This window comes from Tasmannia lanceolata, unplaced genomic scaffold, assembly GCF_043159265.1.
Source record: "Tasmannia lanceolata isolate RefF3 unplaced genomic scaffold, GAP_Taslan_0.1 ptg000005l, whole genome shotgun sequence".
In the NCBI taxonomy this organism is placed as follows: domain Eukaryota; kingdom Viridiplantae; phylum Streptophyta; class Magnoliopsida; order Canellales; family Winteraceae; genus Tasmannia; species Tasmannia lanceolata.
The window spans coordinates 2,854,127-2,962,722 of NW_027518682.1; the positions used below are offsets into that span (position 1 = coordinate 2,854,127).

The 108,596-nt window shown below is 38.6% G+C and overlaps 3 protein-coding genes and 2 pseudogenes across 42 annotated transcripts; 1 reads left to right on the forward strand and 4 right to left on the reverse strand.

Moving 5' to 3' along the window:
• Window positions 1–250: 250 nt before the first annotated feature.
• On the reverse strand, window positions 251–6,226 carry LOC143876894 (hyperosmolality-gated Ca2+ permeable channel 1.8-like; annotated as a pseudogene).
• A 1,818-nt stretch (window positions 6,227–8,044) lies between these two features.
• On the reverse strand, window positions 8,045–39,525 carry LOC143877103 (putative ADP-ribosylation factor GTPase-activating protein AGD8; annotated as a pseudogene). Its single transcript, XR_013250551.1, has 7 exons — window positions 38,296–39,525; window positions 33,660–33,811; window positions 20,810–20,869; window positions 19,417–19,535; window positions 12,597–13,015; window positions 12,165–12,434; window positions 8,045–8,386 (listed from the first exon to the last, which is right to left on the reverse strand). The product of XR_013250551.1 is annotated as a putative ADP-ribosylation factor GTPase-activating protein AGD8 (transcript).
• Window positions 39,526–43,780: 4,255 nt separating this feature from the next.
• LOC143876895 (putative ADP-ribosylation factor GTPase-activating protein AGD8) lies at window positions 43,781–71,765 on the reverse strand. The gene is made up of 6 exons (XM_077378575.1): window positions 71,585–71,765; window positions 69,664–69,826; window positions 61,119–61,557; window positions 60,690–60,956; window positions 44,415–44,519; window positions 43,781–44,146 (listed from the first exon to the last, which is right to left on the reverse strand). Exons 1-6 carry the CDS (start codon window positions 71,763–71,765, stop codon window positions 44,021–44,023), a joined length of 1,281 nt encoding a protein of 426 aa, XP_077234690.1. The 3' UTR covers window positions 43,781–44,020.
• Window positions 71,766–72,370: 605 nt separating this feature from the next.
• LOC143877104 (putative ADP-ribosylation factor GTPase-activating protein AGD8) lies at window positions 72,371–98,550 on the forward strand. Of its 39 annotated transcripts, none has more exons than XM_077378911.1 (15): window positions 72,371–72,509; window positions 84,737–84,850; window positions 86,079–86,152; window positions 86,253–86,373; window positions 89,188–89,273; window positions 89,738–89,803; window positions 90,193–90,264; window positions 90,594–90,717; window positions 94,893–95,027; window positions 95,447–95,544; window positions 95,640–95,687; window positions 96,743–96,817; window positions 96,976–97,023; window positions 97,807–97,908; window positions 98,181–98,550. In XM_077378911.1, exons 12-15 carry the CDS (start codon window positions 96,815–96,817, stop codon window positions 98,286–98,288), a joined length of 261 nt encoding a protein of 86 aa, XP_077235026.1. In that variant the 5' UTR covers window positions 72,371–72,509; window positions 84,737–84,850; window positions 86,079–86,152; window positions 86,253–86,373; window positions 89,188–89,273; window positions 89,738–89,803; window positions 90,193–90,264; window positions 90,594–90,717; window positions 94,893–95,027; window positions 95,447–95,544; window positions 95,640–95,687; window positions 96,743–96,814; the 3' UTR covers window positions 98,289–98,550. The 39 variants fall into 39 exon arrangements, with proteins under 39 accessions (XP_077235026.1, XP_077235052.1, XP_077235053.1 ...); XM_077378937.1 differs by lacking the exon at window positions 89,738–89,803 and having other exon boundaries at window positions 94,893–94,918; window positions 95,000–95,027; XM_077378938.1 differs by lacking the exon at window positions 89,738–89,803 and having other exon boundaries at window positions 94,893–94,918; window positions 95,000–95,027; window positions 95,447–95,511.
• A 5,136-nt stretch (window positions 98,551–103,686) lies between these two features.
• Window positions 103,687–105,130, reverse strand: LOC143876482 (17.1 kDa class II heat shock protein-like). Its single transcript, XM_077378191.1, has 2 exons — window positions 104,762–105,130; window positions 103,687–104,210 (listed from the first exon to the last, which is right to left on the reverse strand). The coding sequence occupies exons 1-2, from the start codon at window positions 104,990–104,992 to the stop codon at window positions 103,953–103,955; spliced, it is 489 nt and encodes a 162-aa protein (XP_077234306.1). The 5' UTR covers window positions 104,993–105,130; the 3' UTR covers window positions 103,687–103,952.
• Between the last annotated feature and the right edge of the window lie 3,466 nt (window positions 105,131–108,596).

The window sequence follows — 108,596 nt, forward strand, 5'->3', positions numbered from 1 at the left end:
GAACACAACCCTTAGTAGAGCCCAACAAGGAATTGTTTATATCCTTGAAGTTGGTGGAGACCATAAAAAGATCACTTGGGTTTGCTTTGATCGAAGCTCCAAACAATTCATTTGTTGCGACTCGTTAAAGAGTGGCCTAAAAATTACATTTATTACATGATTTTGCCAACGCGTGGAAAATGAACCGTTGAGGGGACTTTTTTAAGCAAAACAAAAATAAAATGAAGTTTCCAATGGCAAAGGGGTGGTGAGTCTAGAAACAAAAGGCCCGCTTCAGACCATCTGCACGTTGGGCAAGCACCAATTCAAGGCTCGACTTCATAATGAGACATAATGGGGAGGGGACGGTGAACTTAGTTCGCTCATGGCGGGCGTACTTATATGAGATTGAGTCTTGTCTACCCTGAACTCTGCATTTCCACTTCCTCGGATGACCGGAATACTGGGTGCAAGTATGCATTCGCCAAGTATTCGTTAATGTTAAGGTTTGGTTCCGAAGCTCGCTCCAATGTGTCCTTCGCCATGGCTTCCTGAAATACAAACAAGAGACTTAAAAAGTAAAATACAGAAAAGAAAAACACGAAACGCGTAAAGATACACATGTAGGAAATGAAATATGCACTCCCTTATTTTAATAATTTCATTATCCGCTTCACTAAACCTTTTGATTAGCTATCAATAGCTTTTGAGGAATTGTAACAGCTTATGGCAGCTTATTAGAAAAGTGTAAAACAAATAAAGTGCCATCACCAAGGCAAGGGAGTGTTGATGTCATTTCCCATTATATGTTTATCTATATGTATATGCATACACACCACATTTGTATAACATAGAATGCTGGGTCCTTCTAGTTCCATATCATACAGACTGGGAAACTGCTAATTCTGAATCCATAAAGTATCTTTCTTCAACTGGTAAGAAATGTTTAATTTCAAAAATGAAAATAAATCCAAAAGAAGTTACAAAATGCATACAAGCAAGCTCACCTCTAGAGGATACTTTCTAAATGCAGGTTCAAAGCGACTCTTGCAGTACCGGTGGAACCATATCGTGAATACAGGCAGAACAAGAAGAAGCGGAGTGGACTTAGCAGCTTTCTTTGTGGTGAGCAGACCAAGCAGAAGAAGATGGGATATTAACAAGCTAGCAATAATGCGGCCATGTACATGTGGCCAAAATGCAGCAACACTTTTATATTCTTGATTGTAGACATTAATAATCTGGAATATACAATGTAAAGAAGAAAACCATGAGCTAGCCTTCCAAATATTGAAGTAAAAATTAAGTTTGACAATAGGATTTATATGGAACGCAAGAATTTGCAAAGAAGGCAGAGTTATAGGGAAAAAGTAAATGAGTCACATGTTCTTCAAATGTTGCAAATAGAAAAACCACTGGAGATGTGTAAACCTCAATTTAACACCAACTCAAATGGTTTGGTCCAGTGAGCTTCATGAATAATAGATCAGTAAGCCTTCCAAAAATGCATCTGCAAATTGTTTATGCAAATTGTTTTCTTATTTTGCATATTTATCATATTTCACCAAACCTTTATTCCTAATCTTTCACGACTTCTTTCAAATATTTAACACACCAAGTCTAAATGTCCATATATTACCTGAGCCACTGATTAACTGATTTCAGACACGAGCTTACAGAACTTGCCAACAGTAATATAACACTCTCGCAGTTTATAACAATTTCAATATCCGATGTGCTTAAAAAATATCAACAGTTACTACTTTCCACAATAATAGCCGTGCAAATATTTGAAAATAGTTCCTTTTCAAGTTGAAAGGAAAGTTTATGGTGGCAAATATTCAATGTCTTGTGTCAGTTTGCACCAGTAAAGAATATGGTAACCTTCAACATTTAATTCAACTATGGGAATGAAAAGAGAAGGAACAGCATTGCGATGATTACAAACCTGATGATGATAAACAAGGTATGCCAGCCCAAAGAAGACGAGTATAAAAGGAAGAAGAATTGGAGTGATCACAACATAGACAATGCCCAGTAGAAAGTATAACTTGAGTGTTGGCAGAGTCTCTGGGAGGTTAACACTTCCAGGGCTCATTGTCTTCTCTCTGTCCCTTTGAGTTTTCACCAAAAACATGTTTTTAAAATGATATATCACCAGTGGCTTCAATCGTAGAATATCACTAGCAATGCCAGCCCATCCGTCAACCATTATATATGTACGTATAGATACTCTAATGGTTCTGGGGATCCTGTAGAGAGAGAGAGAGTTTCCAGGATTTGTATGTATGTGCAAGATCAATTTGGCCAGGTAATAGAGTTGTTCACTAGATTTTTCAAATTAATCGTGGACTGCTAAGGTTATGCAAGATTGAGTGTAGGAACTTGCAAACTACTATGCGCAAATTACCTTATCAAATACAAAATAAAGATTCAAAGTTTACATGACATACAAGCTACCACAACTCGCATTTTACATGACACACCAATCATAATTTTGAGGAAAGTAGCTAAAACCACCTTCATTGAACGGTCTCATTCATTTTCTGTGAAATTTCACTTATGATCTAATCATAACAGCTTAAACATCAAGCAATCCAAATATGGTTTTTGTTTTTGTTTTGTCTCATTAAGTATGCAAATGACTCCACACAAAATAAAAGTGCATGCATTCACATCAAATATTTTTTTTAAAAAACTAAGCATATTGCATACTGATTTGTATGCTCTTGCACCTACTTAGGAAGTATGGCAAACAAATTTCAGGAAAAAAAATTATTCAAGGCTATAATTCAACAAAAATGATTAAAGAGAAGAAGAGGGTCAATCGGGATAAAAAAAGTAGACCAGAGACGAATGAAAACATCATGCTAATGCCAATTGTGAGCCCTACAAAGCTCCATTCATCAGAAAAGCTGGCAAGATGGGTCATTGTGATTAATGGAAACTAATGTTTATTTAATTTTGGGGTAGAGTTTCATTAGGTTTTGTGAAACAACCAGTCACTCCACTCCAAAAGCTTAAGCTGTTGGAGAAGGTGTTATATACTTTAACATTCCCCCTCATGTGTGGCCCCTCTTTTAGGATTGGCCCACATGTGGCACATGTGGCCCCTTTATTGGGTTTGGCCATTACATGTGGATTTATTTGCTATCAAGGAGGTTTGATCCCAGGCATTCGCTCTGATACCATGTGAAACTACCAGTTACTCCAATAGCTTAAGCTGTTGGAGAAGGTGTTATTTAATCCTTTATACTTTAACAGGTTTTAGTGAGCCATACAAACAAAAACTTGAATAGTGTTTTTGTCAAATATGGAGTCTAATTTTAGAAATTGGTTGTGTGGGTTTCATGGAAAGCAAAATGTAAAGGACTTGGGGGCTCTAATATCCTCTTTACGATCCCTACTCGTGATTCAAATGCCAAGTATTTAGCTATTGAGACTCATACTTTAAGTTAAACAGAAATCAAGCTTATCAATGGTTAGGGTTGACCTAGGGTTTTAAGGTGTTTTGGGCATATATTATATTAAGTTTTGATGTACTTTTCAAGAGGTCAATGAATAGTTGCGAGTTTCCCCAATTGATATTTGACTTTTATCCTTCTTTGACCATGTTCTGATCAAATCTATTTTCACTTTATCGCCCCAATTTTGGTTGTGAAGATCTATTGGATTGTTTGTGCAATCATTCAATTATCTAGTAAATTTTGTACTTTTGACGAGTTCCTAATAATTTTTAACTATGAATAATTTTGTGTGAACATTCAATTATCTAGCAAGTTTTATACTTGCATCATGAACCATCACTTCTTGAATCAAGAGCTTAACATGAATCATTTTTAACTATCCATTGATGTCTCCTCATTCTAGGTTAGATATTCTCTCTTTTTTAAAATTTGATAACTTTGAATTTCTATAAAGTACAACTATGAAGAACAATAAGTGAAATACATCCCAAAGATGGCCTCGTTTGTACTAAATTGCTCTGAAATATGAAGTGTACTATCTGCAAATAAGAACATGCAATATCAGAAGGTGTGAGACAATTACTGGGTTGGTGATTGATGGAGAAAAGAATGGAGTTGCTGGAAAGCAGTTCCAGTCACTATGCTCCCCAAAAACACATTGACCAACATAAAATAGTAATATTTAGATGCAGTCTTTCTCTCGAGCGATGATAGTGACATGTAGCCTTCAACTTTTGACATAACCATCACACCCGAAGGAAGAAAGTATAACAATATTTTTAAAGCCAGACCGGGGAGGAATCCTTGAAGGAATGATTTGATCACCTTCCTGCATGATATTACAAGCATCCAAAGTCAATACTAATAAAAATGAATGTGAGGCTAGAACAAACATTTAACTGATAACTATTCTAAGAGTTAGGCTTTGGAAATCTCACCAATAAAATCTTGAATGAGCAATCAAGACTACAATATTCAATAAACTTAAGCAGAGTAACTAGATTTGCCCAAATCATGAGTACATTTTTATAATATAACAGACTAGAAAAGCTACAAGAAACGATGGAAAGCAAAAATATTCTAGTATCATTGGCGCAACCCAAGTCATCAAACAGTCAAGAAATATATATGGGACTGAAACTGATTGGAAGTTCCTAATACAAATTAAGTGATAGGAATCAACACAAAAAATTGTAAGCATGCTGCACACAACCGAAATCATTAGTGAAGTCAAATTATTGCATGGGGCGTGCCAAAGTAAAATATACCAAAACAAACAAAGATAATATAGAAATAATAGAGGTTCTTCAATAAAATGCTACTGAAATGCAATGAAATAATCGGACATAAAAACCGAATTGATCTAAGCTTTCAGAAGTTCCTAAAGATGATTTCATTTTGAACTTGTAGAATGCATTTCAATCGTCATGATCAATCAACTCTATGCTCCACGGTACACATTCAAACCCAAATATAGAAGTATAGATTCCCAACTAATTTGTCTTGTCATCTTAAGTAATCGCTTAGTTTAAAATCTCAAAATTATAAACTTTCTTCTACTTATAAAGCACCTCAGACAGAAAACTTACACTTCGATCACTGGCCTGAGGGAAGGAGCAACTCTTTCTAGACCCTCAAAATTTGCAAATGATTGGACTAAAGCAATGGGCATCATGTAAAAGAACACCGATAGTGATATAACAAGCTTCCGGATGCTGAGAGAAACAAATGGTATTTTAAGATTTTGCCAGTACACATCACGTGGTTCTGGGGCCCAATCAGTTATCCACAGTGTGGAATTCTTGCTTTGCTGTGTCTGTGCACATACAGCGGCCCCCCATCGTGAATTGAATGAAACAAAAGCTACTGGCTTAGTAGCTTTTGGATCATTAAGAATCCTGTGACGCTCAGATACAATCTGAAACATGATATAAGAGAATTGTATAAATACTTGTTGGGGCATACTTAATTGAGAATCCAAACAAAACAAAAACAAACATATGACATCCATGCCAATCAAATCTAAGAAAATGCATCAGTCATCATAAAAAACTAGGAAGTAGAAACCGAGTATGAACAGCATGTGTTGCCATATAAGAGAAAATGCAAGGTTTTAAATTTCAGTTTCGGTTGCTGCCAAGGAAATGGATATGTTTTGGCTCCAGTTGGGAATTTTGGTGAAAATCAAATAAATCCATGGAAACATATGGAAACGGATGTAAATGATAGAATTTTATGATGAAACTTAAGGAAATGCTAGAATACATACTTAAAAACCGTTGCATAAGCAAGACAATCATCCATAATGGTTTAACAACATCCAACATCTAGTGACATGAGCTGTCGCACATGTCTAATAATAATTCAGCACACATCACATTTCACATGTAATTTATATAATATGTATCACAATACATGCACCACATTTCATATGCAATTCATCTAAATGTAACTATGTAACACATATTGATATAGTATACCACTAATGCACTTACGATTTGGATGTTGTATGTGTTTCAGTTTCAATATCATTTAGGTGAGGATGGAAACAGAAACATTTTGGTCATTTCGTGTTGATTTCGGTGGGAATTTAAAACTGTGAAAAAATATAACGCATTTGCGTTATAAATCCCAACAATTTTACAAAGATATTTATCATCAAGCAACTTGAATATGCAACACAAGATTATCATATACGCATCTAGAAGACTTACCTTTCCCTCAAGCTCATCGATCTCATGTTCATGGAAATTAATCAAATCCACCTCTGCACCAACAAGGCATCTGACCTCATCAACCGAATCTCCTTTCAGGTAGTCTGTGTTGTAACTCGGAACATTGTAAATTTGGTTTCTTGTCAATTAAATGGACCTTTGACAATTCCAAGCACAGTCGGCCATTACGCACCTTGGCGTGGGGTGGGCTTGGCACACTTTGCATGGTCTGCTGTGGCACTGTTTGGCATAGTTGTTGGGCTTTGGCGGCCTTGGTTCATCTGGAATTGCTTCAAATGTTATTTGAACTGCCCTTGGTTCGTTAGCTTAGATCCTTAGATTTGTTATGCTTGTGGTTGGTTTATTTTGCAGGGAGCACAGGATATCTCGTTCTTAAAGAATATGGCAGGGGAGACTGGGAAGAAGCTAACATATTTTGCTTCCAATTTTATAACAGATCTTCCAATATGGTAGTATATCTGTGTTGTTGCTTTCGTCTTGCCAATATGTATTGATAGTACCGAAATCAAAAGAACACTTGCGTTAAACACAATAAGATCTGCACTTGATATTAAAAGTATATCTCCGTTGTTCCTTTCGTCTTGCCAATATGTATTGATAGTACTGTCGAATAGACTATCCATAATGTTGGTAGTATATCTTGCCTGTTTGGTGCATTTTCAGTTGTTGCAAAATAAGGATGCTGGAAACAACTGGAGTGACTTTAAAATATTACAGCATATACAGGAATGCGGCAAATAAAGCCCTCTTTAGATGCTAGCAAAATCGGTTCTATTTTATTTTAAAATCTTATATGCAATCGGGACCTTGAGGCCTTTTTGGAAATCACCATCATTTCTGTAACTATAACAACTATTACTTTTACCCATTAAAAAAAAACTATTATTTGAAATTGAAAACCATTTATGTAAGATTGTATGCAAATGATTTTTGGAGGTACCCCAAAGAGACCACAAATCATTAGACAACTCTATACGCTTGGCACAGGCATTTCAATGTCCTCATTTCGTACTAAATGAGAGGCGGGGAGCCGGGGACTGGCCATGAGAATTACCGAAAACCAACTTTTTAGCTGGGGCTCAGTGGATGTGGGCAATTTTATTTTATTTTGTTTGGGAAAATGACAAAAAAAAATGCCTTTTTTTGAACTATTATTAAAAGAGCAATGCAAAGTTGAAAAGGACTAAAACGAAGTGCTTTTAACCATTCATGGATTTTGGAGGACAAAAAAGTCCTTCACCTTTTTTCAATTACATCTATTATTTTATTATTACCTTTTGAAACTTAGCTCTCTCTTCCTTTTCAATCACATCCATTATTTTATTATTACTTTTTGTAAAACAAATTTCAATAGCTATTAACGGTTTTTTTTAGGGTTTTGCAAAACCAATTTCAACTACTATGTAGGGATTTTGTTATGGTTTTGCAAATGTGAATCACTTTTTAGGATTTTGTTAGGGTTTTGGAAAACCAATTTCAACAACTATTTAGAGTTCCGTTAAGGTTTTTCTGTGTTTGAGAACCCTAGTGGTTTAGACCCAACTCAACCTGAACCCAACCCGACTCAACCCGGCCCGATTTGGAGACAGGTTGGGTTAGGGTTAGGGTTCTATTAAGGTTTTTCTGTGTTTGAGAACCCTAGTGGTTTAGACCCAACTCAATCTGAACCCAACCCGACCCGATTTGGAGACGGGTTGGGTTAGGGTTGACCATCCTCAATCCGAGGCCCGGGTTGGGTTGGGTTAGGGTTGAGGGAATGGTATCTCGGGTTGGGTGTTGGGTTAGGGTTGGCCTTCACCCGACCCGAGTTGCACCCCTACATAAGAGGCACCAACCTGTCTTCCCCCAGTTGGTAAACTAATATTTCATGAAAAAAATTTTATAGTTGCCAAACATGGCCTTAATCTATTTAAGCTAGAAAGAAAAATTGAAAGACAAACGGTGCCCGGCATGTTAGTAATAGTTAAGTGTACAAAAGAATACAAGGTGTTTAATGGGATTTGAATTTGGGAAGCAACGTCTGCAAGGCCACTCCTTGTAAGTGGCCTTCACATCATCTGGGTTGGCATCTTTTGGGAGCGTGAATTTTCTCCAATAACGCACCCTTCTCTGCGCAACTCGTATTGGCTTCACTTCTTTTTCCTCACCTTGTTCGCTCTTCTTCTTCTTCCCAGCTATGAATAGAACCCCATTATCTATCTTTACCTGTTTTCACAGACCCATTGAAACATAGGCATCAGGTAACTGAATACAAGTAATGAGCTGCTTTTAATTTAGGGAAATGATATCAACACTACAGAAGAAGTATTTGCTGATTTTCCCTTAACCAATTGGCAGGGTAGAATCTATACTTATAGAGTTCTTGAGTACATATTGCCATAGATAGAATATACATAGAATATACACTTCGGAATCTTACTAAGTTCAATACAACAGAAATTGCAGGCTTTCCAATCGTATCAGCTTGCTAAGATATGGATGATCTAATGATGACAAGATTCTTGAGTCACGTTAAGCATTCCATAGAATGTACTAATCATGGCAAGCAATCAACCTATGTTCTTGCTAAGACTGGATCATTGATTGCTCGCTAAGATTAGGAGGAGAAAGTTTTGGCAGTATGCTTAGATGGCAATCAATCACACGTGATGATATGGGCAAGGATATTCCCTTGCCATCTTGGTCACCAGCAATCGGCAAGGATATTTCACTGCCATCTTTATCGTTAACACCCTCCTTCAAACGCACCAGAGGTTTACCAATGGTGAGTTTGTCACGGAACCAAACAAATCGCCTAGATGAGAGTCCTTTGTGAATATATCTGCAAGTTGATCTTCACTTTTGAAGAATTGGACTGTGAGGGCGCCACGAGCAGCACGTTCCTGAACAAAGTGATAATCAACTTCAATATGCTTTGTACATGCATGAAGTATAGGATAGCAACTAAGTAGGTGGCATTGATGTTATCACAACGCAATAAAAGAGGATGTCGAAGAAAAATGCCCAAGTCACGGAGTAAGAACTGCAGCCAACATAAGTCGGTGGTGGTGACAGCAGGGGCCCAATATTCAGCCTCAGCACTCGAACGAGAGACCGTTGGTTGTTTACGAGCATAAACTGACATACATGATTAACGGCGTAGGAGATGTCCGGACGCGCCATAGTGAGGTATTGAAGGGTGCCAACTAAGCTATGATACGATGTGGGATCAGAGAGGCTAGCACCATGAGTGCAAGACAACTTAGAACCAGGACAAACAGGAGTAGTAAGAGGTTTTGCCCCGAGCATGGATGCACGATCAAGGAGATCAAGGGTATACTTCGTCTGTGTAAGTGTAATATGGAGGCTGGGGTCCAAACAACTTCCACGCCGAGGAAAAAGCTTAGGGAACCAAGATCCTTCATATCAAAGTGCTGAGACAGTTACGTAATCAAGGAGCGAACACCACCGATGTCACTGCCAGTGACAATAATATCATCCACATATAGAAGTAAAAGAAGACACATCCATAGGATGTGAATCACACAAAGAGAGACGTGTCAGACAAACAACATCGAAAGCCATGCTCAAGAGCCATCAAATTTGATTGCAGGATTAATCCTATTTCAATAAATTAAAATAATTTCTAACTAATAAAAAGCGAAAAATATTCGTCAACAAACATCGTATTAGATCATAGGGTTAGAACCATCCGATGGAGTTCAGTAAACGTCGTGGGGCCCACTAAAGTAAAATTTCTAACTTGAGACACGGTAACCCTGGTGAAGTATAAGTCGTCGGGCCCCACTGAAAGTAAAATTTAACAAGAGACATGGCAGCATAAGTCAAGTAAAATTTCTACAAGTCAAGTGAATGTCGTTGGCCCCACTGAAAGTAAAATTTCTAACGTGTGACACGTTTGCCTAGGTCAAGTAACGTGTGACAAATGTGTGACACGGCAGGCAAAGTAAAGTAATCCTCGTCGGGGCCCACTTAATTGGATAATCATTCCTCTTGATTGTTTTGTAGAAAATGAAAAATTGTTAAAGAGCAACATTTGTAGAAGCCCAATACAGATGGCTACGTTCATTCTGATCAACGGTCCACATTCGACCGTAGAATTCTAATACAAATGACTAGGATCGTTCTGATCAGAAGTCCACATTCAGCTGACATTCAGCTTGTAGAATCCTATTTTGATTGTTTCGATTGTATGATTGGCTTGGATTTTGAAGCAAGGAAGTCCGTCATATGGCTTCGAGTCTCTCTAGCGGCCCGGTTCGTTTCGGATATGAGAATTGATTTTGAGTCCAAAACCGATTATTCCATTCAAAATTGTGTTTAATCTTGTGTTACCTTACCTGTCAGATTAGAAGTTGGGACTTGGGAGGTCTTTATATATCTTGAATTTTCACTCTTTTGAATCACTATTTGTGTTACCCTTCACATACATGCTTTTTTCCCCTAGCGCTAAACAAACAATTATAGCAAGTATTGGTTGATTTTCTTTCTGTCTTCTTTTGCTATGTGGTTTGCATTTCTACATATCCCTTACATTACTTTCTTTGCATGTCTAAGGCACAAACTTTTTATAGTTCAGAGTTAGCTTTGTTTGTTAAAGTAAATGTCTAGTTGTTCATGTCAATATTCTTTCAATTATAATTATTGTTTATTGATCTAAAGATTATTCATTTCATGTGACAGTTTGAAGATTTTTGTGCCAATAACAGGATCCTAGCACTCTTGGTTCTTATTCCTGTCAACGTATCCGGTGGAACACTATTTTTTTCTAAGATGAGTTAGTTTTCAGTGACATTGATCAGCTTTCAATATCAAATGTTAAACCTCGGTCCCAAAAGTAAGTTCATACTTCTCTTACTAATGGAAGAAATATCTTAATTACCACAAAGTATCCCTACATTTATGCTTCTCTTACAATTGAATGTAAGTTTATATTGCTATGTACTTGTAGAGATTTTCCCTATCCTTATTTGGTCTTAGTATAAGAAGATTGGATGAATACTTTCATAAGACATGCCCATTTTATAAAATAGCTTAAGGAACTGTTTATAATTTTACTTGATTATAAGAAAAGGAGATGTGATTCCGTTGCCTAATGAAAAAATATCTAATGTTATTTTACTTTGTTGCAAATCAGCATCTCAGGATATTTTAAGGATATGGGTTATTTCTTAGAGAACAGATTTGAGTCCAAGGCTGATTATTGGACTCAAAACTAGGCATAATCTTGAGTCCAATAATCAGTTTTGGACCCACAATTGGTTATCAAATTTCAAAATCCAAAACAAACAGAGCCTTAAATGAAGAACCAAACAGCAAAGCATGTATAGTTGATTTAACTCACCAGAGATAGCAAAATAAGAACCTGCTTTCAGTAAGCAAAATGCATTGCTTCTGAGATTGAACTAGTACATATAACAAATAGGAAAAATCTGTAGTAGCAACAAAATAAGCCATTTTGCAAGCAATAAGTTGAGATAATCTGTCCACTAGGATCAGCCCTTTCACAGTCCAGACCCAGACCAAGATTGACTTGAAAACACAGAAACGAAACAAAAATAGAAAAGAAAAGAAAAATTAAAATGACCACTGATATTGGCACTAACATGTTCGATAATTGCCCTAACTCAGCTTGTCTTTTCTTTTATAATTGGCTTCTCAGAGATTTTTGAGAACTATAATAACCTTAGATAGCTGTTGTCCAATTATCAAAACATGGTAGTGCCAATATCAGTAGCATTTAAAATTGAACATTTTTTTTTTTTTTGAGAGAGAGAGAGAGAGAGGAGCACACATAAATTTAGTAGACGGTGAACAGTTAGAGCAGTAGGTTTTTACTGTTCAGAAAATAAAAAATATTTGATAGTTTGCACTTCTTGATAAGACTGATATGCAGGATTTCAATTGTACAATTAAAAGAATATATATATATATATATATATATATATATATATAAATAATGTAAAAACATTTATATAAATACCTGCACTTTAGATGTACCGGAGCTTGTTTTCTTCTGAAATCCACCATCCATTCCAAAATCTGCAAAGAAGGATGAAGACTTGGGCTGTAAAACATGACTAATTGTTTGTGCACTTCCAGAACCATTTTCCGCAAATTGGACATTCTCTACATATTCAAAGCGAGAAGGAAAAGATGTGCTTGATGCACCCAACATTGTGGTGGCATTAGTTGAGGAGGTCACGGCAGGTGCTGGTTCTTCAGGCTTCTGATCATAGAGGCTTTCACTCGGCTGCATATATTCGTTTGTTAAGGAAAATGCATCACCTTTTTTGTGTGTAAATCAAATCTAACCATGAAATCCCAATTTAAACTAAAGACTGTGAAGGCCTGTCTGTTTATATTATTCTCTTATTACAGAAATCTTATTAAATATTGAAAAGGACGGATCTACCTACGTAGTGAGCTTGCGAACACCAGTCTTACTTCCAATCTTCTTTGCACCAATGGGCTTTTTAACAGAACTAGTAACAACTGAATGTGTTGGAGCTTTAGGAGAAGGGGAAATTTCAGGTGTTATAGGCCTCTCAAAGGGATTTTCTTTTGGTGCATCTATAACCTTCACATTCGAAAGTCCATTGGCTGTAGGTGTTGACTGGGAAGAAGAAGGCGATGAGGGACAAGTGGTCTCTTCGGCAAAGCTTTTAGCAACTTCCTTTGAAAGTAGTTGCCTGTATAACTCGGCAGCCCTTGATGTATATTTTGCCTCCATCACTCCATCCATGCTGCTTAAAGAAAACTTGTGCACGGTTATTTCCTCCAAAACTCATCATCTTCAACTGTTCAGGACTCCATGAGTCAAGATTTGTAGACCTGGGAGTCAAATAAACAAAAAATTCTTACTGGCCTAAGCATAAAATAAATGCAAATAACAACTTTTAATCTGGCCGAACAAGAAAATAATGGCAATTAGTGTGTTCTTTAACGCTTTTTTGGAACTGCTTTTCGTATTTTCCGCTCCGTGGGCGCGAGAATGTCGTTCTGCAACAACTCTTAAGAGTTATCCAAAGAATCTGTCCTGATTTTTAGTCTTTATTCTCTGGAGCGGCTATTTGTCGCTCCAAAAAATAAGGGAACGATTCATCGATCTCCCCTATCTCCAACCTCTTCACGTTCTCCTCTCTATCTCTACACATCTCCACTCAAGACCGATGATTCAGGTGCAGCTTACCATAGGATAATCCAAGCCGTCCATTTGATGGGCCAGATCATTAATACGTTGTACCCCCAAAATCATTTTTTTAGATGATCCTAACCCTCCGTTCTATAGAGGTCTCCATAGTATGCAGTTCCACTAGAGATCCTAGAGCTAGGATCACCCAATTGAAATGAATTTTCAGGCACAACCTATTCATGTTGTGGCCTATCAATGAGCAGTTTGGATAATCAAATGGTGCAAGTCCCTACTGTACTTTTTGAAAAAAAGTATACTGGTTTTCACCATATGAAACTCCAAAATATATAACCAGTTTGGATCCATCAAAACCAAAAAAATTATTAAAAAATGATTTTTCACACAAAATATTTTATAGAAAAAACAAAATACCGTGTTAAATAGTGGGGCCCACCCATCAAACATGAAGTGTAATATAAATTATATAATGGCCCCACTACATATAAAAATATAAGGGGAAATGATATATTCGCCCCCTTTTGACTCGGGACAAACCCTCTGGTGTAAAAGAGCAGTATGCCTCACCCTATGCTCTAGCCCCCCCTTGAGCAAATTCCTGGCTCTTAGAAATGATCAAATGAGTTAAGGAACATGATTCTGATTTTGGAATGACTCCAAAGAATTAGAATTGATTCTAGTTTCCAGAATGAGAATCATGAGAATGGTTAAAGACCGCACCCTAAAGTTCAAAATTTTCAAAATGCAATATAATTAAATGGCACTTGAAGCCTCAAGAATAAGACAGGATAAAAGAGAAAGCTGACATAGTGACTCCATGCCATGGTGTAAAGTATCATGTATTATGAAATATATTGGATCGCTCCAATAAAGCTGACACAGTGACTCCATGCGATGGTGTAAACTGTAAAGTATCATATATTATGAGATATATTGGATACCTCCAATATGTCTCTGATTTTCAAATGGAAGATACAAATAAGTTTACATCCAAGACAAAACACTATATATATCAAAAAGCAGTATGTCTAGACGTCTTGTACGAGACACAATGTATCAAAGAATACGATACGATGTACGATGGACACAGACAATGTTATCAAAATCCCTGTTCAGATTGAATAGAATGGATTTGAACCATGTGTTACGAATCAAAAATAAGATGTATCATACAGTTCCTGTTCAAATCATACCTCTTATTGTAAGCTTAGAGGCTTCCGAAGGGAAATTATAAGGGTTTTGGGACCAAAACCCTATTTTTAGGAGTTCGAGTTGCACTTATGCTTGTTTCTTGGGACTAGGCAAGGAAATATGGGAATACTGATCCCCATTCCAATTTTAAAGATGCTATTAAACAACAGGTATATATGGATCGAGACTTTCCGATCTTCAAAACAACCCATTTATTGAGAATCTGAGATTTGAAAAGATAAACGGTGATTTATGATCTTTCACACCTATTTCATACTATTTGTGCCAATACCTACACAGAACTCAAGATGGAGAACAACTTAATATGTATCATGAAGAACTTTAAAAGGCGCAAGGCACGCCTCAAGCAAGGTTTTAAATGTCGGTTTCGGTGTCGGTTTCGGTTGAAATTTCGGCCAAAATCATGTAAAAATTTGACAAAAATTTTAGTTTCCTTAAAATTTCCACCGAAATGTACAAAATTTTGGTGGAAATTTCCGCCATTTCGGTGGAAATCTTTTACATTTCAGTAGAATTTTGTAAATAAGGTTGAAAAACGAAATTTCGGTTAAAATTTCGGCCAAAATTTCGGATTTCGGTGAAATTTCGGCGAAATCATGTTAAAATCCTATTCAATGTAATTTTGGTTTCGGTCCAAACCGAAACTGAAATATTTCGGCCGAAATTTAAAACCATGGCCTCAAGGCAATGCGTAGCCTCAATACCTGGAGGTGTATGCCTTAAGGCACACATGCATATGAGGCGTTTTGGGGTATATAGGCTCTTCCATAAATCAAAAAAACCTTATATAAGAAAAATAGAAGATTAGGGGTTGATATTTTTTTTGGATTGGAATGATTTTATTTTATTTTATTTTGAATGGTAAAGCTTTTATTAGAAAGAAGCAAGGAGCAAGGCGGTCCGAGCAAAGAGAGTTCAACATGAACAGAACATAAATACAAAAGAGATGCCCCCACACGGGGTGAAGAAGAAACAGTTACGGGGGAAGGAGATCGAACAATTCCACACCCTCCCTCGAGACACCCTAGCCTATCGGCAGCTCCATTGGCCAATCACCTAACATGAAGAGAGGATATAGTAGCATCACGAACCCTGTCTTGTATTTCATCAAAGAAAGGCGCAAATCTCCAAGGGTGGCAGTGGGGTCCCTTAAGCCACCGGATAAAATTGAGTTACTTATCAAAAAAAAAACATTGAATGAGTCCCCCTCCAATATAAATCAACATCCTCGAGGAACTTTATACCTTGACGAATCGCAAGCACTTCGGCTTCATTGGAGTCTGCTATACCAGTGGGACCCCTGAATGCCTACATCACTAACCCGTGCTCATCCCTTAGAAGTTAGAACACCTCAAATTCCTGACTCTCCAGGGGAACTCGTGGTAAAGACAAGATCGACTTTGACCATAAAAACCCGCCCTCGAAATAATATATTTTCTCGAGTACGGGACCCATGCTCAACCCTTAGAACATCTCCAATTCCTGACAGCCTAGGTTTCCCCATGCTAGACCCATCAAAGTTCAATTTTAGAAAGCCATATGATGGGGGGACCCAATTTTGCGAGACCTTGGGTTCTTATGATTCTCTACAAATTCCCAGCCACCCATACCAAAAATCATAGGCGGATACAAATTTGAAGCAAGGGAGAGATATCACCCAAGAGATGGTCAAGGCAATGATCTTATTAAAGATGAAGTCCACTCTCTTTGTGTTTCCTTTGAAGATGCGAGCAATTCGTTCTTTCCGGAACCCAAACTGTTGCTAAAAGACAAAGGTTCCAAAGGATTTTCCCTTTCTTTCTCCATGGAATGTTAGACCACCCCTCCAATACTTGGATTGGAATGAATTGTGCTTCTGATAATGCAAAAGGAAGGATTTTGCATGAAAATAGACATGGCAAGCAGTTAGAGATCAACCTTGGGGATATGTTTATATTAGATTTTGTAACTAACGGTCCACTAGAGGTATGAATCATCTCAAACATCACTTCGCTGAAACACATCACAGATGAAACCATCTAAATTATATTATCTTTATAGATATTTGAGGTTTAAATGTTTTATTTCTTAAATGAATGATGATTATGCTTAGATAGTGAAGCACAGTTATAGAATTCTATGTTTTTTTGCCATTTTCTTATTTTTCATTTTATAATTTTCTAGTTTAAAAATCAGAAAACTTGTTTGCCTCGCCCATGACAGGGTTGAATACCTCGCCTTGATGCATCCACCATTTGGAATATCAACACCACCAACTTAAAAAGGGGATTTATATACTAAGGATGGGGATTTCTATGATTCAACTAAATTTAGGTAGCACAATGTGCTTAATTTGGCTACAAGGTGGCCCTCCTGTATTATAAAAAGATTCTGTGAGGCAAAATATTTCCATTATTTTGCCTTGGGAAAAGATAAACCCATGTTTGCCCGCAAAAATACATTATGTTTGCATCCTGTGCTGGTCTCTATTCTAGAATGGTATGGTTTGTAGAGAATGCCTTTTATTTGCAATATTAGGTAAGTGGTGTATTGGTGATATTGCCTTTTTAGGGTTAGGGAGGAATTTTTGTGAAGGGTTGCACCCTGTGCAGCAATGTAGGGTAACTATAACGAGAGAAATAAGAGGATCTTTGACGACGAAGTCTCTGAAGTGGAAGGTGAATCAAGGGATTAAGGATTCATTACAATTTGGGCATTGATTAGAAAGTTGTTTTGGGGCATGGGCATCAAGATTCAAGACTTGCAAATGGTTTGAGATTATCTTTAGTAAGCTCATTGAGCTAAAATTATTTCTACATGAGGGGCACCTCAATACACTGAGTGGATCTCTATTGAGAACTTCCTTAGTAATTCGAGAGTTTCTAGAGAGGAAAATGGTGATGTAGTGAAGCTATTCTCAGATCTTGCAGGTATAAAAGACACTAATGAAGCAAAAGCAAGAGCCCTTCTCGTGAAGTTGCACATTTCCATAGTTTGCGAGGAGTTAAGAGAATGCTAAATCTTCTTTTTTCTGAAGAGTGCATCACTAGGCCGAAGTTAGCAATTGGGCAAGCTTTTCCCCTTTCACAATTCCTTGAAGAAGTTTTCCCTGAAAGATAATTTCTTAATAAAGTCCTGTTTCACAAATCATTCCTGATTTCTTCAATACTTCAATGCACAAAAAAAGGAACTTAATTTTAATCTCCTTTCATCTCAGTCAGACATCACTCGTCATTTAAAACCTGACTATCCATTTCCTTACTTTGATTATCTTTCTATACATTGCCTTGAAACTTACTTTGATTATTTTTCTATACATTGACTTGAAACTCCTATCTTAAAAACTTATACAAACAATTTTAGGTTTCCATGTTACTGCATTTTGAATCTAATCAGAGTATCTACTGTTACCTGCCAGTTTTTAATGTGGTTTTGGGTTATCATTTCAGATCACTTCTGAAGATGGAATGTCCTGTAATAGCCTTAAGCGAATGTTAAAGTTTAGTTGAAATGCTAAACCTGATCACTGTGAGATGTCTAGAATCTAGACAGAAACAACAGGTGGAGATAGCAGGTCATTCTTGTCGAAGGTAAATGTAGAGGAAGAAACAAATTGACCAAGCCAGGAAACACAATGTACGATAACATTACATAAGCATGCAGAAGTGGACATCTTGAGTTTGAAAAGTGTAAGAAATTGTGAAACAGAGACACAAGAAAGACAGAAGAGGAACTGCATAGAAAATTTACTCGAACGCGTCAAAAAGTGAAAAGCAGTAATTCTTTATTTCTTTAGGGAATCATCAGCCAGTGGAATCAAACACCTCCAATTGAGTAAGCGGACACTATAGGTTTGTAAACTTCGATCAGGTGAGATAGCAATTCGAGTAGAAAGGGGACCTTTGATAATAAGAGAAAAGACATTTGTAAGAAGGTTTGTTTTCTTCATTTTCCTCCTATACAGTTTACATTCAAATGGTTTTCTAATACCGAGTTTCCAAAGTAGTTGACAATAGAATAAAACCTTTGGGTACAACTGATTGATATGTGACTGGTTCCATTTGCACCTTTTGAATATATGGTGATCTCTTTCTAGTTCATTTTGGTGATGTTCCATTATATGTCATGTATTAGCACTTGAGTTGGTATAACACCTGTGTAATTCAGCAAGCAAGGTTGTGGAATAGCAGAAGTACCCAGATGTATTTGTAATTCTATCAAGGGATCTTAATATATACACACTACATCCCAATCACAGAACGATTTAGTACAATTACGAGCGACGACTCACCTGGTGCCACCACGTGCTGCATAGAACAGTTGCATCATTGATAATAAGTGTATAAATAAGTCTTGAATTGAGTAATCCAGAACTTGATTCTGTCTCCAATTTAATTACAAGGCAGCTTCTTAAATGATGCCATAAATCCACTCGATGAACAATACACTTGGGAAAAAGATCCTAATCAAATTGACTCTAAACTAAAAAGATTTTGGAAAGAAAAAGTAAATCATAGGGAAAAGATCATACTCAAAATGACTCTAAACTAAAAAAAAAATTGGAAACAAAAAGTAAAGCATAGGGAACCATCTTGCTACCCTCCGCATATTATATCCATAATATCATATCTGATGATATCATTCAAAAAACAAACAAAAAAAAATCATATCTGATGATCATTTTCACAAAAGACAGGAGCAATGTGCGGGCATCCCTAGAGAGCATAAAACCTGATAGATCACTTGCACAGAATTGATGAATATATGCATCGATTATGCCATCGACAAATTCAGAAAAGAACACCCTAAATCATCCTGTAAAAAAACAAAATTACCAAATTCATGGAAGAACATAAAATTCATGGAAGAACATAAGGAAAGATAAGGATACCTAACGAAGCTGACGTGGACGCCGAGGCTCCGGTGAACGGCAGAGCAATCGATGCAGAGAAAGATCCCGTAGGTAATGGACGCCCATGTCGGATTCTTCGCATTGCAATCGAAGCACATCTGAAACGGAAAATTGAAAGTAAAAATGATGAGATCTGATACTTTTCCGTTCAGATCTGCGATTCTCGGACCAGATCTCAAGAATCGGAGCCATTTCAAGCGGGGAAATCAGAGAAATTGGGAAATGATTTGGGGAAATACCTTGTTCAAGGACCTGGATTTCAGCTTTTTGAAAACCGAGTTTTTATCGTTGAAGCTTTCAGAAGCCATGAGAGAGAGAGGAGGAGGAGGAGGATAGGGTTTTGCACCGGAATCCCCTCAGGGGAAAATGGTAAAAAGAAGAAAAGGAAAATATGTCATAGCACGATGATGGCTCCCTTATTCGCTATATATCTATACTAGTAAAAAAACCCGTGCGATGCACGGGAATGAACAAAAAATTAACACTGAATTAGAAGTTTGATAATAGAAAAATTAATAAGTAATAACATTGCATATTGAATTTGAGGTATTATAAAATAGAGAAATCTAGCAAAAAAAAAACTTCTCATGTACTAAAGAGCTACAAAAAAAAGAGGAAATAAAGCAAAATTTGTGGTCTCTAAGTGTGATACCAAGGTAATATGAAATGGGAAATGATTACATAAACGGAGGAGAGAGAGAGACAGAGTTATAAACCATATTATCGTGACCAATCCAATACTGGAACGTATCGTTTAAAATATGCTGAATGTAACAACTCCTGATCTTAAGGAAAAACGGTAGTTATAGTATTTTACTGAAGAAAGAGAAGGAATTGTCAGTGATAGTAAGATATTAATTAAGTTCTTACGAACCTGGTACTAAATTTAAAAAAATATATATATTTAAGGAAAACCAAAGCAGTGATGTTTCTTAAAAAAAAATTTCATGTGGTTCAAGGGCATTCCAGAAGCATCAATTAATAAGCAGCATTTTTAAGCCAACAAATTAGACATTGGCAGGCAAGTCTACCCACCATAAAACATCATATTTATTTACCTAAACCTTGGGGACCCATTGTACAGTTCTGAAAGATCGAAGAACAAAAGATTAGGAACGGCCAATGTAATTTTAACGTCATGTTTGCAGTTTGTTGATAAGAGTAAAAAAATGCAATAAATAGGGTAAATAAACCCCTTGAAAAGGATGTACCAAAATCGAGATTCCAAATAAATTTCATAATACAGCGCTCAAAAGGAGGGATCAACCCAGAGGCCTAAAGTGTAGAAGTAATTGCACCAAACTATCAACATAGAAATTACCAACCCAACATAAAAACAAAATCAAATAAAAAACAGATGACAATATCTTACCTGTTTGTGATTCTTCAAAACATCTGGATGAACAAATAGTTTCAAAATCATGGAAATGACCTACCACCAATCAAGGTAAACACCATTAATGGAGTGGATAGAAATTAACAATCCTTGCTTCCAGAAAATGTAATCAAACTAACACTCAGCTATCAAAAGCATAATCATCCTAGCTCTCTTTATGATGACACATGAGAACGAATTAAAAATCCTAAACTAAACAATTAATAGTAATATAACATAAAAAAAAACATAAACAAAGCAAATTAAAAGACATCAATTAATAAGAAGCCTTTTAAGCCATCAATAGTGGTCTTTGTTGTGTGGTGAAGCATAATCAATTGCAGGTAAAATCTATGGAGGTTAAAATGAAATATCAATACCTGAAACAGATCATAAAGGAAAAAGGAAAATTTCAATTCCACAAAGATAAATAGAAATATAAACAAAAGATATAAGGGTCTAGAGAGAGCACTTATCTATTTTTTCTTGGTTAGATGGGTAAGAGCAATAAAAACAGAGTATCTCGCTCAACCTATTTTGGTTATCTCCATGAAACCTGCAGCCACCAAGAAATGTTTTAACCCAGAGTGAAGCCAAAGCCCGTATTCTATGAGCAGGGAGTAAAATCCAAACAATTTAAAAAGACGATGAATTACCTTGTGAATTAGTTCCGCGTCCCAGGAATCACAAAGATGCACAAAATTGTTCGTCCCTAAATCGAAAACCCAACCTAAAACCAAGAGCAGAAACCGAAGTCTTTAAGCCCTAGCAACTAGGAAAAAAAACCAAACCCTAAATTAAAAACATAGTAATGGAAGGGAAAAATTTTGAAAAGGGAAGAAATTACAGAACCCTATATCGAAAAAACACAAACCCATTTTGTGAACGACGATCCTGATGAAGGATTGAGGTTGAGCAAGAGAAAGAGGTTTCAAGTGGCAGATGGGATAAATGATCAGGGTAAGAGAGCTAGGGAAAGGTGGAGATAAAAAAAAAAGGGTTCTTGAAGAGCTTTTTTGGGGTAGAACTTAGAGATACGAAGAGTGGGTTTTCTTAGAGCGGTGGAGAATGTTCAGGAAATCAATACTCGTGGTTTCTTTTTCTAAGCATGGATTGAAAGGACAAAACTACCCCTACGAATGGGAATTTTACCCGTGTGAATGAAAAAAAAAAAGTCGGCATTTTCTGTTCTTTTATATAGATATAGATATACACTTTGTTTTTTTCCTCTAGGGCGAGATTTTGGGATGAGCGAGAGATACAGAGAGGGCAATACTCTCGGCAAGATTTTTGAGGATCCTTAAATACTCGCCAATAAAGTGCTTCATATCGCGAGACAGAGCAGGTTTTGCCTTTTTTTTAATGGTTTTTTCCGGTTTTCTTTATCTTTTTTAGGATTTTTTTCCTTATCTTTTGAGCATTTATGAAAATCGAAATAAACATAGAGAGAAAGGGGAGGACGACACGTGTCCGTGAACAGTAAAACTCCATTGCTTCTTTTGTTTCATATCTCTGCGATGCACGGGACGATAGAGGGAATTAGAAGATATTAGGAGTAGATAATGGCAAATATGGAGTTCCATTTAATTAAGTGTAGCAGATTTGATAAATAAATTTGATGTGCATGATAGGAAATGAAACCACTATATTTAATACGTAGGATATAAAAAGAATCAAAGCAAATTAACAGGGCCTAAAAAATTGGCACTAAAAAATTGGCACTTCCATGTTTTGATTAGTTGCACTAACAAAGCTGTGAAAAAGCTCCTAGAAGCCAATTTAAGAAGAAAAGATAACCTATGTTTATGCAATTAATATAACATAATAGTGCCAAACATCAGTTAACGGTAGAATCAGAAATCCAGTTTAAAAGGAAGGGGATGAAGAGTTAATTGTGCATTGTTGGATTAGTTGTGGGATGTTGGAAGATCTCATATTATAAAAAATAGTATTATCTATTTTTGGGAAATAAAATCTCACATCTCCTTGGCTGCATCCTCATCCATTTCAGATCATCCACATAGCATCAATTAGTGATATCACGAATTCATCAACATCACATTTACTTCATCAATTTTGAAACATTTATAGATCCTGTCATATTCTAAATACAAAAATTGTTAAATTACAGAACAAATTTATAGCTCCTATACAGACACATCACCCAGCAGAGAGATAATATTGGCTATATGTAGGAAGCTTTTCAACATGAAGAGAGAAAAGAGATATATCAAACCATATGAGGATGCCATATACCTTGGCAATCAGTATGATCACAATTCAGGTCTAAATTAAAAAACATTGAGGACCATGCGATAGCAAAAGAAGAAATGATGATAAAAGTAAGAGAAAAATCTCATGGTGACTTTGGCCCAGATGAGAAAACCTTCATGATTCGATGGGAAGAAAAGAAGGTCACAACCACAGGGAAAAAAATCATAAAATTAAAAAAAAACTCAAACCACTCAGACAATGATGGCGGCGGCGGTATTTGAATAGCAGTAACCTTTGACTCTGCCTCTCCCTCTCCCTCTCCCTCTCCCTCTCATGGCTCGAATACACAAAAGCTCTAAGAATCTAGTTAAAATAGGTAAGACATGATGGTTTAGTGGATCTATTGAGACATGATGGTGTCATCATTTACCAAAAGAAATAGAGAAGGGGATTCTTTTCATTAATGAAAAGAAAAGAAAATACAATTGTACATCACATATGCAAATTGAACTACCTAGAGTAGCATAATTTGAATGATCTATGTGTTAACAATGAATAAATAAAAAAAATCAGGAGAGTTATACCTGATTTTTTTAGCTTATGATCCTCAGGTCCGTGCAGCAAAGTGCCTTCTGGTTCTTGTAATCGGCATGGGTGGTAATAGATGACCCTTCTAAGGCTGCAATGAGTTATAGATGGGCAGTTATTGAATGCTGGAACAAATTGCACACAGGCAGCTCTTCTTCCTTGCCGGGACTTTATGACAATGGGTTTTTTTGCTGCGACTACACTCGAAATCGGCTTTATTAGGGATTTTCACATAACTGGTGCACTATGAGAGAGCCGGCACACCCACTAATGGGGGTTTTCTATCAGAAACAAAATAGAAGAAAGGGGAATGAGAGTTCGGAATGTTGGAGAAAAGGGTGTTGATCAGTTGTGTTGGTTTTTTGCTATAGGAAAGAAGGAAATGAAAGGTTCTTATTGAGATTTTTGAGGTTAGGGAAGCGAAGGTGGTTTTGGGTATGTTGTGCGTTGAGGGAAGAAATTGGGGATACGATGGGATGGAGGCGTACGGCGGTTTGGAAAGAGCGAGAAGCTTGGAGTGCTTCCGAGCTAATTGGGCAAATCTCAAGTAATCCTTATCCAGCAAATATCTCGACCGGTAAGATTTTGCATATCGTGGCTCTTTATCCGAAAATCTCAAAAAACACCTATTGCGAAAATCTGGAGTTCGGCAGAAAAGGAATCCCCTGACCTCTCTCGCGTGGCGAGAAAAAAGGAAGCGCTGCGAGACGAAGGGGATTTTTTTATGTATTTATTGTACCCATCTTGACCTTTTGACAGTTCTTTAGGGATTTTTTCTCCTTTTACCATTTTTTCATGAATTTTGAGAATTTCCGAAAATTTAAAAATACACGTGAACTTGAAGGGGAGGCGGACACGTAAGCATGAACAGTAATTTGCCCTTCCCTCTTTATAATAGTAGATAGATAGAAGATAGATATCTATATCTATATATTTGGTTGTTGGAAGTTGGGTGGGGGATTAAGAGAAGAAAAAGTGAAAGGGGAGAAGCCAAGAGGATTAGATTGGGAGAAGAATAGTAGAAGATTGACCCAGTGTGTTTGGTTGTGTGGCAATCCGTGAGAAGATTAGCGGAAGATGTGGGGTGCCATTACCAAAATGCCAGGAGGAGGCACCTGCATGAAATCAAAACATCTGATATGGAGGTTATATAGATTCCCTCTAGATCGAAGGTTAGGATCATCTTATGAAAATAATTTCGGGCGCAACCTATTTAGATTGTGGCCTAAAAATGGACGGTTTGGATCATCCTATGGAGTGGGCCGTACAGTACCTTATAAGATAATATTTTATTGAATAGCCACGAAAAAAGATAAATTAAACCAACCCTTATAAATTTTAACTACACTTCATCAGTAAGACACGTTAGTTCATGCATGATGCATCCCGCTGGTATAGCTAAAGCACACCTGGAGTGCTTTAGTCTAGGGTATTTGTAAGGAAGATTAGTTTAGTTAAAAATTATTTTATTTATTTATTAGGTGTCAATAAGTGTTTAGAAAGTAGTTTTAAGAGTGTTGGAAAATCTCGCATTTGAACCTCTTTAACATAAACCCCCCTTCTTCTTCTTTTTGGAGAAAGAGGTCATATTTTATTTGGAAACTCAAGGCCCAATCCAAAATATGTTCAACATGATTTGGGTCATTCATACGAGAGGTCCTTACTTGTAGATGGTATAACGTTAAAATCACTCCCCCTAGTAGGCCGCTACAAGTCCCATCCATTTTTGGTTATATCACTATGATCACATGATCCTAGCCCTTGACAGAAGGTGGGAGAAACATATATGTTACACAGGTATAGTGAAGCAGGCGTGAGACACATTTTGGATGATTGGAACCATTGATCTTATGGGCCATCACGAGGTGACGCTATTGATCTAACTTTCATGCACACCCAATGGAGATCTCATCCATTAGAGAAAGGGTTGAAAAAAAAATGAAGGACCAGAAAGGACATGCAAATCAAAGTGTTAAGATTGGAATAAAAAACATTTCTCGTGGGAAATTTTTTCTTGGCAATTTTTTTTTTCTCTTTTCGATTTAGGGGTAAATGATATAATTATGGTTAATTTAGAGGGATAGCAAGATAAATTGAACGTCTCTCTAAATAAAAATTGAATAGGGTTGGTTTAATTTATCTTTTTTCGTGGCTATTCAATAAAATATTATCTTATAAGGTACTGTACGGCCCACTCCATAGGATGATCCAAACCGTCCATTTTTAGGCCACAATCTAAATAGGTTGCGCCCGAAATTATTTTCATAAGATGATCCTAACCTTCGATCTAGAGGGAATCTATATAACCTCCAAATCAGATGTTTCGATTTCATGCAGGTGCCTCCTCCTGGCATTTTGGTAATGGCACCCCACATCTTCCGCTAATCTTCTCACGGATTGCCACACAACCAAACACACTGGGTCAATCTTCCACTATTCTTCTCCCAATCTAATCCTCTTGGCTTCTCCCCTTTCACTTTTTCTTCTCTTAATCCCCCACCCAACTTCCAACAACCAAATATATAGATATAGATATCTATCTTCTATCTATCTACTATTATAAAGAGGGAAGCGCAAATTACTGTTCATGCTTACGTGTCCGCCTCCCCTTCAAGTTCACGTGTATTTTTAAATTTTCGGAAATACTCAAAATTCATGAAAAAATGGTAAAAGGAGAAAAAATCCCTAAAGAACTGTCAAAAGGTCAAGATGGGTACAATAAATACATAAAAAAATCCCCTTCGTCTCGCAGCGCTTCCTTTTTTCTCGCCACGCGAGAGAGGTCAGGGGATTCCTTTTCTGCCGAACTCCAGATTTTCGCAATAGGTGTTTTTTGAGATTTTCGGATAAAGAGCCACGATATGCAAAATCTTACCGGTCGAGATATTTGCTGGATAAGGATTACTTGAGATTTGCCCAATTAGCTCGGAAGCACGCCAAGCTTCTCGCTCTTTCCAAACCGCCGTACGCCTCCATCTCATCGTATCCCCAATTTCTTCCCTCAACGCACAACATACCCAAAACCACCTTCGCTTCCCTAACCTCAAAAATCTCAATAAGAACCTTTCATTTCCTACTATCCTATAGCAAAAAACCAACACAACTGATCAACACCCTTTTCTCCAACATTCCGAACTCTCATTCCCCTTTCTTCTATTTTGTTTCTGATAGAAAACCCCCATTAGTGGGTGTGTCGGCTCTCTCATAGTGCACCAGTTATGTGAAAATCCCTGATAAAGCCGATTTCGAGTGTAGTCGCAACAAAAAAACCCATTGTCATAAAGTCCCGGCAAGGAAGAAGAGCTGCCTGTGTGCAATTTGTTCCAGCATTCAATAACTGCCCATCTATAACTCATTGCAGCCTTAGAAGGGTCATCTATTACCACCCATGCCGATTACAAGAACCAGAAGGCACTTTGCTGCACAGACCTGAGGATCATAAGCTAAAAAAAATCAGGTATAACTCTCCTGATTTTTTTTATTTATTCATTGTTAACACATAGATCATTCAAATTATGCTACTCTAGGTAGTTCAATTTGCATCTGTGATGTACAACTGTATTTTCTTTTCTTTTCATTAATGAAAAGAATCCCCTTCTCTATTTCTTTTGGTAAATGATGACACCATCATGTCTCAATAGATCCGCTAAACCATCATGTCTAACCTATTTTAACTAGATTCTTAGAGCTTTTGTGTATTCGAGCCATGAGAGGGAGAGGGAGAGGGAGAGGCAGAGTCAAAGGTTACTGCTATTCAAATACCGCCGCCGCCATCATTGTCTGAGTGGTTTGAGTTTTTTTTTAATTTTATGATTTTTTTCCATGTGGTTGTGACCTACTTTCCTTCCCACCGAATCATGAACGTTTTCTTTCTTTTTTTGGTCTTTTTCCTTTCAAGTCCGAGTTTTCTCATCTGGGCCAAAGTCACCATGAGATTTTTCTCTTACTTTTATCATCATTTCTTCTTTTGCTATCGCATGGTCCTCAATGTTTTTTAATTTAGACCTGAATTGTGATCATACTGATTGCAAAGGTATATGGCATCCTCATATGGTTTGATATCTCTTTTCTCTCTTCATGTTGAAAAGCTTCCTACATATAGCCAATATTATCTCTCTGCTGGGTGATGTGTCTGTATAGGAGCTATAAATTTGTTCTGTAATCTAACAATTTTTGTATTTAGAATATTACAGGATCTATAAATGTTTCAAAATTGATGAAGTAAATGTGATGTTGATGAATTCGTGATATCACTAATTGATGCTATGTGGATGATCTGAAATGGATGAGGATGCAGCCAAGGAGATGTGAGATTTTATTTCCCAAAAATAGATAATACTATTTTTTATAATATGAGATTGTCCAACATCCCACAACTAATCCAACAATGCACAATTAACTCTTCATCCCCTTCCTTTTAAACTGGATTTCTGATTCTACCGTTAACTGATGTTTGGCACTATTATGTTATATTAATTGCATAAACATAGGTTATCTTTTCTTCTTAAATTGGCTTCTAGGAGCTTTTTCACAGCTTTGTTAGTGCAACTAATCAAAACATGGAAGTGCTAATTTTTTAGTGCCAATTTTTTGGGCCCTGTTAATTTGCTTTGATTCTTTTTATATCCTACGTATTATATATAGTGGTTTCATTTCCTATCATGCACATCAAATTTATTTATCAAATCTGCTACACTTCATTAAATGGAACTCCATATTTGCCATTATCTACTCCTAATATCTTCTAATTCCCTCTATCGTCCCGTGCATCGCAGAGATATGAAACAAAAGAAGCAATGGAGTTTTACTGTTCACGGACACGTGTCGTCCTCCCCTTTCTCCCTATGTTTATTTCGATTTTCATAAATGCCCAAAAGATCAGGAAAAAAATCCTAAAAAAAATAAAGAAAACCGGAAAAAACCATTAAAAAAAAGGCAAAACCCTCTCTGTCTCGCGATATGAAGCACTTTATTGGCGAGTATTTAAGGATCCTCAAAAATCTTGCCGAGAGTATTGCCCTCTCTGTATCTCTCGCTCATCCCAAAATCTCGCCCAAGAGAAAAAAAACAAAGTGTATATCTATATCTATATAAAAGAACAGAAAATGCCGACTTTTTTTTTTCATTCACACGGGTAAAATTCCCATTCGTAGGGGTAGTTTTGTCCTTTCAATCCATGCTTAGAAAAAGAAACCACGAGTATTGATTTCCTGAACATTCTCCACCGCTCTAAGAAAACCCACTCTTCGTATCTCTAAGTTCTACCCCAAAAAAGCTCTTCAAGAAACCTTTTTTTTTATCTCCACCTTTCCCTAGCTCTCTTACCCAGATCATTTATCCCATCTGCCACTTGGAACCTCTTTCTCTTGCTCAACCTCAATCCTTCATCAGGATCGTCGTTAACAAAATGGGTTTGTGTTTTTTCGATAGAGGGTTCTGTAATTTCTTCCCTTTTCAAAATTTTTCCCTTCCATTACTATGTTTTTAATTTAGGGTTTGGTTTTTTTTCCTACTTGCTAGGGCTTAAAGACTTCGGTTTCTGCTCTTGGTTTTAGGTTGGGTTTTCGATCTAGGGACGAACAATTTTGTGCATCTCTGTGATTCCTGGGACGCGGAACTAATTCACAAGGTAATTCATCGTCTTTTTAAATTGTTTGGATTTTACTCCCTGCTCATAGAATACGGGCTTTGGCTTCACTCTGGGTTAAAACATTTCTTGGTGGCTGCAGGTTTCATGGAGATAACCAAAATAGGTTGAGTGAGATACTCTCTTTTTATTGCTCTTACCCATCTAACCAAGAAAAAATAGATAAGTGCTCTCTCTAGACCCTTATATCTTTTGTTTATATTTCTATTTATCTTTGTGGAATTGAAATTTTCCTTTTTCCTTTCTGATCTGTTTCAGGTATTGATATTTCATTTTAACCTCCATAGATTTTACCTGCAATTGATTATGCTTCACCACACAACAAAGACCACTATTGATGGCTTAAAAGGCTTCTTATTAATTGATGCTTTTTAATTTGCTTTGTTTATGTTTTTTTTTATGTGATATTACTATTAATTGTTTAGTTTAGGCTTTTTAATTCGTTCTCCTCATGTGTCATCATAAAGAGAGCTGGGATGATTATGCTTTGATAGCTGAGTGTTAGTTTGATTACATTTTCTGGAAGCAAGGATTGTTAATTTCTATGCACTCCATTAATGGTGTTTACCTTGATTGGTGGTAGGTCATTTCCATGATTTTGAAACTATTTGTTCATCCAGATGTCTTGAAGAATCACAAACAGGTAAGATATTGTCATCTGTTTTTTCTTTGATTTTTTTTTTATGTTGGGTTGGTAATTTCTATGTTAATAGTTTGGTGCAATTACTTATACACTTTAGGCCTCTGGGTTGATCCCTCCTTTTGAGCGCTCTATTATGAAATTTATTTGGAATCTCGATTTTGGTACATCCTTTTCAAGGGGTTCATTTACCGTATTTATTGCATTTTTTTTACTCTATCAACAAACTGCAAACATGACATTAAAATTACACTGGCCGTTCCTAATCTTTTGTTCTTCGATCTTTCAGAACTATACAATGGGTCCCTAAGGTTTAGGTAAATAAATATGATGTTTTATGGTGGATAGACTTGCCTGCCAATGTCTAATTTGTTGGCTTAAAAAGGCTGCTTATTAATTGATGCTTCTGGAATGCCCTTAACCACATGGAAATTTTTTTTAAGAAACATCACTGCTTTGGTTTTCCTTCAATATATATTTTTTAAAAATTTAGTACCAGGTTCGTAAGAACTGAATTAATATCTTACTGTCACTGACAATTCCTACTCTTTCTTCAGTAAAATACTATAACTACCGTTTTTCCTTAAGATCAGGAGTTGTTACATTCAGCATATTTTAAACAATGCGTTCCAGTATTGGATTGGTCACGATAATATGGTTTATAACTCTCTCTCTCTCCTCCGTTTATGTAATTTTGTTTCATTCTTCACCTTTTGATTGGGTAAAATGTTTCTGTAGGTATCTTTCTGAGAAAGGACGAACTACCTCGATCTTTCAACCTCTCTTGCTAGTGATTGTGACTGAGCAAGCTCTTCAGTACACAAGGTAATTTTAATTTCTGCTCTACATTTGGATAGTGTAATCATTTCCCATTTCATATTACCTTGGTATCACACTTAGAGACCACAAATTTTGCTTTATTTCCTTTTTTTTGTAGCTCTTCAGTACATGAGAAGTTTTTTTTTTGCAATATTTCTCTATTTTATAATGCCTCAAATTCAATATGCAATGTTATTACTTATTAATTTTTCTATTATCAAACTTCTTCTAATTCAGTGTTAATTTTTTCTTCATTCCCGTGCATCGCACGAGGTTTTTTACTAGTATAGATATATAGCGAATAAGGGAGCCATCATCGTGCTATGACATGTTTTCCTTTTCTTCTTTTTACCATTTTCCCCTGAGGGGATTCCGGTGCAAAACCCTTTCCTCCTCCTCCTCCTCCTCTCTCTCTCCAAAAGCTTCAGATCCCCTCCCCATCACTATTGAAGCTTGGCTTTCAGATTGGAATCCAAATAGAACTTCGTTCCTACTGATTATGAAGGGCTCAGGAAGTTGGGGCAAATTCCAAAACCATCTTGCCCATTGCCAAATTTCCTCAAGCTCCCAGTCACATTTCTTCACTCCTCCTATCAGGCATGTCTTCAACAACTTCTCTCTCTGTTTCACCTGTTCACCGGAGATTTTCACCATCCTATCATCATCATCCACAATTACCATAGGGTCTCCATCTTCCGGCCACAGGCGGTCCTCCACCTCCTTCTCCTCTCATGAACCTTCACTTTTATTTTCCGACTGTCGGCAGTTCTCGGTTTTATGTAACATCTCCGGCACTCCACCCTTCGTCGGAAGTTGTGATACCGACACTTTTTACTCCGCCAATCTCCGGGAAGAAAACGAGCAGCATCGTTTTCCTCGTTGCTTTCTTTGAGGCGACGACTGTCAAAAACCATAGTTCCTTTTGATTCCAGGGAAACAAACGAACGAGAGAAACGCTAAGGAAAAACGAGAAGGGCTTGGGCCCTTAGCAGCGGTTGCGCCGGAAGAAATCACGCCGGGAAAAATTAGCTTATTGGGAAACGCCGGAAACAAAGATACTCTCATTTCTTCCCAAGTTAGGGACATCCTTTTTGGCAACAAACACACCAATTTCTTCCCATGGAATAGCATCCGCGAAAGGGAACACAATTATGATACATGCATATAATGTCATGTATCATAATTTTACCTGAGTAAAGTTCTTTCCTCAGTTTAATCGGGATAATTTAGTAACTTGGGAAACATAGATGCACTACACAATGTCGGACGAATTCTAATGGGTCACTTTTGTTGGACCAGCCTATGTAATTGATCCTTACTAGCCTGTATCTTTTCCTCAAGGCGCCATTATCACATTTCAACTCCCTTCACCAATTCCACTTACAAGCCTCATCTCGCTCCTGCATTTCTACTCTTACCACTTACCACCACCACTACCATTCCATTAAGTTCGCCTTTGACTCTTATCAAATTTGTGCAACTTGAAGCTCATTTTCCCCCGTGAGGCATTTTAAGTCTCTCTGAGCAAAAATGATAAATATAAGTAAGCACAAACATTTATTTTGCTGTATTCAGACATGTCCTTTGCACCTGTTACTTGATAATGGGAGGTGCGATGCATTGTTTACAAGAACGTAATGAAAAATGTCATGCCACTGAGTATTTTTGCTGTACTTACCAGTTTGTGATCAGTTGCTTTTATTGAGCTTTCGCTTTGGCATATAGAATTGTGTCTTCACATGTACTCCAAATGATTGTTAAATGGTATTTCTGATATCCTTCATCTAATTCTCAGCATTGGCTGTTTCACCTATTGATTGTGCTTGCACCATACAGCTTTGAAGTTCAAATAGAAGTATGAGCCACTTAGTATTTGGGAAACTCTGGGTATATTTGACTCCATCCATTCATAACTAGCGAACCATATCCTTCCTGAATGTTTGACCTATGTGCCAATTCTTTTTTTTGAGACTATTAAAAAATTCAGTTTCACTTGAAATACTCATTTGAAATAGGCACAATCTATTATTCGCTAGATAGTCTCAGAAAAATATCATGATATTTGCCCTCTTCTGTCATTAGTTTGATCATAAAAACACTATCATTTTGGATCAGGTTTTGTGTAGGCCTCTGGTTAGGATCCCACTTTGTGGCGTGTATTCTGGCCCTTTAATTTAGTTAGCTTCAGGGATCTTGAGGCTAAGATGTTTGAGTGCTATGAGTGCGTGGAGGAAAAGTTTAAAGGGAAGGATTGTAGGAATGTAAAAGAATTAGACCTAACAAGTTTTCTTAGTATTTTATGTCCTTTCAAGGAGGGGAGCCCTCATCGTCAAAGTGGATCTTAAAATGTGGTGAAGTGTGTGCTCAGAAGAGTAGGGACCCATGGAGTTTGAGTCTTACCATCAATGAGATAGGCAAGAGTTAGTACGGACTTTAGTGAAGAGCAACCTCTGCTCCTTTTGGAGTTACCTTCTCAATGTTCTTCATTTAAGGCTCTGTTTGTTTTGGATTTTGAAATTTGATAACCAAGGTCCAAAACTGATTATTGGACTCAAGATTATGCCTAGTTTTGAGTCCAATAATTGGACTTAAATCTGTTCTCTAAGAAATAACCCATATCCTTAAAATATCCTGAGATGCTGATTTGCAACAAAGTAAAATAACAATAGATATTTTTTCATTAGGCAACGGAATCACATCTCCTTTTCTTACAATCAAGTAAAATTATAAACAGTTCCTTAAGCTATTTTATAAAATGGGCATGTCTTATGAAAGTATTCATCCAATCTTCTTATACTAAGACCAAATAAGGATAGGGAAAATCTCTACAAGTACATAGCAATATAAACTTACATTCAATTGTAAGAGAAGCATAAATGTAGGGATACTTTGTGGTAAATAAGATATTTCTTCCATTAGTAAGAGAAGTATGAACTTACTTTTGGGACCGAGGTTTAACATTTGATATTGAAAGCTCATCAATGTCACTGAAAACTAACTCATTTTAGAAAAAAATAGTGTTCCACTGGATACGTTGACAGGAATAAGAACCAAGAGTGCTAGGATTGTTATTGGCACAAAAATCTTCAAACTGTCACATGAAATGAATAATCTTTAGATCAATAAACAATAATTATAATTGAAAGAATATTGACATGAACAACTAGACATTTACTTTAACAAACAAAGCTAACTCTGAACTATAAAAAGTTTGTGTCTTAGACATGCAAAGAAAGTAATGTAAGGGATATGTAGAAATGCAAACCACATAGCAAAAGAAGACGGAAAGAAAATCAACCAATACTTGCTATAACTGTTTGTTTAGCGCTAAGGGAAAAAAGCATGTATGTGAAAGGTAACACAAATAGTGATTCAAAAGAGTGAAAATTCAAGATATATAAAGACCTCCCAAGTCCCAACTTCTAATCTGACAGGTAAGGTAACACAAGATTAAACACAATTTTGAATGGAATAATCGGTTTTGGACTCAAAATCAATTCTCAAATCCAAAACGAACCGGGCCGCTACAGAGACTCGAAGCCATATGATGGACTGCCTTGCTTCAAAATCCAAGCCAATCATACAATTGAAACAATCAAAATAGGATTCTACAAGCTGAATGTCAGCTGAATGTGGACTATTGATCAGAACGATCCTAGTCATTTGTATTAGAATTCTACGGTCGAATGTGAACCGTTGATCAGAATGAACGTAGCCATCTGTATTGGGCTTCTACAAATGTTGCTCTTTAACAATTTTTCATTTTCTACAAAACAATCAAGAGGACTGATTATCCAATTGGTGTGTTTTTACTAAGTGGGGCCCGACGAGGATTACTTTACTTTGCCTGCCGTGTCACACATTTGTCACACGTTACTTGACCTAGGCAAACGTGTCACACGTTAGAAATTTTACGTTCAGTGGGGCCAACGACATTCACTTGACTTGTAGAAATTTTACTTGACTTATGCTGCCATGTCTCACGTTAAATTTTACTTTCAGTGGGGCCCGACGACGTGTACTTCACCAGGGCTACCGTGTCTCAAGTTAGAAATTTTACTTTAATGGGCCCCACGACGTTTACTGAACTCCATCGGATGGTTCCAACCCTATGATCTAATACGATGTTTGTTGACGAATATTTTTCGCTTTTTATTAGTTAGAAATTATTTTAATTTATTGAAATAGGATTAATCCTGCAATCAAATTTGATGGCTCTTGAGCATGGCTTTCGATGTTGTTTGTCTGACACGTCTCTCTTTGTGTGATTCACATCCTATGGATGTGTCTTCTTTTACTTCTATATGTGGATGATATTATTGTCATTGGCAGTGACATCGGTGGTGTTCGCTCCTTGATTACGTATCTCTCTCGGCACTTTGATATGAAGGATCTTGGTTCCCTAAGCTTTTTCCACGGCATGGAAGTTGTTCGGACCCCAGCCTCCATATTACACTTACACAGACGAAGTATACCCTTGATCTCCTTGATCGTGCATCCATGCTCGGGGCATAACCTCTTACTACTCCTGTTTGTCCTCGTTCTAAGTTGTCTTGCACTCATGGTGCTAGCCTCTCTGATCCCACATTGTATCGTAGCTTAGTTGGCGCCCTTCAATACCTCACTATGACGCGTCCGGGCATCTCCTACGCCGTTAATCATGTATGTCAGTTTATGCTCGCGCCTACCACTGTACACTATGAGGCAGTTAAAAGGATCCTTCGCTACCTCAAAGGTAGTATTGGCCTTGGCTTACACTTCGCCCAATATCAGCTCCCTCTCTTATTGCCTACTTTGATGCTAACTGGGCTGGTTCACCTGATGATCGTCGATCTCCCACTGGCAGTTGCATTTATTTTGGACCCAACTTGATTATGTGGTGCTGTGGACCCCGATCCCGAGGACGGTGGGCGAGGGACACGAGATCCCACGCCGATCCTCTAAGATCTCCACAATGTGAAGGAGAGCTCTACCAAGGAATTCTCGAAATGGTGCCACTCACAACATGGGTGGCGATATAAATTAGATACCTCTCGATTCAAGGACTAGCCCAGAACCAAGATGTACCTATAACAAAGAAGAGTCGCCATCCAAGGAAGTAGGCCCTGGATCCCATGAAATACTCTGTTGCAACGGATAACCAGAGATACAAAAGTCCGTGCCTGATGACGAATGGGGAAGGTGTTAAGCGCCCCCAATTCGCCCAAGTGCAAACACCTGGTCTCTTATGCCATTTTTAATTAATTTTGAAGAGTTTTGGGCTAAAATCATGTGAAATGGGAACGAGTATCCCCGAGAAAACGTCTATCTAAGCATGCATGACCCGGGGATGGGCAAAAGAAAATAAACATCCAAATCCTAACTCACCGCATCTAATCCTAACCCATCACATCTAGGAAAGCAGTAACATCCACACGCACAGCTACAGCTAAGCAGATAATCAAGATAAGATGAATAAATGCTACAACTAAGCAGGTGAGAGGACAGATAAGCACAGCAGTAAACTACCAAAGCAATAGAATAAACACACTAGCATCCGAGCCTATGTAAGAGATAATGCTAAGAAAATAATAATCAATCTCATGCTAGGAAAGTAAGCAAGCTAACAGTAGCACATAAGAAGTCAAAGATAAACACACAATGAGCTAAAAGATACAGGGAAATAAATGAATCAGAAAATCAACGGTACATGAGGACCGAGAATGCGATGGAAAAGAAACGAGAGCGTACGATAGGCTCAGGGAGCGATTCTAATGAATCAAGCTCAGCGATCCTGATCCGCTAAAGATCGGATAAGTCTCACGATCGTCATAGCCTATCGTTGGCCTCAGCGAGGACAATCCCTGTGAAGGGGCCACGCTACGTCGTCGCCCGTCCCAAAGCCCGATAAAACATCGAAAAACCGATAAAACCGAAAAACCACGATCAAAATCGAAAATGAAATGAAAGGAAGGCTCCGAGTGACCTGGCAATCATCATCCTTGCCCATTTTGATTTTTGTTGTGAAAGGTTTGAAAGATTTTTTGGATGTTTGAATGATTTTTTGAAGGGTTTAAATGATTTTATTAAAAAGTTTGACTGAACTTGGGATGACTGTCCCAAGCTTCCTACGTACCCTGTGAAAAGGGATCAAGCCAACGTAGTTCGAAACAGCTTTTCAAAAAACGCTTTTGTTGTTTTTTTATGTTTTTGTTGTTTTTGGATTTTTATGTATTTTTTATCCCTTTTGATTGAAATGGGGTTTTGGCTCAGGAGGTTGCCGTCCGTCGTCGCCTAAACCCGAACAAGTGTTCCTAAAATCGATGGGATCCCGAAATGTAAAGAGTATCCCAAGGAATATGCAAGGATGTACCCAAAAAGAGAAGAAATCCTAAATCCTAAATGATGTAATAAACCTAACGACATGGAAACCCATAAGCTCCACAGGAAATAAAGAAATAGAAGGAAAAGAAAACCCCTCAAGTCCCATAAGAAGTGCTAGTTTCGAAAGAGAAGGGACCCCTAAGTCTCGTAAGAGGTCCTAGATAAGGAGAAGAGACATAAAGGGCAAGGGGTGGCTCAAGAAATATTCTGTCATCGCCTGGTTCCGACGACATGATCCGCAGATCAAATAATCTCCAAGATCAAAGGGAATCCCTAAACACTAGATGGAAATCAGATGAGGCCTCAAGGTCATGAGAGATAAATCAAGACTACTCAGATATTCCATGGCTGCATTTCCATTTTTGAGACATGATAGTAATATGTGAACAAAGGACAATACTGTGAATGATACTGACTCAGGAATCTTCTAAGGGGTTGTCTCCAAATGAACTGGATATGATGAAAGATGGTGCAAAAAAAATTAGCAAAGTGGGGTATATACTAAGCCAAACCGAATGAAGAAATTTGGGCATTTTGACTTGCCAGCCGACTCACGGATTTTCAACTAATCTTGACGAGTACCCTCACTAACAACTTAGCATAATCAAAACAATGAAACTTATAAACTCAGGTGCCAATCTCCACTGATTTCTCCTTCAACAGGTGTAGATAACTTCATAACCCAACTGTGCTCAATGAAGAATCACCCAAACCCGTTTGTTTCACCATGGACAAACTGATTTGATTTGGATGAGGGTGGAGACCTGTTCCACAAATTCAGCCAACATGGCCGATCATATTTGTGCATTACCAAACTCAGGAAGAACCTAAAGGATGGCTAAAAGGAAAACCCATTGACATGAGAATATGGTATCAACACCCTTACTTCTTGATATTCATTGAACACAATTCCCATGGGCTCTTGAAATCGAATTAAGAAGAGGAGACCAATGGGATTTAAAATCGAGAGAAGCAAACCAATCGGACAAAACTCAGAAAACATATGCCTCTTCCGGTGAGAAACGTAAGGTGATCAAATTTCAGCAAATTACAGAGGGATTAGGAAAAATGGATACATCAATGAGAAAATTAAGGCAATTGAAAATCACACATCAAAGGACCCAAAAATCAGTCAGGCAACAAGAAACCAAAAAGCCACATGAGCATGAGACATTAAAAAGGAATTATTAGGGAAAGTGAGATGGGTTTTACCTTCTTGTAAAATTTTCTCCAAATGGGTGAAGATGAAGAACAAACCCCTTTGCTGCAACTTCTCTACTTCTCTTTTTTCTTTTAAATTTACATAGACCTTCCCTCTCTCTCTCTCTCTCTCTCTCTCTCTCTCTCTCTCTCTCTCTCTCTCTCTCTCTCTCTCTCTCTATTATCAAATCTTCTATTTCTCTCTGCTTTCAGCCCTGAGATCGGTGGAGGAGAGGGTTTAAATGGTGGTGGGGATGGGATGGAGAGATGGCTGATGTTAAAAACAGGGGATGAGGTGGGTTTTGGAGTGGCTGCAAATGGGTGAAAATCCAAGTGGGTTTGATGGGGCTGAAGTGAAGTCAATGGAGGAATGGGGAAATGGTGAAGGTAGAAAAGTAGTAGATGGTGGATATGGTGGGGGAGATGTAGAGAAACAGGAGATGGGGCTGGCTGATGTGGGTTTTGGTTTGGGTCTAAGAGGGTAAGGTGGTGAATCTGAAAATGGGTTTAGTTTGGATCTTTGGGGAAATGGGGTTGGACAAGAGAGTGAAAATGAGCTTCGAAGCTGCTGTTGGGATGATGAAAATGATGGTGGTGGAGGATGAGATGGTGGTTGATGGTGGTAGAAGATAGAGAAGAGGGTGGATGCGTGGCCGGAGTTGGTCGGAGTATGGGTCTTGGCCGGAGAAAATGGTTTGGGTTAAACAAAATGGGTTTATGGAGATGGAGAAATGGTGGGTGGGGAGGTTGCCAAGGTGGGAGATGTAGTTGGTGGTTGAGAAGGGAATGGGTTTTGTCAATGGAAGAAGATGATGGAGTCCACCGGAGTCAACGGATTTCGCCGGAATCCATGGGTCCTGCCGGAGCTAAGGGGGACAATAGAGAGGGTTTGGTGGTGGTTTGAATGAAGAAGAAGGTGCGTTTGGATTAGAAAATGGTGGCTGTGAAGAAGAGGGAATGGTGGAAATGAAGGTTGAACAAAGGAAGAAGATGAGGCTATGGTGGCTGGTGGTGGCTGGTGGTGGCGCGGTGGAGATGGAGGCCGGAATCGGGTAGGATTGACGGTGACTGAGCTCCTCTCCTCTCTTCCCACTCTCAAACCCTCTCTCTGTAAATTCTCTCTCCCTCTCCCTCTCTCTCTCCCTCTCCTGCTGTTCTTGCGGCTGCCCCTCGCCCTTTTTTCAGAAAATGGGGCTCCCTCTCAAACCCTAATTCGTTTCCCCTTTAAGGGAAATGATATACTCATACACCCCCTTTATTTCCTTGGGACAGCCACCTCTTAATGCATTTATAACTACTCCTTTGCACAGGGTGGGGCAGGGCAAAACAGACCTAAAGGGAAATGACATATTTGACCCCCCTTTTCTCTCTTGGGTAACCCCCATCTCATGTAAAGGAAAATGATACATTTGCACCCCTTATCCTTGCTCTGGACAGCCCCTACTAGTCTATTTCTCACTTTCTTTCATCCTAAATGGGGTGGTTTGGGATAGAAAATAGGGCAAAAATTCTTCTATCTTTCAAATGGGAACTAGTATTGGCACTCATTTACTTTGATGATATACCCCACCTTTTTGCCTTGCTTAGATTAAGAAAATGATGTGAGAACAACCATGTTTTTGGTAAGAGCACTCCCCTAGCTCGTCATTTCTCTTTTGGGTTAAAAGTACATGAGAACATTCCCGCTTTGATAAATCACCCTCCTTCAACATTGAATGAAGGAAAACGATATCAGTACCTCTTTCCGGGTTTTCCAAAATGCCTTGTAAACGAGGGAACTTTGGACTTTTCAGGTTCTTTCGCACTCAGGACTAGATTTTTTTCAAAAATTTCAAGATCAACTTTGACAATTTGAAATTGATTCTGAATTCGGTTTCAAGACTCAGGTTTTGGGAATTTCGGGATTAGTTTCGGACGCTTCAGGAGTTTAGGGCTTGATCAAAATGGGGTGTCTACAGGTGCTCTCGTAAACAACCAACGGTCTCTCGTTCGAGTGCTGAGGCTGAATATCGGGCCCCTGCTGTCACCACCACCGACTTATGTTGGCTGCAGTTCTTACTCAGTGACTTGGGCATTTTTCTTCGACATCCTCTTTTATTGCGTTGTGATAACATCAGTGCCACCTACTTAGTTACTAACCTATACTTCATGCATGTACAAAGCATATTGAAGTTGATTATCACTTTGTTCGTGAACGTGCTGCTCGTGGCGCCCTAGTCCAATTCTTCAAAAGTGAAGATCAACTTGCAGATATATTCACAAAGGGCTCTCATCTAGGTGATTTGTTTGGTTCCATGACAAACTCACCATTGGTAAACCTCTGGTGCGTTTGAAGGAGGGTGTTAACGATAAAGATGGCAGTGAAATATCCTTGCCGATAGCTGGTGACCAAGATGGCAAGGGAATATCCTTGCCCATATCAACAAGTGTGATTGATTGCCATCTAAGCATACTGCCAGAACTTTCTCCTCCTAATCTTAGCAAGCAATCAATGATCCAGTCTTAGCAAGAACATAGGTTGAATGCTTGCCATGATTAGTACATTCTATGGAATGCTTAGCGTGACTCAAGAATCTTGTCAAGAATCTTGTCATCATTAGATCATCCATATCTCAGCAAGCTGATACGATTGGAAAGCCTGCAATTTCTGCTGTATTAAACTTAGTAAGATTTCCAAAGTGTATATTCTCTGTATATTCTATCTATGGCAATATGTACTCAAGAACTCTATAAGTATAGATTCTACCCTGCCAATTGGTTAAAGGAAAATCAGCAAATACTTCAAAATCAGCAAATACTTCTTCAATAGTGTTGATATCATTTCCCTAAATTAAAAGCAGCTCATTACTTGTATTCAGTTACCTGATGCCTATGTTTCAATGGGTCTGTGAAAACAATTAATGATAGATAATGGGGTTCTATTCATAGCTGGGAAGAAGAAGAAGAAGAGCGAACAAGGTGAGGAAAAAGAGTGAGGCCAATACGAGTTGAGCAGAGAAGGGTGCGTTATTGGAGAAAATTCACGCTCCCAAAAGATGCCAACCCAGATGATGTGAAGGCCACTTACAAGGAGTGGCCTTGCAGACGTTGCTTCCCAAATTCAAATCCCATTAAACACCTTGTATTCTTTTGTACACTTAACTATTACTAACATGCCGGGCACCGTTTATCTTTCAATTTTTCTTTCTAGCTTAAATAGATTAAGGCCATGTTTGGCAACTATAAAAAAAATTTCATGAAATATTAGTTTACCAACTGGGGGAAGACAGGTTGGTGCCTCTTATGTAGGGGTGCAACTCGGGTCGGGTGAAGGCCAACCCTAACCCAACCCGAGATACCATTCCCTCAACCCTAACCCAACCCAACCCGGGCCTCGGGTTGAGGATGGTCAACCCTAACCCAACCCGTCTCCAAATCGGGTCGCGTTGAGTCGGGTTGGGTCCAGGTTGAGTTGGGTCTAAACCACTAGGGTTCTCAAACACAGAAAAACCTTAACAGAACCCTAACCCTAACCCAACCCGTCTCCAAATCGGGTCGCGTTGAGTCGGGTTGGGTTCAGGTTGAGTTGGGTCTAAACCACTAGGGTTCTCAAACACAGAAAAACCTTAACAGAACCCTAAATAGTTGTTGAAATTGATTTTCCAAAACCCTAACAAAATCCTAAAAAGTGATTCACATTTGCAAAACCATAACAAAATCCCTACATAGTAGTTGAAATTGGTTTTGCAAAACCCTAAAAAAAACCCTATTGAAATTTGTTTTACAAAAAGTAATAATAAAATAATGGATGTGATTGAAAAGGAAGAGAGAGGTAAGTTTCAAAAGGTAATAATAAAATAATAGATGTGATTGAAAAAATGTGAAGGGCTTTTTTGTCCTCCAAAATCCATGAACGGTTAAAAGCACTTCGTTTTAGTCCTTTTCAACTTTGCATTGCCTTTTTAATAATAGTTCAAAAAAAGGCATTTTTTTTGTCATTTTCCCAAACAAAATAAAATAAAATTGCCCACATCCACTGAGCCCCTTAATTCTATCAACGAACAGTTGAGAAGCCCAGCTAAAAAGTTGGTTTTCGGTAATTCTCATGGCCAGTCCCCGGCTCCCCGCTTCTCATTTAGTACGAAATGAGGACATTGAAATGCCTGTGCCAAGCGTATAGAGTTGTCTAATGATTTGTGGTCTCTTTGGGGTACCTCCAAAAATCATTTGCATACAATCTTAACATATAAATGGTTTTCAATTGCAAATAATAGTTTTTTTTTAATGGGTAAAAGTAATAGTTGTTATAGTTATAGAAATGATGGTGATTTCCAAAAAGGCCTCAAGACGAAAGAAACATCACAGATATACTGCCATATTGGAAGATCTGTTATAAAATTGGAAGCAAAAGATGTTAGCTTCTGCCCAGTCTCCCCTGCCATATTCTTTAAGGACGAGATATCCTGTGATCCCTGCAAAACAAACCAACCACAAGCATAACAAATCTAAGGATCTAAGCTAATGAACCAAGGGCAGTTCAAATAACATTTGAAGCAATTCCAAATGAACCAAGGCCAACAAAGCCCAACAACTATGCCAGACGGTGCCACGGCCGACCATGCAAGGTGTGCCAAGCCCACCCACGCCATGGTGTGTAATGGCCGACTGTGCTTGGAATTGTCAAAGGTCCATTTAATTGACAAGAAACCAACAACTATGCCAGACGGTGCCACGGTTGATGAGGTCAAGTTGAGAATCATCCATGTCTTGACCGAAGAGATCAGCACTTGATATGGCTGTTGAACTCTACATATATAAACACATTATTTAAAATGTCGACATAAAAGTTTATCCAGATTCAACAACTGAAACAGAAGCTGCTTGCATTTTGCCACCACAACGGCAGTTATTTATCTTCAACAGTAATTTATGCAATACGGGTACCATTCAAAAAAAATTATGGAATAAGGGCATTACATATTTTAAAAATTATGATCTCGGGCAAATGTCAGAAATGCCTCAAACACAGGTATTGGAGACCTTAAGGCAATTCTTGTTTATCAGTAGTATTTGTATACTATTTTTTTTTTTTTTTGAAAGAGTTTGTATATTATTTACAATCTTTGTTTTCTTTGATTATTTGGTATTATTTATGTTTTCATATACTTTCCCCACAGGCCTATTTAGGGGGGTGCCCACAGCTGAGAAAACCAATCCCCCATTCCTGTTGCTGGAATCACTTAAACAAGCAGCACGGTGAAGTTTAGTTTACATGAATAGACCTGAACACATAATTTTTTTAGTTTTTTATTATTTTTTTCTTGCATCTCATGCTTCATGAACTAATATTGTATTAGCATAGGAGAAGAAGTTAAGAATTAGAAGAAATAGAAGAAAATGGAGAAAAGGAGAAGACGAAGAGAAGAGAGGGAAGAATAGAATAAGAGAAGAAGAAGAATAGGGGAAGTTAAGAATTAGAAGTAGAAGAGAAGGATTTAGAGAGAGGAGAAGAAACCTGTAGAGGGGACAATCAATCTTTATTCAATAATCATCAAAGTTAAAATTCCTAATACAATGAGGCCTATATATAGGCAATGTGATGGAAATAAGATTCCATGGAAAATAAAATTACATAAACTAATAACATGGAAATAAAAACCCTAGAAACTAAATAATATAAAAATAAATTCCTAAACTAAATAATACGGAAATATAAATCATAATGGGCAAATATGCCACTTATTGGCCAATATGCCACTTATAGGCGTATTATCTGCATCATGATTTTGTGTTTAAGAACTGCTATAAAATTGGACCAGAAATATCTTGGCTTCTGCCCAGTCTCCCCTGCCATATTCTTTAAGGACGAGATATCCTGTGATCCCTGCAAAACAAACCAACCACAAGCTTAACAAATCTAAGGATCTAAGCTAACGAACCACGGGCAGTTCAAATAACATTTGAAGCAATTCCAAATGAACCAGGGCCACCAAAGCCCAACAACTATGCCAGACGGTGCCACGGCCGACCATGCAAAGTGTGCCAAGCCCACCCACGCCAAGGTGTGTAATGGCGATTGTGCTTGGAATTGTCAAAGGTCCATTTAATTGACAAGAAACCAAATTTACAATGTTCTTAGTAACAACACATACTACTTGAAAGGAGATTCGGTTGATGAGGTCACATGCAGTGAGGTCAAGTTGAGAATCATCCATGTCTTGACCGAAGAGATCAGCACTTGATATGGCTGTTGAACTCTACATATATAAACACATTATTTAAAATGTCAGACATAAAAGTTTATCCAGCTTCAACTACTGAAACAGAAGCTGCATGCATTTTGCCACCACAACGGCAGTTATTTATCTTCAACAGTAATTTATACAATACGGGTACCATTAAAAAAAAAGTATGCAATAACAGCCTTCCATATTTTAAAACATTATGATCTCAGGCACATGCCAGATATGCCTCAAGCACAGGTATTGGAGACCTCAAGGCAATCTCTTTTCTTGTTTATCAGTAGTATTTGTATACTATTTATTTTTTTCGAAAGAGTATTTGTATATTATTTATAATCTTTGTTTTCTTTGATTATTTGGTATTATTTATGTTCTTTATATACTTTCCCCACAGGCCTATTTAGGGGGCTGCCCACATCTGAGAAAATCAATCCCCCATTCCTGTTGCTGGAATCACTTAAACAAGCAGCACGGTAAAGTTTAGTTTACATGAATAGACCTGAACACATTTTTTTAAAAAAAAATTTTAATTATTTTTTTCTTTCATCTCATGCTTCATGAACTAATATTGTATTATTGTTTTTTTTTTTTTGATCGGTAAGCTGGGATCGAGCCTGAGACCTCAAGGTTGAAGTATTATTGTTATACTAAGAAACTTAATTTTATTAATTATCATATAACTACATGGAGGTATCAGCATGTTGGTCTTCTCAGAGCCAATGTGTCTGACGCCTCATATCCCATGGAGCCAGATATTATTTACATAGAGGCCATTTTTAAACATAACAAGAAATGCACATACTGAAAACTTCTGCAGAGAAATTTGAGACTCAGTATCGCCAGCTTTGATATGATCACAACAGACAATGAACCTCATCAGAGGCAGATGCATCAACAACACATAAAAGGACATAATAAGCTTTAAATGGTAGAATAAAAATCCTTAAAATAGAACAACAAAAGCATATTAAATCCTAAAGGATCAAGAAGTGGTAATTATCATGTCTAAATGACACCATAGAGTAGGAGCTGTCAAACCACCCAGGTCAGAGAATACAGAAATTAAAGATTTTTCCTGTTATCATGACATTTTATTGTAAACTGGTTATAGTCTAAATGACAAATATTGCTCTTTGGAATTTATTGGCTCGGGTATTTATCAGGATAAATTGAGCAACATTTTTTTTCCTCAGGCAGTACTGGGAAATACATTTTCGAATGGCAAAAATATAATAATTAAAAATATTTTAAAATCATAAAATCCAAGATTTGGGTGATGCATTTAATGAGTTATTAAATTATGACTTACACATAAGTAATGAAATACGACTTTCTCAAAGCTAAATTTTAATTTTTTTTTAAGAAGATTCAAGAGCATAAACCAGCAGCGAACAATTACAAAAGGAGCAGAGGTTGCTCTTCACTAAAGTCCGTACTAACTCTTGCCTATCTCATTGATGGTAAGACTCAAACTCCATGGGTCTCTACTCTTCTGAGCACACACTTCACCACATTTTGAGATCCACTTTGACGATGAGGGCTCCCCTCCTCGAAAGGACATAAAATCCTAAGAAAACTTGTTAGGTCTACTCTTTCACATTCCTACCAAATATCCTTCCCTTTAAACTTTTCCTCCACGCGCTCATAGCACTCAAACACCTTAGCCTCGTGATCCCTGAAGCTAACTAAACTAAAAGGGTCCATAATACACGCCACAAAGTGAGATCCTAACCAGAGTCCTACACAAAACCTGATCCAGAATGATAGTGTTTTGATGATCAAACTAATGACAAAAGAGGGCAAATATCATAATATTTTTCTGATAATATCTAGCGAATAACAGATTATGCCTATTTCAAATGAGTATTACAAGTGAAACTGAATTTTTTAATAGCCTCAAAAAAAAAAAAATTGGCACATAGGTTAAACATTCAGGAAGGATATGGTTTGCTAGTTATGAATGGATGGAGTCAAATATACCCAGAGTTTCCCAAATACTAAGTGGCTCATACTTCTATTTGAACTTCAAAGCTGTATGGTGCAAACACAATCAATAGGTGAAACAGCCAATGCTGAGAATTAGATGAAGGGTATCAGAAATACCATTTAACAATCATTTGGAGTACATGTGAAGACACAATTCTATATGCCAAAGCGAAAGCTCAATAAAAGCAAGCGATCACAAACTGGTAAGTACAACAAAAATACTCAGTGGCATGACATTTTTCATTGCATTCTTGTAAACAATGCATCGCACTTCCCATTGTCAAGTAACAGGTGCAAAGGACATGTCTGAATACAGTAAAATAAATGTTTATGCTTACTTATATTTAGCATTTTAGCTCAGAGAGACTTAAAATGCCTCATGGGGGAAAAGGAGCTACAAGTTGCACAAATTTGATAAGAGTCAAAGGCGAACTTAATGGAATGGTAGTGGTGGTGGTAAGTGGTAAGAGTAGAAATGCAGGAGCGAGATGAGGCTTGTAAGTGGAATTGGGGAAGGGAGTTGAAAAGAGATAATGGCGCCTTGGGGAAAAGATACAGGCTAGTAAGGATCAATTAGATAGGCTGATCCAACAAAAGAGACCCATTAGAATTCTTCTGACATTGTGCAGTGCATCTATGTTTCCCAAGTTACTAATTTATCCCGATTAAACGAGGAAAGAACTTTACTCAGGTAAAATTATGATACATGACATTATATGCATGTATCATAATTGTGTTCCCTTTCGCGGATGCTATTCCATGGGAAGAAATTGGTGTGTTTGTTGCCGAAAAGGATGTCCCTAACTTGGGAAGAAATGAGAGTACCTCTATTTTCTGCGTTTCCCAATAAGCTAATTTTTTCCGGCGTGATTTCTTTCTGCGCGACCGCTGCTAAGGGCCCTTCTCGTTTTTCCTTAGCGTTTCTCTCGTTTATTGGTTCTTTGGGCCCAAGCCCTTCTCGCTCGTTTGTTTCCCTAGAATCAAAAGGAACTATGGTTTTTTACAGTCGTTGCCTAAAAGAAAGCAACGAGGAAAACAATGCTGCTCGTTTTCTTCTCGAAGATTGGCGGGGTAAGAAGTGTGGGTATCACAACTTCCTACGAAGGGTGGAGTGCCGGAGATGTCACCTAAAGCCGATAACTGCCGACAGTTGGAAAATAAAAATGAAGGTTCATGAGGAGGAGAAGGAGGTGGAGGACCGCCTGTGGCCGGAAGATGGAGACCGTAAGTGAAATTCCAAGGGTGGTCCCGAGTACGGCAACTTAAGAGGAGGTAAAATTAGGTTACTAACAAGTTTTAGACTTTTGAAAACTCAAACCCAATTTTGGAAATTAAGAGATCAACAATAAAGTTTAAGCACACAAGTTAAATCTAAAGTGCAAATGCAAAATAAAGAGCAAGAGTAAGAGAGATTGCACCCGAGATTTAAAGTGGTTCGGTCCTCAAAATGCGAGGCCTACTCCACTCCACCAACAAAAACCCTTTGATGGCTTCACTATGTGATCTTCTTAACTTCGGCGAAGATCGGTGCCGATTACAAATTCCGATTACCTTTAACCTTGGTGGCATTCTTCACCACGGAGAGTGGGCTACGCTTCTCCGAACACTCGCCCGATACAACGTTCTTGATAAGAAGGAAAGAACAAAAAATCCCTCACAAGGGTTTACAAGAATTGTAGAAGATGTACAAATTTAGCCTATGATCCAAATCCTAAGCTTTAGAGGATGAGAGGCATAATCAAGTTTGATTCACTCTTGGGATGTTCAAGTAGAGTTTAAGAATGTTAGGATTGATGATTTGAAAGTTTGGAATACCCATATATATAGGAAAACCAAAATATGACCGTTCAATGGCATTGTTGTAATTCCTGCAAAATTCCCAACGGCTCAAAATATGACCGTTATAGTGTTCTCGGAGTTCCGAGAAAAAATCTCGGAGTTCCGGGAATTCACACAGAAGATGGAAAAGAGTCTACTGGACCATTTCTCGGAGTTCCGAGAAAAACTCGGAGTTCCGAGAAGCCTATGAAGAGCAGATTTTTCACTTCTGTTTTTGGGCTTCCAATTCTCAACCTAGATGGGATTGCTATGAGGGTTCCAAGGTGTTGGATCTCCACAAATACAATCACTTATATATTTTAGGGTGTGTGAGATTAACTTAATTATGACTGTCAAAATCCTAAACTAGGATTGGATCTTAATACAATCTAATATAACTTGATCTTCAATGGATTCTTCAAGTCTTCATTTGTCTTGGACTTCAATGTCTTTGGCCTTCAAGATGTCGTCCAATGAGATCTTCTTGGCCTCAATCCAACCAATGTTGTCTTAGCACCAATGTGATCTACAACTTAGACACTCAAACACGTTAGTGATCATTAATCACTTGTGTATTGGAATCATCAAAATAAGATGGGAATGCCAATGTGGAAACCATTGGGCTTACAGTAAGGAAACTGAGGATGATGATGATAGGATGGTGAAAATCTCCGGTGAACAGGTGAAACAGAGAGAGAAGTTGTTGAAGACATGCCTGATAGGAAGAGTGAAGAAATGTGACTGGGAGCTGGAGGAGATTTGGCAATGGGCAAGATGGTTTTGGGATTTGCCCCAACTTCCTGAGCCCTTCATAATCAGTAGGAACGAAGTTTTATTTGGAACAGTAATGGAGATAGGGACTGACGGCAACAATCCTCAAAGCCTCGAATATGCTAAGGCTAAGGTATTCACTTCTGAATGGTCGTTTTTTAAATCGGTGGTTCGATTGAATGTGGACAACCGGTATTACTCCACTGGTTTCGCCGGAGAATTTGGTGAAGACCTGATTCTCGCTGCAAATTCCGGACCCAAGAAGGTGATGTCTTATCCTTTTTCACTCAATGTCTCGTCGGATGGGCGAGATTTGAAACGGGCGTCCCGCCGGGAATGGGATGGCTCGTTTCCAGCAGAGTCTGTTGATAACTCACAGAAGATGGATCCACCGGAGGCCTTCGGTCCGGTGCTCTCATCCAACGGCCAGAAATCCGATAATGATGATTGGCGGAAGGAGAAAAGACGAAAAGGGAAGGAACCAATAGGGGAGCTACACGATCTCGCGCGTGAGACGACACTTGCTCGAAATTCAAATTTTAAATTATTAAAAAGAGGGAAGGAGGCGATTGATCATTGGACCATTTTTCGGCGTGAATGGGGACAGGAAAGACAAAACCCGTTGGGCGAATCAAGTGGGAACAACTATAGGGTGCGCAGTGACCGTCGGAGGAAGCTTTAAAATTTTCTAAATATCCTTATAATGCAAAGGGTACGATGGTAAAAAACAAAATGGAGGTGGGGAAGGAACCACGTAAGGATAGGGATAGAGGTAATGTGGTGGATAAGTCTGCTGCGCTGGCAAAGCCTAGGGAAGAAACGTCTTATCCTCTCTAGAAGGGAGGCATGCAGGAGGACACGTGGAAGCGTTCGGTGAGGAGAAATGTAACATCTGGCGGGCAATTTCCCCTGGAAAACAAATCAAGAAGCAAAACTGTGGACCCCGATCCGGGAGGGAGGTGGGGAACGAGTCCCCAGCGGCCTCTTGGATCATCCACACGTGAAGGAAAGCTCTACCGAGGAACTCTCGAAACAAAACAAAACTCAGAGTCGCCATCCATGGTATACGGCCATGGATCCTAAAAAAAATATGCTCTGTATACCATGGATAACCAGAAATGAATGGGTTCGTGCCTGATTATAAATGGAGAAGGTCCGAAGAGCACCCCCAATTCATCCAAGTGCGAACACTTGGTCTCTTATGCCATTTATTATTAACCTCGAAGAGTTTCGGGCGAAAATCATATGAAATGGGAACAATTCTCAGGAATCGTCTACCTAAGCATGCATTTCCTGAGGATAAAGAAATAAGCATACACAAAATGAAATAGAAGATGTGTCACCTAGGAGTAGCTAGATTATGAGTGACATGCCTAAGGGGTGTCTAAGTTCTGGTGGACATATACATGCAAGCTACAGCTAAAGGTATAGTATCAATACAAGAAAGTAAGAAAACACATCAAAACATAAAACACAAATCAATCCTATATATGACAGGACAGGACAGATCCTAACTCTAATGCGACTTGACTCGGACCAAGATGGCCGTCCACCCTGGCTGCGCTACGTATCCCGGCCTCGGGAAGAATCGGAGTCAACGTAGTTCGATGACCTATTCTAAACTACTACGCCTAACCATCTAGAACCGCTATCCTAGACTCGATCCACTAGACTCGACTGATTTTTTAAAAGCTTTTTGTATAATTGCTTAAATTCATGTAAATTGTAATTTTTAGGACTCTCTATATGCCCTAACTAATGCAAGTTGGTTAGCCTTAAGCTAATGCAGGTGGGCCCTATATCCTATGTGTAACTAGGCTGTGCATCCTAAAGAAAACCGTGGGCTGCATATATGCTTCCTAGTCTAGCCACCGGTTTGACTAAATATCTAACCGATCGACTCGAGGCCTCCTAACTCTAGGGACACTCACACGACAGGACACACCATATCAATACAAACAGGACAGACTCCTAACTCTAAAACACCCTAAATATCTAGGACAGACTCCTAACTCTAGGGGAAGATCTTTTTGAAAAGGTTTTGAAGTTTTTTGTATTTTTTTGGAAGGATTTGAAATGTTTTATTTTTAAAGGTTTGGCTGGACCTGGGATGTGGATCCCAAGCTGCACTACGTACCCCGTGGAAAGGGATCAAGCCAACGTAGTTCGGAATATATTCCGAGATAAAGATGCTAGACAAGCAAACAAGTGTGATTCACAAACAAGTAAACTAGCGTGCTCACAAACAGGTACACCAGCGTGGTCATAAACAAGTAAACTAGCATGATCACAAAAACAAATGAAACACCAATCGGATAAAACATGTTTAAAGGGAATATCTGAAAGACTTGGAAAGTCTTCTAAAATGAAGAGAAATGGACCAGAGATTATACAAGACTAAATTATGTACACAAGTAACAACTTATATAAGAACTAAACCACAAGTAAGAAGGAGTAGTACAAAACTGAACTATGAACCCTACTCTTTTGAATACAGATCTCGTACTTTTTAAAATAAAAATAAATAAATAAATGCAACTAATCGAGCCTTCTTGTTGAAAGAATTTTAAGAATGACTGAGCTGCTACTTAGTGAAGGTTCAATTATCTACTATCCCTATCCCTATCTATATCTATAGACTTGATGCTAAAATGAAAATGCAATGTGACAAGTCTCTAGCTAGGAATGCGAGCTATGCTCCTGAAAGACAAAATGACAGGGAGAACTACTGACATTTATTACATTATGTCTATTTAGGACAACCACCTGATCCAAGGTATTATCAACCTTAAAGCTATGAGCTTCCTACAAACTTCCTTCCTGAAATCATATATACATGGCATAGCACAATTCAAATCGTCCCCTGCCATATCTCTCACAATAAGAAAAGCATCGAATCTACCAAAGTCCAAAATATCATCACAATTCCCAAAAGGATCTTACAAGTTCATCCAAAAAGAAGAAAATCAGGTCATATGAATGCTAACATGATGGTGTCAATGTCATTCTTCCCAAGCAACTAAATCAATTTAGTATTATCATTCAAACATGGCTGCGAGGCAACACAGATGAACAATCAAATGTGAAATGAATCTAGAAATCCAAGAACATGAGAACAGGGTAACTTCACTCAAACATAAAAAAATTGGACCAATGCTTCGATTAAAATGGAATAACATAGAGTATTTGATCCCAAGATCATGAAAACCATATAAGCATAAAAAACTGAACAGATCCTCCAACCAAAATTCCATCATATACATCAATCCATTCTAAGAAAATAAGAATCATCTGAGTATTAAAAGCTGAATAAATCTTTCAACAGAAATATAAACAAGATTTAGAAAAATTTCACATAACTGAACTTTAAAAGCATATCAAGCATAATCATAGAGCTATCTATGTTACAACAATTCAAACACAAAAATCTACTGACCTGAAGTGAGATTTGCCTTCCTCTTGCAAAGAAATAAGAGCTAAAAAAATACGTGATCTGGTACGGATCTTACCAAATTTGAGTCTCAATGCCAAATCTTGCTGCAGAGAAAAGAAATCTGACCAGAACTCAAACGAATTCACCAGAAGAACTGAACGCGGGATTGCGAGTGCTGTCCATTGCTGCTTTTCATCTCATGAGCATGCCACAGTTTGCCGACTCAAGAAAAAGCATGTTCTGCCTGTGCTGAGCATTCATAATTCCTCTTTCTTGTACCCTCAAAAATCTCTACCTTCAATATCTCCTTCCCTTCCATTCCCCTGCTTCCGAAAAACAAACGAAATCGAACAATCCGCGAGCAAAGTCACCAAATACACCGCACTCGCCAGCATAAAAACGAAAGGATCACTCTTATCCGTTAGATCTCGAAAAGTCTCGTTCTCATCGCTAAGAAAATGCATCAGAGCCGTTCCTAGAAATACACCTCCTGCAAATTGAGTTCCGAGCACAAGAAAAGCATCGTTCCATTTGAGAAAATACGGAGAAATCCCTCCTGCGAAGGTTCCGGCAAAGACTAAGATCAGGCACCAAATCTTGACGAGGATCAGAGATTTTGATCTCAGATCTGGATTTTTCGCCATTGGATCATCGTCGTGGTTTCCGACGCCGTGGCCGGAGACGGAGAGAAAGAGGAGGAAGAAGATTGTGAGGGAGAGTAATGCGGTCATTGGAAGAATTCATGGAGGGAAATTGGAGATAGGGTTAGGGCTTTTAAATAGGGTTTTTCTTCTCTCTTGCTTTCTCTCTGGATTTGTTGAAACCCCCCAAAAAAAATGAGAGTCCACAATGGCCTTTTATAGATGAGGGGATCAATGGTGGCGAGATATGGCGAAGTGGAGATGGAGGCTAGAATAGGATTGGATCCATGGTGCTTGAGCTCTTCTCCTCCCTCTCTTAAAACCTCTCCCTGTTTCTAAAAAAATGAGAGCCTCCCCTCATTTGCTTTAACCGAATGCCCTTTATAGGTAAAAAAAACAAAAAAAAAATGGGAGCCAATTTCATCATACTCTCGATTTGGTAACTACACCCCCCATCTGCCTTTTACACAAGTGAAAATGACCCCCTCTTTCTCTCTTACTCTTCTCTGCCTTGAACTTTTAAGAGAACTTTTCATTTCCTCGATGCCTTTTTAATAAAGGCAAATGATACATTTGCACCCCCCCTTGTTTCTTTGGGCAGCCCTCCATTAGTGTATTTAAAGCATCACAAGAATGGTTTGAATAAGAAAAGGGAATGAAATTGACCCTACTATGCTTTGACGTTGCAATATATTCAGCTTTGTCATTGCTCTTTTTATTAGTAAACACAGTTGGGATGGTGCTTACCTAATCCCATTTTAATAACAGCACCAACCTAACTTGCCTTTTCTTTCACCTTTATTGTAGTGGGAAATAATATGGGCACAACCTTGTGTTGATCATGACACCCACCTTGCTGTCCTTTCTACATTTCTTTCCTCTATCTTGCAAATGATAAGTACACTACATTTCCTAATTCACCTCCCTCCTAGTTCTTTTGATTATGAAATGATATATTCAGCCCCCCTTCTCTCTTGCCTTGGACAGCCCCTTGAAATGTTATGTACTCCCTTTTTATAGATCATAAATGATATCTGCACAACCTGTTTTGATATTTGCACATATTCGGCCCATCTTTTTCCCCATTTCTTACCCATTTTCCGTGAAATTTTGCACAGATCTTTCAAGGACAGCAACAACCCTTCGGGTAAAATCTCACACAAAAACGAACAAGATGGACTAGTAAAAATATCTAAGCTAGGCTCCTAGGAAATTTCAAGATTGGACTTCGAAAATTTTATTCGATTTTGAGAATTAAGGTCCGGTCAAAATGGGGTGTCTACAAAAACTCTCTCGAAAAAAGGGGATTTCTTCAAGCAAGGAGAAACGAATTCAAGGACGTGTCCCGGAGCTCTCATAAATCGATAGAAAAATTGATGCATTCATTGATTGATCGGGCGGTTGATCGAAGGTTACATCTTAGGCAGGAATGGTCAAGGAATAATCGTAACTCCCATGCTTATAGAACGGAGGATGTTATCAAGGAGTATATAGCTTACAAACAGAGGAAGAGCGATGAAAAAATTCATTCGAAGGAGCCGGTGGTAAAACCGAACGTGGGGATTTCATTCCACATATCGCTGGGATGGAAATTCCGACAGAAAGTCCAAATACGCTCTTGCAGCTTGACGTCGGAAAGCGGATATCGTGTGAAACGGTGAGTGAAGCTTTAACCCATCCTGTTCCGGTTACTGCGGTATGTGAAGGGTTGCTGGGACTGGTATTGACGACAGCTTGCCCTCCTAATGTCAGCCTGGAGGTGCAGAAATCGGGGAATATGGAGAGGGTGGCGTTGGGTGATGTGATATCGTCTGCGTCGAGGCAGTATGAAGACAATGAGAAGCAATCCGTCGATGGTGTTAAACCTATAACCATGAATGGCTTGCTCTTGAAGGAAGCCTACAATTCTCTCTTTGCTCCTGTTGTTTTGGGCCTGAGAGAGGAAGATACTACGATCATGGATCATACTCTAGTGGCGCTGTCTATGGAGTGCCAAGATAACGATATTGGGATGCATACCGCTATTGCTGAAGAGTCCGGAAATCCGATTGAAAACTCGGATTCAAAAAGGGGGTGTCTGGACGTGTCGGTGGAGGTGGACTCTATGGAGGGTGAATTGCAGGACAGAATTAAATCTTGTCTCCGTTGTGACGAAGACACGAATTCTGAAAGTGATTAGGCAGAATTCGAGGGCTTTGTCGGAAATGGGAAGGGATTTCGGAATTCTTTTCGAGGAAAACATTCCGTTAACGGAGAAGATGTTTGCCGACATCCATAAGAGGGAAGTGAAGAATAAGGCTTCAGCCATTAAGAATTTCCCTTTCCTTTGACCAACAGGTCCTCGAACCCCTCGCATAGGCTTTTGCCTTGTTCTACCGAGAGATGAACTAAGGAGCGGGAAACTAAGAACCTCTGAACGACCGAACAATCTCTGAGCTCGGTCAAAGAGAAATAAAATTCGAAACGGACCATGAAAACGTTCAAATCTACCTGATGGGAGGGGGATGAGGGAGTTGAGGCGGTTGCGCTGATTGCCTCCTGGGGAAAGGGTTACTGGAAAGGCACAGTTAGAAATGAAGATCATTTTCTGGAATATCTGGGGGCTGGGGTCGGAAAGGAAAAAGCTGGATGTCAAAGATTTATGCTCCACGAGAAACCCTGATATCCTGGTAATTGTGGAGTCAAAAGTATCAGGGGTTTCGAAGCGTCTCATTGATGATCTATGGGGAAGGTCAAATAGAAGGTGGGAGGCCAAAGATGCTAGGGGATCTGCAGGTGGACTAGTAGTAATATGGCGTGACAATTTATTTGTGTGGATGGAAAGCTTTGCAAAGGATCACTCAATCTCGATCTGATTTGAATCTCGGTCAAATGATTATCAGTGGTTGTTGACGGGCGGAATACGAAGACATCATAAGGAAAGAAGAGATTAGCTGGAGGCCGAAATCCCGTGCAACCTGGCTGAAAAAGGGGGATACGAATACTAGATATTTTCATCGCATGGCCTGCACAAGAAGGTTGAATGCTATCAGTTGCTTAGTGGTGAATGGGAGAATAGTGGAAGACAGAGAAGTAATTCGGAATCAAATTGTGTCTTATTATCAAAATCTGCATAGAATTCAGCATCATTGGCGTCCTAAATTGGCGGGGCTACGATTCAAAAAGGATACCGGAGGGTCGGGATCAATGGTTGGAAAGGCCTTTCACTATGGAGGAAATTGAACTGGCGCTGAAATCGTTACGCAAAGACAAGGCACCTGGTCCTGACGGGTTTCCATTAGCGTTTTACAATCAACACTTGGAGATGATCAAATCTGACATTCTAGTGTTCTTCTTTGAATTCCATGAAAGGGCGGTCCTTAACAGAGCCATTAACACCATGTTTATTACCTTGATTTAATTCCAAAAGTTAGTGGAGCGGTTGACATTAAAGACTACCGGCCTATCAGCCGGGGTTTATAAACTTTTGGCGAAAGTTCTTACTCGAAGGCTTAAGACAGTTATGGGTGATGTCATATCAAAATTCCAGGGAGCATTCGTGAGTAATAGACAAATATTAGATGGAGTTTTAATTGCAAACAAAATCCTCGATTCAACTAAGTGGGAAGGAGGGAGTGGTATAATCATGAAGGTGGACATTGAGAAGGCTTATGATCACGTTGAGTGGTGGGTTCTTGATCATGTTATGGGGCGAATGGGTTTTGGTTTAAAATGGAGGGGTTGGATGAAGGCTTGTATTTCTTCGGCTTCCTTCTCTGTCCTCATCAACGGTTCTCTAGAGGGATTTTTTGGCTCATCGCGAGGAATACGGCAAGGGGATCCTCTATCTCCTTACTTTTTTATCATGATGGCGGAAGTGATGAACTGTTTATTCGCAAAAGCGGAGGAGTTGGGATACATTCAGGGGCTCAAAGTAACTGAGAATTCCCCGGCGGTGACTCACCTACAGTTCGCCGACGACACGTTGGTATTTATAAAAAAACAGGCCTGAACAGGTATTGAATCTCAAACGTCTTTTCAAATGGTTTGAAATCACTACTAGGCTGAAAATCAATATGTATAAGAGCCCTCTCGCTAGCATTAATATTAATGCAAGCCTCTTAATGGCCCACGCTGAAAAATTGGGGAGTGTGGCAACCTCACTTCCCCTAACCCATCTCTGTCTCCCACTGGGATTTGGAATACCATCGAAATCACAGTGGGATCTTGTGGTGAAAATGATAGAAAGGAAATTGACTACATGAAAAAAGAAATATTTATTTTTTGGGGGAAGAATAACTCTCATAAAGGTAGCATTGGCCAATATGCCCGTGTATTTCATGCCGCTGTTCAAAATACCAGTAGCGGTGGCGAAAAGAATTGAGAAGCTAAAGAGAGATTTTCTTTGGGAACGGTTTGAAGAAGGAAAAAAGTTGAAACATTTGCTTAAATGGGAGAAGGTATGTCTGCAAAAATAGAAAGGTGGGCTTGAGATTGGCAAGCTTAGGCTGAGAAATAAATCTCTTTTGGGAAAATGGCTGTGGCGTTTTGGAAATGAGAAAGATGCATTATGGCGCAAAATCATTGGGGGGAAGTATGGAAGTAATTGGGGTGATTGGAAATATGTCGGAATCCTCAGCGAGGTAGGGGCTCTGGAGCCTGGAGGTCCATTAGTATTGCTCGGGAGGCTTTCGTTCCTCATATCCAATTCAAAGTCGGGCGGGGGGCGAATGTACGTTTTTGGTTGGATGTTTGGGTCGGCAAGCAATCACTAATGGAGAGGTTCCCGGCTTCGAATCGGCTGGCGATTAATCAACATGCTTCGGTGGCGGAACATTTCAGTCGCTGCGAGGAATCCGGGAAATTTGTGTGGGATATAAAGTTGAAGAGGAACCTTAAATACGAAGAAATCAATTCATACACAGATCTTCTTCGGATCTTGGAGGAGTGTTACATACTACCGTATGAGAAGGATAGAGTTTTGTGGCAGCCGGACTCTGAGGGTGGATTTTCGGATAGATCATTCTTTCAACAACTTTGTATGGAAGAAGGCATAGATTCCAACTGTCAAAAGATATGGCATCTAGCAATCCGGATTATGGCATTTGCATGGACGGTATCGCATAAATGTATCAACACATACGATCGTCTGAAACAACGTTACTTTCAGCTTGCCAGTAGGTGCATACATTGCTGTGAAGCGGAGGAAACTATTGATCACTTATTTATGCATTGCTCTTACTCGTACCGCATATGCAGTGCAATGTTTTGCGCCTTTGGGGTCCAATGGGTAATGCAAAAGGAAATTACTGATGTCATTCTCAACTGGTACAATGCCTTTCATGGGTGCATAGGTGAATATTTATGGAAGGCATTACCATCTGCTATTATATGGCACTTATGGAGGGAACGGAATAAACGTGTTTTCTCTGACAAAGGTAGGCATTGGAGGCATATTGACACAAGGCTATCTCTAGTTGCTTGGGCAAAGGCAAAAGGAAGATTAACTTACCCCACTGGAATCGCATTAAGAAATTGGAATGTGGTGATACGCGAAAGAATTGCCGAGGAATCAATTACACCACATTGGATAGCCCCTGGGGAGGGATGGTTAAAGCTCAACTTCGACGACAGTTCATTGGGAAACCCCGGGCCGGCTGGTTTTGCTGGGCTAATTCGCGACTCCATGGGTAGGACTATAATGTCGTATTCAGGACTTGCGGGTACGTGTGATGCCAACGAGGCGGAAGCGAGGGGATTGCTTTTCGGCCTTCGATGGTATGCAGACCACAACATGGGCCCTTTGATTGTGGAGGGGGACTCGTCGAATGTTATTGGCTGGGCCGGGAATCGAGGCGGTGGGCCGTGGACGTTAAACTTTATCATTGATGAAATCCAGGATCTCGTTCGGCATATTCATCCAACTCTGGTTCATCGAAGGAGAACGGCCAACTCTTTGGCTTATGTTTTGGCCAAAGAGGGAGTCATCCTTGTGGAAATTATTGTCTATTGTAATGATTCTCGGGCCTCATCATAGGCATCTTTTTATTTGATCTGTATTGGGACACCTTGTCCTCCATTTTTCTTAATAAAACTTCTTTACTTTTCAAAAAAAAATGACATTATATGCAAAATCTGTCTGATTAATTGCTCTAAGGAGGTTCAAATAACAAAATGATTGCAGCAAAGAGAAAGAGGCATGGGGAAAAGCAGCTGCAGATCAAAAAATGAACAAAACCTGAACCCTCAACGTATTTGGTCATGATCAAGCACTAGTAAATCAACATGAAGTCAAAAGAGCAACTGAGCTTGCACCTAAGCTTGTAAAGACCGATAAAAATTAGCCATTCATACAAAAGACTGATACAAATTCAAAATAAACAATGAAATCAAAAGGACCAAACAGCAAAGCATGTATAGTTGATTTAACTCACCAGAGATAGCAAAATAAGAACCTGGTTTCAGTAAGCAAAATGCATTGCTTCTGAGATTGAACTAGTGCATATAACAAAAAGGAAAAATCTATAGTAGCAACAAAATAAGCCATTTTGCAAGCAATAAGTTGAGATAATCTGTCCACTAGGATCAGCCCTTTCACAGTCCAGACCCAGACCAAGATTGACTTGAAAACACAGAAACGAAACAAAAAAAGAAAAGAAAAGAAAAATTAAAATGACCACTGATATTGGCACTAACATGTTTGATAATTGCCCTAACTCAGCTTGTCTTTTCTTTTATAATTGGTTTCTCAGAGATTTTTGAGAACTATAATAACCTTAGATAGCTGTTGTCCAATTATCAAAACATGGTAGTGCCAATATCAGTAGCATTTTAAATTGAACCTTTTTTTTTTTTTTGAGAGAGAGAGAGAGAGGGGCACACAGAAATTTAGTAGACGGTGAACAGTTAGAGCAGTAGGTTTTTACTGTTCAGAAAATAAAAAATATTTGATAGTTTGCACTTCTTGATCAGACTGATATGCAGGATTTCAATTGTACAATTAAAAACATATATATATATATATATATATATATATATATATATATGAGAAAACGGTTCCTACACATGTGTAGAGAGTTCTCTACACACTAGCTTAAAATACAGTGGGGGCCCACATTGTTTGGGTGATCCAAGCCATCCATTTTAAAGGCCCTCACATAGATAGGGTGTCTACAAAAAATCAGATACATAGGACATCCCAACCCTACGATGTGTGGAGGTAAAATGGACATCTTTAAACCTTCACAAATTAGTCCATTTTTTGCCTCCACAGTTCGAATGGTTAAGATGATCTTATGGATCTGATTTTTTGTAGACACCCTATCTATGTGAGGGCCTTAAAAATGAATGGTTTGGATCACCCAAACAATGTGGACCCCCACTGTATTTTAAGCTAGTGTGTAGAGAACTCTCTACACATGTGTAGGAACCGTTTTTTTTTTCTCTCTCTCTCTCTCTCTCTCTCTCTCTCTATATATATATATATATATATATATATATATATATATATATATATATATATATATATAAACAATGTCAAAACATTTATATAAATACCTGCACTTTAGATGTACCGGAGCTTGTTTTCTTCTGAAATCCACCATCCATTCCAAAATCTGCAGAGGATGAAGAATTGGGCGGTAAAACATGACTAATTGTTTGTGCACTTCCAGAACCATTTTCAGCAGATTGGACATTCTCTACATATTCAAAGCGAGAAGGAAAAGATGTGCGTGATGCACCCAACAATGTCGTGGCATTAGTTGAGGAGGTCACGGCAGGTGCTGGTTCTTCAGGCTTCTGATCATAGAGGCTTTCACTCGGCTGCATATATTCTTTTGTTAAGGAAAATGCATCACCTTTTTTGTGTGTAAATCAAATCTAACCATGAAATCCCAATTTAAACTAAAGACTGTGAAGGCCTGTCTGTTTATATTATTCTCTTATTACAGAAATCTTATTAAATATTGAAAAGGACGGATCTACCTTCGTAGTGAGCTTGCAAACACCAAGCCCTCCTGTCTTACTTCCAATCTTCTTTGCACCAATGGGCTTTTTAACAGAACTAGTAACAACTGAATGTGTTGGAGCTTTAGGAGAAGGGGAAATTTCAGGTGTTATAGGCCTCTCAAAGGGATTTTCTTTTGGTGCATCTATAACCTTCACATTCGAAAGTCCATTGGCTGTAGGTGTTGACTGGGAAGAACCAGGCGATGAGGGACAAATGGTCTCTTCGGCAAAGCTTTTAGCAACTTCCTTTGAAAGTAGTTGCCTGTATAACTCGGCAGCCCTTGATGTATATTTTTCCTCAATTTTGCCTCCATCACTCCATCCGTGCTGCTTAAAGAAAACTTGTGCACGGTTATTTCCTCCAAAACTCATCATCTTCAACTGTTCAGGACTCCATGAGTCAAGATTTGTAGACCTGGGAGTCAAATAAATAAAAAATTCTTACTGGCCTAAGTATAAAATAAATGCAAATAACAACTTTTAATCTGGCCGAACAAGAAAATAAAGGCAATTAAGGGTGTGTTCTTTAACGCTTTTTTGGAACTGCTTTTCGTATTTTCCGCTCCGTGGGCGCGAGAATGTCGTTCTGCAACGACTCTGAAGAGTTATCCCAAGAATCTGTCCTGATTTTTAGTCGTTATTCTCTGGAGCGACTATTTGTCGCTCCAAAAATAAGGGAACGATTCATCGATCTTCCCTATCTCCAACCTCTTCACGTTCTCCTGTCTCTCACTCTACGTAGGCAGCTTGGGATTTTCGTCCCAAGTTCATTCAAACTTTTCAATAAAATCATTTAAACCCTTCAAAAAATCATTCAAGCATCACAAAAATCTTTCAAACCTTTCACACAAAAAACCAAAATGGGCAAGGATGGTGATTGTCAGGTCACTCGGAGCCTTCCTTTCATTTCATTTCCGATTTTGATCGTGGTTTTCAGGTTTTATCGGTTTTCCGACGTTTTATCGGGTTTTGGGACGGGCGACGACATAACGTGGCCCCTTCACAGGAATTGTCTTCGCTGAGCCCAACGATAGGCTATGACGATCGTGAGACTTATCCGATCTTTAGCGGATCAGGATCGCTGAGCTTGATTCATTAGAATCGCTCCCTGAGCATATCGTACGCTCCCTTTTCTTTTCCCTGGCATTCTTGGTCCTCATGTACCGTTGATTTTCCGATTCACTTCTTTCCCTGTATCTTTTAGCTCATTGTGTGTTTATCTTTGACTTCTTATGTGCTACTGTTAGCTTGCTTACTTTCTTAGCATGAGATTGATTATTATTTTCTTAGCATTATCTCTTACATAGGCTCGCATGCTAGTGTGTTTATTCTATTGCTTTGGTAGTTCACTGCTGTGCTTATCTGTCCTCTCACATGCTTAGCTGTGACATTTATTTGCTTACTTATCATGATCATATGCTTAGCTGTAGATATTTACTGCTTTTCTGCTTATCAGATCTGCTATTATCTGCTAGCTGTAGCTGTGCGTGTGGATGTTACTGCTTTCCTAGATGTGATGATTTAGGATTAGATGCGGTGAGTTAGGATTTGGATGTTTATTTTCTTTTGCCTATTCCGGGTCATGCATGCTTAGATAGACGTTTTCTCAGGATACTTGTTCCCATTTCGATTTTAGCCCAAAACTCTTCAAAATTAATTAAAAATGGCACAAGAGATCAGGTGCTCGCACTTGGGCGAATTGGGGGCGCGTAACACCTTCCCCATTCGTCATCAGGCACGGACTTTTGTATCTCTGGTTATCCGTTGCAACCGAGTATTTCATGGGATCCAGGGCCTACTTCCTTGGATGGCGACTCTTCTTTGTTATAGGTACATCTCGGTTCCGGGCTAGTCCTTGAATCAAGAGGTATCTCATTTACATTGCCACACATGCTGTGAGTGGCACTATTTGGAGAGTTCCTTGGTAGAGCTCTCCTTCACATTGTGGAGATCTTAGAGGACCGGCGTGGGATCTCGTGTCCCTCGCCACATTCGTCCTCGGGATCGGGGTCCACACTTTGATACCTTACCTTAAAATATCTATGATTACTCCCGTTGACAATTGTTCTGTGTATCTGATGGATACGGAAAGATCATACTCCTACGGTTCTTGTATCTCCCTTCTGTCATTTGTCAATCGATCTTTCATTTTATCTTATCCTCTATTTTGCTCCTTGATGGCCAAACGATTGGATCTTTCATAACCATCCAATTTCTCTCTCCTTTTGCCACTCCTTTCAGATTTCATCATCAATATTCTTAAAAAATATCCCTTCAATTATTCATGGGCTGTGGGTAGCCAGTCAAACATTTTGAAATAATTGATTGATCAAGGGGGAGTCTTTTCGTCTCAAAATCCGAATAATATTCATTACTTAAAGTGGTTGCATTCATCGAAAGGAACAAATGACGATGCAATTGGTTCGAATTTGACCATGAGGTATCTGGAAACAATATTTGATTATTTCTTTCATTCGAAATGGGCCCTTATTTTTTGCATTCCATTTTTATTTGATTATATTTCTATATTCTTTCCAGATCCAAGGATTAAACAATGAAAAAAAAAAGAGGAAATAGATCCATAGGTTCCATACCATGTTATAGAACTCATGCTTCATAGAAATATTAGATCAGATAGAGTCGACGCATGAAGCAGGTTCATTAACAATTCACATAATAGAGTAAAAAAAAAGTGCCAAAAAAGAAAAAAGCATTGACTCCCCTCCCATATCTTGCATCTGTAGTGTTTTTGCCCTGGTGGATCTCTCTCTCATTTAATAAAAGTCTGGAACCTTGGGTTACTCATTGGTGGAATACTAGGGAATCCGAAACTTTTTTGAATGATATTAAAGAAAATAACGTTCTAGAAAGATTCATAGAATTAGAAGAACTATTTCTGTAGGACGAAATGATAAAGGACTACCCGGAGACACAGATACAAAAGTTTCGTATAGGAATCCATAAAGAAACGATACAATTGATCAAAATGCACAATGAAAATAAATGAACGGTTTGAAAAATACACATTTTATGGTGTCTACCTTATTCAAACATCTAAACCATTCATTGTTGGGCCCGACTAAGGGTCCGTGTTCAGAGTGAAAAGAGAGTATTGTTGTGAGAAAAAATATAGGTGGGGTCTGCCTTCTTCAATTAGATGTAAACAATTCAGATGTTTAGTCCCAACCAAAGGTTCAGAGAGACATCACTAACCAATTTGTCAGAATTCAAACCCACTGAAAGGATATCCAGAAAGGGTGTTTTCCAACGGGAAAAGCCACAAGAAGCTCTATAAAAACAGTAGAAAATACTAATTCTAAAGAGAATTCGGATTTCTACTTTAGCAGACCCAAAATCACTATTTCCAACACAATTCTCTCTCTCTAAACCCCTATAAAGTTTCTATTTTTACTGTTTTAGAATTCTCTCTCTTGTAAAATCTGGCAATATAAATTGGTTAGTGATGTCTCTCTGAACCTTTGGTTGGGACTAAACATCTGAATTGTTTACATCTAATTGAAGAAGGCAGGCCCCACCCATATTTTTTCTCACAACAATACTCTCTTTTCACTTTGAACACGGACCCTTAGTCGGGCCCAACAATGAATGGTTTAGATGTTTGAATAAGGTAGACACCATAAAATGTGTATTTTTCAAACCGTTCATTTATTTTGACCCAAGGTTGATCTTTGGGGCACAACCTATTTATGTTGGGGCCCAACAAATGAACGCTTTGGATCTGTGAACAAATTGGCCTCATAGAATTTTATGAAAAATACGTAAATAAAGTTTGAATGTCGGTGCTATAAAAGAGGTGGGCCCTTGTGTATATTGCGTTCGCAGGTCTGCATAGATTTTGAAACATACAATGATATTCAAAGTTCCAAACCATTCAGTTGTTGGGCAATAATGTTACTACACTATGCCCCAAAAATCATTTTCATTGGATGATCCTAACCTCATATAGAAATCTCTATAAATCGATGTGTTACGATCATCAAATGGAGATGATTTTCATGGTACGACCTATTAATGTTAGGGCCTAATAAGTGCGTGGTTTATATCTTTGAATAAGTTGGGCGCCACTCTATTTAAAAAAATAAATAAAAATACTTGCACTTACATAGCCATATAATGATATTTACTAGAAAATTCATCGAGGCCCATGTTATTCCAATATTCAAACTGGTCATTTGATGGGCCCCAATGTAAATAGGTCTTTCCCCAAAAATACCCCATAGGATGATATTTGGAAAATAATTCATTTAAAAAACAAAATCATTTTCAAAAACAAAATATTTGGAAAAATAATTAAGGGCCGTTTGGATACCTCATGCATTTGTATTTTGATTTCAATTTGAGTTTTGGATACAAAACACATCAATCATCTTCATGATCATGCTTTGAGAGAGAGAGAGAGAGAGAGAGAGAGAGAGAGAGAGAGAGAGAGAGATGGGGGAAGGGATGTCTTGTTGCTGCCGGAGCAACATCGATGAGCAGCGATGGTGAAGGAAGTTGCCACAAATATTGATTTCCAAATAATGTCTCATAGAACAGATTTGAAAATCGGAATTTTTTGCACTGTTGTAGCTGATTTGGAAATCTAAACGATCTTATTTAATTCAAAATATCAACTAAATCCAAATCTAAATCTTTTTGGTATCCAAATGTGGCCAGTGCATTTAAAATAAATATGTCGGGTAAAGTATACCCAAAAAAAGGGCAATGATATTTTCACTCCCCCTAGAATACGCATTCGCTCCCCTTTTTACGTGATTTGACGTCAAAAAGCGTTAACTAGGGGAGCGAATGCGTACTGCAGGGGGAGTGAAAATATCATCACCCCAAAAAAATCATGATTATTTTGAAAAGTCGGCTTGCCTAATCATTCCGAGAACCTTACTTTTTAACTGTGGCCATGGATAAAAGTACAACCAAAGTTACAAATTATCAGAGGGGCTCAGCCTCTAGGTCAACTACTGAAGACTTTGTTCTCCAACCTTGAGGTGGGAGGTTCAATCCCAGCTTACCAGCAAAAAAATGTTACAAATATTTCTAATATGGGATTTGCTAGCATCCATCACATAAGGCATTTCGCAGATGGTCTGTTGCATTTTCTAATATTTTGGAAACATCGTGCTATTTTTTTAATTTTTTAGATCATTTGAGTCTTTGTTTTCCCTAGCTATCTTGTGTGTCAAGGGATACTGGCAGCAGGGGTCCCTGTCAGACCCTAGCTTACCTACTTAAAAAATGAATTTTGTAACATTGATTAAGTTAAAACGTTGTCAAATGGATGTGACAAACTTGTGATAAATTATGCAAAACGAGAACAAAATGTTCGGCTGTAGTGGTGTCCGGCTTTTCCTCTTCGTCTTGTATGCTTGATTTGCTTTGTAAGCTTCTTGTCCCCTGTTCCTTTTGTGTTCGGGGTGGCCTGATTTTCTCTCGATGTAGCGCTTTTTTTCTATATTAATATATCTGGTGGGGGGTCTTGCCTAACCCCAACTTACCGATCAAAAAATAATTTAAAACAAAAATTACGCAAAAAAGTGATTTGGAAAAGAGAGATTTTACAAGGTGTAAGCCTTTATAGCCCCATATTTTTCAAAAAGTACTATAAGAACTACATCATAGGATGATCCAAACCGTCCATGTGATGGAAAACGGAGGTGACAAGGATGGGAGATGTGTAGAGATGTCTAGAGGAGATTAAGAGGAGAGTGGTAGTGTGTTTGGTTGGATGTCAAAGCATGTGGAGAATGTAGGGGTGTCATTAACAAAATAAATAGTAGAAGAGAGAGAAAGAGAGAGAAAAGTACTGATTACACAAGACAAGACATAGTCTACTCTTCTCCTTTCTAAAATCCACCAAAATGGAGGTTTTGCATTGGAAGATTAGTAGAGGGGACAATCCCACCACATAAGCACCACCTAAGAAAAAATCTAATTGATAATAATTTGGCGTTTCATATTCTGAAAAATGCCCAGCCGGCTTCCATGTTTTTTGCAACCAAACAGGACAAAGGGAATAGATTGTGCCCCACAAACCATTTCTATAGGATGATCCTAGCCCTCCAATCTATAGAGAAACTACGAATTATGGAAACCTCTATAGATTGGAGGGCTATGATCATCCTACGGATATGATTTTTGGGGCACAACCTATTTACGTTGTGGATCATCCCATGGACTGTTTAGATCATCTTGTAGTGTGGTAAAAGAACTTATAGAGGTTCCGTCGTGACGTTCTTCTCTCCCGCACCACCTTTATACATGTGATGGCTCTCTCACGTGGCCGACAATGGTGAAATCCTGGACCCGCTAGCTTCTTCTTTGTTTTTTTTTTTTAATTTTTCCTAGGGATAAATTAATGCCATTGAATATTTATTTTTTGTACGAGAGATGCTAGCAAGACGGGGACTCGTTTTGCTAAGAATAAAAAGAACGGGATCAGCCCGGACGGGTGTGCATAAGTCTCGAGTTTGCTCCCTGGAGATTTGTGATCGAATCCCACCCGGGCTTACACGATGCGAGTGGTTTGCGCCCTATTGCGCACATCCGTAGGGAATAGTCCTACTTCCGATGGGGTGGGAGAACCTACGTCACCAAAAAAAAAAACAAAAAGAACGGGATCACATTTGATGCCACGTGCACAAAGAGAGGCAGCACTAAAATGGTGAAAAATTTTTGGGTCTACGTAAATGACAAAAAAACCTACTTAATCCAAGGCCGCCAAGGATACACTCCGGCCGGTGTTTCACTGTTTGTGTTTGTCGTTCGTTCAGTTGAAGTATCATTTATTTGTTAATTTAACACTTATGTAAGGATATTTTAGTCCATTTCAATAGTCATCTTTATTTCGATTATGGTTTTAGAATTTCCTGTTTTTATACGGTGGCCCCATCTACCACCAATTAAATTTGATTGCAGGATTAATTCTATTTCAATAAATTAAAATAATTTCTAACTATTAAAAAGCGAAAAATATTCATCAATCAACATCGTATTAATACGATCGGAGGGTTAGAAGTTAGAACCATCCGATGGTGTTCAGTAACTTCAAAGTAAAATTGCTAACGTGAGAGTGTGAGACATGGTAGCCCAAGTGAAGTAAACGTCGTCGGGCCCCACTGGAAGTAAAAATTAACGTGAGACATGGACCAGTAGAAACAAACTGGATACCCTTTTTTTGTTCCTGACGCACAGATTCATAAATCTTCACTAGGGCATCCCATAAATGGTTCACATGGTCCATCATCAGACCTCCAGAGACCCTTAGCAAAAGGCAAAAATCAACGGGTTAGCATTTCCCGCAAAGATTTTTGGCTTCATAAGACCAATCAAGCTGTTCGACGATTGAATTTGGCCGGTAAATTATGGATGCAATCGGATCAACGGATCAGATCACGTAACTGGGGCGCAGGTGGCGCTTAACATAAACGGTCTACACTATTCAATTACTTTCGGGATTGATGTAGTATTTACAAATTAATATTCTGTCAACGTAGTGTTTGCTTTGCAAGGAAAGAAGGTAACATGGGAAAGAAGAAGGAAGCAACACACTTTTTTATTCACATATTTCATATTAGATACACGAGGCAAGCAGATTACGCTCTGTTACAACAAAAAAAAACTCATCCCCATACGAGCTCAGTAGAAACACGAGGCAAAGAGACCCTTCCTCTATGAAACCGCCACCTCTATGGTCTTGGGCTTAGAGGTGTCCTATTGAGCCTTCTTCTTGCCAACGGCAGCCTTCACATCATCTGGATTTCATTGGCGTCGTTCGGGACCGTGAACTTTCTCCAGTAACGCACCCTTCTCCGCTCCACTCGTATTGGCTTCACTTCTTTATTCTCACCTTGGTCACTCTTCTTCTTCCCAGCTATCTATCTTTACCATTATCTCCAGTAACCCCATTATCTATCTTTACCTGTTTTCCCAAACCCATTCAAACATAGGCATCCGGTAACTGAATACTAGAATTGTGCTGCTTTTAATTTAGGGAAATGCTACTAGCCCAACCATATTTTGATATTTTTCACAAACCATCTTTTGTCTTTTAGTATATAAAGAGCTGTCAAAAGGTTATTATTACATTGCCCAAAAAAACTCTGTTAGAGCTTGATTGTATTGCACAAAAATACAGAACAGGAATAGAGAGGAATAGAGAGAACTGAAGAAGAAGAAAAATCTAGTGTTTCTTCAAAAAATGACTGGTTTCGAGGCACCAGAACCTCCAATTACAAGAAGAAGAAAAAAATAAATTCTACAGATTGATCTCCTTTCTTTCTCTCCCTTCCTACTTTTATACCCAACAGAAATCTCCTCAACTGTTATAACTACTTATAACAACCTCAACTGAATTAGTTGCCTAATCCCTCAGCCTTGCTGGCAACACCCTGTTTCTACTGCCCATTCTTCTCACTGAAGCTGTAGCCCCCCTGGTTCGTGACAATTGCCTCCCCTTGAAATGGAACCTTGTCCTCAAGGTTCATGTCAGGGTCTCAGAACTGACAAATCCTCCCAGGAAGTGGCTTCAAGGGGTAATCCATCCCATTGTATTAAGAGTTGAGAAATGTTGTCACCGTTCCGCTGAATCACTCGATGATCGAGCACAGTGCGAGGTTTGCAAAGTGGCTGAGTGCCGTTGGACATTGGCGGCAAAGCTACCTCTGCAACTGATGGATCACCCGTAAATCGTTTAAGCAAGGAAATATGAAAAACTGGATGAATTTTTTATCCTTCTGGAAGCTGTAATTTGTAAGCTACTTTTCCAATTCTTTCAAGCACCAAATATGGACCATAAAACCGTCTAGCAAACTTATGAGAACTCCTTTGTGCAATAGAAGATTGCCGGTATGGTTGTAGCTTGACTAGTACATAATCACCTACCTCGAATTGTTTATCCTGGCAATGTTTGTTAGCTTGAAGTTGCATTCTGACCTGAGCACGTTGTAGGTTAACCTTCAGTTGTTGTAAAACCGTATCCCGTTGCAGTAATTCTTGATCTAAAGCTTCCAATTAGGAAGTGCCCCGTTCATAACGAAGGATAGTTGGAGGCTTGCGATTGAACACAATTTCAAAAGGAGTCATCCGGGCAGCAGAATGGTGTAGACACCCCATTTTGACAAGGCCCTAAACCCGCGTATTCGAATGAAATCTCGAGGTTGGACAAGGTCCGGAAGTGCGAAATAAACCCGAAATTTTTTGAGAAATATTGTTGTTGCCTAGCCCATTGAACATATTTCGCAGCCCAGGAAAACCCAAAATCGCATTTGTACCCTGGAATCGCCGACCCTGGTCCTCGTACATGTGTTCATGAAATTTGCAAAAATTGCGAAATGCCTGTGAGTTTTGATATTATCGCTCCTCTATTCGTACCCCTAAATTCCGGATGACACGTCAGATAGCTTATCTTCTTTAGGAGTTTAAGGGGGTCATCAGTGATTATTGTCATTTTATAAAATACCCTGCAAAAATCATAAGAGAAGAAGAAGAGACAAGTTGAGTTGTGCAAATATCAAAATCTGGTGTGTTGATATTATTTTCCTTCTTCAGGGCGAAAAGGGGGTTTGCTATCTTTACAAGGGTAATTTTGTAAGTCTGGTAGTACTTTGGTTGTAAGCAACCCTTAGCAGCCATGGGATCGAATTAGAGGGTTAGGATCATTTGAAGAGAAGAGATTTTTTTTACCTTTTCTCTACCCCGGACCACCCTCTTTATAGGTTAAAAAGAGTAGTCAAATACATTAAGAGGGGCTGTTCCAAGGCAGAAAAGGGGGCGGAATATATCATTTCCTTCTACTATAATGTGGTCGCTAGGGTTTCTCAAAAGAGGGAAGCCTCATTTTTGCAAGAAAAAAAAAACAGAGAGGGAAGAGAATAGCAGAGAGAGGAAGGGAGCTCAAGCTCCACCTATCCGACCCACCTTCGCTACCCTTCTCCTTCCTTCACCACCATTTTTGCCACCCAATCAAACCTAACTTAGTCTTCTCCAACCTCCACCACCTCGCCTCCAACCTCCGGCGAGCCACCATCATCTCGGCCCTCCATCACCACCTCCACTCCCATCAAGAATCATCTCCATCTCCACCTCGCCACCACCTTCCCACCTCGCCACCATCTTCCCCTTTCACCCACCACCTCTTCCATTTTCCCCATTTGCCTCTTCACTAGCCACCTCTATTTCCTCTTCTCAGACCCATTTCAAAACCCAATCCAACCCCAACTCCATCTTATTCCACTCTCTTGATCCCAAGTTGCAGCCACCATTACTATCACCTAACCTCTGCAAATCCGGCTAACCTCCACCATTTTCCGCTTCTTTTTTTTTACCATAGCAGACCCAAACCCATTTTCTGCTTCATCCTCATTTTTCTCAACCACCTCCGGCCACTCCTCTGGCCGGCCTCTATCCGCCATCACCGCCACCTCTACCTTGGCTCCACCAGCCACCACCTTCTTCTTCTCCTTTCATCTCTGCAACTCCCGACCTCCGGCCACCTCTCTCATCGTCGCCTCCAACCTCCGGCCAAGCCATCACCAGCTCCGGCCACTTCCCAGCCACCCTCATCCCTCTCCCACTATTAAACCTCTCATTTCCCTCCACCAAACCCATCTCAGCCCTCTCTTTCACCCACCTCCTTCTCCGGCAAGCCTCCGGAATCCGGCCGAGCCACCATCAAGCCACCGTATCCCATTAAACCCATCTCAACTTCCATCTTCTCTTTTCCTTTGAAACCCCATCTTCAACCCCCATCTCCATCTTCTCCGATGGATTTTTGCCGGAATCCGGCAGCATTACTTCAGCCACCATCCCCTAAATCCTAGATCTAACCCATTTCTCAAACCCTTGAAACCCCAGCCCACATCATTCTTCTAATCTTCCTCAACAGATCTTCATTTTTTGTGAAACCCACCTCAAACCCATTTGCAGCCACCTTCATCTGCAACCTGCCTTCTCAAATCCAAACCCTCCCCCTTTGTAAATTAGACCCCGAGAACTCCATTTTTCTTCCTCATCCCTAAATCCGACCCACTCTACCTCAATTCCCATCTCTGTCCCTGCAGCCCATCTTCTCCGACGATCGTTTCCCCAACCTCCCATCTCCGATCATTTTCTTTTTTTTTTCGGCTTCCATTGCCATCTCCATCAAAAGGGCGAGCCACCATTCCCACCAAAATCAATCCCCATTAACCTCCTAAACCCAATTCCGATTACCTGCGACCCCAAAGATTCGGCATACGATATTACATTTTCGGCCCATCATCTCCGACAACCTTTATCAGATTCGCGCTACCATCGTCAACAATTCGCGGCCGAGACAAATCCAAAGTGCGGAGAGGAGAAGCGAAGAAGAAGGTAATAAATGCTCTATTCTTTTCCTTGAAATTCAATAAATTCTGTTATCTTTTACTCATAATATTTGTGGCGGATCTCCTTGGATGTTTATTCAATGATGTATGTTCCCTTGTCCCAATTCAGAATGTTTGTTCTGCTCTCTAATTAGAAAGAGAGTATCTCTTTAGAAGCTGAAAGCTGACATTAAAATTCTTTCGGGCATAATCTTGGTTTTTTTAGGCAGCAAAAGTTTCCATTTGATCTTTTGAGGTTTTCTCCTTGGATTATGTATTTCGAGCTTTTCATAGAAAATATTTTCAGAATTTATGTTGGGATTCAGTTTTACCTGAAAATTTATTTCTTGATCAACTAGAAGGACAAGATGTGACTACCCTGTTTTGGTTATAGGGAATTCCCTTTAGTTTATGAATTGTTGACATGTAGTCTCTGTTGGAAAGTGGCACTAGTCATTCTTTGAATTAAAGCCAATTGTCCTATGATTAGTTTGATTCTTAGGTGGTCACTCAAGTACATATCCACTGTGTAAGAAATAGGTGTAAAGAATTAATGGACGAGGCGTTTGCAAAAGATGTTTCTTTACTAGATCTTAGTTGTAAAAACTGTCTGTACTTAAGAATTTGCATGTAATATTACTTCGAACTGTAGTAAGTAATGTGCCGATGATCTTGCATGACTTTATGAGGGATAGAATCTGTTTTCTTGAGCATTTGATATCATAGTTCATAGTGTATCATTTAGGGGTTCAGAGGTTCACTGATTAATTACTGCTCAAGTACTGGACTTGCCCTTCATGTTTGCGCGTTATTTCGCCATGATTTATCCTTGTGTTAGAGTGGTTTTTGAGCCTGGTCATTGATTTTTATTCAAACTTTGGTCTACCCGCTTAAGAGCTGTTGTTGTATGTTCCTATTGATTACTTGGTATTATAACTTTCATTAAGTGGCCAGGTAGTTGTAGGTAGTCAGACAATATTCATGGGAAGTGTTGGAATGGCATCAAATGACCCTTATTATATTGCCATGTTGATACTATGCACCTATGGCACTTTAGGCTCTCTCCATTTCACTCAGGGCTTACCCATGGGAATGAATTTAAGGTCCACTTTGCCTCACCTGGGTTTGTAAATGAAAGTGTAAGGAGAGATCAATCTAGCATGATGATTCAGGATATAAGTCAGTGGCCTTTACTTAATCCACTAGGATGATGATATTACTTGCAGATTGGCGAGCTAGGAATCCGTTTTCTTTGAATAAAGCAAAATGGAGAATCTCTTCTACAAATGCTCTCATTCAATCCTTTCGCCCAAATCAGATTTTGGCTTCATTAATCTAATGGTTTTCACTGAGATATCAGCAAAAATGATGATCTTCGGGGTGTTTTGTTTTGGGATTCTAGAGTATTAGGATAAGGCTAGTTACCCTCCCTTATCCTTCTTGCCCCCTTTCTCGTCCTGGGACATTCTAGAGGGTTCAGGGATTCCATCTTCTTCAGGGTCATTTCTGCTTATAAGGTTTAGAAGTGCTCCCTTCTTCAGGTCCTTCTTTCCTCACGTTCTTTGGGACCTCCTTTGAGCTTCGAGATTCCATTGATCATGGGAACACATCCCATTGGGTGAGGCTATGACGGAATGCTTCTTGAGCCAACCCCTTCCCTTCCTGCCTTAGAGTTTTCGCAGGTTGAGGGATCTCTTCCTCTTTAGGAAGAGTTAGGAGTCTGTCCTACCTTCATATAGTTAGGAGTCCGTCCTGCAGTCGTAGAGCGTTGGGAGTCTGTCCTACTGTCATATAGAGTTAGGAGTCTGTCCTGCCTTTCATAGAGTTTAGGATTCTGTCCTACCTCTATAGTGTCATAGGAGTCTGTCCTACCCTCATAGAGTTAGGAGTCCGTCATGCAGTCGTAGAGCGTTGGGAGTCTGTCCTACCATCATATAGAGTTTAGGAGTCTGTCCTACTCTTTATAGAGCTAGGAGTCTGTCCAACCTTCATGGAGTTTAGGATTCCGTCATTCCATCTTTCAGAGTCAGTCTTTGCATGTTCTTAGGTTTCGTAGTTTCGAAAAGTCCGAACTACGGATGGCTTGATCCCTAGCCGAGGGGTACGTAGGCAGCTAAGGCTTGCAGCTGGCATCCTGAGTTCAGTCACAACTTCAAAAACTTCTATAAGCTTCAAAACTTTTCAAACCTTCCAAAACTACAAAATTCTTCAAAATAACCTTACCAACAATTTTCAAAAGATCTTCCCATAGAGTTAGGAGTCTGTCCTAGGCGTTTGGGGTGTCTTAGAGTTAGGAGTCTGTCCTGTTTGTGTTGATATGCTGAGTCTTGTCGTGTGAGTGTCCTCAGAGTTAGGAGGCCTCGAGTCGTGGTCGGTTAGACACTTAGTCGAGCCGATGGCTAGACTAGAATGCGCTTAGATAGCCCATAGTTTTCCTTAGGACACACAGCTTTGCCACACATAGGGTCTACACCCCACCTGCATTAGTTATGGCATATAGGGAGTCCTAAAAATTATCATTCACTTGAACTTAAGTAATAGCAAGAAGCTTTAAAAACTAGTCGAGTCTAGTTGATCGAGTTTAGGATAGCAGTCCTAGAGGGTTAGGCATTGTAGTTTAGCATAGGTCGCCGAACTACGTTGACTCTGATTCTTCCCAAGGCCGGGATACGTAATGCAGCCAGGATGGATGGTGTTGTGTGCGGAGTCGTGTTGTGTTGTGTGTTTTGCTGTGTTTTCTTACTTTCATGTACAGATCCTATACCTTTAGCTTTAGCGTGCATGTGTTTGTCCATCAGAACTTAGACACCAATTAGGCATGACACTCATAACCTAACTATTCTTAGGTGCCATGTCTTTCATTTCTTTTGTTTGTGCTTCTTATTCATCTCCGAGACATGCATGATTAGCTAGACGTTATCTCGGGGATATTCGTTCCCATTTCGCATGATTTTCGCCCAAAACTCTTCAAAGTTAATAATAAATGGCATAAGAGACCAGGTGCTTGCACTTGGGCGAATTGGGGGCGCCTAACCCCTTCTCCATTCGTCATCAGGCACGGACCTTTTGTATCTCTGGTTATCTGTTGCGACAGAGCACAGCATGGGATCCAGGGCCTACTTCCTTGGATGACGACTCTTTCTTTGTTTAAGGCACGCCTCGAATCCGGGCTAGTCCCCGAATCGAGAGGTATCTCACTTTACATCGCCACTCATGCTGTGAGGGGCACTCTTTCGAGAGTTCCTTGGTGGAGCTCTCCTTCACGTGGATGATCTAGAGATTTTCTGGGGGGCCCGTCCCCCCGCCTCTCTCGGATCGGGGTCCACAAATGGAAAGCTGTGTTATACCAAAACTCAGCCCAAGGTAAGAATTTGGACCATTGTGTCGGACAGTCACACAAAACTTCGAAGATTCATTTCTAAACAACGGTTTAAGGCCTCGGACTGCCCATCAGATTGCGGATGGTAGACACTGCTCATTGCCAGTGAAGTCCCTTGTAATCTGAATAATTCTTGCCAAAATCTATTGAGAAAAATGGGATCTCTGTCACTAACTATGGATTTAGGAATTCCATGTAATTTGCAAACATCGGAGACAAAAACCTGAGCAACCGTGGAAGCAGTAATGGGACTACGCAAAGCACAGAAGTGAGCATATTTACTCAATCGATCAATAACAACCATAATGATTGTTTTGCCATTTGAATTTGGAAGAGAAGTAATAAAGTCCATCGCCCAGTCCTCCAGTATTTGGTCCGGAATTGGTAATGGCTGTAAAAGACCAAAAGGTTTTGTATGTTGGGATTTCGATTGTTGACAGATGAGACAACCTGAGACAAATGTCTTGACATCTTGTTTTAAACTTGGCCAATGAAAATTGACAGCTAAGCAAAATATGGTTCGAGAAATTCGAGCATGAGCCCCTACTGGAGTAGAATGGAATTCATGTATTAAGGGTGCCTTCAAGTTTGAATCTGGTGGAAGCATAATCTTACCATTATAGAGGAGTAACCCATGGCGGAAAGAATATTGACTATAGTCGTTGTGTCCGTGATCCAGATTGTTGCAGATCTCTCTGATATGCGGATGAGAAGCATGTTCTAGCTTGAGTTGATCCATTATGTCAAATAATGGAACAGAGAGGGTCATATAGGCAAGACTTCCAATTGGTTGTCTGGACAAGGCGTCAGCTGCAAGATTCTCTTTCCCTGGTCTATAATGAATCTCAAATTGAAACCCCATTAACTTGGTTAACCAATGTTGTTGCTCCGGTGTTTGAATGGCTTGATCGAAGAGAGATTTCAAGCTCTTCTGATCTGTTTGAATGATGAATTTCTGTCCCAGCAAATATTGACCCCATTTAAAAATAGCTTCTGTGATGGCAAACATTTCTCTGACATAAGTGGAAGCAGATTGCATTTTGGGAGAAAGTTTCTTGCTGAAAAAAAGCAATCGGATGACCCTCTTGAGACAAAACTGCCCCGATACCAAATCCTGAAGCATCAGTTTCTACAAGAAAAGGCTTTTCAAAATTCGGAAGTGCAAGAACAGGGGTGGTCGTAGCTGCTTGTTGTAATTGAACAAATGCTGAATGGGCAGACGAATTCCAGGAAAACCCTTCTTCTTGAGCAAATCAGTCAGTGGGGATGCTATGTGAGCATAACCTTTGATGAATCGGCGATAGTACCCTGTTGAACCCAGAAATCCCCTAAGTTCTTTAAGATTTTGAGGAGTTGGCCATTGAAGAATTGCTGCAATTTTGGATTGATCCACTGCCACACCCTCAACTGATACAATATGTCCTAAATACTCTACAGAAGTTGTCCCAAAAGAGCATTTGCTTCTTTTAGCAAATAATTGATGATTTTGTAAAATTTGTAGAGTTTCAGTGAGATGTATTAGGTGTTCTTCCCAGCATTTGCTATAGACTAGAATATCATCGAAAAAAACAAGTATATATTTAAGAAGAGCTGGGCGGAATACATCATTCATCAAGGACTGAAATGTAGAAGGAGCATTTGTAAGGTCAAAGGGCATAACTAGAAATTCATATAACCCGTCATGTGTTCTGAAAGCTGTTTTCGGAATGTCATCTGCTTTAACTCTAATTTGATGGTAACCTGAGCGTAAATCCAGTTTGGAAAAGTACCTGGCACCATGGAGTTCATCAAGTAATTCGTCAATGGTTGGAATCGGAAAGCGATCCAGAATAGTAACAGCATTTAGAGCCCTGTAATCGACACAAAATCTCCATGTTCCATCTTTCTTCTTAACTAGAATAACTGGAGAAGAAAAAGGGCTGTGGCTTGGTTGTATCACTCCTGAATTAAGCATCTCTTTAACCAAACATTCAATCTCAGCTTTTTGAAAATGCGGATACCTTTAAGGTCTGACCTTGATAGGAGTAGTGCCAAACTTAAGAGGGATTGCATGATCGTGTGATCGGTTTGGAGGAAGAGTTGTGGGTTGTTGAAAAACTTGATTATATTTATCTAATAATGCAGTTAACTCTGTATTCGTAGGCGAATCGATTAGAGAATATTCAGGTTGAAGCAGTTGGATATGAAAATACATCTGTATACCAGAAGTTGCAGCAAAGCGTTTGAAAGTATGAAATGGTATAAGATCCTCTGTTTTGTGATTTTCACCTTGCAAGTGAATTTCCTGACCTTGCCATTGGAAATCCATCGTAACACGTTTATAGTCAAAGATTATTGGTCCCAGAAGTTCTAACCATTGAACGCCCAACACGATGTCAGCTCCCATGAGTCGAAGGACAAAGAGATCCACCTGAAATTTATGGTTTGTCATGGCGAGTGTGACATTTTTGCAGAGACCTGAACATTCCAATCGTTCACCATTTCCTACCACGACTTGAAATTTTGATTCTGGAAGCAATGGTAAATGTAAATACGGTATTAATGTTTCCTGAACAAAATTGTTTGAGCTACCTCCATCAATCAGAACCATAATCACTTTTCCATTAACAATGGCTTTCAACCGCAGAGTTTTTGGATTATCTTGGCCTGTTAAGGCATAATATGAAATTGCTGGATTGATTACCAATGACTCCAAAACCGATGTATTGTCTTCCACAGTCACTGCTTCAGATTCTTGAGATGTATCCTCATTAAAAAGTAAAAACAATTGTCGATTTTTACATTTATGACCCGGATTATACTTTTCATCACAAGTATAACACAATCCCTTATCACATTTAGCTTGTAATTCTGCAGTTGTTAACCTTTTAATCTGAGTATTTGGTGGAGGAAATTTGGGAACTGACGAAGAAGAAGAACCCCCAATAGCATTATCAGTTACAAGTCTAGACAGAGGGGAAAACGGTGGTTTAAAAGTGGGTTTAGCTAAACCCACAGATTGAGATAAAGAAGTAGGTAAATGAATTTGGACTTCATTACGGATTTCTGGTTTTAATCCAAACACAAAGCAATCAACCAAAAATTGCGAAGGTAAATGCATAGTTCGATTGGCTAAAGCATCGAATTCTGCCTGATAATTCCCAACTGAAGAGGTTTGCATCAATTTAGCTAATTTTCCTTGAGGATTATCGTAAATTGAAGGGCCAAACCTGTTTTGGAGAGCTATAGAGAGTTGTGCCCAAGAATCAAAAGGATGTTCCCGCTCCATAGCTTGAAACCAATCGTATGCCTTCCCATCCAAATGAAAAGATGCGATCTCTAACTTCAATTCATCAGAAGTGTGATGAAATCGAAAAAACTTGTTTGCTTTAGAGATCCAAGCGGCTGGATCAACGCCTTCGAATCTGGGAAATTCCAATCGTAATTGTCTTGCTGAAATTCCCCCAAGATTGTGACCATCACGAAGTCCTTCTTGAATTCCAACTCGCATCCCTTCTTGATTTTCATGTCGCACCTCCTGCTCAATTCGTCTTGACAATTGATTGAGTCGTCCATCCATAGCAATTAGCTTGTTTGAAATATCGAGCAGAACATCTCGCTGCTGAATGGAAATTTCTTGCTGAGTTTGGAGGCAAGTTTCTTGAGAAGAGGTAGTCTCAAGTGGTTTCTTGATTGCATCATCCAAGATCTTCTATCGAGTATTCTCAGCCATGAGGTGAGAAGTCAATGAAAGCACCAATGTTAGAGCTTGATTGTATTGCACAAAAATACAGAACAGGAATAGAGAGAACTGGAGAAGAAGAAGAAAACAAGAAGAAGAAAAATCTAGTGTTTCTTGAAAAAATGACTGGTTTCGAGGCACCAGAACCTCCAATTACAAGAAGAAGAAAAAAATAAATTCTACAGATTGTTCTCCTTTCTTTCTCTCCCTGCCTACTTTTATACGCAACAGAAATCTCCTCAACTGTTATAACTACTTCTAACAACCTCAACTGAATTAGTTGCCTAATCCCTCAGCCTTGCTGGCAACACCCTGTTTCTACTGCCCATTCTTCTCACTGAAGCTGTAGCCCCTTGGTTCGTGACAAACTCTGTAGAAAAGAGAGCTAGGTTTGTGCAAAATATCAAAATATATATCGTTGTGCTGATAACATGCATTTCCCTTAATATCTGAGACTACCCCTCCAATGTTGCCTAACACGTCAAGAACAAGGTTATTTGTTACTAATATTTTGCTTTATTATCACCAAATTTATCTTTGAAGTCGTTTAAAACATCAAGAGCAACGCTTCAGCTTGCCTCTATGGTAGCTGCATGGTCTTGGCTTCATGCGGAATAGACATTCCATGTGTAGGATTACAAAAAATCAACGTTTCAGCTTGCCTCTATGGAACCTACTTGATGGATCAACGACCTAGGATCATCCGATCAAGGTGTTGTGGATATGCGACATGTTAATAACAAAGCTCGTCCGTCTAAGTTAGATCTTAAATGATCATCATCATCATCAGAGAGAGAGAGAGAGAGAGAGAGAGAGAGAGAGAGAGAGAGAGAGAGAGAGAGAGAGGGAGGATTTACCTTGATATTCTCAAGATCTACACCGGGCATGTCAACGACAAAGGTATAACAATCTGGGTGCTCATAAATGTCTGTTGGGGTCCGGAAATAGCTCTTAGCCCTCTTCACGTAGTTGCGAGCCCGAGGATGAAGCATATTCTCCATCTCATCCGGAAAGTCTAGGACCCTCTCCACTTCTCTGATCCACGACTCCAACTCTTCTTCCTCATACAGTACAATATCCATGTCCATTAATTTTAGCAGAAAGATTACCAACTTTCAAGCAAAAGTTGTGATTACCTCTTGATCACGTTTTGTCAGTCTGCACTTAAGGCCGTGTTTAAAAACGCAGATGTGACGCGGAACGCGGCCAAGAAAAATCCTTGTCGACTCGGTGCGGATGCGACCAAGAACGCGGTTGACACGGCTGAGTACTCTGTTGATGTGGTCATAACTCAGGTGAGTCAAAGGAGATTCTATTGACTCTGTAGGGCAAAATGCGGAACGCGGACGCGGCCAAGGTAAAAGAGAGTCTACTCGGGGGAGTCAATGCGGACTCGGGGGAGTTTTACAACACTGACTTAAGGTATTGAACAGGAGTGACGGATATTTATAAGGACTAGTTAGTTGAGAAGGGTTTAGGAGAGAGACGAATATCTAGAAAGATATTGCGTTTATATTATAGGTTCTTATAAGAAAGACACGTTACTTATTGATTATTTTTCAGTAAGACACGTTAGTTCGTGCATGATGCATCCCGCTGGTATAGCTAAAGCACACCTGGAGTCTAGTGTATTTGGAAGCAGGGGCGGAGGCACATATAGCATGAGGGGGCCCATGGGCCCCCCAATGACTTGAAGAATCCCTTTATACAGTACTGATTCCTTGGCTAAAAAATTAGTGGTTTAGCTATTTTAGTGGTCATGGCCCCCCCAATGACCAATGCAGTCAAGTGTATATTAGTCTTGGCCCTCCCAAGTGTAAATTCTTGGCTCCGCCCCTGTTTGTAAGGAAGATTAGTTTAGTTAAAAATTATTTTATTTATTTATTAGGTGTCAATAAGTGTTTAGAAAGTAGTTTTAAGAGTGTTGAAAAATCTCGCATTTGAACCTCTTTAACATAAACCCAACCCCCCCCCCCCCCCCCCCCCCCCCCTTTTTTTTTTTTGGAGAAAGAGGTCGTATTTTATTTGGAAACTCAAGGCCCAATCCAAATTATGTTCAACATGATTTGGGTCATTCATACGAGAGGTCCTTACTTGTAGATGGTATAACGTTAAAATCACTCCCTCTAGTAGGTTGCTACAAGTCCCATCCATTTTTGGTTATATCACTATGATCACATGATCCTAGCCCTTGACAGAAGGTGGGAGAAACATATATGTTACACAGGTATAGTGAAGCAGGCGTGATACACATTTTGGATGATTGGAACCATTGATCTTATGGGCCATCACGAGGTGACGCTATTGATCTAACTTTCATGCACACCCAATGGAGATCTCATCCATTAGAGAAAGGGTTGAAAAAAAAAATGAAGGACCAGAAAGGACATGCAAATCAAAGTGTTAAGATTGGAATAAAAAACATTTCTCGTGGCAAATTTTTTATTGGTAATTTTTTTCTTTCTCTTTTTGATTTAGGGGTAAATGATATAATTATGGTTAATTTAGAGGGATAGCAAGATAAATTGAACGTCTCTCTAAATAAAAATTGAATAGGGTTGGTTTAATTTATCTTTTTTCGTGGCTATTCAATAAAATATTATCTTTTTCAATTCGTGAGTAAAAAAGTAGGAGATTTTAGAAATCTCTTTCCTATCTATCCAAATGAATTTAGAGGGGCAACATTATGGGGTCTAATCTATTATGTCGAAAAGAGATCTACCAATTAGATCAATGATGTAAAGGGAACATGTATACCCCCCCCCCCCCCTTACCTGTAAAAACTAAGATTATATTTTTTTTGGTTCCAGTGCGAGCATGTGTTTCCTAATCTAATCCTCTGTGTCCTTTTTGTTTTTGGGTAGGTGAGATAAAAGCCTCAACCAATTTAGCTATAGGCTCCAATCCCTGTCCTTTGTATTTCTGATCATTACTGATACCAATCTATCCCAACAAGCTATACGTCGATTTTTGTAGTCTTTTATGTATATGACGACGTTTCCTATGCTCGAATGGGACAAACACCTTGTGGGTCCTTCTTGATGTTTCTGCATGGTGTGTTCCCGTATGGTCCAGTATTTTTTAGTATTTTTTATAAGGTACTGTACGGCCCACTCCATAGGATGATCCAAACTGTCCATTTTTAGGCCACAATCTAAATAGGTTGCGCCCAAAATTATTTTCATAAGATGATCCTAACCTTCGATCTAGAGGGAATCTATATAACCTCCATATCAGATGTTTCGATTTCATGCACGTGCCTCCTCCTGGCATTTTGGTAATGGTACCCCACATCTTACCATTTTGGTAATGGCACCCCACATCTTCCGCTAATCTTCTCGCGGATTGCCACACAACCAAACACACTGGGTCAATCTTCCACTATTCTTCTCCCAATCTAATCCTCTTGGCTTCTCCCCTTTCACTTTTCCTTCTCTTAATCCCCCACCCAACTTCCAACAACCAAATATATAGAAATAGATATCTATCTTCTATCTATCTACTATTATAAAGAGGGAAGGGCAAATTACTGTTCATGCTTACGTGTCCGCCTCCCCTTCAAGTTCACGTGTATTTTTAAATTTTCGGAAATTCTCAAAATTCATGAAAAAATGGTAGAAGGAGAAAAAATCCCTAGAACTGTCAAAAGGTCAAGATGGGTATAATAAATACATAAAAAAATCCCCTTCGTCTCGCAGCGCTTCCTTTTTTATCGCCATGCGAGAGAGGTTAGGGGATTCCTTTTCTGCCGAACTCCAGATTTTCGCAATAGGTGTTTTTTGAGATTTTTGGATAGAGAGCCACGATATGCAAAATCTTACCGGTCGAGATATTTGCTGGATAAGCATTACTTGAGATTTTCCTGATTAGCTCGGAAGCACGCCAAGCTTCTCGCTCTTTCCAAACCGCCGTATATCCCATCGTATCCCCAATTTCTTCCCTCAACGCACAACATACCCAAAACCACCTTCGCTTCCCTAATCTCAAAAATCTCAATAAGAACCTTCCATTTCCTTCTCTCCTATAGCAAAAACCCAACACAACTGATCAACACCCTTTTCTCCAACATTCCGAAATCCGAACTCTCATTCCCCTTTCTTCTATTTTGTTTCTGAAAGAAAACCCCAATTAGTGGGTGTGTCAGCTCTCTCATAGTGCACCAGTTATGTGGAAATCCCTGATAAAGCCGATTTCGAGTGTAGTCGCAGCAAAAAAACCCATTGTCATAAAGTCCCGGCAAGGAAGAAGAGCTGCCTGTGTGCAATTTGTTCCAACATTCAATAACTGCCCATCTATAACTCATTGCAGCCTTAGAAGGGTCATCTATTACCACCCATCCCGATTACAAGAACCAGAAGGCACTTTGCTGCACGGACCTGTGGATCATAAGCTAAAAAAAATCAGGTATAACTCTCCTGATTTTTTTTTATATTCATGGTTAACACATAGATCATTCAAATTATGCTACTCTAGGTAGTTCAATTTGCATCTGTGATGTACAACTGTATTTTTTTTTCTTTTCATTAATGAAAAGAATCCCCTTCTCTATTTTTTTTGGTAAATAATGACACCATCATGTCTCAATAGATCCGCTAAACCATCATGTCTTACCTATTTTAACTAGATTCTTAGAGCTTTTGTGTATTCGAGCCATGAGAGGGGGAGAGGCAGAGTCAAAGGTTACTGCTATTCTAAAACCGCCGCCGCCATCATTGTCTGAGTGGTTTGAGTTTTTTTTTTTAATTTTATGATTTTTTTCCCTGTGGTTGTGACCTACTTTCCTTTCCCACTGAATCATGAAGGTTTTCTTTCTTTTTTTGGTCTTTTTCCTTTCAAGTCCGAGTTTTCTCATCTGGGCCAAAGTCACCATGAGATTTTTCTCTTACTTTTATCATTATTTCTTGTTTTGCTATCGCATGGTCCTCAATGTTTTTTAATTTAGACCTGAATTGTGATTATACTGATTGCCAAGGTATATGTCATCCTCATATGGTTTGATATATCTCTTTTCTCTCTTCATGTTGAAAAGCTTCCTACATATAGCCAATATTATCTCTCTGCTAGGTGATGTGTCTGTATAGGAGCTATAAATTTGTGCTGTAATCTAACAATTTTTGTATTTAAAATATGACAGGATCTATAAATGTTTCAAAATTGATGAAGTAAATGTGATGTTGATGAATTCGTGATATCACTAATTGATGCTATGTGGATGATCTGAAATGGATGAGGATGCAGCCAAGGAGATGTGAGATTTTATTTCCCAAAAATAGATAATACTATTTTTTATAATATGAGATCGTCCAACATCCCACAACTAATCCAACAATGCACAATTAACTCTTCATCCTCTTCCTTTTAAACTGGATTTCTGATTCTACCGTTAACTGATGTTTGGCACTATTATGTTATAATAATTGCATAAACATAGGTTATCTTTTCTGCTTAAATTGGCTTCTAGGAGCTTTTTCACAGCTTTGTTAGTGCAACTATTCAAAACATGGAAGTGCCAATTTTTTGGGCCCTGTTAATTTGCTTTGATTCTTTTTCTATCCTACCTATTAAATATAGTGGTTTCATTTCCTATCATGCACATCAAATTTATTTATCAAATCTGCTACACTTCATTAAATGGAACTCCATATTGCCATTATCTACTCCTAATATCTTCTAATTCCCTCTATCGGCCCGTGCATCGCAGAGATATGAAACAAAAGAGGAAATGGAGTTTTACTGTTCACGGACACATGTCGTTCTACCCTTTCTCCCTATGTTTATTTCGATTCTCATAAATGCCCAAAAGATTAGGAAAAAAAGCCTAAAAAAGATAAAGAAAACCGGAAAAAACCATTAAAAAAAAGGCAAAACCCTCTCTGTCTCGCGATATGTAGCACTTTATTGGCGAGTATTTAAGGATCCTCAAAAATCTTGCCGAGAGTATTGCCCTCTCTGTATCTCTCGCTCATCCCAAAATCTCGTCCAAGAGAAAAAAACAAAGTGTATATCTATATCTATATAAAAGAACAGAAAATGCCGACTTTGTTTTCATTTACACGGGTAAAATTCCCATTCGTAGGGGTAGTTTTGTCCTTTCAATCCATGCTTAGAAAAAGAAGCCACGAGTATTGATTTCCTGAACATTCTCCACCGCTCTAAGAAAACCCACTCTTCGTATCTCTAAATTCTACCCCAAAAAAGCTCTTCAAGAACCCTTTTTTTTATCTCCACCTTTCCCTAGCTCTCTTACCCAGATCATTTGTCCCATCTGCCACTTGGAACCTCTCTCTTTTGCTCAACCTCAATCCTTCATCAGGATCGTCGTTCACAAAATGGGTTTGTGTTTTTTCGATAGAGGGTTCTCTAATTCCTTCCCTTTTCAAAATTTTTCCCTTCCATTACTATGTTTTTAATTTAGGGTTTGGTTTTTTTTCCTAGTTGCTAGACTTAAAAACTTCGGTTTCTGCTCTTGGTTTTAGGTTGGGTTTTCGATCTAGGGACGAACAGTTTTGTGCCTCTCTGTGATGCCTGGGACGCGGAACTAATTCACAAGGTAATTCATCGTCCTTTTAAATTGTTTGGATTTTACTCCCTGCTCATAGAATACGGGCTTTGGCTTCACTCTGGGTTAAAACATTTCTTGGTGGCTGCAGGTTTCATGGAGATAACCAAAATAGGTTGAGCGAGATACTCTGTTTTTATTTCTCTTACCCATGTTTGCCCGCAAAAATACACATTATGTTTGCATCCTGTGCGGGTCTCTATTCTAGAATGGTATGGTTTGTAGAGAATGCCTTTATATTTGCAATATTAGGTAAATGGTAAATTGGTGATATTGCCTTTTTAGGGTTAAGGGGAAATTTTTGTGAAGGGTTGCACCCTGTGCAGCAATGTAGGGTAACTATAAACGAGAGAAATAAGAGGATCTTTGACGACGAAGTCTCTGAAGTGGAAGGTGAATCAAGGGATTAAGGATTCATTACAATTTGGGCATTGATTAGAAAGTTGTTTTGGGGCATCAAGATTCTAGACTTGCAAATGGTTTGAGATTATCTATAGTAAGCTCAGTGAGATAAAATTATTTCTATATGAGGGGCACCTCGATACACTGAGTGGATCTCTATTGAGAACTTCCTTAGTAATTCGAGAGTTTCTAGAGAGGAAAATGGTGATGTAGTGAAGCTATTCTCAGATCTTGCAAGTATAAAAGACACTAATGAAGCAAAAGCAAGAGCCCTTCTTGTGAAGTTGCACATTTCCATAGTTTGGGAGGAGTTAAGAATATGCTAAATCTTTTTTTTTTCGGGAGAGTGCATCACTAGGCCGAAGTTAGCAATTGGGCAAGTTTTTCCCCTTTCACAATTCCTTGAAGAAGTTTTCCCTGAAAACCTGTTTCACAAATCATTCCCGATTTCTTCAATACTTCAAGGCACAAAAAAAAACTTAATTTTAATTTCCTTTCATCTGAGTCAGTTATCACTCGTCATTTAAAACCTGACTATCCATTTCCTTACTTTGATTATCTTTCTATACATTGACTTGAAACTCCTATCTTAAAACTTATACAAACAATTTTAGGTTTCCATTTTACTGCATTTTGAATCTAATCAGAGTATCTACTGTTACCTGCCAGTTTTCAATGTGGTTTTGGGTTATCATTTCAGATCACTTCTGAAGTTGGAATGTCCTGTAATAGTCTTAAGCGAATGTTAAAGTTTAGTTCAAATGCTAAACCTGATCACTGTGAGATGTCTAGAGTCTAGACAGAAACAACAGGTGGAGATAACAGGTCATTCGTGTCGAAGGTAAATGTAGAGGAAGAAACAAATTGACCAAGCCAGGAAACACAATGTATGATAATAATACATAAGCATGCAGAAGTGGACATCTTGAGTTTGAAAATTGTAGGAAATTGTGAAACAGAGACACAAGAAAGACAGAAGAGGAACTGCATAAAAAATTTAATCGAACGCGTCAAAAAGTGAAAAGCAGTAATACTTTATTTCTTCAGGGAATCATCAGTCAGTGCAATCAAACACCTCCAATTGAGTAAGTGGACAAGATAGGTTTTGTGAACTTCGATCAGGTGAGATCGCAATTCGAGTAGAAAGGGGACCTTTGATAATAAGAGAAAAGACATTTCTACGAAGGTTTGTTTTCTTCATTTTCCTCCTATACAGTTTATATTCAAATGGTTTTCTAATACCGAGTTTCCAAAGTAGTTGACAATAGAATAAAACCTTGGGTACAACTGATTGATATGTGACTGGTTCCATTTGCACCATTTGAATATATGGTGATCTCTTTCTAGCTCATTTTGGTGATGTTCCATTATATGCCATGTATTAGCACTTGAATTGGTATGACACCAGTGTAATTCAGCAAGCAAGGTTGTGGAATAGCAGCGGTACCCAGATGTATTTGTAATTCTATCAAGGGATCTTAATATATACACACTACATCCCAATCACAGAACGATATAGTACAATTACCAGCGACGACTCACCTGGTACCACCATGCGCTGCATAGAACAGTTGCATCATTGATAATAAGTGTATAAATAAGTCTTGAATTGAGTAATCCAGAACTTAATTCTGTCTCCAATTTTATTACAAGGTAGCTTCTTAAATGATGCCATAAATCCACTCGATGAACAATACACTTGGTAAAAAGATCGTGATCAAATTGACTCTAAACTAAAAAGATTTTGGAAAGAAAAAGTAAATCACAGGGGAAAAGATCATACTCAAAATGACTCTAAAGTCTAAACTAAAAAAAAAAAAATGGAAACAAAAAGTAAAACATAGGGAAACATCTTGCTACCCTCCACGTATCTATACTATCTATATAAAGCTGGATGTGGTACGCTGAGGGTGTGCCACGTGGCACCCCTCTGCAAACCGCATTCAGCCCTCTTTTTTTTTTTTAACGCAAAAAACCCAAACCGTTGTGGCTATTCGACAATTGTAATCCATTTCTAACGTTCCATAAATACCGATTGGCTCTTCTTATTTCCAATGCATAATGTTTCTCCCATATTTATAGTTTATACATCCGGAATTTCGGAAGTCACTCACTACTGGGAATTTCAAAAGTCACTTTCATATCACGTATTCTCTTACTAATTACCCATAAAATCGGACTTTCTATCTAATCTATCTCTAAACACGTGGGAAGGAGACTTTTTCTCAAAGCATCCTAAAATCTCTCCCTTTCTCTCTCTCAATAGTTAGATTTTGTTGCTTCTCTACATCACAACTTGCGTATCTATACTGGATAGATACGGAAAAAAACTTCTTAAAACAAAAACCAATTCTACTTATTACTCTTCCCAATATATCACTCTTGCCTTTACTATTTCCATTACAATTGGTAACTACTCTAAATTAATCCTATACGTTTTCATCTTGCCCTCTCACTTCCATCACAAATTCAGGAAGCCATTTACGGTATGTTTTCTTATCCCCTCCGGACTTTTTTTGTGGTATGTTTTACCTTCTTGATTGGTTTGTTTTGATTGAATCTGTGTGATTTTGTTTGATTCTAGGTTAAAGCTTTGCATAATTGATTTATTTGTTCTGTGCAAGGTTTAAGGAAATTTATTTATTTGGGTTGTCCAAGGTCTTTTCCCACAACTCTAGCAAAAATGGCGAATTATTTTTAACTTCTCAAGGTACGTGGTTTTTCCCCCCGGTTTTCATTTAATTTTTTCGTATTTCTAAAATCTTGGATGATTCCTTCGGTAAAACATGGGTTTATGGGTTCTCTTTTTTCCTTTTTTTTCCCTGTTAGGTGTCTTGCATATGAGTTTGAGTGGATGGAGAAATTGCGCAGCTCTTCCCACATGCCATTTTTTTTTTCTAATTTCTCGATCTTGATTGATGATTTTTATGCTATGGTTTATCTTTTTTTTGAAATGTATGCTATGGTTTATCTGCTCTCCCAATTAGAAAATATCCCCATTTTTAAAGTGTATCTATGGGTTGGGTTTCTATTACATATGTAGTAGAGGGCACCTCTCCATGTAATATTATACAGTAATATAAATACACGAATGCAATGGTTTCTCAGTAGTTGTTTGTAACTTCCATGCCATTTGCTTCTAATTGTTTAACAGTAAACATAAATATGTTCTAGGGATGCTTCAAATCACAAATCGAATAATGAAGTTCGAGGATTTGGAGAAGGCAAATGAGCCGCAGGGTATTATTTTTTATTTCTTTTGTGGAATCCATAAGTTTTGGTTTATCAAATTTGATGAAATCTATTGGTTTGACCACTTTTTCGTTCATAGATTCAATGTTTTCTTTTTAGTTACTCGGATTAATCAATTTCGTTTTTAAATCATGTAGTAAATTTGATTTGTATTGCTTCTTGGTAGTTTTGAGAAACGTTGGAGTAATTTATTTTAACGAATTGCCATGTTTTCTAATAACTTTTTTGTGGAATATTTTTTCTTCCTTGAACGATTTCCTTATTTAGAATTAGCTACATCTTTCTGCATATGAATAATTATTGTGTTTGCGGCTTGAATTGATGAACACGTGTCCTTTACTTCTAAGTTTTTGACAATTAATATATATCTGATCTAGGGATGGTGCAGATCACAAACCAACAATTCTGAGACTGCAAAAGACTAAGAGAGTACGGATAGGTCTCACAAGGTATCATTTTTAATCTCTTTTGTGGAATTCTTTTTGAAATGGAATTGTTTTGTGGAATTCTTAAGTTTTGGTTTATCAAATTTGATGAAATCTATAGGTTCGACCAGTTTTTCATTGATGGATTCATTGTTTTCTTTTGGGTGGCTTAGATTGATCAATATCATTTTTAAATCATGTAGTAAATTTAATTTTTGTTGCTTCTTTATAGTTTTGAGAAATGTCAGTTTTTTTTTAAACGATTTCCTATCTGCTATAGTAGATTATTCTTATGTTTTCTATTGACATTTTTGGGGGATATTTTTTCATCCTTGAACCATTTGTGTTTGCAGGTTAAATTGATCAATATAAATCTGTTCCAGGGGTGGTTCTGATCACAAATCGAATGTGAAGTCCTGCCCAAGAAACTGATCAGATGGTTGGGGGAGATACAATACATGTCCTACTTCCTAACAGGTTTTACTCCATGTTAAATATTCAATTTAGTTTTTTCTGATCTCTTCATATATTTTTGACCAATTTCAACATTTAATTTGTTTTCTAATCCCCAAATGTATATTTCACTTCCACTTACTGTGTCCCACCTCCCATGCACAGTAGGTTTTGAGAATGGACCTAAATTGTGCTTCCTTCCGTATTTTATCTTCTCAATTTTAGACTTCCCCTTATTTTCCTACGTACACCCTCTCCTCATCTTACATAGACCCCTAGCAACCATATCCAGCCTATCTCCTATCTCATACAAGAATAAGAGTAAGAGTTTTTTTTCCAATGGTAATAAGAGTAAGAGGTTCTACATTTTTATTTAGGGTTTTCACTTTTTGAATTTTATTCGAATGGATTAGGGCCATTTATTGGTCTATTGTTGTTCGTTTTTTTAGAGTAATGTTAGACAAGGTCCTACATTTTGTTATTGGGTTTTTTTTTTAAATGGTTCATAACGCCCCATTTGTTAAATTGATTAGTTGTGCTCTTTGGATCATAGACTATGAAGCATGGGTACGGGTACGGGGTGCGGGTACGACACGACACGGGTATGTGATTTTCCAAAAATCCCGGGTGCGGGTATGTTCGGATACGCCAAATATAATAATATATTTATTTTTTATTATATATTTATAAAAAAATAAAAAATACTATCAAATAACAATAACCCTGCCCCCCCCCCCCCCCCCACCCCCCCAAAAAAAAAGAAAAAAGAAAGAAAAGAAACACCCCTATTAAATTAGTTAAGAGCTTTTAAAAATTAGAAATGGAAAAACTAAGTGTCTTAAGCACGGGTACTCTCCCGGGGCTCCCGCACCCGACACGTATGGGGTGCGGGTACGCCCCGGGTACGTCCGGGGTACGTACCCCATTGTTTAAAAAAAAAATGCGTGTCGGGTGCGCACCTCGCGTACCCGACACGTCCTGCTGCTTCTCTTTCCTCTCCTGTTGCTTCTCTTTCCTCTCCTGTACTTCTCTCTACTTTCCTGCACTTGGTATTTACATGTGTACTTCTCTCTACTTTCCTACACTCGGTATTTACATGTGTACTTCTCTCTACTTTCCTGCACTCGGTATTTACATGTAAACCATTTAAGTGAATGTCCATTTACTTAAGATTTACATGTAAATAACGGAATACCCCCCTTTTGGATTTATTAAAAATAGTTTCAACACCCAAATCTAAAAGGAAAAAAAGTCAACTCTCCAGTTCTAGTACAAAATTCAAAGAAAAAGGGTCGGGTCAAAATTTTAACTTTCTTAACTTCCAAACGGTGGGGTATTTTTCAAATTTTAAAAATTCATAAAATCTATTTTGTCCAAACATTATTAAATCCCAAAAGTCCGGTAAAAAAAATCTCATAATTTGGTTTCTAAAAATTATTCATCTTGTCAGGCACTGGTCAACACACTGGTGACAGACTTTTTTTTCTAATGAATGATGTATTGATGCCTCATGTTATGAAATATAGAACTTAATCACTTATGAAATGAAGAGTAATATTAGAATTTTCCATTTTGGTGATGTTATTGTTATTTGATTGCTCTACAATTTTTATTTTTATTTTTATAAATATATAATAAAATATTAAAATATATTATTATATTCTGCGTACCCGCACCCGGTTTTTTTGGCAAATCACGTACCCACGTACCCGTGTCGTGTCGTACCCGTGCTTCATAGGTCTTTCCTCTCGGTTTTGCTTTTGTGAGTAATTAGGGCAAGGAAATGGTAATAGCACACCCATATTTTGATATTTTCACTCACCCAGCTTGGCTGTCCTTTTGCTTCTTTTTTTTAACTAGTGAGAACAAAAAAGTGGGAAATGATAAATCCTCCCCCTTGTTTTACATGGGACACCCAGCTTCAGTGTGCGTGGTTGTCCCAAGTATGAAAAGGGGCGGATATATCACTTCCCATTGCAGAAATAAAGAAGGTAAGGATAGCCAAATTCAGAAAATTTCTAATCTAATTATATGGTCAAAGAGATATGGATGGCATGCCAACTTTCAAACAATCTCCATTCTTATACAGTCAGAGAGAGAAGGATGGCACGGTAGCCAACTTTTAAAAAAAATCCATTATTATACGTCAGAGAGATAAGGATGGCATGATAGCCAAATTTCAAAAAATTTCCATTTTAATTATATTGACAGAGAGACATGGGGCCAAATTCCAAAAAAATTGCTATTATGGTCAAATAGATCACGGTAAAAGAGGGCATGCCTATCACGCTAATATCTTTTTTTAATTCCAAAAAACTTCCTTTCTAATAATAAGGTCAGAGTAATAAAGAAGTTCACAGTAAAAGAGGCAAGCTTACTAACATTCTTTTTTTATTAATTCCTCTCTCTCTCTCTCTTGTTAAAGTGTTTGTTGCCTTGCCTTTTTCACCTCGATAGAAGAGCTAACAAAAAGAAAGATTTTTTTGGGTTTTGTAAGTCTTCTTCCTAAACAAGCTCCTCCTTTTTTTTCCTGGAATGGTTAAAGCTTATGGGTTCTCATGGGAAAAATGGAACTTTGCATTAGCGGGTATGTTTTCTTAAACCATTTCTTTTCTTTTTTTCTTGAATGGTACTGTAAATCCCTTTCTTTTATTCATGTTAGTGTGAATCTCTGCCTCTCTATATATCATCCGGGTCGTTGTTTTTGGCGATCCGGATGGCAAACGACCCACGTTTCGGGTCGCGCGATCTAGATCGCGGGTCAAAGGGGGGGGGGGGTAGCGATCCAGGTAACCTTGGTCCAAACTCCATGTCGGGTGCGACGGATGCGCACCCTCGACGCACCCGACACGCACCCAACACAAAAAAAAAAAGGTTTTTTTTTTTTAACGTATGGGGTGCGTACCCGGGGGCGTACCCGCACCCCATACGTGTCGGATACGGGTACGGGATCCCCGGGAGAGTACCCGTGCTTCCTAGATCATAGATGAATGTGCGATACTGTTTTTGGAGAGGATGAAATTGAGATACACTTTTGGAGAGGATCGAATTGAAAACATAATGTGGATTCCTTCATTTCATTTATTGGACGTTGTTATGTTTTTAATGTTCCCTTCATTGTTTCCATGCTCTTTTTAATGCACAATACACTTTCTGATTTTGTTATTTTTGAGAATTTCTATTTTTCATGTACTATTGCAAGGGGAAGGACTTTCTCTGTCGCTTGAATTTCCACTTTGATTCCAATAAGAGTTGTTAGGATTTGAGTTGGAGTATCTTTCGGCATCTTTAGTTGATATCATTAGGATTCTAATAAAATTTGTGCGTGAGCTCTCTCAGATTTTCTTATTTTAGGTAAGAGGTTGTGATGTGAAAGTGCTTCCTACATGTAAGACAAATCTACGTTCCCATGGCCTCATGGTTCTTGATTTATTTCTTCCCAAGTTTCCTTAATCTTATTTGCTGATTCAATATTGAGGTTTCTACTTTGGAAATCACTAAATAAGAATATTATCTATGATTTTTTTTTGCCTGTAATTTTAAGGAAAATTTCTTCAATTATCATTTATCAAAATTTTCTTTGTTAACAAAATCCTGGAAAACGTGGTTGCACCACGCGCCCCCCCCCCCCCCCCCCCAACACACACACACACACACACACAAACGTAAAACTCTATTAGTTCCTTTCCTTAGGATTCCCGATTAGGAAAAAAAGAAGAGAAAAGTAGCTGATTTTTTGCCTAAATACTCTAGAGGAATAAATTGAGAATAATCTACTTTCCTAATCTAGAATTTTACTAATTCTCACCCCTTCTATATTCATCGGAGTGGCATTCTACCACTCCACGTTTCTTCTTCTCGATTTTCCATGCTTAAAAAGACATAAAAAGGAAGGAAAAAATGTCAATTAGAAGAACTGGTGAAAATGATGCTTATAAAGGAAGAAGATGAACCGGTGAAAATACTTGGAGAAACAGTTCTTTCCCAAAGGTGTTTCACATATTTCTATTCAAAAATTTCTATATTTCCTCTCTCTTCACCTTCCGTTGAAACCCATTTATGACATCGCACATGAGTTCACATTTTCTTTTTTCTCTGATCATGTGATCATGTTTGAAACCTCTATGTTCTATTAATATCTTGCGTTGTATATGTGATGTAAATATTGTTATTGGCTTTATTTTGTTTTTGGTTTGCAGATCAGATCATAACCCTTGGGATGGAGGTGAGTAGATTTTGCCTCTTGATTTAATGTTTGAAGCTGATGTTATATGGAGCAGCTCCTCTAAGCAAGAAGATTATACAGGACTTCCAACAGTTTCTATTTCTTTCAGGTAAAGGCAAAGAAATTTATATCGTTAGTTATAAATTAACTGAGTGTAATTATTTAGTAACATTTGTCTCCAAGGTTCCGTGAGTTTGGGACCTTATTTTTTTCCCCTATTACTCTCTTAATGTTCAAGGTATTCTTAAGGTAGTCTTAGATGTTATTTTATTTTTCCTGTGATGGCGATCATGCATTATTTATTTTCTTCTCATTCTCTGATATTCAAGCTTTCGGGTTTGTCTAGCTATTTTGATCGCGATCTTGCAAGTTTTTGGGTCTTTTTCAGGACTTGCGTAAATCATTGTTTATTTTTTCCTTTCTTCTCAGCCTTCTTCTTCCCAATTTTAATATGTGTCATGACTTTTATTTAAACCTTAAAATTGTATATTATTTTTAAATATCTTCTATGTGTTCTGGGTTGAGCAGGCTTGACAACTGGGAAAGAGGAGGATGTGAGTTTTTGCTGTGAAGGTGGAGAGTGGAAAAGAAGGGTGAACTATATTAATTTCGGATAAATTTCACCTGTTTGTTTCACATCCTTCCTGAATTTTTCTTTTAATTGATCTTGGGTATTGCATTACAAGTTTTCTTGTAATTCATATCAAGTGTTTTGTTTCAGGGAAAGAGAGATCATGGGCTTCATTTTGTTGCCATGGAAGCATAAAGGGTATATAAATAACTTCTATTTATATCATTATTGTTATTATCTTAGTTTATGGGGGAATATATGGAAAGTAAATTATTCTCTACCTATGATGTTTGGGCTATTTTGTCTTCAAATCTTATTTTCTTCCTAGCTTTTATGAATTTATCAAATATCAATTCAAAGTTTTTTGAATTAGTTACATGGGGGTTGCAAATATCCCTTTGCATTCCTTTTTAGATAAATACAACTTATCGACTCATTTTTGTTGTGTCTTTTCAGGTCATAGTGATTATTGATGCCTTTTCATCTTACTGATCCCACCCGAATTTTGTAGAAAAATATTACGATATTTGCCCTCTTTTGTCATTAGTTTGATCATCAAAACACTATCATTCTGGATCAGGTTTTGTGTAGGACTCTGGTTAGGATCTCACTTTGTGGCGTGTATTCTGGACCCTTTTAATTTAGTTAGCTTCAGGGATCACGAGGCTAAGATGTTTGAGTGCTGTGACCGCGTGGAGGAAAAGTTTAAAGGGAAGTATATTTGGTAGGAATGTGAAAGAGTAGACCTAACAAGTTTTCTTAGGATTTTATGTCCTTTCGAGGAGGGGAGCCCTCATCGTCAAAGCGGATCTCAAAATGTGGTGAAGTGTGTGCTCAGAAGAGTAGAGACCCATGGAGTTTGAGTCTTACCATCAATGAGATAGGCAAGAGTTAGTACGGACTTTAGTGAAGAGCAACCTCTGCTCCTTTTGTAATTGTTCGCTTTTGGTTTATGCTCTTGAATCTTCTTAAAAAAAATTTAAAATTTAGCTTTGAGAAAGTCGTATTTCATTACTTATGTCTAAGTCATAATTAATAACTCATTAAATGCATTACCCAAATCTTGGATTTTATGATTTTAAAATATTTTTAATTATTATATTTTTGCCATTCGAAAATGTATTTCCCAGTACTGCCTGAGAAAAAAAATGTTGCTCAAGTTAGCCTAATAAATACCCGAGCCAATAAATTCCAAAGAGCAATATTTGTCATTTAGACTATAACCAGTTTACAATAAAATGTCATGATAACAGGAAAAATCTTTAATTTCTGTATTCTCTGACTTGGGTGGTTTGACAGCTCCTACTCTATGGTGTCATTTAGACATGGTAATTACCACTTCTTGATCCTTTAGGATTTAATCCCAGCGTATGCTTTTATTGTTCTATTGCAAGGATTTTTATTCTACCATTTAAAGCTTATTATGTCGTTTTATGTGTTGTTGATGCATCTGCCTCTGATGAGGTTCATCGTCTGTTGTGATCAGAACAAAGCTGGCGATACTGAGTCTCAAATTTCTCTGCAGAAGTTTTCAGTATGTGCATTTCTTGTTATGTTTAAAAATGGCCTCTTTGTAAATAATATCTGGCTCCATGGGATATGAGGCGTCAGACACATTGGTTCTGAGAAGACCAACATGCTTATACATCCATGTAGTTATATGATAATTAATAAAATTAAGTTTCTTAGTATAACAATAATACTTCAACCTTGAGGTCTCAGGTTCGATCCCAGCTTACCGATCAAAAAAAAAAACAATAATACAATATTAGTTCATGAAGCATGAGATGCAAGAAAAAATAATTAAAAATTAAAAAAAAAAAATGTGTTCAGGTCTATTCATGTAAACTAAACTTTACCGTGCTGCTTGTTTAAGTGATTCCAGCAACAGGAATGGGGGATTGATTTTCTCAGATGTGGGCAGGCCCCTAAATAGGCCTGTGGGGAAAGTATATAAAGAACATAAATAATACCAAATAATCAAAGAAAACAAAGATTATAAATAATATACAAATACTCTTTCGAAAAAAATAAATAGTATACAAATACTACTGATAAACAAGAAAAGAGATTGCCTTAAGGTCTCCAATATCTGTGTTTGAGGCATATCTGGCATGTGCCTGAGATCATAATGTTTTAAAATATGGAAGGCCGTTATTGCATAATTTTTTTTTAATGGTACCCGTATTGCATAAATTACTGTTGAAGATAAATAACTGCCGTTGTGGTGGCAAAATGCATGCAGCTTCTGTTTCAGTAGTTGAAGCTGGATAAACTTTTATGTCTGACATTTTAAATAATGTGTTTATATATGTAGAGTTCAACAGCCATATCAAGTGCTGATCTCTTCGGTCAAGACATGGATGATTCTCAACTTGACCTCACAGCATCTGACCTCATCAACCGAATCTCCTTTCAGGTAGTATGTGTTGTAACTTAGAACATTGTAAATTTGGTTTCTTGTCAATTAAATGGACCTTTGACAATTCCAAGCAAAGTCGGCCATTACACACCATGGCGTGGGCGGGCTTGGCACACCTTGCATGGTCGGCCGTGGCACCGTCTGGCATAGTTGTTGGGCTTTGGCGGCCTTGGTTCATTTGGAATTGCTTCAAATGTTATTTGAACTGCCCTTGGTTCGTTAGCTTAGATCCTTAGATTTGTTATGCTTGTGGTTGGTTTATTTTGCAGGGAGCACAGGATATCTCGTTCTTAAAGAATATGGCAGGGGAGAGTGGGAAGAAGCTAACATCTTTTGCTTCCAATTTTATAACAGATCTTCAAGATAGAATCCTCTGAGTGTGCTGCAATGCAATCACCAATATTGGGTGTGTGTTCAAAATCAAAGAAAATCATCACAATACAAACGTTCTTTACATTGTATATGCTGTTTCTTTTCTCCCCTAGGTGCCTCTCAAATTCTTTCCATAGATAAATAAATTCAAACTTTCCTAGTTGCTGTGTGACAGTGGCTTTTGTAGTAGTGTGGGGAAATGTATGGGTGGTGTACCGGTGTGGGGAAATGTTTGGTGCTGAAATATAATATTCTGTGTGTTTAATCCCCCTGTTTGGTTCTCCTCTTGCAGTTTGTATTTGTGAACTGCTTTGTGGATTACTGTTGCATCCTCTCACCCACTATATTATTTTTTTGTGACGGGATTGGGACTTGAGAAGAGACAAACAACATCGAAAGCCATGCTCAAGAGCCGTCAAATTTGATTGCAGGATTAATCCTATTTCAATAAATTAAAATAATTTATAACTAATAAAAAGCGAAAAATATTCGTCAACAAACATCGTATTAGATCATAGGGTTAGAACCATCCGATGGAGTTCAGTAAACGTCGTGGGGCCCACTTAAAGTAAAATTTCTAACGTGAGACACGGTAGCCCTGGTGAAGTACACGTCGTCGGGCCCCATGGAAAGTAAAATTTAACGTGAGACATGGCAGAATAAGTCAAGTAAAATTTCTACAAGTGAATGTCGTTGGCCCCACTGAAAGTAAAATTTCTAACGTGTGACACGTTTGCCTAGGTCAAGTAACGTGTGGCAAATGTTTGACACGGCAGGCAAAGTAAGGTAATCCTCATCGGGCCCCACTTAGTAAAAACACACCAATTGGATAATCATTCCTCTTGATTGTTTTGTAGAAAATGAAAATTTGTTAAAGAGCAACATTTGTAGAAGCCCAATACAGATGGCTACGTTCATTCTGATCAACGGTCCACATTCAACCGTAGAATTCTAATACAAATGACTAGGATCGTTCTGATCAGAAGTCCACATTCAGCTGACATTCAGCTTGTTGAATCCTTATATATATTGTTTCGATTGTATGATTGGCTTGGATTTTGAAGCAAGGCAGTCCGTCATATGGCTTCGAGTCTCTCTAGCGGCCCGGTTCGTTTTGGCTTTGAGAATTGATTTTGAGTCCAAAACCGATTATTCCATTCAAAATTGTGTTTAATCTCAAGTCCAATAATCAGATTTGGACACAAACTCGATTCTCAAAATCCAAATAGAACAAGTTAGAAAGATTAAGCATTAATGGGCAAAGTAATGAATCCAATTCGGCCCCTTTTCTTCCCCGGGCCACCTGCTATTAGTGTTGGGAATGTCTTTTCTTCCCAGGCCACCCCCTGTAGTTTTGGGAATCTCTCTTCGTCTCCGGGCCACCCTGGCCCCCCATTTAGTGTTGGCAATCTCTCTGAAACACCCCTAAGGCTCTGTTCACTTCTTTTCCTGGTGCTGTTTTCCCTGACAAGACCTTGACAAGACAGAATTTCTGTGTTCACTTCTTTTCTAGGGAAAACTATTATCAGATGTGGAATTTCTTATTTAAAGGCTAAAAATGACGTGGAAATTGACTTTTTCCCTGTTACTTGAGATTTGCTTTCCGATTAAATATATCGGAAAGAGGCTTTCCATGAAAAATGAAGCCTTTTCCTCTTCATTCCTTTCCCTTCTGCCATGTCACCTGGAAAGGAAAGGAAAATGAAATCCTTTCCTTTCCTTTCCGGGGAAAAGAAGTGAACAGAGCCTAAACGAAAACATTTCAATTTAGTGAAGAGCATTTTATTAAAAGCCCAAAGCATCTGGATTAGGGTTAATGAACACGGCTATGAATACTATTTTTTAGGTAATTTTTCTCCAGACAACCCTAAACAGCCATAAAGAAACCCCTGAGGAGATTCGAGAGCCGCCGAGGATCGGAGGCCTAGGATCATCCTATGGAAATGATGTTTTGGGGTAACCTATTTACATCGTGGCCTATCAAATGGACGGTTTGGATCATCTCATTTTGAAAAATATGGGCGGGGCCTACCTTGTTCAAAAATTTCTAACAAATTAATTTTGGGCCTCAGGGCGGGGAGGGGGTATCACCGATTTTTGTCCTCTGCCTTGATGCTTTCTGCAGTTTCCCTTCTGAAGAGACCTCCCTTCCCTTCATGCTTTCCACCTGTACACATCGTTTGGAAACATCCAACTTCACTTCCAACCTTTAAAACCAAGACAACCAAAAAGCCCAGCCATAAAAAGGTCTTCCCGTCCATTTGACCTAGCTCATTGACTGCCTTAAACTATAACCCAATATAGAAGCCACCAGAAAACACCGCACTGTTCAGTGAGTTCAATCCAAGTCTGAAAGACAAACAAGGAAGAGGGACCCAAATGTTCCTCCAACCAAAAAATTCAAATAAAAGGAACCCTACAACTATCACAAAATCAGCTCAAAAGTCATAACAGATAAGAGTTCTATCAAAGAATTCTAGTTCATCCCCTGAAACTGAGTTACTCTGATCTGGAATTTAGTATTTCTTTGGAGTCCACATTTCACGTCCCTCTCTTTTTTCATGAAAGTTTGGTTGGCCTCTATTCGCACAAATATCCAAGCCTTTTGAGGAAGTCTGATCTCTGCTCTTCTCTTTGGAGTTTGGTGCTCTTGTTTTGCTTTTGGTTTTGTTTTTTCGATTGTTTTTGCTTTCTCTTGTTGTTGTTTGCCCCCAGCCTGTTGGTGGGTTTGCTCCAAAGCTTCATGTATGTCTCTTTATTTTTAAATATATCTGGTAGGGGTCTGCCTAACCCCAGCTTGCCTATCAAAAAAAAAGAAAAAAAGAAGAGTAACACGACAGACATGTTAAAGAAGCGCAACTTCCATTTGGAAAATAGGCGTGCTATGTGTTTGGAGGAGTAATTGATTGATCATTTATTCATTCAATACAAAGGGGCGACCTTGCAAGTGTTACCAAATTTTTGGGTGGTTTTGCGACAGTTGGGTTCATGCGTCATCGGTATCGGTATCTAGTCTCATAGAGAGGCTGCGGATTAGGCGCCTTGGGACGTTGGGTTTGATTTTATGGGTATGATTCCTTTTACAGTGATGTGGGAGATTTGGGAGGGGGGAGGAATGCCTGCATTTTCAACATATGGAGAGGTGGATTGTCTTGCTCGAGAGCAGGAGTGGCTAGAGTAGAGCTAGAGCTTTTCAATTTCTGCCTCCTTGAGGATTCTTTACTGTAGTTTCTTTGTGCTCTATTTTTCTTGCCTCATTGACCGAGGCATGGTGCTTCATTCTAATAAAGATTCACCATTTTTAAAAAAAGGAAAAAAAAAAACAAAATTTTGAGCTAAAAATCAATCCTCATATCCACGAGAAGGCGTGAGCAATTTCACAATAGTAATTTTGAAGCACTCTTTGTTAGGAGAGAAGTGATACCACTTCTCAATTAAAGAATAAGACAAATTCAGCAGTGAGGTAACTAATCTCTCTTGGAAAAGATGGGCTGCGAACTAGTTTCGTGCAAAATACCCGTGAGGGAGTATTTTGGTAATTTTGCAAAGTTATTTGCAGCATCTTTTTTTTCCTAAAAAAGAGTTACCTAGTAGATGAATGTCTTAATTATTCAATCCATATGAGGTGGCAATTATTGTATGATCCCACATTAGATAGGGGGAAAAGTTTTCTAGGCTGTATATGTGGATTCTCCCTCTCCCTATGTAAACGCATTTTTAGCATCTCCAAGGGACGGGTCCCTGCGGAGTGGATCAGGCACGGCAATGCTACTAGAAAACACAATCACTATGGATAGAAGACCCAGAACCAGACAATATTTACAAAGTGGGGTCGGGAGTGACAATCATCTTGTTAAAAAAAAAGTGTAAAGTTAATTTTGCCAAAGTACCTAAACTTTTCCGGTATAGGCAATTTGGTACAAAACAATTTTGCAGAATTTTGAAGCTGTCTTTTTTACAGAGAAGTGCCTCCCCATATGAATTAAATAAAAAAAGTTGCTACAGAGACTAGGCGACCGGCCGTCTAACCAAAGAGTGGATAGAAGAAATCCTTACACGACTCATCACACAGGGAGCGTAGTCTTGCCAAAAAAATTTTAAAAAACATAAAGGTAGGACGAAGTTTTTGTTAACATGTGAAGATGTTCGGTTGAATCGGTTCCATTCTCGGTTTGCAGCTCAGTTACCATATCAATTTTCATAAATGAGTACGAGACAAATTCAACTGCGAGGAGGCTTTTCTTTCTTAGCTCCATTTCTTTCAATGAAAAAAAGGACATTAAATTTGTTTTATGTTCATTTTTACACTGTAAAACAAACTTTACGTCCATTTTTTTCTAGCAAGAAACGGAGCCTAAACAGAAAATGACGGAATTAATTGAGAACGGAACCCGAAAATGGGGTTTTTGCCAACTACAGTTTGTTAAACTAGATACCGTTTTTTCCATCGTAGTCATTTTTCATCGAAAAAACTGCAACATCCGATCCAATTTATCGTAATCGATTAGTTGACATGTTGGTTAACCGTATTTTGAAACACAGAAAAAAATCATTGGCTTTATGATTATGACCCATAAACCGAGTCATTCAATATGTTGTATTATTGCAATACGTACAGGTACAACTCAGATACGAACTCACTGAACCAGCAACAGAAGCTGCCTAGCTACTTTTGAAAAGACAGACTCATATGTTAGCACAGGTCTCATCTACGGTTTCAATATATAAGACCTATTATCTGGTTCTATCTTTAACAAGTAATTCTTCGGTAGTTGGCATATTATAGCATTGACAAATTTGTTTTTACTGGCGAAGGTCCAATATTGAAAATTTGAAATCATTTCAGAGGTTTTCCCTTACTTTCCATGTCAACAAACAATTCAAAATACCTCGACTTTCCAGTGAGCTCTTCTCATAGTCATGTCCCTGTTAGAAAAAGAAATATCGAAAATTCGAGTGGCTAAAGCTGAAGCGCTACTTTCGAAGTATCAGAAAAAAAGCAACCACTGAAGTGCGAGTCAGAGTCGAAAAGAGACATCTAGTTTTCAATCTTCACCAGGGCATCCCATAAATGATTCGCATGGTTCATCAGACCGTCCGGGTCTGAAGACCCTTAGCAAAAATCAACTGATTAGCATTTATTTGCTGAACCTCTGAAGACCTTTAGCAAAAATCAACTGATTAGCATTTATTTGCTGAACCTCTGAAGACCTTTAGCAAAAATCAACTGATTAGCATTTATTTGCTGAACCTCTGAAGACCTTTAGCAAAAATCAATGGGTTAGCATTTATTTGCAGAATCCGCAAAGAGTCTTGGCTTCATAGAACAATCAAGGTGTTCTATGATTGAATTTGGCCGGGAAATTATGGATGCGATCGGATCAACGGATCAGATTACGTAGCTGAGGCGAAGGTAGCACGTACCATAAACCGTCTAGACTATTAAATTACTTTCGGGATTGATGTAGCATTTACAAATATTCTGCCGACGTAGTGTTTGCTTTGCAAGGAAAGAAGTTAACATGGGGAAAAAAGAAGCAACACACTTACATTCACATATTTCATATTTACATACACGAGGCAAGTAGATTACGCTCTGTATACTAGAAAAAAACTCATCCCCATACCAGCGCAGTAGAAACTGAGGACACAATGCCAAGACCCTTTCTCTACGAAATCGCTACCTCTATGGTCTTGGGCTTAGAACTGTCCTGTTGAGGCTTCTTCTTGCCAACGGTGACCGTCAAAACTCCGTCCTTGTAAATGGCCTTCACATCATCTGGATTGGCATCCTTTGGGAGCGTGAATTTTCTCCAATAACGAACCCTTCTCCGCTCCACTCGTATTGGCTTCACTTCTTTTTTCTCACCTTGTTCGCTCTTCTTCTTCTTCCCAGCTATGAATAGAACCCGATTATCTATCTTTACCTGTTTTCACAAACCCATTGAAACATAGGCATCAGGTAACTGAATACAAGAATTGAGCTGCTTTTAATTTAGGGAAATGATATCAGCACAACCATATTTTGATATTCTGCACAGACCATCTTTGTCTTTTAGTATATAAAGATCGAGCAATCAAAAAGGTTATTATTACATTGCCCAAAAAAGCTCTCGGGGCCTATTAAAGTAGAAAAGACAGCTGGGTTTGTACACATGGAATGTCTTGGCTTCATGCCGAATAGACATTCCATGTGTAAGATTACAAAAAATCAACGGTTCAGCTTGCCTCTATGGATCCTACTTGATGGATCAACGGCCTAGGATCATCCGATCAAGGTGTCGTAGATATGCGACATGTTAATAACAATGCTCGTCTGTCTAAGTTAAATCTTAAATGATCATCATCATCACACACACACACACATATATATATATATATATATATATATATATATATATATATATATATATATATATATATATATATATATAGAGAGAGAGAGAGAGAGAGAGAGAGAGAGAGAGAGAGGATTTACCCTTATATTCTCAAGATCTACCCCAGGCATGTCTACAACGAAGGTATAACAATCGGGGTGCTCATATATGTCTGCTGGGGTCTGGAAATAGCTCTTGGCCCTCTTCACGTAGTTACGAGCCCTAGGCTGAAGCATATTCTCCATCTCATCCGGAAAGTCTAGGACCCTCTCCACTTCTCTTATCCACGACTCCAATTCTTCTTCTTCGTACAGTACAATATCCATGTCCATTTATCAGAGCAGAAAGATGCCAACTTTCAAGCAAAAGTTATGATGATCTCTTGATCACGTTTTACCGGTTCGCACTTTAATGTATTGAACAGGAGTGACGGATATTTATAAGAGGGACTAGTTAGTGGAGAAGGGTTTAGAAGAGAGTCGAATGTCTAGAAGTCTAGAACGATATCGCGTTTGTATTATAGGTTTTTCCTTGGAGAAAGACACGTAAGTCATATGTTCTTTTGAGGAAGACACGTTAGTTATAGGTTCTTTTCAGAAAGACACGTTAGTTCATGCATCCCGCTTGTATAGCTAAAGCCCACCTGGATTTTCGGGTATTTATAAGGAAGATGAGTTCGGTTAAAAATCATTTTACCTTATTAGGAGTCGACAAGTGTTTAGAAATTAGTTTTATAAGTGTTGAAATTTTTTGCATTTGAACATCTTTAAACCTTTTTTTTTGAGAAATGATATTTACGCCCCTTTCATCACCAGGGACACCCATTTGCCAGTGTACTTTGCAATCAAAGCCACTGGATTTTTTTGACATAAAGTACATCATCTCCCCTTTTGCCATTGATACACTGACGTTGGGTGTCCCTAGTGATCAAAAGGGGCGTAAATATCACTTTCCTTCTTTTTTTACTGGAGATCGAAAAAGTTTGTATCTTATTTGGAAACTCAAGGCCCAATCCAAAATATGTTCAACATGATCTGGATCATTAATCCGAGGGTTCCTTTCTTGTAGTCTGTAGATGGTATAACGTTAAAACCACTCCCTCTAGTAGGCTTTTTTAAAACCAAGACAACCAAAAAGCCCAGCCATAAAAAGGTCTTCCCGTCCATTTGACCTAGCTCATTGACTGCCTTAAACTATAACCCAATATAGAAGCCACCAGAAAACACCACACTGTTCAGTGAGTTCAATCCAAGTCTGAAAAACAAACAAGGAAGAGGGACCCAAATGTTCCTCCAACCAAAAAATTCAAATAAAAGGAACCCTACAACTATCACAAAATCAGCTCAAAAGTCATAACAGATAAGAGTTCTATCAAAGAATTCTAGTTCATCCCCTGAAACTGAGTTACTCTGATCTGGAATTTAGTATTTCTTTGGAGTCCACATTTCACGTCCCTCTCTTTTTTCATGAAAGTTTGGTTGATCTAGAGCTTTTCAATTTCTGCCTCCTTGAGGATTCTTTACTGTAGTTTCTTTGTGCTCTATTTTTCTTGCCTCATTGACCGAGGCATGGTGCTTCATTCTAATAAAGATTCACCATTTTTAAAAAAAGGAAAAAAAAAACAAAATTTTGAGCTAAAAATCAATCCTCATATCCACGAGAAGGCGTGAGCAATTTCACAATAGTAATTTTGAAGCACTCTTTGTTAGGAGAGAAGTGACACCACTTCTCAATTAAAGAATAAGACAAATTCAGCAGTGAGGTAACTAATCTCTCTTGGAAAAGATGGGCTGCGAAATAGTTTCGTGCAAAATACTCCCGTAATTTTGCAAAGTTATTTGCAGCATCTTTTTTTTCCTAAAAAAAGAGTTACCTAGTAGATGAATGTCTTAATTATTCAATCCATATGAGGTGGCAATTATCGTATGATCCCACATTAGATAGGGGGAAAAGTTTTCTGGGCTGTATATGTGGATTCTCCCTCTCCCTATGAGGTGGCAATTATATGTAGATCTTTTTGATAGGCCTTTTTACTACAGATAAATTGCCGTATAACAATAGCACGTCTCTCTCATAACAGAAGTACCATAAGGAGAGCTACTACAGGACCTATAACCATGGTTTTAAATTTCGGATTTTGGTGGGGTCCAAAACCGAAATTTGCCGAAATTTAGAATCTCGCAAAAATTTCGATAATTTCGGTTTGAAATTTCAAGAAAATGTCATTTTTAAAATAAAAAAAAAAATGTTACAAAATTTCGGAATTTCAGTCCGAGACTTTGAGATGAAATACCAAATTTCGGGCCAAAATTTCGGATTTCGGTGGGGTCCAAAATCGGTATCCAAAATCGGTACCGAAACCGACATTTAAAGCCTTGCCTATAACTGCTACTATCCGTCCTAAACACTTTACTAGTCACAGCTATTATTAGTAACCGGGAGTGAAGGGGGCTCGCCGAGCATTTGTATGGTCTGGAGAGGCTCACTGGTATTATAATTTAGGTGCTTTACTTTATCTGTCTTTGGCTTTGGTTTCATCGCTTATGGTTTCGTCTGGTTCAATAATACCGCTTATATATCCTAGTGAGTTTGACGGGCCTGCTGGGCCGCTTATATATCTTAGTTTCCGTTTGTTCTTGGTTTTGGTAAGGTCTTCCTCTTCAAAGGAATTGCTGGCCCCTCGGTGGCATTTCTTTCTCGAAGATTCCTCATCAGCTCCCGGAATTGCGGCTCATATGAGAACTTGTATAGAGAAGGATTTCCCATGGCGCAGCAGTTCTTCCGCACCAACTTAAGAGGTTCGGTTGAATCGGTTCAATTCTCGGTTGGCAGCTCAATTACCATATCAATTTTCATAAATGAGTAAGAGACAAATTCAACTACGAGGAGGCTTTTCTTTCTTAGGTCCGTTTCTTTCAATGAAAAAAAGGACGTTAAATTTGTTTTATGTTCATTTTTACACCATAAAACAAACTTTACGTCCATTTCTTACGAACAAGAAACGGAGCCTAAACAGAAAATGAAGGAATCAATCAAGAACGGAACCCGAAAATGGGGTTTTTGCCAACTACAGTTTGTTAAACTGGATACCGTTTCTTCCATCGTCAGTCATTTTTCATCGAAAAAACTGCAACATCCGATCCAATTTATCATAATCGATTAGTTGACATGTTGGTTAACCGCATTCTAAAACACAAAAAAAAATAGTTGGCTTTATGATTATGACCCATAAACCGAGTCATTCAATATGTTGTATCATTGCAATACAGGTACAACTCAGATACGAACTCACTGAACCAGCAACAGAAGCTGCCTACTTTTGAAAAGACAGACAGTCATATGTTAGCACAGGTCTCATCTCCGATTTGGTATAGCACAGGTCTCATCTACGGTTTCAATATATAAGACAGATTATCTGGTTCTATCTTTAACAAATAATTCTTCGGTAGTTGGCATATTATAGCATTGACAAATCTGTCTTGACCGGCGGAGGTCCAATATTGAAATCATTTCAAAGGTTTTCCCTTACTTTCCGTGTCAACAAACAATTCGAAATACCTTGACTTTCTGAGCTCTTCCCATAGTCATGGTCCCTGTTAGAAAAAGGAATATCGAAAATTCGAGTGGCTAAAGCTGAAGCGGCTACTTTCGAAGTACCATAAAGAAAAGCAACGACTGGAGTGAGAGAGTCAGAGTCGAAAAGAGACATCTATTTTCAATCTTCACCAGGTCATCCTATTTCTTGCATCGCGATGAATTTTCAACCTTTTTTTTCCTTGACGCAGAGATTCTAAATCTTCACTAGGGCATCCCATAAATGATTCTCATGGTCCATCCTTAGCAAAAATCAACTGATTAGCATTTATTTGCTGAACCTCTGAAGACCTTTAGCAAAAATCAACGGGTTAGCATTTATTTGCTGAACCGGCAAAGATT

What these genes read in the sequence shown, in the direction of transcription:
- LOC143876895 (XM_077378575.1), bottom strand. Translation starts at nt 71,765, where the DNA reads ATGGGTTTGGTGGAGGGAAATGAGAGGTTTAATAGTGGGAGAGGGATG. An exon ending in TGGTGGCTGGTGGAGCCAAG is followed by an intron (nt 69,827 to 71,584) that starts GTAGAGGTGGCG and finishes GTGATCCATCAG; the next exon opens with TTGCAGAGGTAGCTTTGCCG. An exon ending in ACCGAATCTCCTTTCAAGTA is followed by an intron (nt 44,147 to 44,414) that starts GTATGTGTTGTT and finishes TTTGTTTTGCAG; the next exon opens with GGATCACAGGATATCTCGTC.
- LOC143877104 (XM_077378911.1), top strand. An exon ending in TTTCTCTGCAGAAGTTTTCA is followed by an intron (nt 97,024 to 97,806) that starts GTATGTGCATTT and finishes TTATATATGTAG; the next exon opens with AGTTCAACAGCCATATCAAG. An exon ending in TCAACCGAATCTCCTTTCAG is followed by an intron (nt 97,909 to 98,180) that starts GTAGTATGTGTT and finishes TTTATTTTGCAG; the next exon opens with GGAGCACAGGATATCTCGTT.
- LOC143876482 (XM_077378191.1), bottom strand. Translation starts at nt 104,992, where the DNA reads ATGGACATGGATATTGTACTGTACGAAGAAGAAGAATTGGAGTCGTGG. An exon ending in TAGATCTTGAGAATATAAGG is followed by an intron (nt 104,211 to 104,761) that starts GTAAATCCTCTC and finishes TTGTGAAAACAG; the next exon opens with GTAAAGATAGATAATCGGGT.